The sequence below is a fragment of the Pezoporus wallicus genome, unplaced genomic scaffold (assembly GCF_028554395.1).
Source record: "Pezoporus wallicus isolate ANWC-B61680 ecotype Strahan unplaced genomic scaffold, APGP_CSIRO_Pwel_v1 contig_13850, whole genome shotgun sequence".
NCBI lineage: Eukaryota > Metazoa > Chordata > Aves > Psittaciformes > Psittacidae > Pezoporus > Pezoporus wallicus.
The window spans coordinates 326,464-448,359 of NW_026635243.1; the positions used below are offsets into that span (position 1 = coordinate 326,464).

Here is a 121,896-nt window from a genome sequence, read left to right on the forward strand (position 1 = left end):
CCCCATCTGCTGCATCCCAAAGCACAACTGCAGATTGCAGAGGGGGAAATCCATGAGGATCCCTCATCCTGGGAACCTTCCTGAGCTTCCAATCCCCCCCCATGCCTGCTCCATGCCTCATACCCCTGAGGGAAGGGGCGGGCCAGGCAGAGGGGCCCCTTCCCTTCACCCTGCGTGATCCAATTTGGATCCACATCAAAATACACGACCGGATTCTTTCCAGAGGCTGTACAGTGTAATTAGCTGATGGGTTAATTGTCAGGTTAATTCGCCATTGGAACAGCTTGCCCGGGAAGATGGAGCTTTTCCATCGCTTGAGGGTTTTATCGGGCTGGGAGGGATGCTGAGAGCTGCGGTTTGGCATCAAGAAGGTGGCAAAGAAAGACCCCCATTTCACTGGCTTTATGGAGGACCCTGAGCATGGAACTAGGTGTCCCTTGGGACCATCAGCACCCACCCTGCCCTCCTCCCAGTGTGGGAAGTGAACACTCAATGCGGACAGGTCCTTTGCGTCGGGGTTGCATTTAGTGCCGGGTGTGATGTTAAACACATCATCCAGAGGGCAAAAAGTGATTAAAGGTGGGTAATGAAGACAGGGGCACGGGGCTGCCGTCCCCGTCCTGCCCTGCAGACAGCCCCTTGCTCCCTGGAACCCCAATCTCCAAACCACTTCCTTCTCCCAGGAGCTAATTTGGGATGAATTTAGGGAAAAATCCTCATCCTCACCCACAGATGCTAGTGCTGGGGCAGGGAAGGGGGGGTAGATTTTCCTCCCCCCCCCCCCCCCCCCCCCCCCCCCATTCCCAGCCCCATGTGGAGCCCACGGGCACCGTGAAGCCCTGTTTGGTTCCATGACATTAACTTTACGCTGTCCCTGGAGCGGTTCCAAAGCAAAGTTTTATGTGCTGTGATTACACAAGGTGGATTGTCCTGTGTGTGTTTAATGAAACAGATACTGTGTTTAATGATTCTGCGGGGAATTAGGTACAGCCAGGCTATTAATCAGGCATCACTTGTGTGGGGAGGACAAGAGGAAGAGGCAGATACCCAGAGCTTTTACGAACCACAAGATGGATGCGAGCGGCGCTTCCGTGGAGAGTTGTGGTTTATTAGTGATGTTTCGGTATCCCCTTTTACCACCTGATTGCTATGGGGGGATCAATCAGGGAGGAGGATAGAATCATAGAATAGTTAGGGTTGGAAAGGACCTTAAGATCATCCAGTTCCAACCCCCCTGCCATGGGCAGGGAGACCTTACGCTAAACCATCTCACCCAAGGCTTTGTTCAATCTGGCCTTGAACACTGACAGGGATGGAGCATTCACAACCTCCCTGGGCAACCCATTCCAGTGCCTCACCACCCTCACAGGAAAGAATTTCCTCCTTAGATCCAATCTAAACTTCCCCTGTTTAAGTTTGAACCCATTACCCCTTGTCCTGTCACTACAGCCCCTAATGAAGAGTCCCTCTCCAGCATCCCTATAGGCCCCCTTCAGATACTGAAAGGCTGCTCTGAGCTCTCCCCGCAGCTTCTCTTCTCCAGGCTGAACAGCCCCAACTTCCTCAGCCTGTCTTCATACAGGAGCTGCTCCAGCCCCTGATCATCCTCGTGGCCTCCTCTGGACTTGTTCCAACAGTTCCATGTCCTTTTTATGTTGAGGACACCAGAACTGCACACAATGCTCCAGGTGAGGTCTCACAAGAGCAGAGCAGAGGGGCAGGATCACCTCCTTCGACCTCCTGGTCACGCTCCTTCTGATGCAGCCCAGGATACGGTTGCTTTCTGGGCTGCGAGCGCACACTGAAGCCGGCTCATGTTCATTTTCTCATCCACCAACACCCCCAAGTCCTTCTCAGCAGGGCTGCTCTGAATCCCTTCTCTTAACCTTGCACTTGTCATGGTTAAACATGGAGAGCAGCAAGGGCTCAGCCCTGGGGTGCGGGAGGCCACGGGGGACACCCCACTGCCATTAACCCTGTCCTTCCAGAGTGGCCGGAGTTCGTGGCGAATTACGCACCGTGGTGGGCAACCCACACCCTGGACTGGCTGCGCTACGGCAAGAAGGTGCTGGTGGTGCATTTTGAGGACCTGAAACGGGACCTGTTCGTGCAGCTGCAGCGGATGGTGGGGCTCCTGGGCATCGCTGCCTGCGAGGACCGGCTGCTCTGCGTCGAGGGCCAGAAGGATGGCAACTTCAAGCGCTCCGGCTTGAGGAAGCTGGAGTACGACCCTTACACCCCCGAGATGAGGAAGGTGATCAGTGGCTACATCCGGACGGTGGACACGGCTCTGAAGCTCCGCAATCTCTCGGGGGTCCCCGAGGATTACTATCCGAGATGATGCTGACCGCGGCGGGGGGACCCGACCCTGCGCGGCAAGGAAAGGCTCGGTCTTCCCGGCCTCTGCCTGTTCCACCCAGTGGGTGGCTTCTCTTTTAATGCTCCATTTGCTGCTGTTAGCTGTCGATCAACTCCCTGCATGAGCGACGAATGGTCCCAAACCATCGCTGAGCTTGCTTGGGCGACGCCGATGTGGACCCAAGGGGATGCGGGTGCTTTCCATGCTGCGGCATTCCCGCTCCTGCTGCAGCCCTCCTTGGCAATGCAAAGGGTGCTTTGTCCCCTCGGGCTGGCTGGTGGGGATGCTGCATTGCTCGGGCAGTGCCTGATGCATCCTATGGCAGTGGGCATCCCCAAACTCCCCTCGCTCATTGGCCAGCCCTGGAAGGATGCAGCTCATCCCTGCATGGATCCCATTGGAAGGAGAGACCAGGGGGTTGGTACCATGTGGGTGATGCTCCGTGGATCTGGTCAGAGGTTATGGGAATGGGGAAGGCTGTGCTGGGGAGGTGGCTGTGTCCTACCTGCACAGTCCCTTGGCTCCATGGGCACCCTGGGGATGGGGAATCCCTGGGATGAGGCTGGTGTTCCAGACAGTGCTGCTGCTCCAGCCCCAGTGTCCAGAGGGGGGCCGTGACCCCCCACTTGTGGGGTGGCAGCCACCCCTATGCATGTGGGTGTTGCTCAAGAGGGAGATGTTGGCCCTGGACAGAAGAGCTTATGGGACCCACAAGTCCTCACTTCAGAAGCTCACAAGCCAGGAGCAGTTTTGGGGGCTCCGAGTGGGGTCCGTGCTGCAGCTCAGCTGCTTCAAACCCTGCACATCCTGGGGCTGGGCTTTTAGGTGTCCCTCTGGCTAAACCCCATCCCAAAACGGGTCCCTGCTGCCGAGCAGGAGAAACCAAAGGATCCCCGTGGGCATCGGGAAGATGCCCCGTGCCAGGCTGGCTTTGTGCAGTGCTGCATGTGGTCCCCAGCCATGTCCCCTCCCTGTGCCACCCTCCCAGCCCATCCCTGCCCTGGCTTCGCCCCCGCCTCCTTCCAGCCTGCAAGTCCCCTTTGGATGTAGGTGCAAAAGCCATATATTGTACGCAGCCTTTTCTAGAGTTAGGTATTGAACGACTGGCTTTTAACTCTTGATCTCGATAGAAACCCATGCGCAGGCCGAAAGCCCAGAGCCACCCCCAGTCCATATTCCCAGAGAGAAGAAAACTCCAGGAGGAAAAAAGGAGGATTTAAATCAGCTCTATTTTTCTACTGCACGAGTGGGGCAGCGAGGGCAGGGCCGGGGCGCTCCCGTCCCCATCCCTTGGTGTGGAGGTGGGAGAATGGGTTTGTAGGGAGCATCTGCCCTGTTTTGAACTCTTCCCTTGACGAACGGCTGGAGGTTTTCCAGGAGAGGCAGGGAGCCCCATCCCGGCAGTGGGAACCGAGCCTCCCTCGCTCAGAACAAATCCTCAGGTCAATCCAGCTATTAAAGGAGAGTTCTTGTTGCTATTCTGCCTTCCCGTGTGTTTGTGGGGCCGGCCCGACGCCCGCCGTCCATCCCAGCCCCCTGGGCTGCAGGAGCAGCTCCTCTCCCCCTGCCTTGCATCGCATTGATGCTCTCTCTGCATGCGAGCCACTGCCAACGCAACCAGCTCCTGCTTGGGAGTTTTATTCCCTTTATAGCGGCCTTAAAGACAGGTTTATTGGGTTGCGTGGTGGGAGCGGGGAGATTTACTGCTGGCTTTGCTCCCATTGCCTCCCATCCCTCCTGAGCTCCGGAGCAAGAGCAGGCTGGGTGCTGTTAATCCCTTTCCTCTTGGCTGGTCTTTTCCTATGTGGAGTTGGAGAAATCCCTGGGGTTTTCATAGCCCTGGGTTTGCAGCAATCAAGGTGCTTGCTGGGCGTGATTTGTTCTGATGGGCATCAGCTGAGGAAGGGGCAGTGTTGCCTTCTGCCCCTGCAGGAATTAAACCCCAAAAGCCAATTAATGTCTAACATCGCTAATCTCTGCCAGTTCATCTCTCTGGCATCTCTATAGACCCCCTTCACATGCTCAGGCTTTGGAGCCATAGCTTTGGAAGGGGAGATGTGTTGGGGGGTGCACCCAGCACCCCCACATCTGCACAGCCCAAGGACATCACCTCCACAAACCCCTTCAGAGCAGGGAGCAAAGGGCTGAGGCAGCTCCCTGAGCACCAGCACCATCACCTTACCTCTCCTGTTTGTCCCCTCACTGTGGCTTTAAGGCTCCCTGCACCTCAATGCCTTTATTTCACCGCAACTCTTTAATCTGGTTTTAATTTGCAATGACACGGAGGGGTTGGACATCGTTCCCTCCCTTGAAGTGTGTGCTGCACATCTGGCTGCACACGCAGACACATGCACCCCACATGGGGAGGGTACCATGTCTTAGCCTCCATCCCTGCTCGTGCACTGGCTGCTGCAAGCAGGAGCTGAAGGGTGATGGTTTATCTTCTCTTTACTTATTAAATTCCAGGCTATATTTTTACCACATGGGACTGGCACGCAGTAATAAACCTGATCTCCCCACCTCCCCACCCCAGGAAGCCAACCATCCTTTCTGCATCATTTTCGCATGCAAAGCTCTTGACATTTAATAGCCTGCCTCTAATGCCATTAGCCTGGTTCATCGGAAGCACTGCCATGTGCAGGCAAGGCAGGCAGCGCCCAGGGATTCCATCATGGGTTCTAAAAGCAGCGGATCTTAATGCTTGCCTCAGCGCCAGAGAGCCCTGAGCATCCCTGGGTGGGAGCAGGAACCTCACACGGCCTCAGCATGGGGCTGGGGGTGACCCTGATCCCCCTTCCCATCTTCCTGCACTCAAACTCAGCTATTTTCCACACTGTCTCATCCCCGGGAATGATTTCCTGCCTCCCTGGTCCTGCATCGGCAGAGGCTGCAGCATCCAGCATCCTCCCTCCTGGGCTGGATGGGTTTCCCTGTGTTGCCGTAGCAACAGCGTCTGCACCAAAATTCCCTGCTTTTCCCCCAATTCTGTGTGGGTTTTATGCTCAACAGGCCCTGGAGGAGATGATGCTGCAGGAGATGATGCTAAAGGGCAGCTCAGGCTGGCAAAAGGGAGTGAATGCCCCTTTGGGCTGGATTCAGGGGGTTCGGGTCAATGACCCCAATGATGCAAATGATGCTGGGGCTGAGGTCCTCCCAAATTAAACCCCACACAACGTTCATGCTGCTGTTTAAACGAGAGGGAGCTAACCCACCTCAGCGGCACAAAGGGAGAAGCTGTGCCAGCACTTCCCCAAAGGCTCTATAATGGAGGGGAGATGGGGGTTATAAATCTGAGCAGCAGCAGCAATATTCATGCCTGACCAAAGAGGCATGTTTATTTATCAGCTTTACTATTCCCCATCAAATTTACAGTTGACAATCTGCCTGAATGGAATGGAGATAATTTAACCACGGCCCCAACCCGCCTGGCACCCAAGGAAGGGGAAGAGCAGCGTGTTTATTCCTTTTCTTCCCAATTCCAATCCCCAATAAAGGCAGTGATTTATCGGGGAAGGGAAGCACAGCTTTATTTCGGAGCTGTGGCAGCTCATTGAAAAAGAGCAGTCGTTAAGGACAGTGATGTGTTCCACAGAGGTGGGTTTGGTGTGTTCGGGAGTCATTTCCCAACTGCTTGTGTGAAATGAGACCCAGCCCCAAGGTTTGGGGCCCTGGAAGTGGTGGGGAATTACAGGGAGGCAGAAGTGGCGATGGGGTTCTAGGGATGGGGATGGGGGTCCTGGGATGGAATTTGGGGTCCTGGGATAAGATTTGGAGCTCGGGATGGGGGTCCTGGGATGGAATTTGGGGTCCTGGGATAAGATTTGGAGCTCTAGATGGGGGTGTTTGGCACTGGGGTCAGTGTCCCAGCTCCGAAACCTGCTCTCCTTTCCCCTCCATCCCTGCCCTGCCCTCAGATCATGACCCCTTAACCGCAGGTCTCACGCAGGTGGCTCCTCATCCCGCTCACCTCTTAAGCCTTGGATGCTAAACCCAGTTACCAATTTCTCCATCTCCTGGCCAAAAGGAGCTGCAGGTCCCCCCCGGTTGCTGCTGTGCTGGCACAGAGCAGGGCTGGTTTGTGCCACCCGGCTCTGGAGCCACAGCCCCAACTGAGCCCCTTCCCTGGATGCTAATTACAGCTTTTGCCCATCGCCCTCGAGCCATTGACCTCCCACCAACACTCATCAAGGGGACGGCATTGATTCATAGCTAAGGACATCACCGAGCCGAGTGCATCCGTGCCTGCGAGACCAGGGGGATGGCGAAGCAGAGGGACACTTCCAGGGACTCATCCTTTAATACCCCGGACCTTCCCATCGCCATAGGGGACTGCAGCCGGCATTCTCTCCCCTAAAGGAACAAAACAGCTGGCACGGATGAATCCTCACCATCCCCACGAGATGCCGGGGCTGTGGTTAGGGCATATCAAAGGCATTGGGGCAATACTGAGCTGCATTTCTTTGCCTCTCTGCCAAAGGGAAACACAAACCCATGTGCACGGCGAGGCTCTGCTGGAGCTGGGGGATGCGTGTTTCTGTCCTGTTTCTGCTTTGTATCCCTGCATTTTTAATGCTCCCTGTTTGATCTGTTCTGCCTGCCTTGATGGGTGACACGGGAACAGGAATCACTGACATCCCCCGGGGTGGGGGGGGGGCTCGTTCAGTGCTTGGCAGGTTACAAGGTTCAGCACCTAAACTTGGGGGGTTCTCCCTTCTCTTCCGCATCCTCATCCCTCATGGCCAGATGGGGCGAAGCAGTGGGAGGGATGGAGCAGCAACGTGCTGCTTGTACCAGGGTGTTTGGGTGCATATTGGGGTGGGGGTGAAGGGTTTGACCCCCTCCTGCTGCCCCACTGAGCAAGGGGAATGTATAAGTACAAGAGTACAAAGTGGGTCTGTGGGGGGGTTATGGATTGCAGGAGGTGATGGGGAGATGCAGGCAGGTCCCAAGCACATTTCCCCACCCTGAAGAGCCATTTGACCTCTTTAAGGACAACTTAAATGGGGAAACCCACATTTTCAGATCCCCCATAGGAGAAGCTTAGAGCATCACACTCCTATCTCAGCCATAAAGCCTCGGTCCCTCATCCCTGTGCCCCTCTCCTCCTGCCTGCTTTCCTGCAATCCCGAATTCAGCACCAGGGATCAGGAATATACACTAGGAAGCGACTGCTTACTGAAAAGCAGTGGGATCTTTCCTGCTCCATGCAATGAGCTTGGGAGCATAAGGGTGCATTTGTATGTAAAACAGGGGTTTTATTAAATAGGCAAACAGCTACAAAGGCAAACTCAAATATTAGGTCTCCCAAGCTGTCAGTGTAATGATGATTTAACCCAAGGTTATACAGCGAGCTGTCACTCTCTTGTTTGAAAGCTGTTTGCAGCAATAATGGATGGGCTTGCCAATTCCAGCCATGGAAATTAGTGAGGAGCATCCCCAACCTGGCACAGGCTGGGAGCATCCCAAACCAGGACCGAAGGGCAATAGGATGACACTGCGTCCTCGAGGGACACGGGCTGCCCGGTGAGAAGAACCTCTCCCCACCATCAAAGCCTTTCTCCCCTGCGGCCTCACAGCATCTTCCAAGGGTATGGATCAGGCCCAGGTTTTGTGGGAAAACTGTATGGATGGTCCCTGCAGGCAGCTCAGCGCTGGGCATTGCTCCCTGGGAAGCAGCAACGCTGCTCATCCTGATAGTTCCCAGCCCTAGGAGACATGGAAATGCCTGCAGGTGGGTGCTGCAACAGGCAGCATCACCAATCTGTCATTCATTTCCCTTATAATCCCCATCCCCTGCTGTATTCCCTTGCTGGGCTCAGGCTGGACACCCTTTGTTTTCAGGATAAACCCCTCCTGCGCCCCACTTCTCAGCATCCTCCATCACTGAGGACAAACACATCGGAGCACACACCATCAGCAGCACCACAGTGCAGCCAAACACAGTGGATCCATCACATCCCTGTCCCAGTGCAATGGGAGAGGAGCAACAGCTTCATGTTGTGCAGGTGCTCCCCTCTCCCCATCACATTGATGCTAATGAGGTGATGCAGATCAAGGCAGATGCATGAGGCGGTGCAGGGGGTGGATGGGAGGCCTGATAATCTGCCTCAAATCCAGCTCCTGCTGCAGCATCCACTATTATCCATGGCATTCCGGGCTGCAGCTCAGTTACTGGGGCTTTGTGATTGGGTTTGTATCAGTGTCTGGCATGAGCTGGAAATAGCTCCGTGCCTTTTGCTTCTTCATTCTGTATTTCCAAATAGCTTTCAAAAAGCTGTTTTCTACACCTTTTAAATAAGCCACCAATAAATAGCTCAGCATTGGTGACCAGCTCCCAGCTGCCCCCATGCCAGCCTTCACACAAAGCATCGCTTGGGCTGGGACCCTCAGGAACCCCCTGAAATACCCCTGGTGCCAAACCTGGCTCCAGGGATGGGCTCTGCTCCTGCACCCAACGCAGGAGAAGGACTCGGTCATTCCTTGTTTCCTGGGAACGAGGGGCTGTGGGTGACACAGCGAAACCAGCACATCAATAAGCGTGACACCGGTGTCACGGTCAAGAGGGCCAAATGGTGCAGGAGCTCCCAAGTTAACTGTGCATGAAATTGGATGGAGACAGTGGCTCGGTCCATCCCTCACCGCAGAGCTTCGTGTGCAGCAGCAGAGATGGGCTTGCTGCCTGGCCAGGAAGGACAAACTCATCCCATAGGAGTGACGGATCACACCAGGGAGCAGCCATCAGGGGAGCCAGGCCCGGGCTCTGGGTCACTTAGAAGACATGCAGGATTTCCTGGTTGGGATATTCAAATTCCCCCCTATGAAGGCACTTCCCAGGCTGTCTCTGGGTACAAAGTGCTCACAACACAGCTAAAACCACTGTGATAGTACCAATATACTTTAGGGCTTTAACATAAGTAGCTATATGCATACGTAGGACACAGGGAGAGTGTCACATTTTGCCATAACAAGCGTTATCCATGGTGGATTCCCACCCAGCCACCACAGCCTCTGCCCAATCTCCCATTAGGAATGTCTCTGGAAGTGGCAGGAATGCCTTTGCCAGGCCAGGCAATCCATGGATTAGACAGGAATGCCCTCAAATGTTCTCTTAAGTAGTTTGGTGCAATGATCTTTGCAATTGCCATGGAAGATGAAGGGCAGCTGTATCTTCCCCATGTACATAAAGGGGCAGTTCCAACCCTTACCAGCCCCTGGGCAGCAAGACCAGAGTAAAGAATACACTACAGGACAGCGCTGGACCATGCTTGTCCCAAACAAGGGGCCGTTGCAAGGGTGGCCACCATCACAGCGATGAGGATGGGCAACAGCAGAGGTTGAGTTTAGAGGACCGTTGTTTCCTTCTCAGTCATTGAGGACATCTTGGAGAAGCTCCTGTGCACGATGCTGGAGTGTCCCGTCTCCTCGCTGAGAGCATTCACCAGCCTGGAAAGGATGGTGACCTTAAACTTCTTGAAGTCCTGGCCCATGAAGACATAGAGGACGGGATTCATGCAGCTATTGGAGGCAGCGAGCGCCGTGGTTATGGGGATGCTGATCTCGAACACGGAGCGCGGGACCACGTCGGGCTCCGTTTCCAGGAGGTTCAGGAGGTGGTAGGGGCTCCAGCAAAGGAAGAAGGTGACTATAATAGTGACGATGATCTTGAAGGGCTTTTTGGACTTGGCGAGGCGGTTCCGGCGCAGGTTGAAGGCGATGGCGACGTAGCAGAACGTGATGATGGTGATGGGGAGGATGTACCCGGCGAGGAACCTAGTGATGTTCACGGTTCGGTGCCTCACCAGGGCCAGGGCTTGGTAAGACTTATTCCTGGAGAGGGAAAAGTTGCTGAAACAGATCACGGAGTTACGGGCTTGTGCAGTGTCCCGGAAGACAAGAGATGGGCAGCTCATGATGATGCCGATGGTCCAGATGATCAAGCAAACTAAATAGGCTAAGTTGGTCGACCGATGGTTTTGAGACCAGACAGGAAACACCACTGACACGTAGCGATCGAAGCTGATGGTGGTGAGCAGAAGGACACTGGTGTACATGTTGAGGATGAGGAGGAAGGAGTTCAGCTTGCACATGACTGTCCCGAAGATCCAGTTGTACCTCATGGCGGTGTAAGCAATGTTTATGGGCAGGAAGATGTTGAAGAGGAAGTCGGCAACGGCCAGGTTGAGGAACCAGATGGCATTGACCGACTTCTTCATCTTCAGAGTTATGATGGCAATGACAAGGCCGTTCCCCAGGATGCCCAACACGCAGGACACGCTGTAGATGATGACAGAGAGGATCCTTGCAATGTCCTTTGGGTCGTGGGATGGGTCTGTCCACACACTGCTGGTGGTCTCCTCATAGGTGTAATCTGGGTAATCACTGTAGTTATCGACATCATCCAAGTAGTTGGACAGATTGGAAAGCGCCATTGTCGGAACACAAATCACAGCCTGCTCAGTCCTGGCGATGCTGCTCTGTGCTTCTGCTGAGCAAACACATGGTGTTAATCACAGCAAGCGCAGCCACAGGACGGGCACTGGAGACAGGGAATGCAGTACGCACGGATACGGAACCCCATGGGTCGCTGGCCACGGAAGAAGATGCTCCTGTGGCTCTTCACTGGGTTTCTACCTCCCAACCAAGAGCCATCAGCGCCCTGAGCTGCAGGACGTGATTCAGCCCCTTGTGTCCTCCAGGATGTGGCTGTAGCCTCATCCTGCAGAAAACGCCTCTTACCCGCCTACTTCCAGGGTTAAAACGAGGATGCTACCGATTAACAGCCCATTAACAGCTCTGAGCCCTTCCAGTCTGCAAAGCCCTTATGGCTCTGCTCCTCCTTCCTCCTGAGCACCCCAGACTGGACTGAAAAGCCAGCAGGCAGCTCACCACTGGCCCCACTGATGCCACTGTGGGACTGGGGGCCCATCTGCTCACCTCTCCCCTCTCCAGCGCAGCAGATTCCTGGTGGGATGTGGGGATAGGGATAGGCAGTGTCCCAGGGCACGCAGGCAGCTCCCTCCACGCAGGTTTAGGGACAGAGCTGTAACATTAAAGCTGAGGTTAAATATAAGGCCATTCGCCCTCGGATGTGGGGTTAAGGGAGGAAACGGACTTTGCCACGCTGTGATTTAACCCTGTGCAGCCTCCTTGGGATAACCCAGCACAGCAACCCTGTACCGTGCACTCAGCACCAACATCCGATGCAAACCAGCATGCAAAGAACCCTGCAATCAAGCCCATGGCAATGTTATAACAAATAATGAAAGCCATAAATAAGAGCCAGGTGCCTGGGCTCTCCCACTGTTATTTCCCTGATTAAATCAGTGCCCAGCCTGCTTTCAAATGTTAATTGCAACAACCAGCAGTGTCGTTTGCCATGGTCTGGATCCGGCCTCCGCCAGGCACTTAGAGCCCTGCGATAAATGGGTTCAACCGCTCCCCTGTGAACAGCGACAGTGGGTCAGTGCCAAGAGCCACCAAAGCCAAACAGCAAAGCCCCAGCGCAGGGCATCGCACCCAACCTAGTCCTTGCCGTGGGGAACATGGCTCTGCCCATCCAGGCTGGACCCTCCTGCTTTCAGGACTCAGAGGTCCCCCCAAGCGTCACCCTCCCCACAGCCCTGCTCCGAGCTCCCCATGGTGATTGTTGTAACCTATTGTTTTCTCCCTGGGCTTTTCCTCCTGTTCCTTCCTGCCATTGCTGCTGCTCCCACCGCTCCCACCAGCCAGGGGCTTAAATCACAACCCCATGGCCTCCCCCTTTCCCGTGCTCCCAGAGAGGAGAAGGGGCCGGGATAAATAAGGTTTTAGTGCAAAGCCCGAGCTGGGAGAAGGCCCTGACCCAGCAAGACCTTGCTTGTCAAAGGGATGAATTAAAGTTGATGATCCGGTGAAGTATCAGCACAACTGGCTCCTACAGCACTGACTGTTCCTGTTCCTGGGTAAGGAGCCATTCCCACCACGGCCCTTATGGACCAGCAGGTTTCTTGTCATCACCTTCCCAAAGGCAAAGTTACAGGTGGGGAGCCCAGAGCCCCATGTGCATCCCACCCTGTAGCATCCCATCCCACCACCCTTATCCAGAGGCAGTGATGCTCCTCTGTGTGGGAAGAAGCTCCCAAGGAATGCCACCACCCTGTCATTGCCCCCATGGGTGAGCAAGGGACCTGGGGGGATGGACCCCTGCCCCTCGCCACCACAGAGCCAGCCAGACCCCATGTTTGCTGCACTTCTTAAGGCAGACAGACAGGGTAAGTGGGGTAAAAGGACCCCCCCAACCCTACCAAGGTTGGCCCTGGTCCCAGCTCAGGATGGGGATGCCTGACTGGACAGCAGCACCAGGGCTCTGTTTCCCCATGGGGTTTGGCAGATGAGGGGCTGGTTTCCAGGGCTCATGTGGAGCCATCACAATCCCCACGGCAGCAGGCGGGGAGCTGCCAAACCCACCAAGAACCTCCTAGGATGTCTCTGGGCACCAGGATCTGAAGCCCAGACCCATTGGAAAATCACCCAGCAAATTCCCACCTGCATCCCTAACCCCTCCCGAAGCCAGAGGGGGATGACTGCATGAAACCTCCCATTTCTCACCGCAGAAAAATCCCAGAGTCTGGCATCGAAGACCAAGCCACGCTCGTCAGAGTGTTCCAATGCTCCGCTCCGGGTTGCAAATACCCGGCTCGAGCCAAAACCACTTGCTCTCCGTTGGGCCCATTCATCTCTGTCCTCCTACCTCAACAAACACGAGCACAGGATCTACCCAAAATAGCCTCTGGTGCAGCCGGCCCCGGCATTCCCGCAGCTGTATTTGCCTTGGTACCCAGGGAAGGCTGAGCCTGGGATGTGGGCGCCGGGCTGGGATTCCCGACGGGCGGCTCGCGCATCGCCAGCATCCCGGCGCGCACCGGGGGAGGATGAGGTCAGGAATTGTTGTTCTTGGGAAGGCAACAGGAAACGGAGAGAACAGCAGAAAAATGTCCAAATCCAGCTTTTCTGGGTGAAAGCTCTTCCCGTGGCCAGCACAGACGGGCGGGGGGACGGATGTGACCGGGGCTGCAGGGAGACGGCCGGATCCGCACGGCGGGATGCGGCTGCCTCCGAGGAGGACAGGGGATGCTCAGCACCCCTGCAGTGGGTGCTGGCTGCACCGAGCATTTATGGACAAGCAGGCTTCCTGCCTTCTGCCTCCCCTGTGCCTGCGGGCAATGCTTTTATTGAAGCACTGATACAGGTTGCAGGGGGGGAAGTAATGCAATGAAATCAAATCAGATGAGCAGACCTGCTTTTGGGCGCTCAAGATCCTGCCTGAGCTGTCCAAGCGCATCATGCTTTTACCCATACGATGCTCTGCACTCGGGCTGGGACCAGCCTATGCTTGTGCCCAGGGCCCCCCGCAAGCACTCCTCCTGTACTGAGGGGTTACCCTTGGGTTAGTGCTTATCCCACCTCGGAGCATCCACAGGGTGCCAAGGATGCGCAGAGCCAGGACAAACCCCTGGGAAGCAGGCGGATGGCCAGGGTGGGCTCTGCAACCCCCGCCAGCCCCTGCAGCTGCTCTGCCTTTGTCCCACTGGAGCGTTCCCCCTCCTTCCCAGCAGCAGCTCGAGGTCCCAAACCCCAAACCCGCTTCCTCCGGCACACGTGGGAGCAGCCGGGCTGCCCACGCAGCCCCGATCCCGGAGATGGGAATTGCAGGCAGATGTTTGGGGGGAACATGTGGTCGCTCATCTGGGGAGCTTTGGGGAGGGCACGGGGAGAAGCGGCATCTCGAGGTCCCCCTGGACCTGCAGCACCGGTCCCCTCTGAGCTCTGCATCCCTGGATTCCCCCCACAGCAGACACCGGTCCCGGTCCCATGGGAGCTTGGTGCTGTGGTCAAGCTCGAGTCCAACCCTGTGGGGTGGATCCTGAGCACAGCAAACTCTCATTGCTCTCAGCAGGAGCATGCCCTAGGGAAGATGGATGCATGCCCTATCCATCCCTTTGGCACCCCATTTTTCCAGCACAGGGTTACACTGGAGGGACATCCCCACCAGGATCCAGCATCCAGCCCCGCAGTGGCAGCTTCCAGTCCTGTGTGAGGGATTGATTGCCAGCACTCAGGGGAGCAAGAAAACAAGAGAACGGGAAAGCATCTCTGGGTACCCAGTTCCAATTCACCCTTATTTTAACCAGCAGTTGCCATGGCAACAGCTCCCGCAGGGAGAGATGCTGTGCAGCATCCCTACAAGGATGCCCAGGGGATGGAGCCCCAGCCCTTGGTGTGAACCAGCCACATGCCCATCACAAGGGAGCTCAGGCCACACCACTGCAAAACCCAGACCCTGGCCTACCCAAAACCTGCTTCCCAGCCACATTCCCAGCCCTGCCACGCATCCCTGGACCCCCTGTCCAGTTCCAGCTGGATACAAGGGGACAGGGATGCGGGATGCAAAGGGAGAGGCAGCAGCAGCACGCTGAGCATCCACATCAACCTAACACCGAGCACATGGGCTCCTGCCAGCAAGGATTCGGGCTGGCATCTCCCAAGTCACCAGCAGCAGGGGACCCCCAAGGCAAAGGACAGGAGCAAAGCCAGTTCCCATAGGGGAAACTGAGGCACCGAGCTCTGCCCCAGGGCAGAGTGCTGGGGAAGTCCAAGCCCTACCTGTTTCCATGGCATTCAGATGCCTCCCAGTTTCACTTCCATGGAGCAGCACTCAGCTCCTTGCTCTTCCAAGACCCCCATTCCCACCTGCCTTCAGCACCCCTGGCTGCTCCCTGCATAACAGCTAAGGCTCCGTTCCCAGCCTGCGTGAACAGGGGGAAAAAAACCTGGGAACAGCTGGAAAAGGCAGCCTTAAAAACTCCGGCTGTGCCCAGGGCGGGACAGAATAACAGCATGAGTCAGTGTTTGTCTGGGCAGAGCCTGCCAGGCTGCGCAGGGCGGGATGGGATGGGATGGGGATGGGATGGGGATGGGATGGGGATGGGATGGGGATGGGGATGGGTCTCCACACCCTGCTCCCCAGTGTGGGGTCACCCTGATGGAGACAACACCCAAATCCAGCCAGAACGTGGCGTTCAGCCCCAAAGCACAGGGCATGCAAGGCTTTTCCCAGGGGGGAAGGAGCCTGCCCTACCCTGGCACTTTGTGTCTTAGCCTGGGGTGCTAAGAGCAACCCCATCGGTAAAAGCCCGGCCCTTTGCTCCTGGGAAGGGTTGAGGAGTAAAGAGGAAAGGCACAGAACCATGGAATGGGTTGGAAGGGACCTTAAAACTCATCCAGGGACCCCTTCCACTGGAGCAGCTTGCTCCAAGCCCCTGTGTCCTTGAGCACTGCCAGGGATGGGGCAGCCACAGCTTCTCTGGGCACCCTGTGCCAGCGCCTCAGCACCCTCACAGGGAAGAACTTCTGCCTAAGAGCTCATCTCAATCTCCCCTCTGGCAGGTTCAAGCCATTCCCCTTGGTCTGTCCCTGCAGGCCCTTGTCCAAAGCCCCTCTCCAGGTTTCCTGTAGCCCCTTTAGGCACTGGGGCTGCTCTAAGGTCTCCCTGGAACCTTCTCTTTCCCAGGCAGTATTGGACATTTTGGGCAATATTGGGACATTTTCACCTACACAAGCAAAGATTCCCTTTAAAAAGGGCAGTTTCTGTTTCGCTGCTGCTTAAACCGACTCGAGCTGCATCTGAAATAATGAAAGTTCTTTCATATCCTCTTCTTGTCTTCTTTTTATATATATTTTTATAGCTGGGTTGTTATTAATCCCAGGCTCTGCTGGCACTTTGCAGGCAATAAAAAGCCCCATAAAACTCCCCATTCCAGAGCATTCTCCCCATTCCATCGCACCAGCCCGCTGAGGACATCCCTAAATACGACCTGGGATTTAACCACGGCTGCTTAGGGCCAAAGCCAGCACAAGAGAGAGATGCAAAAGGTGCCACCTGCGGGGCTGCTCTCAACCAGCTCCGGATTCTGAGCATACAAAAGAGGAAGGAAACCATGGGGGTAAAAAAAGGAAATAGTTCTTCGCCTTCTGCTGCCAAGGATGGGGGACAAGCAAATCTCAGCCCCCCAATGATGTGAGAAAGCCACCCTGCATCCTTAGGAGCATCCTTCGCTCGCAGCTGCGTGCCGCTCGCCCAGCTGCATGCTGATCAGCACAGCAAAGAAAAGCCCCCCTGTTCTCCTTGTCCCTAACTAAGGGGATGCTATGAGGACATTTCCCACCCCCCCCCTTCCCTTCAAGTTCATACCCGGTTCCTTTCCCACATGGAAAAACACTGGGGGAGATCCCATTAGGGAGGGCTGCAAAGCTCATCCCTGGAAGAGATGGGGGGTTGGATGGGAAATAGGTGAAAACTGGGATTTGGGGTGAGGATGAGGGGTGGTGGGGGCCTCCAGGGTCCCAATGCGCGCCACGGCGCGCATTGGGACCCTGGAGGCCCCCACCACCCCTTGTGCCAAACCCAAACCCCCTTTATAAGAACAGGGCAGCAAAACCCCTCAAGTGGTTGCAAATCCTTTGGGAAAAGCAGTGATTTCCATCCTGGAGCCAAATCCTCCCCCTCCCAAACACGTAAAACCCCATAAATCCATGTATAGCTCGAAAAATCTACTTACCTGAGCTTGGGAATTGGAGCACATCCCTGCTTCTTCTATCACCTCCTTAGGGCTAGAATGCAAACAACCCCAAGGTTACAGGGCTTCAGCATCCCAGTGGGAGCTCCTTGGGATGTTGCTGAGCTTTCCCATCCCAAGAAGGACACAACAGACGTGTTGCTGACGGGAGGATGGGGCATAAACCAACACAAGCAGCTGGTTTATGGGCTCAGCGCAGAGATGGGCAGCGCTCGGGAAGGGGAAGCGATGCTCTGTGGCAGGATGTGGGGACACGGGGAAAGGAGGCTTTTTGCATGGTTCAGCTGGACACAGAAAGGGGATGAGGCAACCAGCTGCCTCCGTGCTGCGTCCCAGCACCGGCTCAGGAGTCCCATGGGATCTCACAAGCAGGGTTGGGGCATCCCTTGCCTGTGGTCTCATTGACAAAGGGTGCGCTGTGATATGGGATGGGGAATCTCTGCCCCGCATCCCTGCCCCATCACTTGGGATGCTCCTAGATCAAGCGCACAGGAAGAGGGGTAACCCAAAGCCATCCCTGGGGTGCATGGCAGAAGGGGAGCGAACCCCCCCCCCCCCATCCCCATGCTCTCCCCTCCGTCACACTGGCCAGATCCTGCCTCTTCCCAGCTCTTCATCCATCCAGGCCCTATGAAGTAAGGTGGATCTGGATCCAGAAGCAGGTTTCCACAGTGATGATTCAGCCCATCCTGGTTTGCACAGGGACAGCACCAAGCACCAGCCCGGCCTCGGTGCTGTGCCTGCAAGTAGTGACTGCCTGCAGTGTGCAGGGTGCCTGTGGTGACCCAGCAAGGACTGAGCCTGGGGGGCCACAAACTCCTGTTCTGAACCAAAGAAACCCATCCAGAGGGAGATAGACAATAAAAATACACATACATGCAGTACCGGCCCCAAATCCATCACCATGCACCTGCACCCAGAGCATCACATTCAGTCAGAGCCCCATCACCATCAGTGTGTTCTCTGCCTCCCAGCTTCATCCACAAGGGAGAAATCCCTATTCCCTCAGAGCTGGTGGCTGCAACGAGGAGGCTGCCACCCAGGTAGGGACCATGGCAGCACCCATTGAGGAGTGATGCCCATTGAGGAGCGATGCCCACTGAGGAGCGATGCCATCTGCAGCCACCACCGTGCCCGGGGTGCAGGTGGGGACACCAAGCCCGGTTGCATGCGGCCAAGCTCCCACAGGAGCTGAAAGAGGAATTGCTGCTCTTTGCACAACTCCTGGTTGCGACATCCCCCATGGCTGAATCAGGAGGAAATGTGCTGATGCTCGACGGGTCCAGTGCGGGGAAAGGAGAACAGACACCAAAAGCACAGACGTCTGCACCGCTCCGGGATGTGCCAATGCGGGAGGCTCGTGACCGGCACGGTGACATCCCGCTCCCAGGCCCCCGGGATGGAGCAGGAGAACCAGTGATGCAGTGTGCCATGCTTGATGGAGCAGGAGCCAGTGATGCAGTGTGCCATGCTTGATGGAGCAGGAGCCAGTGATGCAGTGTGCCATGCTTGATGGAGCAGGAGCCAGTGATGCAGTGTGCCATGCTTGTGGCACGCAACAGGTCCCCAGTGGGATGCAAACCCTTTGCACCCCAATGTGCTGGGCAAAGCGTGCCCCCCCCCCCATTGGTAATAAATGCAGTTCACTCCCAAAACCCATGAGAAACACGGTCCTGGTGGGCTGGGACCCATCCCATCCTCTCCCGCACCAACACACCCCAATCCCCCCGGTACCTTGAGCATCCCAGTGACCTTTCCCAATACCTCGTGCAGTGCCATGCAGGATGGTGCCAGGGTCACCCCGCGGCTGCCGAGGAAGAGGAGCTGAAGGCTGAAGGCTCCGTCTGGCCCCTGCTGCAGGCGCAGCGCCGCTCGCTCCCCGCCGGCTTTAAGGGCTCGGGGAGGGGAAGGAGTCACGGAGCATCCATCGCCGTCTTGGCAGCACGATGCTCCGGCAGCAACAGCTGGGAGAGGGTGTGACACCGGGAGCTGGGAACGCTGGCCACGGCCCAGCGAGAGGAAGCTGCTTCCCAAGGGGCCTCCTTTCCTGTCCCATTTCCCCCCCCCAAGCCGGGAGCTCAGCCCCCGAGCGAGGGATAAGGGAGCACCGAGGGCTCCGGAGCGATGCCGGTCCCAGCCAGGGAGCCCCACCGGGGGGCAGGTGGGTGCCACCACCCCGCTGGGCTGTCCCCACCCCGGGTCAAGCCTTGTCCTCCGCTGCTCCCCCCCCCTCCCCACCGCCCCCAACTCCTTCCAAGCCGTTGAGTCACTTCCCTTCGTCAGATCTGGCTCCCAAACGCCGCCGCCGCTGCTCGGGGCCGCTTTTCCCGGTGGCTTTCATTAGCACCAGGATGCAGCAGCTGCTTCCAGCGGCACCCCCGGCCCGCACAGCAGCCCCAGCACCCCCCGACCCCATCCGCACATGGTAACAAAGCCTCTTGGAGGGGGGGAGATCGGGGGGATGAGAGAGGAACCAGGCTCCCCCATGTAGGATGATGGGGGTCAGGGGGAGCCTGGCCCCAAACACGGAGGAGACCCGGACCAGGAGCCCACGTGGAGCAGGAGGTTTGGATAACCCCACGCTTGATGTGGCATTGAGAAAACCCCCTCCCCTCCCTGCACAACCTCCACGCTCCTCGGCCACAACAACCCCAGCCCATGTTTAACCCAGCTGGGATAAAAGCCAGCACAGGGATGGGGGTGAAGCACAAAGGAAGTTTTGGGGTGATGCTGCCTGGGGAAGGAGCAGGATTTGTCCCGTCGGGACACCCCAGCACTGGTTCAAGCAGCACCGGTGCTGCCTTGGGTTTGCCACCAGCCAGTTGACCCCATCTCCCCTGCAGAAAGATGTGCTGACATCAAGGGTAATTAATTAGGATTAATTGATTATCCTCCAGGAGTTGTAAATGCAGCCACAAAGCATCCTGCAGGCCCAGCCAGCAACGGGAGGGGAATAACCACAAACTAATGCTACCTCCCTTAATGTGCTGGGACACAAACAGTGCGACTGCAGCCCAGCTCCTGAACGAGGCCTCAAGAGATGCACAGCCCAGGCAGCACCACTGCCCGCATCCCATGGACCGTACGGGCAGCGAGCTGGGAGCCAGGGCCCCCCAAAACCACCACAGGGTGTGTGGGAAGCGGGGATGCTCAGTCATGGATGCTCCTTGCCAAGGGCTGGCCTTGGGGCGCGATCACAGCGATGCTCTGCTGCAGTGACAGACAGCACCAAGGGGCAGGATCAGTCCATAACCCATTGCCCCACACCAAGTCCTTTCCCAGGCATCTGCCACCACTCCCCCAGGCCAGGCAGGATGCAGGACCCTGCTCACGGGCGTTATCCCATTAAAACCACGCTGACTCGGGGTATAGCAACGCATCCCTGCCGATGCAGGGGTTTCCCTCCGAGGTGCTCAGCATCACCCGCACACAGCAGCGGTTCCGGGAGGACAAACACCCCCTTCCCGTGTGCAAACACTGCAGCAGCAGCCGTGGGGATCAGCTCCATGCGTGGGGCTGGCAGCTCCTGGCATCAGAACCAGCAGAGCTTCAGCATCCATCGCATCCCTGACAGGCGCGGAGCCACCCACACCGAGCGCAGCAATTAGAGCTCTAAACTCAGCTGTAACAGAAACTGGATGATTGAGGTTTATTATAACCCCCAAACCATCTCCCTGCAGAGCCAGGGTGGAAGGACCAAGCCCAGCAGGCCCGGGTGCTCGCCCTGCTCTCCTGCACGGGTGGTGGGAACCCGCCTGAGTCATCCCGAAGCAGATGTCACACTTAATGTGGAAGGAATTGCACGAAGCTTTTCCCTCTCCAGGGGAGTTCTCTCCGTCATCCAGCAGCGCTTTCCCTCGCCCTGGGCAGGGCTGCGGGGGAAAAAACCACATGGAACGGCTGGAAAAGGAGCTGGGTTCGGCTGTGAGGACACAGCGCATCCCAGCCCCAAACCCTGCCCTGCTTCGGGGCTGGCTTTGTCTCCCCCATAACTATGGGGTTATGTTTCCCACGGGCGGGCTGTGGGGAGCTCATCCCTCCTGCTCTTGGCTTCACTGCGGTAACCAGCTCCATACCCCATCTCTGCCTCATGATCCGAGTGGAAACGAGAAGCTGTGGCCCAAATGGGAAGCCCACATACAGGATGTTGGATAGACTGCTCGCTGGCTTGATACAATCGCAATGAAAACAGTCCCAGCCTTCTGCAACGCAGGGCTTATAAATAGCAGTGGGGCACGGGAACCCAGCAGGGCTCCACACAGCCCTGCCTGAGCTGCGAGGATGCTGCTGGCACCCACCGTGGTCCCGGGGCTCAAGTGATGCTGATGGAGGCACCGAATCCCACTGCATCCCACCGCTGGGACGGGCAGGACAGGGCCAGGGCATCCCTGTATCAGTGGCAGGCAGCAAGGCTCGCACGCAGAGCATCCCTCCTGGTACCCCTGCCCGCAGCGTTCCCAGCTCATTCCCCACCTCCATTTGACTCCAGTGCAGCAGCATTTTTAAGCCAGGCTGGGCTCCCTCTGCAGAGCACTGTCAGGTCCTCAGAAACACAAGCAGGACATGGAGGAGAGCATCACCCACCCACGGGCTGGGATACGGCTCCAGCATCGCCCCTTCTCCCCCCGCAGCACCTGGAAAACACCCTTTGCACAGCAGGGATGAGGCAACCGGTTGCCAACGCTCCATCCACAGGGCAGGGTGATAGCTCCAGCCTGGGAAGTGATGGACGTGCCCAAGCCGGGTGATTTACTCATGGTTTCGATCAGTGCAGGAGCTGTCACAGGCCCCTGACAGCTCCAGGAGCGGGGATGAGGGATTGCTGGGCACCAACACTTTGTTTTATGTGAAACCCCAGCCCAGGACATCCTCATCAAGTCACTTGCTCCTTGTCTTGGAGCCCTTCTGCAGGTGACAGAGAGGATGTCACCCACGGGGGATTTATGACAGGGGTGGCTCTTGGCATCAAATCCCAGCTGAGGCCTTGGGGGGTCCCTTTGGGGTGCAGGGACCACTGGTGCTTGGATCCAGCAGCACTCCGGGGCCTGCCTCCCCTCAGCAGGAACCACTTTTGGTCCCCAAGGCAGCGAGGAAAGCTTGGGATGAGCAGATGCTGCTTACGCAGCAGGAACCATCCATCCGCTTCACACCCTTCCCATGGGAGGCCCTGCCTCTGCCCAGAGCCACATGGGAGGGGGTGAGAGCAAGAGTTTCCTACAGCTTTCCACCAGAAAAGATGGCATCTGGAGCAGTAAATCCCAAGGGGAATAACAATTCCCATTGCAAAGGGAGAGGCGAGGAGCAGCACCAGGCTCCTCCATGCAGAGCTTCATCACTGGGGGCTCGGGGCACTCAATAAGCTTCAGTGGGAGCTAAAGGACACTGCAGCTGAGAAGAGAAGCAGGAGATGGCATCCCCCATAACCTGCTTTTGCCCCATCCCTGCAGCACTGCTATTCCAGCACTCCAAAACCAGCCTCCATCACAAGCAGCACCAAGGCCCTTTGGAGAAGAGCTGGAAAACAAACTCACATCCTGAGGATGATACCTGGGGACCATCCCGTTATTCCCAGCTCAAATATGCAACAGTTTCCCTGGGATCTTTGCAGTCCCCTCCTAGTACAGGGATCCCACATATCTGGATGGCAGGTCCACGACAAGGAACCACCAGCAGCATCTGCCCCAGCAAGGCTCCTGTGGTCACAGCCTCGAGGATGCTGATGGTCTCCATCCATTAGCTCAAGGGCTTTATGCAGAGCCAAAACCTTCAACCCAGCTCCATTACCCCTTTGCTCCATGAAAGACATTCAGGAAGGGTCTCTCCTACCTGGAGTCCAATTGAGCATCTCCAAACAGCATCCAGCCCCCAAACCTGCGAGGAACAACAGCGGCCACGGCCCCAGCACAGCCAGCGTGAGCCCAAGCCAAGCATCCCTGGTGGTGTCCCAGCTGAGCACCAGCCTCCAGCCAAACTCCATCACAGGGACCAAACAGCACTGAAGAGAACCCCTCCCCTTCTTATAGGTGCTGCAGGGTTAATCAGCACAGGCTGGGCTTTTCCAAGGGTACCAGGGGCTCAATTGCTCCTCAGGCTGCAGCTGAGCTGGGGCAGGGGTGGGGTGGGGATTTGCCTCCATGCAGCCCAGCCTGGGGAGGACAAACCCATCTGGTTCATGTGAAATGTGCACTGCCAGGGATGGGGGAGTCACAGCGGTTCCTTTAATTCCCTCTCCGGATTCCTTTAATTCTATGGCATGAGGGAAATTAAGCAGCTCCGTGATTTAAATCCCTCCCAGCAAAAGAGCCAGGGACGGGCCCGGTTCTGGATGGATTTTACTAATAAAGGGGAAAATGAGGTTATTTCCCTTCCCACCAAGGAAAGAGCAGTGCCAGCAGGTCCTGCGAGCCCGTCATCCCATCCTCCAGCTGTATGGATGTGGTGAGGACCACGGAACGAGGCAGAGGAAGGGATTAAAGCAACATCTGAGCGAGTTACGTCTCCGTTCCTACCGCCTCCACCGATTCATCTGAATCCCCGCAGGATCCTCTCCATGTGTTCTGCTGCACAAGATTAATGGTGAATTTAAAATTACGTTTTTCACCTTGGGACGTGCCCATAAATCTGGGAAGAAGCACCGAGGAGCTCTTTGCCAGAAACATTCAGCGACGGAGCCGAATCCTTTGGGATTCGCACTCACGAATGGGTTTCCCCAGGGCTCTTTGCATGCCGGTGCAGCGCAGCAAATTCCCCCTCGCTTTTCCCCTCCTGGAAGTTGGTTTGGGAATGTGAGAGCAAGAAGGCTGGATTCCCAAGCAGGCTGCTCCTTCATTTCATGCTGTTTATCTGATTTGAAGGGGGTTTATCCCCCAGCTGTCAGCAGAGGCGGGAGGCAAAGGCTCCATGGTTTGCTACGGGCAGAGCAAGCTGGTACACGCAGGATGCTCTGCATCCTTAAACTGGGGTTGTGGCCCTGCTGCTTTTGCTGTCAGCACAGTTCCTCCCCACCCTACGCCCCATGTACCCCCAAATTGTTCCCAAATCCATCATTTTGCCAGAACTGAGGGTTTTCCATAGGGATCACATCCTCCTGTGGGAAATGTGCCCTCTGTTTCCTTGTCTCCCACTTCAAGCGGGGTTTGTTACCGGGACATCTCCTGTGGGAAACTGCTGCAGGTCAGGACTGCTTGTGTCTGCATCTCAAACAGGAAAACACCCAACCACAGAGCTCTGGGTCTGGAAAACAGGAAGACTCCGGCACTTGTGGTGGTGCAGAGCTCAGCTGCCTCCTCTGTTCAGTGTCAGCATCACTGCCTGCTCCAGAGGTCCTCAATCGCAGTATTTAGGGGCTCAGTGGCCACCAGCCCCTGGTCCTAAAGGAATTTAAGGGGTTAAGTGCAGCCTACCAGGGCGCTGGGTGGGGATGCTGAGCATCCCACCATGGAGATGGATGATGCTGACAGGTGTTTAATGGCTTGTGCTCGCTACGAAGCAGCAGAAGCTTAATTAGGGCTCACCCTAGAAACACCTCAGGTTGTACCTACATAATGTCCCACATGCAGGGATGCAGCGGCCAGGATATAGCATACAGGCAGAGGTGAGTATTCCTGTGGTCTCACACCAAATAGTGTGGCTGATGAACCCCTTGGGAAAGACCCAATTCCCTAAGTAACCACCTGGATTTGTCTTCAGAACAGCAACGGGCTTCAACTTCCCAAACACCACGAGGAAATCCTGCTTTTCTCTTGATGATCTTAATAACTAAAACCAGCTTTCCTTGCAATTCCCTGTTGGAGAATGCAATAAGGGATTCATGGGGCAAGGCTTTGCAGGGGCAAGTGTTTTGGCTAGTGCTCACAGACCTCCCCAGTGCCCACCAGCAGCAGTTGGTGACAGGTACCATGCTGGGAAGCAGCAGGGCCGCTGCTTCCATGCAGGAAGGCTCAGCATCCCTGCCAGGTCCCTCCAGCTCCAAGCAACCAATGCCATTTTCGGTCTCATTTTAGCCAGGGGGTGGTGGCCTCAGTGCAGGTCCCCAGGGCTCTGCTCTCCCCCTGTTATAAATAACATCAAAATATGCTGTATTCCTGAGCCCGTGCCAGCCATGGGGCTATTTCTGGAGCAAGGAGAGAGTCACTCAATGAGGCTGTGGGGTACCTGTGCCCTCGACGGGGTCCACTACATCTTACTCCCGCAGGCAGATGTGGCTCGAGCATCCTAACAACCAAATCTCAGCCCTGGGCTGGATGCAATCCTGCACCGGAACCAGTGCAATGCACAGATCCCTGATCCCAAAAGGCACCCGTTATGATGGGAATTATAGATGAGGATTATTTAAAAGAATAAATAAACGTTAGGAGCTATCAAAAGGAATTCATTAGCGGTGTTGGTGGAAGCCAGAGCTGGAATTTGCCTTGGAAAGAAAACAAATGAGAGCCCAGGAGGGAGCCCAGGGAGGGAAAGCCGCGGCACGGAGCTGCACGCAAATGTTCTGTGTCACATTATGCAGAATTAATGCTCCGGCTTGTCTGCGCAGATGAGCAGGATTTAACCTAAAGAATCAATTATGTTTCCTCGCAGACGGCCTAATCTAACCCGGGTGGGAGTCAGGGGGAGGAGAGCCCCTCGCCTGTAAATCCCTGCCTCGCACAGCTCCGAGCTTCAAAGCACCGGGAGCCGTTTGCCGGTGCGGAGTCAACTCCATCCAGATGAAACCACGGCCTAGAAATAAATCCATCATCTATCACTAAGGAGAGTTAAGGTGAGGAAGAGGCAACGTGGCCGCTGTTACCTTTGCTGGCTCTGGCTGTCAGTGTCTTCTGACTGGAACACTTCAGCATCACCCATCCATGTGTCCCTCTGTTGAGACATCTCCAACATCATCCATCCCTCTGGACCACTCTGAACCCCCTTAAAATCACCCTTCTGGCCATGCACCCAGCATTGCCTATCCATCCATCTATCTATCTATCTATCTATCTATCTATCTATCTATCTATCTATCTATCTAATCTATTTATCTATCATCTAGCTAGCATCTATCTATCCATCTATCTTCTATCCATCTATCTATCATCTATCTATCCATCTATCATCTGTCATCTATCTATCCGTCTATCTATCATCTATCTATCATCTATCTATCTATCTATCTATCTATCTATCTATCTATCTATCTATCTATCTATCTATCTATCTATCTATCATCTATCCATCATCTACCCACCCACTCTGACAGCTTCAAGCCTGACCCAACACCACCCATCCAACCCATGTGTCTGCAGCAGGCAGCACAGGGCAGCACAAGCAGTTCCAGAACCACCTTCGCTGCCTCCCACATACCCATTTACACCCCTCTGGCTCAGGGTGATGGTTTGAAACACCTCCCCGGCCATGCTCTGCCATGTCAGCACATCCATGTGCTGTGCTGACAAGGGGGTGTCACACAAAGCACTCAATAAATTAACAGCTTGCTCAGATACTGGCCAGTTTATCAATGAGCTAACGGATGGACCAGTTCCCAGCCACACTGGTGACACTCTGGGCTCACAGTCCCTGGCTGGAAAGAGCTCAGCATCATTCCTTCCAGCCCCACGAGCGATTTCTCTCCATGTAAGAGACTGATGTGAAGGCAAACGCATGCAGTTTTGACTTTAATAGAAGCAAAAAAAAAAAAATAAAATCCCTCTGCTAATTTTCTGTCTGTGGCAGGCTATTATTAACGTGTCATTATTCTTCAGAAAAATTTGATCCTGCCTGGCCCAAGACACATAAAGTCTCTATAAACTGCAGCGAGTGATTTATGACTTGGCATCTGGGGACCTGGGGGAAGTAATTCAGCCCTGTCACTTTTTGTTCCTATTTAAGAGTGTGCTGCAATTAATGTTTGCCCGCCGGGAGTCCTGCAGTCAAAAGTGGCATCAAAGTCACCGCTTTCGTTTGACAGAGATGAATTCATCATAAAGCATCCCCCCCGAGCGGGAGTACCCCCCGGCACAGGCAGTCCAGCAGCGATGCCAAAGGGATGAGCAGCTCCAGCAGCACCTCCTGCACCCCTGCCACGGGGAAGTGCCATTTCCTAGGCTTTTCACCCCGATTTCTCCCTGCATCTGGTGCCAGCAGCACCAAAGTGGAGGTGCAGGGGGGTGATGTCGGGATTGCTGCTGCCTTCTCGCTATCGCCTGCAAGTTAAAGCAGCCACGGGGATAAATTGCTGGGGCTTGGGGTGCCTCCATCCTCCCCTGTCTCTTTTTGAGCTCTGAGGCAGAAGCTCTTCCCTGTGAGGGTGCTGAGGCGCTGGCACAGGGTGCCCAGAGAAGCTGTGGCTGCCCCATCCCTGGCAGTGCTCAAGGCCAGGTTGGACACAGGGGCTTGGAGCAAGCTGCTCCAGTGGAAGGGGTCCCTGGATGAGCTGGATGAGCTTTAAGGTCCCTTCAACCCAAACCAGGCTGGGATTCTGTGTTTCTATCACATACATATAAATGAAAAAGCCATTGCATGCAATGCAGAGCACAGCACAGCTCCTCCCACAGAGAAAAGACAATTCAGAAACCAAACACCCACCTGGGATCCAGCACTGGGTACCCTCAGGACTGACTCTGGCCACGCAGCATCACCACACCAGTGCCAGCCCCACCACTGCCCTTGAGCACCTCACTAAGACACCACTGCCCACAGAGCACAGGGCTTATCAGCCGCTCACCCCACGCAGTAACACCCTCAGCACAGGCTGGGGCTATCTCACAGTGGTTCTCCTTGCAAAGCTGCTCTTTATTTCTTATGGGTGATGGGGAGAAATGTTATTCCCCAGCCCAAAAGCACCCACTCTGCAGCACCAAGTGAAGGAGGGCCTCAAACTTCACCTGGAGCGGGTGAATTTGGGGTGGCTTCATCCTCATCTCCTGGCACCATGGGCAAGGGTGAGGGTACCAGCCCCACAGCATCACTACCAGCCACGTGGTGTAAGTGCCTGGAGCAATTATGGAGAAACAAGGGATGTGGGGATGAGCAAGTGGGTGTGCTAATGAGCTCCAGGCCTGGGGATGGTGGCCCAGGGATGTCTGTTCTGGCTCTCCAATGGCTGCTGGGGTTTTAGAAAGAGGCCACATCAAAGCACCACAAAGGTATTTGGAAATAACCAGCCCTGGGATGGGGGAAGCAGAGTCAGCAGCAGCGATGCTGCAGAGCAGGAGCTGGGCTGGGGACCGTCCCCTTGCCACATCCACAGTGATGGAGGAAACCAGCTCTGCTGAGCAGGCAGGAACTTTGGTGTTTGCAGGCTGGGGCTTTCTCAGGTTCTCCTTTAATAGCCCCAAAACCATCCTGTCCTGCCCTGTCCTCATGGAGATGATGGTTTCCCTCTCCCATGGATGGACCCCAATAAATAAACCCACCATGAGCATCACTTCCCTCCCTCCCAACTTCCCTGCAGCCAGGGCAGGGGCTGAGCCAGGCTCCTTCCCTATAGATCCAAGCAGCTTTGGTGGGGGAAGAGCTGAGCTAAGTAATTCGGATGCCTTGCAAAGCTGGAGGGATCAATCACCTTCCCCAGGCTCTGCTGGAGGGAGCAGCATCATAATCCTCACTGTTTTAATTAGGTTTGCCTCTGCTTTATGTCCCGTGACATAGAGACATAATGAAACTTCTTAAATGCAGTAATTTTACACTAAAAGGTTATTAATGCTCCAGTGCTTGCTAGGAAGAGGAAGTGAAACAATCAGGTGTGGATGCTCTGGTTTTGGGGGGATTTCAGAGCTTTTTGGGGCTGGGAGCCCCCATCCAAGAGGCAGCAGGGACAGCCTGAGCCCAGCAGTGAGGGAAGGTCACTTCTTGGCCATGTATTGTTTTAATCTCCAGCTCCCTCGGAGTCACCCATCCATGCCCACGCAGTAAAAGAACAAAATGTAATAAGATTTCAGATTGCTTCTCCCAAATTCCAATTGTTTCATCTATTCCTTCCAGAACCCCTGCACTTCCCATTTTCCTCCAGTCTTTTCCTCACCAAAGACAAGTTTTTGTGCTAATGGATTCCTGAATCATATTTACTAACTGCTGCAAAGGAAATGCCCATTATTGGTGCTGCAGTGGGGCTGGGGAGGCTGCAGAAGGTCCCCGGCCCGATGGAGCATGAAGCTCACGTAGAGCTGCTCCACAGAGTGCTGCTGAGAAGGGTTCAGTAATTGAAAAGACCTTATAAATCAATAGAGTTCAATTGAAGACTCAGGCAGGGCTCCACAAAGCAACCCCATCTCCTTTTAATTTGGTGGGGTGTGGAAATAAAGGTTGGTAAATGGGAAGCTGGGGTAGCCCAGCTTGATGCTGCTGGGAAGATGCAGCTGGAGGAATGAACCCCATGTGGTTGTGATCATGTCGATGTCAGACATTCAGGTTTATCTCACCTCTGATTTATCCCCTGGTCCTTCACAGAGAGGAGGAAATCTGGCCAGGGAGCTGAGGGACCGCAGTGAGCAGCTTTTAGTGCTACCACGGAGCACAAACCAGCGTTGGGTACATTGAAGCTGCCTTCAAGGAGGAATGACGGGGCTGTAATTCCCAAGGGAGAAGTAAAGCATTTCCTTGAGCATCCCATCCCTGAGTGCTTTATCCATACGCAGGGCACCTGCCACCCCCTACCCCAGCAAACCCCCACATCCTGCTCACTAATTTTCCAGCCATGGAAAACAGTGAGTCGATGGGATTTATGGGAACGAGTGGGAAGAGTCATCAGCCCCAGAGAGCAGATGGGTCAGACAAGCCCTGGTGGTCCTCCAGCCGTGGTGGTGCAGGAGGGCAGAGCACAGGCACCAACCAGCAGCCCCTGCCCTGGTGCTGCTCACCCATCCCCATCACTTGTGGAAACTTTCATCACGCAGTGTAAAGGAGTCGTGTATCAGTGCAATGGGCAATCCTGCCAGGGAAATTAAAAGCTGTCCTCGTGGTTAATTATAGGGCAGCTTTATATGTGACAAATGAGGGAGACTCCTGATGAGGTAATTTGTTAATTATGGAAGCCTGGAGGCTCTTGCTTCATTAGGCGTTGGCAAATCCTTTAATCTGAAGTACTGCTCCTCCTTCAGCACCCCGCACATCCCCCTGACCCCAGCAGTGACACTCACCATGGGATAGCTCCTGGGATTTGAAGCTCAGCAGCAGTGTAGTTCTGCTTCCCCTTCCCTCAGGAATGCTCACTGTCGAGGAAGAGCAGGAGATCCCCACAGCCCGGCTGCTGCTGCTGAACAAAGTCCAAACCTGCCTGCAGGAAGGGAAGAGGGGATAGAAAAGAGGGAAAGGAAGCTTCTCAGGTCAGAGTTAATGAATTAATTGACTTTAATAATTGGGTTATGGTGCAGGGGGGCTGTGCTGCAGACAGTGGGATGTAAATCAGTGATGAGGATGAAGATGCTGTGCTGCAGACAGGGGGATGTAAATCAGTGATGTGGATGAAGATGCTGTGCTGCAGACAGGGGGATGTAAATCAGTGATGAGGATGAAGATGCTGTGCTGCAGACAGGGGGATGTAAATCAGTGATGAGGATGAAGATGCTGTGCTGCAGACAGTGAGATGTAAATCAGTGATGAGGATGAAGATGCTGTGCTGCAGACAGGGGGATGTAAATCAGTGATGAGGATGAAGATGCTGTGCTGCAGACAGGGGGATGTAAATCAGTGATGAGGATGAAGATGCTGTGCTGCAGACAGTGAGATGTAAATCAATGATGAGGATGAAGATGCTGTGCTGCGAGATGTAAATCAGAGATGTGGATGAAGATGCTGTGTTCATCCTGGCAGACCCAGCACTGGGGGGACTTGGCTTGTGCCAGCCGGGAGCAGAGCTCAGCCATCGGCACCCAAATCACTCCCACAGGAGCCTTTAGGGCAAAGAAACCCTCCAGGAACACCTAAGCAACTCAATCAGTCCTTTCCCTGCTCCAGGGCAGTGATAGGCACAGCCACCCCCAGCAACCCCATCCCACTGCTTCCAGTACAAACCAATAGGACGGTGCTGAGGCTGGGTGGGTGCTGCTGACCTGCTCCAAGCGATGCCACACAAGAGGGATCGCACTGAACCTGGGGCAGGGAACCCCAAACAAGAACCTCATCAAGAACAGGACCAGTAACACCAGTAAGAGCAGGACAGTGAGACGCACCACGTGCCAAATCGCTCCCCATTTACACACCACGGTCCTGCAAATCCTGCTTTACATTAACAGCAGCATCATTTCCCGAGCCTGCACCATGGACCATTTCCCCCCCAAACTGGATTAAACCAGAGCCCCAAGGAACAGCTCCCTCACTTATTTTTAGCCATCTGTGCCTGCTGCGCCAGCCATCACGTTATCAAGTAACTATGGGAAGCCAGATTACTGCCAGGAGAGGCACCCAGAGCCTCTGTTATCTCGAGGTTTAATGGACTGGCAGTTCCAGGGATGTATTTGCTTTCAGCCTTTAAAAAGGAACAGCAGCTTTGCTTTGTGCCACACAAGTCTGCCAAGTTTCCAGCTTTCCCTGATGCTTATTTCGCTGCCCAGCAGGCAGAGAGCACCTCAAGAGAGGGCACAGCCTGCTCAGCCCGAGAAAGCAGAGAGGAAAGAGAACATCACACGGACTAGCAAATGCCTGTTATGGTTTCCACAAGGACTTGGCAAGAAGAAAACGTTGCTGCTCAAACTGACCTCGTTCAGGTGATGGGTTCTGATGGGTTGCACTCTGGTTCACCACCACGTGCGCCTGTTTGCTGCTGTGGTCAGTGAGGATGGGCTCAAGCTGGGTAAAAGCGTGCTTGTGTTGGAGTTCCTTCTGTTACTCATAGATTGAGGTCGGAAGGGACCTTGGAAATCGTCTGGCCTAAGCACCAGCTCAAAGCTGAGCTCAGCCTCCCTGAGCCAGGCTCAGGGCTTTCTCCAGGTGAGCTCTGAGCACCTCCAAGGATGGAGATCCCACCACGGCTCCTGTCCCCATCCCAGGGGTGATCCCTCCACACCACAAAGGGATATTTCCTTACACCCAGTGGAGCATCCCCTCCTGCCATCTGCTTTTTGCCTTTCACTTCACACCTCCAAGAAGAAGGTGGCTCCACCTTCTCCACCACTCCTGGTGCACAGCAGCATCTTCAGGAGGGAGATTTATCACTGTGTGATGGAGCATCCCACAACATCCCCCTCGTCCCCTGGCTGCCAAAGCCAAGGAAGCCCCTTGTGCTTTCCCACCTGCCCCATAGGTCCACAGTTCCACCCCTCCACGCAGCTCAATGAGCTCCTCAAACCAGAAGGCCACTGGAAAACTTGTTTCTTCACTAGAAGAGCAGCCTGTCTTTGGGGATCAAGTGCCATCAGCCATTTTTCCTCCTCTCTTTTCCAACACTCCAGCCTCTGATCAATAAGTTAATTCAAAATCATTTAATGAACACTCAGCTTCTAATTCGTTTTCCATTAAGTGTAAATCCGATTCCTTCCGAACACTGAGCTTTTGGGAAAATGAGGAACTGTTCAAGACACTTCCCTGACACTACTTAGGCAGAAAACAGCGTTAGACAGCAAACACTGATAATGCCAAGCTCTTTGTAATGGTGGTTTTCAGAGCCCCAAAACATGTTCCATCTGAGTTCATCCTCTGCTTTCTCTCTTCCCTGATGCGCCCCGGGGCCCATCCCCGAGCGCTTCACTTCAGCCTTTAATAAGTACTGGAAAATGAGTTCTTGCCAAAAGCCTGCAGCTGATGTGGCTTTTATTGGGATCCAAACTAATGCTTATCAGGGGAACAGCTCCTGCGTTACCTGTCATGGGCCTGTAAAACACGCCTGGACTTCAACCCAGGCCTTGTAACAGCTTCTAATGCCTGCTCGCCTCACGGTGACTCTCGCTTTGGTCTGGAACACGAAGCAGACTCCAGGAAACACGAGGAGCCTATTCCAGGCTATTTTAAGTTTAAAAACAAGAAATACCACAGCTTCCCCAGCGGCTCCAGGAGCCAAGAGCTGCCCAAATGCACGGCTTTGTTGGGAAGATCAAAATCCCTCCCTGCCCTGTGAAGTCATTTTAACCAGAACCCGCAGTCCTGAATTGCTTTTCTCCAGCCCCAAAGCCGCATCCATCCCTGGTCCTGCCCTGCGTAGCCAGCGAGCATCCCCTGTGCTAACAGGGAGGGGGCATCTCCCCCCCTCTGCCATGCTCCCCAACACATCTCACGCCCCAGCTGCGTGGTCCTTCAGGGAAACTGCAATCCCAACACCCTGAAGTGTGTCCCTCTGTCCCCAAACAAGAGGGACCTTTCAGAGCTGTGTCTTTGTTCCATTTAAGCAGCAGCTTGTGCTGGGAGCAGGAGAGAGGGAAACAGATGCTTGTACCTCGTGGCTTGCATAATGCATTTCTCCTTCCATTTACTGTCTAACGTGGTGTGCTTGGCCTAAAAAGAGCAAACAACCTTGCAGTAATATTTACAAGCTAATTAGGCAGAGGATTGACTCGAACATCACTGGAATACCAGAAAAGAGCCAGTTGGGCTGGGAGGGCTTTAGCTGATTTTCCTTGGAAATTAGAACTGGAACAGACTGCTGGAAGTACTCGGATCCTCTCCAATGTACAGAATGGCTGCTGAGAGAGGCAGGGAAACAGCATCTTCCTTCTCCACAAAAGCACAGGATTTACATTGCTGTGCCATGGGATTAGAGGACAAATTAAAGCTATGCTTGAAAGCAATAACAATTGCCTTTCATTTCTATTTAGCAGCGCTCCTGTGTACAAGCCCCAGCCAAAACATCGTCTCCAGTAACAACACATTTTACAGTACATAAAACTCTGTGCACCAAGAGGGGGAAAACACAACATGGAATGGCTTGCTCCTGCCATGCATCACTTCCTAGCACTGCTGTTCCCTGCCTTGCCATTCCCTACCTTGCCAGCACTCAGCTCTGCAACCCTGAGCCTCAGCACACCATGATATGTCCCAGGAATGAGGGATGGAGGCACCTCTGCGTCCCTGAGGAGGTCTCTCCTCTTTCCATAGCATCATCCCTGTTGCCATCAAGGATATCCATCACCCAGCAGCTTGTTTTTGGAGCACTGGTCCCCTGTCACTCAGGAGTTATGGATCATGGGGAAATTGTTTGCTGCTCTGAAATTCAAGGAGAAAACAGGATTTCACTCACTTGCTTTAGATCATGGGGCTTGCGTCCCTGCTGTGCTTATTCCAGATCCCCTCTCCTCCCATTCAGCTGCCAAACAAGTGCAGGGAGCTACCAGCAGCATCACAACCATCACCCATGGCCTGCTTAGCGCCGGGAAGTGCTTTGAGGAGCCCAAGGAGAGAATTTCAGCCCCACTTCAGCCCAGCACTCAGCTGGTGCCCACAGAGAAGTGGCTTTGCAAAGCCTCACGACTCCAACCACGGATTTAAACAGTGCCTGGCCCAGAAGCGCGCTCCAGACAAACAGAGATGTTCCAGGGGATGCTTTCAATCCCACGAACCCAGGAGCTGCTCGTGTGGTTGTGTTCAGTCCTCACGGAGCAGGGAACGCCGCTGCAGCAGCAGCTCTGCGCAGAAGGCAGCAGGGAAGCTGCATTCAAACACAGCTGCCACCAACCTCTCTGCTTCTGCTGCAACTGAATTACCTTCAGCAAATCAGTGCTTCTTTGGGGTGAGGCAAGGAGAGCGTGGAAGGGCAGGCTCCTCAGGCCAGCGGGTCACAGCAGTACCTGTGGTGGGGGCACGCATGGCTCCGTGCAAAACACAGCAGCAATTTATGGCTCTCCTGCTTGGAATTCCTGCCCTGCCAAGCTGCTCTCCCCTCCCCAGGATGAGCAGGAGCAAGGGCAGAGCTGGGAAAAGGTTTGGATTTCGAAGAAAGAGGGAATACAGAAAGCATGGGGTTTACAGCCCGCTGCCACAACACCCGTATTGCACCTCACCCAGCCCAGTGTCATGGTGTTGATTTCTTCCAACAGGCAGCTGCCCGAGCCAAGAGCCTGATTCCCACCAGGATCTTCCCAGCAGCAGCACTAACACACACCAGCAAAGAGAAGGTGTGCACGAGCCCACTGCAGCCGGCATGAGATGAAGGCACAGCTCATCCCTGCTAGAGCTTGCTCTTCCTCTAAAGCCAAGATTTACCAGCCTGGGATTTTGCTGGTGCTAACGTGCAGCTCCCCCACCACATCCCTTTGGTCCTACTCAGGAGCTATGCAGATGCCAGGGCTCAGACTCCACGCTGTTTGGGAGCACTGAGTGATGGAGCCACCAAGCTGGGTCCTTGGTGGCATCTTGCAAGGCTTAAGCGCACCAGGGACAGGACAGAGCTCCCCATGGACCCTGCCGACACTGAAGAGCAGCAGGAGCCTCTCCTGCCCGTGCTGCAGAGGCTGAAGCAGGGGCTGTTCAGCAGCATCACAGCCTTTACAAATGGCTTCTGTGCGCAAGCTGCAGGCCTGCTGCTTTTCCTGCCCCTGCCTCATTCCTCATCCAGGCTCTAGATGTCTTGTCTGCGAAATAAAAGACACATTAAAGCATGAAAAAATCCAACCCCGCATTCCATTCCAGATGGTCTGGAGGAAAACTCACAGAATTTGCCAAAAAAAAAGCCAGGATTTTGCGTTCTCAGTCCTGAATTTCAAGCTCAGAAAGGTCAGACCTCCCATCGAGACAACTGCAGCGCGCTCGTTCCCCGTCGCTGGATTCACAGGGTTTGTAATTCCAGCTCATTACAGAAACCCAAGACTGCCGTGCTCTTGTCAAATCCAGCCCTGCTCCTGCTTTCTGCCACTTTTCAAGCAGAGACCACATAGCAGGGCAGGCGAGGAGGCTGGGGCTGCACAGGGCACTCCACAAGAGCTGGGTGCTGCCCCAGCTTCATGGCTGTACCATCAGAGCCTGTCTTTTCACTGCCCCAGGCTTCCCCTGCCCCACCTGAAGACGCAGACACATCCCAAGGGGCTGCATAGCTGATGTCTGAGTGATGCCAAGATCTTTGGTGCAGAACAAGTCATGTGCTCTCTTGAACTTCAGTTATTGAATCATGCTTGTGGTGGACGGAGCCCCTTGGGACATATCTTGGCCAGCCCAGCCCAGTCCCACCCGTCTGCTTCCATCATCTCTGCCCCAGCATCCCCCTTGTCTGGATCTGAAGTCCCTTTTGGCACATGAACAAACCTGAGCCATCCTGGTCTGTAAGAGTAACTGCTCCGGGACACGGATGGATGGATGGATGGATGGATGGATGGATGGATGGATGGATGGATGGATGGATGGATGGATGCCTTTTCACACTCCCTTTGTGAGATTCAGAGTATCCTTCACATCTCTCCCAACTGGAAATACTCAATTTCAGGTGCTCCATCTGCATCTCTGGATCCTCCAAGCACTTCCAGCGTGGAGACCTGAATCAGAAATGACATCTCACAAGCACCAAACACTCCTTTTGTCATGAGCTCCCAAAGCTGGATCCCACGAGCACAGTGTACTGGAAGGCCAGGCCACAGCTCGTGTACATTGCAGGGAACAGCTCCTACAAGGTGTTTACAACATCCCTGTTAGATATGAGACAAGTCACTGGTCCAGCTTCAGCAGCCGCTGTTATTTTGACCTCCTGTACGTCACTTACCTGCTGCCTCCTCCCTGAGCCCCAAAACAGCCCTAACAGGGCAGAGCCTGATCTCAGCGACTGGGAGATGGGAATTCTATGAGCTGCAGGACCTGCTACGTGAGGAATTGTGTCTGTATTCCCTGAGCACACCGCACACTGGGCGCTGTTCTTTTCCCTCTCAACTCTTCTTCACACAAGAGGTGAACAAGACAAGACCAAAGAGAAGCTGAAATGAACAGCACAGCCCAGTTCTGAAGCCAGCTTCATGCTTTGAGGACAAGCAAAGGCTTAGAAGTGACTTCTGCACGCTGGAGGGAAGCAGATCAAAGGGGTGCTGGCTGGAAGGAGCCCCTTTAGAGCTGGTGCGGTGTAATCCCAGGGCACATTGCCCAACATGCTGCGGCAGCAAGGGCTGGGCAGCTCCTGCAGGAAGACAGGCTGGAAACAAGGGATGCTCCTCACTGGCCCTGCAGAACGCATCCTGCACACCCCAGAGGGTCCTGAGCTCTGGTGTTAAAGCGCTCATAAAGATCTCAAAGCTCTGCTTTAATTGTTTATCCTGGTGACACGCAGGGAAAATAAACTTCTAGGAATCAAAGGCTAATGCGTGAAGCAGATGTGCAGCAGTGATAAGGCAAAGCAAGGCTTTTAGAAACCAAATTTCAGCTTTGCACAGATTAGACATTAAAATTAACTCAATTTCATGCCCTACGCAAATCTTTACCAGCTGTCAGCTCTGTAGTCACTAAAGACTAAATGCAATAACTAAGCAAGAGCAAAATCACGGGGAAGATTGGGTTCTGCAGGAGCCTGCTTGTTACCAGGGTTGTGCTCTGGGATGCCGGGGAGCCTGCTCAGGCACAAACCCCAAGTGTCACCAGGAGCATCGATTGAACGTCTGCAAATAAAGTACCTATAAAAGAGGCTACTTTACTGTGAGGCTGCTGCTTACTCCTGACCTCCAGGGAGCTGCTGGTGCCTGCACTGTCTCTAGTTTGGTAGCTGGACTGAGGAGCGATGCAGCCATCCCGCAGCAGAGGCCAAGCGATCATGCAGCAAAGGGCCACCTCCATCCTTAAGCTCTTCTCTGCCATGCTCACCCTGGATGTAGGACACAGATCATCAGCCAGAATGCAGACCAAGGAGAAACATTCCTGCTTCCCTCTAGAGTAAAAAGCCCTTGAATGCTGATCCCCACCGAAGGAGAGAGCATCATCCTGGCTTGTGCTGCATCCACTGAGCAGCACCAGGGCCTGAGCTATGGCTCCATCCCCAGAGGAGCTGCACTGAATGATGCCCCAGCACTGGCCATTTACCGAGACATTCAGCTCCACTGCAGGAACTCCACCGGGCTCTTAGCTCTTGCCTGAAGCAATTTGCCATGTCTGGGAGAAATGGCAGTCTTGTAATTGCTTCCAGAATGGACAGAGCTCTGAGACAAGGGAGGCACAGGGGCATGCCCTACTTGCATTGGATTCCTGGAGACAGGGCCAAGGGGAATGGCTTTAAACTGACAGAGGGGAGGCTGAGATGAGCTCTTAGGCAGCAGCTCTTCCCTGGGAGGGTGCTGAGGTGCTGGCACAGGGTGCCCAGAGAAGCTGTGGCTGCCCCATCCCTGGCAGTGCTCAAGGCCACAGGGGCTTGGAGCAAGCTGCTCCAGTGGAAGGGGTCCTTTAGCTTTTCCAGGCCCAGCACCACCCCTTTTGGGAGCAGGCAGCCAGCAGACAGGGCTCAGGACAAGGCCAGAGTGGTGCCCGGTGTCTGCAGGGAAGAGCTGTGCGAGCATGGCACAGCAAGGAGCTCCCATGCGATGCGGAGCGCTTGCGAAAGCTGCTGCCCTACATACAGCACAGAGAGATTTACACAGAGCTCCTCTCCAGCCCTGCCTCTTCCTGTTGAAATCCATAAAGCCCAGTGAAGGAGATTTAACATTCCATCTCCCAAGTAATTAAATCCAGGCATATAAAGTGAAATGTTTAACAACACTGAGCCTTGCAGAGCGCTGGAGGAACCTGAGAGAGATGGAGTTACGCTGCTGGTAGTAAATAGGGGCTGTGCTCTGCACTGTTAATGGCAGGGGGGGAAAGGGGAGCCTGGGTTTTGATTTGGAGGAACTGCAGAGGACACATTTTATTTAGCAACACGCTGGAAAATGAATAGAGATCCATGGGAAGGTGGGAACTACACATGCTCTTTCTCCCTGTTTCCAAAGGGAACCTCAAGCTGGCGTTTGAACTCTGCTGAGGACAGCACAGGGTGCTTACCACATCCATTTCTCCCAACCACTGCCTTTGTTCTCAGTGTAGGTGCTGAGACTGCACAGGGCTCCCGAGGTCAGGTCCCCACACCCCTGTTACCAACCACAGAGCTGCCCTATCACTTATAAAGGATCATCCACCTGCTTTGGTTTGTGCTTTGAACACTCAGCACAAACAGAGCCATTTGAATACCCTGACTCTGGAGCCTCATGTTCCTGTGGGATGCACCACCTTTAGCCCAGCCTGTGCCACCACTGCATTGGCAAGAAGGGCCAAGGTGCTGCTTCACCCTCCCAGATCAATGTGGAACAACTGATAGCTGTCACTATGTTAGCAGGGGCGAGCCGAGCCTCCTCCAGGGTAAAATAACTCCTTTTGTAATCTGCTCCTACAACACACCCACCCCTCTTGCCTGTTTTAGCCCTCCTCATCCTACATTACAAGCCCTGGAGACAGCAGGCGTGCAGAGCTTGAGCTATTAAATGCTGCATCTCTCAAACGTGCCCCCAGGACCGGGCCAGGGGGAGGAGAGGGCTCTGCCGCAGCACAGGCAGTTCCCCATCCCGCACTCATCCCATGGCTCCCCTGGTACCTGGAAAGCACCAGCAGGTTGTTTGCATCCCTGGGCCACGTCCTAAGCAGGTTTCTGTGCTCCCCAGGGTTTGGTCAGCGAGCAGTGAAGCTGGGTGCAGTGTGCCATGAGGATGGGCAGCAGGAGCATGCGCCTACAGAGGCTTTGACGCTAAATCTCTCTTACCGAGCATCACTTTTGTTGCATTTTTAGCTGACGTCCCCCTTCACTCAGCCAGAGGCGCAGGGAGATAACAGCAAGAGATTAAGTGAGCATCTTGCCCCAGAAGCCCTCATTATCCCAGGAGGTCTCCAGTGCCTCCTGGAATCAATTAAATGGACTGCGGTTGGGGATACCTGGCACTCCACGGGATCACAACCCGGAGAGGAGACTGTGGCAGGCAATTTCCCTTCTCTTATTGACATGCAAATCATCGCAGCGGCAGCTCCCGGGTTTAATATATCTCCAGATTGCCTGGCGTGGAGTCACATTAGTCAAGTGTATGTGGCAGTTAGTCCAGAGTGACTGGGTAATAAAAGAGTCAGCATTTGTACCTCTGCTTCAAGGACGGGCTGGAGAGCAGCCTGCAGCCACTCCTCAGCTCTCTCTCAGGTCCCCTCTGAGGCACGGAGCTTGGGGACTACAAGCAGGTGTCCCTAAGTGAGGTTTGATGTTAGAAACAGACCGAGGTCCCCAAGAAATGTCCTTTGGGAACATATACGTCTACACCCCTCAGCTTCCACAGAGCTCCGACACCCAGCGAGAACAGGAACTGCCATAAGAAACAATGCCCTCTCCCATAAAACATGTTCCCAAGATTTCTCAGGTTTGCCCCCCATTCCCCTTAGCTACCATCACCATGGCTCAAAACTCATCATGAATACCAGAAGGAGGTGTTCCAAGCGCTGCTGTTTCCACCTCTGTCCCTGCCTAGGGACAGAACCAGCCCTGCAGCATTCCCTGCTCCCTTTGCATGGGTGTTTCTGTGCCCCCCTGCCTCCCAGACCTTCACACAGCTGATTGGAAAACCACGCTGACCACAAGTGCAACCGTGAAAGAGCTTTTCTTCCACACAGATGGAACTCCTTATTCCCTTCTTCCCTCTAAACTGCCTTCCTCATAATACCCAGACACAGCAGAGTGGCTTTGCTTGGGACCTGCTGGTTGAAACAAGCTCACTGGTCTGATGTTACAAGCTCTGTCCCGCTCAGCTGCAGCGTTGCTTTGAAAGTCCTCCTTTTGTCCATTTATTCCCAGCGCCACAAACCAATCTGTCCCAGAGGCTCATCCCTCATTATTTGTTAAGAGGGCCAGCAAAGCCCTCTGTTCGGCACCATCTTGGTGCTTTGTTTTCAGCTTTCTATTCAGTCTGCTGTTTGTGCTTCTCAATGTCTGTACTAAGAGCTTTAAAGCGTTCCCTTAGCCTTGAACCCCCTCGCTCAGAGCCTCTGCAGCTAGCAGGAGTAATCACCACGGTGCAATCCAGCTCTTGCTTTTTGCTTACCCTTCCGTTTTCTCTTTAATTAAAAATCCCTTTGGTCTTGCACTTGGATCCGGGACGTGGTTTCCATTCGCCTTGCAAAGAGCCCAGCCAAGAATGTCAAAACCATTTGTCACAACCACCTTGCTTTGACCTGGGTGGCAGCTTTACCAGCAGGCGTTTGAGCTCTTCCTTGCCCATCTGTTCATCCATTAAAATCCCCACACTTCAACGGGCAATTCTGCCTCTGCATCCAGTGGCTTCTCCTGACAACCAGACCCTCGTAGAGACAGGGAGCCTTTCCCATGTCCTCGAGCAGATCAGTGCCACCTCATTGCCTCAGTTTAACACAACTACTCGAGGGCAACCAGTTGCCAGCAAGCCCTGATGGCACTGCCCAAGAGCATGGGAAATAGATGATACCCAGGTAGGGGGAGGACAAAAAAGACCCCCAGCACAGCAAGGTTCATGGGGACAAAGTGCTCTATCTCTGCAGCACAACCGGACCAGAGGCTGGAAGTGGAAGGCAAACAAGTCCTCCCTTTTGCTTCTTCCTTGTAACACATGGCCCAGGAAAGAGAAAGGAAAGAGAGAAAGGACCATAATATTCCTGCCTTATCCCATCTCCTCAGGTAAGATCATCACAGCATCAGCCCAACAGACACAGGCTCCAGGGAGACGCGAGGGCTGTGCCGCAGCCCCAGCTACACCTCATCAGTGTCACATCCCCCGAGCCTCCGCAGCGCGCTGACAGGCGATTTGTATCCCGGTACAAACAGTTCCAAAAGGAAGCCAGAGCCTTACTCAACCTCCAAATATGTTCTTCGTGACGGCTGCCTCTAAAGGCAGTGGTGTAAAAGGTCCGGGGTGGCGGGGGGAGGCTGCAGCGCGCTGGAGGCTTCCATGGAGCAGGGAAATGAGTCAGTGCCATCTACCGGCTGCAGGGACCTGCTCGCTTCCCGTTCCCTGGATTCGGTCTCGGAACTGAAGGGATAAAAACCAGCCTCTTACACGTTGTCTCCTATGGCACAGCTGTAATGCTTCCAGCATCCTTCTGCCATTCCATAGCCAACAGCACCATTCAAATTCCCCCTAGAGGTTAAAGGTCCAGATAGGAGCCCACGGGCGCAACCATGGACCAAGCCACATCCAACCATGCCGAGGGAGCCCCAACCTGGGGCAACAGCTTCAGCCTTTCCAGCCTTACTCTTTCCTGCCATCTGTATCAGGATCTCCCTTTGCTATCCCTGACAAAATCATAACTGTGATGTATGATGTACTGGCAATGGCAACCCTTGAGCTGGCCCAGATCTGTGCTGAGGAAGAGCTGTGGCAGTGCCAAATAGCAGCAGCACTGCCAGCATTCCCAAGGGATGGCGTGGCATCCTCAGCTTCCAGCACAGCAGTCACAAAGAACTGCTCCAAGGCTACCACAAGGCGTCAAAGCCAGGAGGAGATGCCAGGTATTCCTTGCTATCCCTGTTGTTCCCCTCTGCTGGATCCTAGTTAATTGGGAAACAGACTGTCAATGTGCTTGTCACCATTAATAAAAGACAACTACATCATTGCTCTATAATTGGGCTGAGATGCCAGATCACTGAGGAAAAGAGGCACTTTTGGACACTTCCTCCTGGAGGGCAGATATATCTGCTCATCCTCCAATGCTGATTATCCCCCGGACTCACCTCTCGGCATTCCCAGGCTCTGGCAGGCTCCACACGGCTGGAGGACGTGGCAATGTTGCGCTGCCGGGATTGCCCTGGGCTCCGCTTGCTGAGGTGCTGTCAGTCTCTTTCTGGGGACTCTGGTTGAGCTGAGCTCACCAAGCTGCTTGTGTCAACCCCAGTCAAATCAATGAACGCCTGCGAGAGCTGCCTTTGCCATTGGAAACAAGCAAGTCCGACTCTGGAAACCTGGAAGCAGTTCAGTGTAGGAGCAGCACAAAGCTGACCTGGGTCAGGATGCTGTGCACAGACAGCGGCATGCCCCATGCTATGCTCTTACCGGTAGCGTGTTCCTTGATTGATGGGCACAAAAGCAGCTCGTCCCACCACTGCCCCATAGCCCCTTCTCCACTATCGGCAGCTACAAAGGATGGTTTGAGTTGCCAGGATCTATTCCGAACAAACCAGGCTGTTTTACCTGCAGTGATGGTTTGCTGTGCAAGCAGCCGGCAGAAAACGGTTGTATCCTCTCGCTAGATACTGAAATCTGAGGGACCTGCCTTCAATTCCCTATATCTTCTCTTTTCCTTCAGCTTTTTTCTCTCCCCATTCCATTCCTGGTCTCCAGGGGAGCTCCAGGCCGCAGAGCGCCAGCATCCACTGCTCACCGACACACTCTACTCCCTTCCACCAAGAAAAGAGAGGATTTTACCAGAAAGGCCAGGGATACACGCAATAAGAACACTATTCCCACACGGAAAAGGTGGGTTTACCACACAAACAAACTGCGAGCACCGAGAAGGGTTTCCTGGGCCCCCCCAACCTCTCCATAGGGGAGGCTGCAACAACCCAGGAGCTGCGACCTCTCTCAAGCGGCCCAGCCGGCCTGGGCCCCCCCGGACCCGGCCCAAGCCCCGGGGCAGCGGCGGAGCCCGAGGGGAGCCCGAAGGGAGCCCGAGGGGAGCCGAGGGGAGCCCGGAGGAGCGCCCCGTTGCACCGCAACCGTCACCTAGCAACCTGCAGGCGGACGCCCAGCCCTAATACAGCGCGTGTGCCCGCCCTCTCGCCATCTCGCCTTATGATTGGTTGTTCTCATATGATTGACGTGTCCACTGGCCAATTGTCAGCCTCCACGAGCCTCTCCCATGCTGGAGGCGTGGCGTTACGCGGAAGACGCTGCGGGAAGCGGAGGGCAGGAAGAAGGGAGGAACGCAGAAGAGTGTCAGCTGCGAGGGCCAATAGAAGAGGAGCAGTGAGGCGATGCAGCCAATGGTAGGGCGCGGAGGGCGGGGCTTGGGCGGGTGGGGTTACTTTAACCGGCGGTGGAGGTGATGGTGGACCCGGCCTGAGGTGAGGCGAGGACTGGGGCCGAAGGGTGAGGGGGAACGGGAAGATGGGGGCATGGGGAGAGACCCCAGCACCGGGAGGGGGTTCGGGCCCCCTAGAGAAGGGGCAAAAGGGCCGCTGTGCAGGATAGAGTCCCTTCCTTCTTCAGAGCCCGGCGCCCACCCTGCTTGTGGGTGTCAGCATCTCCTCATGCTGCTACGGTAAAGCGTAGGTCCCATAAGGACCCGCGTTGTGGTGGATACTGCCCTGCCTTGTTTGGAGGTGCAGGGAGAGGGGGATAACCCCAACAGCTGCGACACCGCCCCAGGGGATAGATGGTCAAGCCCGGCATGTCCTGCCCCATGATAGCTCAGGCTAAAGCTGTTTCTGTCCCCAGGTGGGAGCGGAGGGGAAGGAGATGCTCCTCAGGTCTGTGCTGGAAGCAGGATGAACCTGATGTCTATGGCAACGGATCCCAAGCTGCAATGGGTGACGCTGTGGGCCCGCATCAGGTGGGCAGCAGTGCTGGCGCTGCTCCTGGGCTTGCTCCTGGTGCTGCTGCTGCCAGCTGTGGAGGACCAGTGCCACGCAGTGCTCCAAGGGCTCTCCTTCCTGAAGGGTAAACTGGGCGCTGGCTCTTCAGGGCTCACCCGGTACACGGGGCACACCACAGAGCTCAGCGTGGCCTCCAACGGGCTGGAGCTGCTGGTGCTGAAAGGCAAAGCCTCCCCAGGTAAGAGCATCCTGGGGGATAGAGCTGCTGTATAGTGACAACCACTATAGATCAACCCCCCCACCCCATAATAGTACTGAATGCTCAGTGCCCAGCTGCAGATTAACATTGGCTGTGAACAGCCCAGAGGCCAGCACCAGCCTTCTCTTGGTGCTGCTTTGCCTCTCAGGTTTTCCTCATGCTTTTAATACTATTAAGTTCTGTGAAGGTAATTGGGAAACCTAGTGATTGGTTTAATACACAGTTACTTGGGATATACAGCCTTAATCCTGACATCCTGGGAATCACAGAACAGCTTTTCTAGCAATGACAGGCTGTGGTCGTTGCCTTTAGTGGCTGGGATATTAATTTGGGGAACATTCAGAGGAACGGTAACGATTCCAGCACTGTATCTCCGTTCACATGAAAGCTGGGAAGATGTTCGATAGTCAGTGAAGAAGCAGAAGCGCTGTCAGCAGCTGTGGGCTGTGCTTCTAGCAGGAGAACAGGTGCTAATTATCCACGAGTGTACTTGAGGCTCTGTGTCGTCCCATACACAGCAGCCTGGTGGCCAAAGCGAGTTCTGCTGGGACGCAACAGGCCTGTGGCCAGCGTGAGCCATGGTGCTGACAGATCCCGCCACGCTTCCTGCTGGGAACAGCTCGGCTGCCACACTGTGGCATAAATAAGCCTCTGTGCTTGTAACCTAGCAGAGGCTGCAATGCAAGTTCTCCTTTAGACTAGTTATTTAGCAGTGACGGTCCTGAAGTTTCCAGTAACCTCAGTGCCCTGTTATCTGACTGCTCTTGTGTTGCAGAGGTGAAGTTGGAAGCTAGAGCAGCTCTGAACCAAGCCCTGGAAATGAAGCGCCAAGGCAAGCGGGAGAAAGCCCACAAACTCTTTGTGTATGCCCTCAAAATGGACCCTGATTATGTGGATGCCCTGACTGAGTTTGGGATCTTTTCTGAAGAGGAAAAAGACATTCTTCAAGCCGATTACTTGTACTCCAAAGCACTCACCATTTCCCCCTTCAACGAGAAGGCTTTGATCCATCGGGACCGGACGCTCCCTTTGGTGGAAGAGATTGACCAGAGGTATTTCAGCATTATCGACAGCAAGGTGAAGAAGGTGATGGCAATTCCCAAAGGCAATTCCGCCCTGCGCAGGGTGATGGAGGAGTCCTACTACCACCACATCTACCACACGGTTGCTATTGAAGGCAACACTCTGACGCTGGCCGAAATCCGGCACATCATTGAGACCAGATACGCCGTTCCTGGGAAGAGCTTAGTGGAGCAGAACGAGGTGATCGGGATGCACGCAGCTCTCAAGTATGTCAACACCACCCTGGTGTCCCGGATCGGCTCAGTCACCACCAGTGACATCCTGGAGATCCACCGGAGGGTGCTGGGCTATGCTGACCCGCTGGAGGCAGGGCGCTTCAGGACTACGCATGTGTTTGTAGGGCATCACATCCCACCCCATCCCCGGGATGTCGAGAAGCAGATGGAGGAGTTCGTGCAGTGGCTGAACTCGGAAGATGCCATGAGCTTGCACCCTGTGGAATTCGCTGCTTTAGCCCACTACAAGTTGGTTTATATCCATCCATTTACAGATGGCAACGGGAGGACCTCACGCCTGCTGATGAACCTCATCCTGATGCAGGCGGGTTACCCCCCCATCACCATCCGCAAGGAGCAACGGGCCGAGTATTATCACGTCCTGGAAGTGGCCAACGAGGGCGATGTGAGGCCTTTCATACGCTTCATTGCAAAGTGTACTGAGACAACCCTGGACATGCTGCTCATTGCCACCACAGAGTACTCCGTGGGCTTACCTGAGGCAGATGGCAGCGCTGCTGGATGCAAACAAACCATCCCCGTCAAGACTTGAGGGTTGTGGACATTGCAGAGCCACTGAACACCGAGGCACTCGGTATTCCTGCTGGGAAATAACTGGACAGGAGGTGCCACTCTTTAGCATTTTGTTTATTTAAAGTGTCTTACATTGGGTTAAATTAATATAATTTATTTATATACATTATGCCAAGCTGAAATATGAACTGTTGATGGTGACCTGTGTACTAGAACTTGCTTGTGCTACTGGAAGGAGGTGGGGAGAGGGATGTGAGGGGCTCCACAAGCTGAAGTGGAATTTACTTTCTCCTTAAGTTTAAGCTTTGAGCAGCTGCTCCAATCACAGCCCTTCACCTGGGTTACTTGCAGTTGCCTTTGTACAAGTGGGAAGCATTTGGTTTAGGATTACAGATGACGTGGCTGGCACAAGAGAAGAAATGCTGACTTACATCAGGGAGCTGCGAGGTGCTCCAAGGCCTTGCCTCAGCCCCACGTCACCCAGCAGGATCCCTGGGGACTGCAAGGGTCTGTATCCTTACACATTTCACTTCAGGGCTTGGAGCGAGCTTCTACAAAGCTGCAGGCAGAAGAGGTTGTTCTACACAACCTCTGTCAGTGGTGCTGATCTGGTGAGAATGGGCATAGAAAAGTTGCCGAAAACCTGAAGTCCCTTCAATCTGCACCATTAGTTACTAGTAATAACATGACCTATGACAAATGCATCAGGAACACACGAGGCCTCCCTGTGCTGCAGTGGCAGTTCATGCAGGTCCTGGAAGCTGCTGTGCAGTACCAAAAAGTGCACTTTATCTTTGTTTTTAAGGTAAAAGCACCCAGAGCCTGACCCAGAACAGCTCCCTCCACCCCTGCCTGCCAGCTCTGCAGCAGCACACCTGATCCCAACACCCTTAAGTTCAGAAACCCTGGGATTCAATCCAGTTTAGAAAGCCTTTAAGCTAAACCCCTTTGACAAACAGCATAAGACTGTCCCTGGCCAGTGTTAGGCTTCATCCCTTCCCACTTCCTTCCCTGCAAGGTAGCCAGGTTACAGCTTTTACATTCAATAGACTGGGAGTTACCTGTCTACTACAGCACCGCTCCATGCTTATGTACCAGCCACTGCTGCCAGGGAAAGCAAACAATAAATGAATGAGGAAGGCTGCTCTGTCCTTACAAAGTATGCTTATTTTTGTAGTGTAAGTATCCTTATTTTTGAGTACAAAGAGAATCTGCACTTTAGAGCTCGGGGGGTGTTGGGGGGGAGGAAATGCAATGTTATTTTAGTAACAGATTATTAAACTATTTTAATATTAAAGTCTTTTGTTTGGAACAGGCTCAAGGTGCTTTTCTGCTGCTCTGAACTAAGAAGAGGTCACAGCTCAGCTTGTGGAGTAGCAAGTAACAGGGTGCATACATCCTGGCTCCACAGCCACATACAGCTGTGGCCTGGGGTGTAACAGAGGGCTCTGAAGCAGCAAGTCCAGCCCCAGCAGCTAAAGGAAACCAAATTCCTCACTAAGACTGTGTACATACCTGCCCTGAGGGCAAGCCCAGCCTTAGCATCCCCACCCAAAGCTTCATACCAAAGCGTTATTAAGCCTTTCTAAGCTGTATCAGCAGTCCAGAGCTGGCTGGCATGCCCAAGCTGCTCCATCACCACCACTGCCACCCTTCCATGGCTCAAAGCTACAAAGCAGACTCATCGATCCAAAGTAAAGCATCACAGAACATAAGCACTGAAAATAAGTGTTTATTTGCAGCAGTGCTTGTGTTGTACAAGTGAACTTGGCACTGAGGCCCCCCTCACACTCAAGCCCTGCCTGTGCTGACTTCCAGAGCCAGCAGCGGGTTCAGTTGCCAAGCAGCAATATTTCTACCCAAGCTCATGTACCAGACTAAAGTGGTTTCAGGCTATTCATAGGAGATGGAGTGAGCTATTTAGGGCAAGGTAAGTGACACTGTGGCTCTCAGTGCACCTGAGGCGAGGTACATCAGCATTACCCAGCTGCCAGAGGATAAGTGCAATTCCAACACCCACATTTAAACAAAAGCAACAGTATTTATAGAAAACCTTTGAGAACTTGAGTTTAATAAACCAGGAAAGGTCAGCTTGCACTTCACATTTGTACAAAACCATACAGAAACCACCTGCAAAAGACTTGATGAACTAGCTAGCAAAAACAACCCCCAAAAAAGAAAATGGTCCTTAGCAAGAGCACATACAGCTTATGGGAAACAAAAGTTACCAGCTCTAAGGATTACTTCAAACCATGAATCTGAATGTCTTTTACAAATACACAATATAAAAAACAGGGCAACTGGAACAGAACATTAAGTGAAGACAGAGAGATGTGTATTGGTGTATATACATATACACACATGTATAGAAACTCTCCCAATACTAAAATAGGCCATTGTGGTGAAGTTAACGAGCGTCTGCATCTCACGCTTAATGGAAGGAGATGAATGTCCCTGCGAGTGTGTGTTTGGGTGGCAAATGGGTTTCTTGGCAGAGAGAATGACTGCAATCACAATCGGAGCTGACCAGTGGAGCCTGACAAGGTTAGCACTAAGCTTTCACATTGCATCTCGTTCCTTAACGAAAGAGACAGCCGTAAAGCATTCCTGAAACTCGACGTGGCATCCGACCTGTACAGGAAACACTTCCCCCCTCGTTACCCTCAATATGAGGAATCATATAATGCCATTTTACCAGAACATAGAATAAACTCTTTGCTCTTACAAACAGAGGAAAAAAAACCTGGATTTGTACCATCCTACACTGGTCTTCATGAATGCAGGAGTCCAGAACAGTATTTACAAGTGATTGTGACTGGTGTTCTCTCCTCGCTAGCGTAAGGACACAACATGGCTTCCATAAAGGCATTTCACATTTTACCAGACCCGCTGATTGCAGACTTTTTGCTCACTTTTTCAGTAGCATCTTGGCAAAGTCAGCATTGGACATCTTCTTCGGCTCCTCGGGGAGGGCGGAGGAAGCTGCTGGTGAGTTCTGGACCATCCCGTTCTCAGCCTTAGCCACAGGATTACTCTGGCGCTGCAACGCACGAGGCACCATGGAAAGCTGTGTCCTTCCCTTCCCTCGCCTGCAGAGCAAAAGGGGACACTTAAAGGAATCCCAGTGCTCTTGGAAGGTACTGGTTTAACTTGGGGAAACAAAAAAGGACTTTGTTCGCTACGAGGAACGCTCTTAAATACTACTCCCGTCTATGGTTTCAGTAATAAGCAGTGCAAAGCTTTCAATGCGTGCACTTTGAAACAGGATACCCAAGTTCTGGCGTAAAACAATAGCCCAGCAGCCCCCAGAAACTGAATCCAACACAACACTAAGCAGTGGGAGTGCCCTGAAAGGTGGAAGAGCAACCAGAATGCTCACTGTGAGCAATGGCTGGTTCTCCAGGACAAGAAGACATGGAGGTTATTAGTACTAAGGCACAAACATGTCCAACGCCTGATACTCTCAGTCACAACAGACCTGTTTCTACTGATAAGGAAGAAAAATCCACCTTTCTCCATCAATCCAGCAGCCCAGTTTTTGATGGTTCAGCACTTTTTAAATGTTCTTCCCTGTTCCACATTAAATGCCTATATTCTAGCACGTAAAGACACCCAGTCTTCCCAGTACTTACGCTCCATAGACCTGGCGCGGCACCGCGAACTGGGAGGCTCTGCCTGCCTCAGCCTTGTCCGGCAGCTTTCGGAGGGGGGGGTTACTGATCATCACCTTGATGACGTGCTCCTTGACTGTCAGGCCATCCATTTTCAGCACAGCCTGCGAGGCCTGAGCTTCGTTTTCATATTCCACATAGGCCAGGCCCTAAATAAAAGGGATTCCCTACGTTAGGTTTAGTGCTGCTTTCTCTGCATTTGGTCAAGCGGACCTAAACGTGGCTGAACCCTAAGAGTTCTTACCTACAACCTACACTTACTGACTCTCATTCATGAGTTTCACAGGAAATGAATCAGATTATAACATCCAAAGCACATTTATTTGTGGTTTAGACAGAATCCCAACTCAAACTAAGCTCAGAATGTGGCCTGCAAGGCTCAGGGTACACACAGGAGCACTTGTGACAAGGTGTGCACACAACAGGAACTGTACTTGAGATACTGCCAGGAGCCAGAAAATACATGAAAGAACACATGCACAGTCTCACCAGCACAGCACCCACTAGAAGTGCCCAACAGACACGGCCGAGGTGGAGTTTTGGCAGAGCAGCCACTGGTTTAGAGTCTCTTATTTCACAAGGACTCATTTATCCCTGTCAGAGAGACACAGCTCATTTCTCACTGGCAAATCTATTGCTGTAGCAGATGGTATGAACAATAGCCTCAAGGCACTGAAGGAGGGAGGAGGGGAATCAGTTACTCCAGGTGAATGCAGCCAGTTACTTAGAAACAAGTTCTCTGCAGGCTTACCAATAACTTACTACTGACTAAAGACTTCACAACAAGATTCTTTCTGAAGGATTTCTTACATTAGGAGAGCATTGAGGAAGCCTACCTTGGGTTTGCCTGCTCGGTTGGTGACCAGCCGAATGTCTTTCACATTCCCATGGGCTTTACACACATCTTCCAGCTCTTCCTTAGTGCAGGAAAATGGCAAACCAGATATAAACAGTTTGTGTTTCTCCAGGGTAGTGCTGTACCTGAACACCTAGGAAAGGAGGAGGCTGTTAGTTTGCAAACCAAAGACTCCAATGATTTCAATCACACCCCCAAAAAGTAATGCCAATCCTGGTTTATGGCAAAGGAACCTAAGAACCAAGAATTCCCAGGAAACAGTTTTACTGCCAAATTCTCACATTACCATTCCAAACCAGCACAACACGAGTTCACCACACGCAACAGGCCCAAAGTTCAACCTATTACTTGAAAGACTAGAAGTCTACCTTGAAGTCTGGATGCTTGTTCTTGTCAACACACGGAGACACAAACATGGGTCTCCCCTCCACAGCTTGACGATCCAAGGCAAGGGCCTGGAGAGCAGATTTCTCCTCCTTGAATTCCACGTAGCAATAGCCTCGGAACATCCCCTTGTTGCTGAACACCGGACGGATTTCTGCCACCTCCCCACAGCTCTCAAAGAGCTCTTTCAGTTTCACCTCCGGCTCTGCCATGTTGTAGGAGAGGTTGCTGACAAAGACGGTTACGTTATCCTTACTGCTGTCATGTAAGACCTTGGGGATGTCCTTGCGACTGGTGGTTGCCTTTTCCTTCTGGTTTGCTGGGCGATCTGGCTTCTCAGGTCCACTTCTCCCAAACAGTCCCATTTCCACCTCCATGTCTTCTTCAAGTAAACCATCACCCTTGTGTCTCTTGCTGGGCTGCTCTGCTGATGAATGACATTGAAAGCCTTACTAGTAAGAATTACACCATTTCATTGCAATTAAGCTGTCCTCTGTTACCACTGTGGAGTCTGAAAATGGCACAAAATACAGTCACAGGTCTCACAGACACAAACAGAAACCTCCCTCGGGTTTTTAGTGATGAGTAACAAGAGGTTATTTGACCATTAAATGAAAGCAAAAAGAATACTTTCCTTTTCTCTGTCAGTTGCAACTACTGATTCACATCATTCCACTTCATCTAATGGGGTTACTGTTATTTAAGTAAGAAGAAAACCTAAAATCAAGAACTCCCGGGGCAGGAACCTCTTAAAATCTTCTGTTACCACCTTCCAAGAGGCTGCTCCAATACTGAATAATCCAATTTAGACACACGCCTCGGCAGCATATGAGTCAGGAAAATGACTTTAAGGTACAGTATTTCTCTGAAGTAATAAAAACCTAAACCTCTGCAAGTCCTTATAAACATGTACTTCTGCTGCTCAGAAGCCGTTTAGCCTTGCTGTCATTTCATTCCCACAACAAAGACCTCCCAGGGGAAAGAGACCCTGAACAGACAGCAGCTCTGTGAAGATACCAGCGATGCCACTAACAGAAGGGAGACAACCAATAACGCCATTGCCAAAGGTCTGAAGTTTGACTTTATCTTTGTTACCTTCTTCCTCTTGTCCCCATTCACCCTCGTCATCATCATCTGCTTTGCGTTTGTCCCCAGTCCTGGCTTTTTTAGCCTTTTTGGAAGCTTTCTTTTCTGCCCGAGCCTGCTTTCGCTGCTCAGCTTTCTCCTCCTCCAGCTTTGCCAGAGCAGCTTCTTTCTCAGCAGCCTACAAGCACACAAGACATTGTTTTTCCAGTGACAGCAAAGCATCTTCCAGAGTACTCAACCTGGAGGGTTTCTCCTCAGCTCCATTAACCACAGCACTAACAGCACCAACATTTAAAGCACATCAACTGTTTGCTCTAAGAGCTTCCCCGGAGCGCACGTTACTCTTGTGGCTATCCAAGGGTCGAAAGGTGAAAGATAAAAAGCATCAGAAGAGGTGAACCATGGTTTTTAAACTAAACCCAATAGCTCCAAGGCTTTAAGACAGTTCAGGTCTATCCATGGGAACCAGCATTAGAGATCTGACATTCAGACAAGCATGATCTTAATATAGCTATTGCCTATAAATTGCTCAGGTAGCTCAGAAAGTTCTGACCTTTGCTCTTTGTTCATTGACTCGAGCTAGTCTGTTCTCTGTTTTCTGAACAGCTGCATCCCAGTCTTCCAGAGTTCCTAATGGACAGGGAAAAAAAAAGGCCTTGTATTTAGCTTTCCCTTAATTTGAAAATACAGTTCTGGAAAAATAACAGTCAATGAGTTCATGGAATTTGTTAATATTAACCACTGCACATGAAAATTCTAACTCTAATGAGCAGCCTTCAAGGAGAAGAAAACCCAAGCAGAGCAGAGATCTCTCATGTACAATCTGACACTCCCAAAAGGCATGGAAAAACCCAGCAGGCTGTAAGCCAGGCCAGAAAGGAAGAAAAAGAAAGAGGAGAGCCGCTTGTGTATACTACAGTAGTGAAAAGAAAGGAAGCCTTCACCAGAACACAAAGCTCTGGATCAGAATTCACTCTCTCTCATTGTACAGGAACCAGATGATGCACAGTTACAGTTACCTTCTATTCGCTCCAGCGTGAGCAGCACCTCACAGACGTGCTCTGGATAGTCACTGGTGCATTGCACAGCTCGATGCAAGGCCTTCCTGCAATGCTGAGTATCGCCATGAGCTCTGCAGGAGGAAAACACCACAGCAATAAGGAGCCAATGGTCCACATGCAGATCACAAGGCAGGACAGTTAACTACACTCTGCACAAGTGTTTTCCTCCCTTCTATGCATTATTGCTGTAATAGGTATAAAATATACTGCAGAGCTGCTGCAAGAACCATAAAAGCATATATAAACCCATGTGAAGTATCCAAGTCTTGTCTTACACAGATGAGCAAACTAAAATGCTAACAAACTCTCCCAGCCAGCCAAACTCTTACCTTTCTAGGTTATAATACTCCAGCCACATGTTAGCATATTTGGCATTTCCTTTAGTCATAATGTTGTCCCAGAGTTCTCTGGCTTTCTGCATGTTGTTACACAAGCGAGCCTGAAACACAACATCCGAAGCATTCGGTATGATTTCCCATTATTTATTCGGCACCATTTCCCCCCTGCCTTCCCTCCACCTCCAGAACAAGAAAACACTACAGATAGAAAGGGAAAGTCATTCATTCAGATCCAGGCACACACTGTCCAGGAGGATTGCAATGCCCGAGACTTTGCAATCCACCCCATGCGTTATGTCCCAAGACGTTGCAGCACGAAGGTAACAGGACTTATCCTGATCTGTTTGGGTCTGTGGCAAAGGAAGGAAATAAAACATCCACTCACAGGCAGTGACTGCACCAGCACATTGATATCTGTACTAGTCTGAATCTAGCTGATGTAGACAGCAATAAATCAGGCAGGATTCCAGGCAGCTTACAGCCCCAGTGCTCAGTTCCAAGCCGGTGTGGCCAGCCCGCTAACCAAGGTACTCACACACTTCTGTACCACACTGCAGTCACAGCAGCATCAGCACACTAACAGTCCTGACAACCTTCTCAAAGAGAATGCCCTTTCCTTCCTGGGATGTTGTTCTTCAAGCGTGAAGCTACACTATGGGCTTGATCAGTCCAGGCACAGGAGTGGAAGAAGAGAGATTCACTCACTGAAGTCACCCAGACAAAACGCCGAAGTACAAGAGGTTTGCATTCTGTGGTTGGAGCCTTAAAAGGACCCATTTCCTCTAGCCTAGCAATTTAAATAGAGCAGATGGAAACCTCACCTCAATTCTTGCCCAGTTCTGCATGATGGTGCAGGATGGATCACCGCTTTCACTGAATCCTGGGAATAAAACCAAGAACTGCTTGTGAAGGGCTCTTGGAAATAGGGTGTTCATTAAACAACTTCTACGTTGTACACAAGATGTGTATCTGTAGACTTCTTAAAGTGTTTGAGACACTTGAGGACAAGTTAAACATCATGGGAAGAACTGGTCTCATTAAAATCATTCTTGAACAAGAAGAGAAAACAATGTACTGGATGATTTTACTTACTCTCTTCTACTTCTTGTTTCAAATACTCCACAGCACGGGCAAATGCAGACCGCAGCTCTTCCAGTTCCTTACTCGAGTCTTTAGAAAGAAAGAAAATCCAATTATTTTAAGGCAATTCTTTCATCTCCCATCACTAAAACCTCTTCCTTATCACCCACAATGACTTTAAAGGGGAACCTAAACGTTACCACTTCAGTAAAACTCACTACATGCATAATAAAAAGACATCAAGCACCTAAAACATAAGGGAGAGCATTTTTGCAGCAGCACAATCTATTCTGTCAGCGAGAGCTGCTTTAAACCCACTGAGTTCATATATTTTAGAGACACTAACTGGCCAGAAAAGGGGTTTTGGGAAAGATGTGAACTACCAAAACGCTGTTCCATTCTTTAACAATACCAGGGAGATACCTAGGAAAGAGATTAAACATTTATTCACACCTATATCATAGGTACCTTGTGTGAAATCCACCCTTCTTCTCAGGTAATCAAGATACGCCTGCCAGATTTCTACATAGTCCGTTGCCTGAATAAAACCTGCATTCAGAGCTTTTTCAAACATTTCTGAAAGAAAATGGGGAAAAAAATACAAACACATTTATTTTCCAGATACTGACAAAATTAGCAAGCTACAATGTATAGCAATTGTGTATCTGGAGACAGGAAAATACAGTAACTCCTGCATGTGGTAAACGGGTTTAGGAAGGGGATTTACAAGCCAGTTTGCATGAATGTTACTGAAGTTGTTCATTGCTTGCTCAGAAGCGAGGCTGCTCAACAGCAGCAGCTCTGCCCTAGGAACACGATGCTGCACATTTCATCAGCTTTAGGACTGCTGCAGCAGGATGAAAACAAATCCTACAGTGTTCTGCAAGCCACCATCTGTCAGACGTTATTCAGGGTGCAGAAAGCAGGTCTGTACTGGAGAGAAGGTTTGCTGAGATGGCCTTTCTTTACCAGAAATAATGCTGTGATCAACTCTGTGCCTCTCCATCGCCAGAAGATACCTAATCCACAGCCCCACCGTCCAGGGACAGTTCCTAACAGCGCGGTCATGAGCGGACAAGACCAACTCCTTCACCTTCAGCTGCCGGTCCTGGAATAACCATACAACAAAGTTTTATGTTCCTGTTAGCCAGAGAGACCATCCAAGGCAAAATACCAGATTATGAAGAGGAACACCTTAAAAAAGTACTTTTACATTCGAAAAGCTATGACAGGATGGGTATTTTAAAGTCTATACTCCTACAGTCTCAGTGAAGACCTTCAAATCAGAAAGGATATGGTCAGGAACAACGCAACCAACAACTCCATGCCACGTCAGTCTGCAATACCTAACCATCTGCTTTAGCCAAGCCAGTTTAGGTATTTTCTGCCAATGAGATAAATATAACAAAGGCACCGAGTAAATTTCCAACTGCTCTTCATACATTAGGAGGAGAGGAAAGGATACAAAACAAGGAGGGTGCACACATAGCCTGCTTCAGCCACCCACAACCTGCTGTCTCAAGCTGGTAAGATAGAGACAACAGAGCAACTTAGCCTAGATAAGCCTCCTGTAGCAAGTTACACTGATCTAACAGCTCAACCTTCTGTCCATATGTAAAGCCCTGCCTCTCGAGTTCAGCATGATTCTCAAACTGCATTAGCCAACCCACATGTAAATACACTGAACATCTGGGCTTGCTTCAGCTTCTTGGTAAATGAGGTTTTGTTCTCCACCATAAACCATTCATGAGCACTGGCATCCCTCAAACAAGCACTGTCATTAATTTAACTGTGCCTCCCCAGTGATCCAGACAGCACTGAACTGCTTTGCCTACACGAGCTGGAAGAAAAGGAGGGACATCCTCAGAAGCAATGCCTCTGGATGAGGAGCTACCAAAGACAATGCCAGGGCTCACAGCAAAGCTGGCTGCACTCAGTCAACTCTGCCACATAGCACAAACCTCGATGCAAACAACCAGTTTAATTCTGCACAGCTAAAGGAGAAAGAGCAAATGCTCATTCGAGCAATAAACACACCACTGGAAACAGGAAGAAACCAAAGGCAAAGTGAAAATCAGTCTTTAAATTCTTCAGGAACTAAGGGACAGGACTGAGGTGAAACTTGGCCTTTTGTTTATCAGCCACTAAGATTAAAATAAAACCAAACACCCCCCCCACACACACAGGGAAATGAAACTGGAAACATCTGGGGTTTTGTTCCTTACCAAATACTGATTGTAACGTGCCCAGAGATCTGGCACAAGGCAGTTCTCAGCCAAAGCCCTCTCATAGATCAACTGAATGCGAGCTGGATCACCTGCTTTCATTTCAAAATCAATGTAAGCTTGATATTCTGCCAGCTTCGGTGTTTCAGCACCCAGCTGGAAAATAAAGAGGGATACAAAAAATTAAACTCTAAACCAAAGCACAATTCAAGCAACTCAATTATTACTCAGAGTAGGGTGCTCCTGGGCACCTTAGGGTGGCCTGACACAAGCAACAGATTCAACAGTTTCCAGTCTACCCAGTTGTGAGGCTTCTTGTCTCACACTGCTCACAGCTGAAAGCCCTGGCAATATTCAGCTGCTCTGTGGCTAGAAAAATACAATTTAGGGAATAAAGGCAATCATCTCCATGCAATTAAGCCTTTGCTTTTAAAGATAAGTGCAAGTAAAACATTACCAGTGCCTCTTCATAGGGTTTGCACTTCTCCAGTTGCTGGAGAGCTTTCTTGTAGTTCTTTATTGTTGTTTCTGGGATTGGATCTTCTGACCACTCCTCATATTCAGCATAAGAAGTCTCCATATCTATAGAACAGACATGAAAACCCATCAGCAATGCACTTATTGGATCAAATAATCTATGTTTGACACATATTTGTATTTTTATTTATGCTTTCAATCTTGACTGTCACACTACTGAACACTTACAGGGTTCAGGTAGCTCACCTTACACAGTGCACCACAGCAGAACCTCAGGGCAAGATATTTTAAAGCTACAGATTTGGATTTAGAAAACCAAAGTGGCAAGATTCTCCCAAGGCTGTAAAGAAAGGAAGCTAAGTACTTCTTCATTTGCACACTGAAAGAATTTAACTTTCTCCTATAAGCAAATCAGCAAGAGATTTAAGGAGTTTAAAGAATGAATTAGAAAGGGCACGATACCAACAATCCATATGTCAGCGTGTACTACTCCCAACTGAGGTGCTTGTGTAGTGATCACCACAGCTGAATTCCTCGTTCCTATGTTTTATACTCATTGCTCATACTTCAAACAGCCCCAAATTACATACTGAAGAAACAGAGAAGCTGTTTCAATGAGTAAGGATATTTCTGAACAAAAGGGATCCGTGCATCATTCAAGAGGCCCTAAAGACAGGCCAATGCCATTGATTAAAGAATATACAAGTCTTACAGCTGGAGTTTGTGTGGCTCTACCAAAAGAATAACCAGGACTAAAGCCTGGATGAGTGTAGCAGCTTCTCCACCCCAGCTCAGCAGCTCTTACCCAACAGTGGGATCCCCAGCTGGCGCCTGAACAGCGTGTGGATCTTCTCAAGCTGGCTGCAGAGCATCTGCTGCTGCTCAGGAGATGGAACACTGCCAGGAGCTGGCTACAAACAAAAGGACTGAAGTTTAATCAGTTCTCTCAAGGCAGAGCTGGTGAATATTATGGGGTATCGGTTATGAGTTGGGGGATCAGGGCTCCAAATTACTTGACTCTTGAAGAACACACACAGCCAGCCTATTGTGGGCAAGGACATCTTTTAGCTTCCCTCTCTTACATGGGAAAGTACAAACCCGTATTTCACAGTCTGGTCATCTTGTAAAGGTATCTTTTGCAGAGAGAGCAGAACCAAATGTCCCAGGGATAACACACTATCAGCCAAAAGCCCCCAAGAGCGTGAAATAAGGAACGAGTTAAAAGCTGAAGGAGAAAACAGTCTGGAAGCATAAACACGGCCATGTGCAGAAATACTGGCTGGCAGCAACACTGTTTTAAGAATGAAGCTGCTCAGTTCAGAGCTCTTCTTGTCAGTTCAAGCCAAAGCAGCAGAGTGGCACTTTGCTTCTGGATATGAGGTTTTATGATCTTATTTAAACACAAAGCCATTACTCAACCAAACACACACAACACTCTTCTCAGACCAAAGGGCCAGTTTGTGCAGCTGAAGGGAAACCAACTGTGTGACATTACAGCCTCTTTCCTCAGTGGGGACTGAGGATGGGGGCTCCAGCCCACTTCAGACACCACAGCACAGCGTGTTTCTTGCACGAGCCTGGCCTTACCTGTGCTGTTTCCAGGATGGCATTCTCAAACTCCCGGTAGGCTTCCCACAGCGCGGTGCCCTTCGTCACATGCAGCCCCACCGCAGTCAGTGCCCTCTCAAAGATGGAGCGAACTCTCTCAATCCCTCCTTCCTGGCCAATGCCACCAATTGAATACTGGGCGTATTCCAACCAAATTTCAGGACCTCAACAAAGTCAGGAGAAACAAAATAAGAGGGTTTTTTTTCCTGAAGAAAGTCATTCTTGCAGTTGCTACCAACCCCTACTGACTCCCGTATGCCACGTCTGGTACACAAGCTGCATCAGAGAGAGATGAATCAAGACACACACACCCCCAACAGCAACTTCACTCTTCTTGAGCACATTGTGCAGAGCTGGGACTAACAACTCAGACTGAAGTAGGCCCTTATTCTCTTTCTAGACTTCAGCACTCACCTGCTCAGCAACTGCTTTAGCAGCATAACCATGAAGGTGAGAGGGAGGTGCTACAACAGCACCAGCTGCCTGGCACCTCTCCTGCCTCTGGCAGTCCTTGGGTAAACCAGGTTCAGGGACCCCCAAGTAGAGACCATCCAACCAAGAGACGTTAGGATTGCACACCTCAGGCTCCAGAAGACCTTCCAACCCCCAAGGACAATCCATAGAGCAGAGCCAGAGGATATCACCTCTCAGCTCTTCATTCCTTCTCCCTGAAGGATCACCAACACTCTGAGGCCAGCTCTGTCAGTGCTCTGATGTGACGTTTTGTCTGCAATGGATTTACCTGGATGGTACCAAGCCCTCTCTGTTTCTTCAGGCTTCACCACAATCCCCAAAGAGCACACAGTTACTCAGTGCTTTAAGGTGCAAGTTTTAAGCTCCTGACAAAGAGATGAGACACCACGAACTCCCCTGGCTTTTGCCAGGGATGATCAGAGCTGGTCCCACAGCATGGCTTCGAGAACACTGGCTCCCAGACAGTAATTACAAGCTGCTCTGAAAGAGCTGTCACGTAGTGGAAGTGGCAGTAAAGACACTGCCAACCAACCCAGAGACAGGAGTAGAAATGAACCTTTTGAAAGCATTCACTTTCCTCAAAGAAAGAGCTAAAGAATTCCTAATGGGTAGCAGAGAAAGCATTGCTTGAGACAGAGTAACACCTGCAGCTTTGAGAGATGAGAGGAGGGCAGAATATGCATTTAAAGCCTTTCATAACAATGGCTCAGAAGACTTTAAGGACTGCAGTGGCACTTAAAGCATTGCCCTTGACTGGCCTTAACTCCGACGCTTCATAAAAGCCGAGCATCACGTCACACTGGTTTTGATCCAATTTCTGCATTATAACAGAAGGAAAAAGCTTTCCTAGGAAAAGGAAGCCCGAACCTGAAGGCAACACGATACATTTGATAGCGTCTCATCAACTTACAGATGTAGTCTTTCACAGCTCTCTCAAAGAGCTCGTAAACCTTCTCTCGCTCCGAGCTTTCAGAAGCCATTTTTATCTCATCCTTCAACCAGTCCAGCCAGATCTCTGAAAGGAAGAAGTTCAGGATCCATCACCAGCGGTCGGAAAGAACAACTTCAATCCATTTGTTGAGGTTTTTCTTAAGAGAGCTTAGAGTAAGAGTTAAAAATGAAGAGACAGCCAAGGCAGAGCACAGCTTCAGCCTTCACAACTCCTCACAATTCATCTAAAAGAGGAGTTTGGTAGAGACCTTTTCAAACTGGCACTAAACAAGCACACTCCCATTTAAAGAGAGCAGAAGTTGCAAGCAGCAACTTATCAGCATTTTGGGCTGCATAGCAGCAATGCAAGAGGCAGCCAGAGTCACAGCTTTGACAACAAACAGTCAATGGCTTCAGAGGCTGCAAGCTTCCACCTGCACAGAACGAAACCTTCCCTCGCCAAGGCTAAAAGCACTGGGGCAGAGCAGCCTCTGCCATATTTACCCTGTCTCATACAGGAGTAAACACACGCCCACTTCAAGGCCCACAACCACAGCATCCACCCCCACTGTGTTTTCTCTGCTGCTTGACTGCAGTCTCACTTGTGGCAGGAGTTTGTCTGGGTTCGAGGCACGCTCACCGAGTGAGGGGAGCGGGTTCAGTGCTGCCATCCCACGGGTGTGTTACCCCTTCAGCAGAGGCAGCACAGGCAGATGTCCGCCCGTCCTGGGGCTACAGCAGGTCACATCCTGGCAGGAGCACCCAGCAAACAGGCAGAGCAGAGGCTGGACTAGATGGGCACAAACACCCTCCCTCCAGTCCCGCACCACTGCGGCAGCCCCTGGCAGGACACAGGGCAGGTGCAGGTGGCAAAAACTCAAATCCCTGCAACAGATCCATTACCCTTCATCTGCCAGAGACCAAGCTCAATGCTGGCCATTAACACCATTCAAAGAGTCCTAAATGTGCTCTTTAAGGTTTCTCCGGGCTGGAACAATGTTGTTGATGCCTGACACTAATATACATGATCTCAGTCCTGAACCAGCATTGTGCACAGGCGATGTTAAAGCTGCACTGGGTGCAACACGAGCAGAAAGAGCTCTGTACCTTCGGTAAGTGGGAAGAGTTCACTCATCTTCTGCCGAGCTCTTCGGAGCTTCACCAGCTCTCCCTCCTGGCGGAGCAGCTTTATCAGGTCCAAGTGACAGTTATAGTCAAAGGCATTGATGGAGAGCTTTGGAACAAGAGAAAATACTACATTAAAAGCACTGCTGAGTGATGGCCGTGGCAAATAAACCTGGAAACACTCGGAACAGAACCTCACACTCTCTTTTGGGAAGCACAGATCTCATCACGGCTGTGCAACACCTCCCTACAGAGAGCTGCACCAAACTCCACCGTTGTTCGCAGGATGCTTTCAGGTCACAAGCAAGCATTTATAACAAACCCCTCCCACTTTAACACAGCTTTAAAGTTAACCTTGAGCTCAGCTTATGGCGCTAAGCTCTAAAGGTTAGCGCTCAGCAGCGCAAATGCCAGCACCTGGAGCAGCTGCCAGCTGCAGAAACAAAACCATAAGTGGAGAACTTAAAAAAGCATCTTCCAACAGTGTTAAATGTGTGTTCATTGCTTTAAAGGTGATACAGCAAACAAAGGGCAGCTAGCTACGGGGTGCTCAATGAGCACAAGCTACCCACGCGGGCTCTCCTCCCCGGCTTCCCTTTAAAAACAGCCCCAAAGGGCTCAGTTTCCACTTCAAACTCCTCGCCAACCCCCAGCGCCAATCCCCAGCAGCAGCCGCGGGTTCTCCCCCGTTACGGCCGCACTGCCCCAGCGGGCAGCCACAAAGCGAAGCCCCCGCCGGGTCCCCAGGAGGGGAGGCCGAGAACCGAGCCCTCCCCACAGCGCCCGGACGGACGCGTCTCTCGTAGCAACGCGGGCGGGTGAGGAGCGCCGGGCCAGGCCCGGCGCCGCTTCCCCCGGGCTGAGGGCTGGGCCCGGGCGGAGGCCGCGCTGCTGCCGCCACCGCCCCCTCCCCACGCCGCCGCCGGCCCCACCTGCTCCTCCAGCCGCTGGATCTCGGCCTCGTTCTCCTTCTCCTCGTCTTCGCCATCAGCGGACGAGTCCGAGTCTCCCTCATCCTCCGAGTCCCCGCCCGACTCGGGGTCACCCTCCGGCACCCGCTTCTCCTCCTCCTCCTCCGCCGCCACCACCGCCTCAGCTCCCGCCGCCGCCGCCGCCATCTTATGCAGCTCGCTCCGCAGCCAGCCGCTCTCCGCCGTGCGACGGGGCTGTCCGCGCCGCGCCTGCCCCGCCGCCGCGCCCCGCCACCGGGCGAGCGCTGCGAGAAGAGGACCGAACCTCCTCCCGCACCATCCCGCGGTGGGCTCCGCACCGGGGCCGCGCTGCAGCGAGCACCGAGGGGGCCGGACCCCTCATCTTCCCGGCTGAGGCGCAGGCAGCGCCGCGGCCATCTCAGGGCCTGGCAGTGAAGGGGCTTCCGTGAAGGTCTGCAGCGTGCGCGGCGCCGCTCTTCCGCCATATTGAGCGTGGCCGCCGCGGCTCCGCACATGCACCGGATGTCGCGATAGGAACAGTGTCGCGATAATAACCGGCGTCGCGACTGGAAACTGCGTTTATCGCTCGCTTTAGCGGCAGCGTAACACTCTGTCCGTTGTTAGGAGGTTTTTAGCGTTCGCCTCCTTTCCACCGCGCTAGGGGCGAAGTCGCGGCAGCGCCAGGCCTGAGCCTGCAGCGGGGAGTGAGAGGCGTGGCCACGGCGCGGGGGGGGCGTGGCCTCCGCGTGCGAGGCTATATAAGGGCGCGGCGGGGCCCCGCCCCTTCCAGGTGCAAGATGGCGGCGCTGAGGGCGGTGGGGTCGGCGCTGCTGCGGCCGGGCCGCGGGGCGGAGGCGGCCAGGCTGGGCTACCACAAGAAGGTGAGGGCCGAGGGGCCACAGAGCCCCGGGGCGGGGGGGGATGTACGGGGAGCCAGGGACGGGCCGTTGGCTGACGCGGTGTCCCCGCAGGTGGTGGATCACTACGAGAACCCGCGCAATGTCGGCTCCCTCGACCGCAACGCCAAGAACGTGGGCACCGGCCTGGTGGGCGCCCCGGCGTGTGGAGATGTCATGAAGCTGCAGGTTGGCACCGGGGACGGGGGTACCGAGGGCTGGTGTGGGGTCCAGCTCCGTGCCCTATCCCCTTAGGGGTGCGGCGAGGCTTTGCCCTCCCCTCCCCGCCCTCAAACGTCCCCTGGGGCCCTGCAGGCCCCGTCCGGCTCCCGAGGGCGCTGGGTCAGAGGGGCGTTCTCTGGGGTGCCCGGTGGTGCTGAGCTAGATGCTGAGGTACCATCAACTCTGTCACAGGTGGAAGTGGATGAGAACGGGAGGATCGTGGACGCCCGTTTCAAAACCTTCGGTTGTGGCTCAGCGATTGCATCGAGTTCACTGGCAACCGAGTGGGTCAAAGGGAAAACGGTGAGGAAGTGCCTGCTGGAGGCAGGGGTGACAGCAGGGAAAGCCTTCGGAGCTGCCTGTGTTGGGGCTGTACGAAACAGCGGCTGGGGATCCCAGTACTGACTGCGTGCAGTAGCTTAGGAAGCAGGGACTGGTGACCCTGTCAGTGGCCTGACTTCTAGGGCAGTAGTTGCCTTTTCCAAGAATACCCATTAATCTGCACAGAAGTCATTTATGTCTTACGCAACAAGAGAAACACCCTGATTGCAGGTGCTGGGAGAAAGTGTAATTACAGATCATCTTTAGAGCTCTCTTTCTGTCAGACAAGAAATTCACTTCCCTGTTACGATAGAAGACAAAGAGACTTAAAGCTGCCCATCTGGCACCAGTCTCACACTGGTGTTCTTTGTTTCATTCCCACCACTGGGATGTTCCTTGATTCCAGCATATCTACTGTTACTTGGGATCTTTTCAAGGCCAGGTTGGATGAAGCCTTGGGTGAGATGGTTTAGTGTGAGGCGTCCCTGCCAGTGGCAGGGGGGTTGGAGCTGGATGATCTTAAGGTCCTTTCCAACCCTAACTATTCTGTGATTCTGTGATCTTCTTCCTTGTGGATTCTGTTGGCTTTGAGGTGTTAAAGCATTAAAGCACTCTGAGCAAATGCCTTTGTAGCTGGTGGTCTAGCTTACCTGGCCACTGACCACTCACTGATTGCATTTCAGGTTGATGAAGCATTGAAAATCAAGAACACGGATATTGCTAAAGAGCTCTGCCTTCCTCCTGTCAAACTGCACTGCTCCAGTAAGTAAAGGACCAACTGGTGAGGGTTCAAACACTGGCTTGTGTCTGAGAGGGAAACTGGGGGAATAGAACAAAGGCTTCTGAATGTGGCCATGAGGGAACTTGTGGTTTTGGGGTCATTCTGTGAGCTTTCAGTTCTCTCCCGTCTTGTGGAGCCTGCAGCTCAGCAGACTCATAGCGAACGTTCATGTTCGGGCTGGTGCTGCCTGCAGTGCTGTTCTTACAGCACATTTTGTTTGAAATGCCTTTCTCCTGTTCTTGAAACACTTGTTTTGGTTTTAGTGCTGGCTGAAGATGCCATCAAGGCTGCCTTGGCCGACTACAAGTTGAAGCAGGATTCAAAGAAAGAAGTGTCAGAGAAGAAAGCAAACAACGCCTGAACTGACTGTGAAGCTTGTTCTCGTTCCATTTCCTTTTGCAGTGCAATTACTTTAGATTAGTAGGATCTTGCTCACTACTAAAGCAAGCTGTAAGATACGCACAACTTACGCACAACGTGTCGCTGGAGGTGTGTGGACGGCCACTCTTGTGCTCGCACGATGGAGGTGGGGGGTTCAGCAGCCTCTCTGCTGTCACAGCTCCCTTTGGGGGAGTGAAGAAGGCTGCTCACCCCGGAGGGAAATTCCTCCTGTTCTGGTACTCGAAGGGCTGCACTTTTTCCTTTGGAAGATGTAGAGTTTTCTTAATATTTCACTGGAATTAATGGGAAACGTTGCCTTGGTCTTATTCTTTCTGTAAGAACTGGAGGTCTGTGTGTACAAACACGGGGTGGTTCATCTGCCACAGACTACAGCGGTGTCTGAGTTTCATTTCGCAATCTCAGTGCAAGTTCCTCTTCTCTGGGCTGGCAGGGTCGGTCTGTGCCCTCTGGGAATGCCTTTACATCCCTGCTGAGCTTTCCCAGCCTATTCCCAGTGTCTGAGCTGTCCCCCTGCGAGCACACAGCCTTTGAAAGCTGAAGGATTTGTGGGTTAAACCCTGCTCTGCGTGCTCAGCTCTGCCTTCTGGTGGTGGCTGCTCGTGGTCCAGAGGAGCATTCCCAGAGCTTCCCAAAACAAACAGAAAACACATTTAAAGGCTTTACCTGCTCTGGAGATATTAAAACACCCCAAAACCACCGGCTTAAGGCCACGTTGGACGCAGGGGCTTGGAGCAAGCTGCTCTAGTGGAAGGTGTCCCTGCCCATAGCAGGGGATGGAAGTGGATGAGCTTCAAGGTCCCTTCGACCCTAAACGAGGCTGGAATTTGATAAAATCTTAGCTAAAAACATGGAAAACCACATGTAATAACGAGTAGCTCATTTTGCTGTCTCTGTCCACAGCTTTGTTTCAGTGCAGCACAGGCCAGGGGCTGCTGCTGCTGTGCTTTGGCTCTCACAAGCCTGTCCTTACCTCAGTTCAGCACCACCCCATGGTGGCCTTGTCTCCTGCAGCAGGAATGTGCCTCATTCCCTGGGAACGGTCCTGTGGTTTTCCAGTCCAAAACCAAAAGAAAATGAGGGAAACTTCAGCCACCCACATCCACTTCGGGGCAGAATCAGCTCATTGTGCCTGTGAGAGCCCTGTGACAAAACACACACCCTTCCACAGGGGTTATCCTGATGCTGGGACATCGGGGACATCCCCAGCTGCCCTGTGGGATACAGGGACACAGGAATGTGCTGCTTTGGAGGCAGAAACCCCTCCTTCACCCCACGTTGCCCTCCCTGCTGCAGCCCTGTCCCAGTGCCAAGCGCCGCAGCTCCCCCACCCTTGGCTGTGGGGCAGGAGATAAGAGTTTCCTAGAATCAGCACGTCAGGGGGCAGATACCATGGGTGATAAGAGCTCGTCCCTGGCTCCCAGGGCTTCACCCCACAGCACTGGTGGTGCCTTCCAGGCTCTGGGGGGCACACGTGGGCCACAACCGGCTGCACCCCAGCACCAGTACGATCCAAGGAGAGCCCTGATGGAGCAGAGGCAGGGACTGCGCCTTGGCCGAGCTGCACAAACACACAGGAGAGGAGAATCTGCGTAGGAAAGGTCTTTATTATTAGCTGAAGGGGTTAAGGAGGCAAAGATCCAGCTGGGCTCTGGGCTGTCACAGCGCTGGGGCACTGAGATCAAAGGATGGGTCCTTACCGCTAAATCCTCTCCCTTTAGGTGGGCAAGGATGGCCAAGGTCGCCACAGCCATCAGCAAAGCCAGCCCATGGTGCCCAAGGTCGTGGTGAGTCCCTGCCCTGATCCTTGGGGGTACAGAGGGAGCTGCACAGATCCCCCCCCCACCCCAGCCGTGGTCCCACACCTCCATCCGGAGGGATCAGCTCCTGGATCACATCAGGATGCTTCTAAGTAGTAAAAGAACATTTAGGAGCGAGCTCAAGGTGGGAACGAGCTGGAGCTAGGGGGACGGAAGCCCCTTGGGCAGCTGGAGCAATGGGGCTGATGGAGAAGCACCAGAGACCCCCAGGGCTTTGGAGAGGGGTCAGGAAGGGAGCGGGGACTTCATCGGGGCTTCCTCGAGCCACCACGTACACACGGAGCAGCAAAGCACCACCATGTCCATCGCGTGTCCATGGGGATCCCGGGATCACCCAGGACCGGGTCCCTGCCCTAGTTGCCAGCAGGGGCTGTGGGACCATCCCGGGGTGCATCGGGGGCTCCATCCTCAGCACATGGGGTTTGGGGAGGGGGCTGCTCATCCCTCATCTTCTTGCCTCCTTCCTCTTCCTCCTTATGGGCTGGGCTCTTCTCCCCCTGGCCCCCGTTGGCCAGCGGTGCCTTGGGGGGGGATTTGAGGCTCTGGGCTGCAGCGAGGATGTCTGCCTGCAGCTGCTGCCCACAGTCGAGCTGCTCCTCAGCACCGGGGTCTTTATCAGGCACCTCATTGAAGGCACGGGGTCCCCCCACCTTGTCCCGCTCATCCACGTACTTCTTCTTAGGGAAGGACGAGGGGTAGTACGCGGACGCCTTGTGCTTCTGCCGGACGATGACGGCGGCGCAGATGATGAAGAGGAGGACGAAGGCCAGCGAGCCCACCACCACCACCAGCAGCAGGTACTCCTTGAAGAAGGCCACCAGCCTGTCCAGCACGCCGCGCGGCGCCGAGCTGTTGGTCACCGTGGTCCCCACCACGTCCCCCGCGGTCGGGCCGGTCCCCAGTGTCACGTAGAGGATGGGTGGCGCAGCAGAGACCTCCTCACCATCCCCGCTGCCCCCGGCGTCGGGCAGCACCGCAACGTGCCGGGGTGCTGCCGAGCGGGCCGGGGCCGCCACCACCACCACCAGCAGCAGCAGCATCAGCCACGCACCCATCGCCATGGCCCTGGTGCTCATGCAGCGTCCTGCGGGATGCAGAGGGGAGGGCGACACGTTAACACCCCGATGGAGCAGGACCCACGGAGCACCCATCGCGAGGGACAGGCGCAAGCATCCGAGCCCCGGCTCCGTTGTTCACCCATCGGGATTCCTTTAAGGAACGCAGCCCTCCATCCCAGCCTCCTCTCCCCGCCGCCGAGCAAGGGGCTGCGTTTGTTTTGCAACAGAGCACTACAAAAATAGATGGAAAGCAGCTGAGTTGCATTGCTCAAGCCTGGGGGCCGCTGCCAACAGCCGGCTTCAGACGGCGGCCGGTTAGAGAATTCCTGACGCATGGAGGTTTGCAGTGGAAACTCTGAGGCAGGCGGCGCTGCAGAGGGGCAGCCGCGGTGCAAGAGGCATTTCCCAACGGCTCATCCCAACACAGACCGTTACAAACGATTCCCAGCTGGAGCGTGGCTAAAAATAGGCTGGTGGCAGTTTGATCCCAGTGATGGGATGGGGCTTGGGATCCTCCAGAGCCATTGCAAAGGGGCAGATCTGGAGCTGGGGTGCAGCGAGCAGAGGGGGTCCCTGGCCCGAGCGTCAGGGTGCAGGACAGCTCCATCCCCTCACCGTGCTGGATGGGGCTGGTTCTGCTCTGTGCACATTGTAGGACATGGGATAAGCGTTTCCCGTCCCCACACACAGCCCAAAACGAAGAGCTGGGATGAGCCTGCACCCCATTGGGGTTTGGAAGTGGGGTACAACCATCCCATGGCCACCATGGCACACTCCCAAGGGACGGCAGCGCATTCCGGCTGTGCCACGTCCCGTAATGCCATCGAGCCATTCCTAACCACCCCCCCCAGCTTGGCCCCACAACCTGGTTCCCCAGGACAATGCCCCCTGCCTCAGGCCCCCTAAATCCCAACCACCTCCCGTTTCCCCCAATCCAAGCCCACCAGGAAGGATCCCAGCACTGGGGATCGGCTCCTGGGCTCCTTCCCGGCTGCAGGGTCTGGTTTGTGTTAAACCAGAGCAAACAAGCGGCAGCAGTGGCAGGAGGAGCCCCCGGAACCCCCCCCCCCGGGCTCACTGCAGGCTCTGGGCTCACTGCGGTTACAGCACCAGCACCAAGGGGTTTGGGGGGCCAGGATGAGCCCCTTCATCCTCCCCCATTGCAGAGAGGGGCCCCTCAGCTGCGCTGGGGTCCCGGGAAGGTGAAGGCAGTAACTTGCCGTTAGCAAGATGTTAACAGCCACAGAGGGGCTGCCCAAAGCCCAAATCAGTGCCAAGCACAGGGCCTGTTGCCGCCCCTCCATCCCCATCCCGTCCTCATGCACTCCCAGACCCACAGCACGTCCCTGCCTTCAGCTTGGCCGGGCACAGGCAATTCCCACTTCCCTCTGCTCCCCGAACACTCAGGAAATCCACAGTTCTCACATCGCCCAGACACAGACCCCCCCGAGCCGAGCATCCCAGCGCAGGGACCATGCCCAGCGCTCACCCCAGCTCCCAAAGCACGGAGCATCCCGCACCCTGCTTCCGAGCCACCCCAAGGCTTGTGCTGCCGGTGGGATCTCACCTCGTCCGCAGGCACGGCGCGGGCAGGAGGGAGGGAGCCGAGAGGACGGGGTCTGTCCCGCTCACCTCGCACCCCTCCGGCTGCCTCCGGGATGGAGCCGCCTCCTTCTCCTCCTCCTCCTCCCCTTCCTGTGCTGCCCGGGCCCAGCTTGTTCTCATTAGGGCTGGTTTGGGGAGGGAATGTGGGAGGCCGGGGAGGGGCAGCGGCCCCCGGCCCCCTCCCAGATGAAACCCAGCTGGGGCTGGGGGGGGGGGGCTTCGTGGGCTTTTGCCTTGCAAGTAAAGGGGGGAGCCCCAGTGCCCCCCATCATCCCCACAGCACCGCTGGAAGGGGCCACTTTTAGGGTGCGAGTGGGGATGGGGGTCACAGCCTTGGGGTGGGGGTGTTGCAAAGGTGGTGGTTGCAAAGCCCCATTCCCTGGCCCCCCCAAAATGCCGTTGCTCCCAGTGATGCCATGCTGGGAGCAAGCATGGCCCCCACCTCACTGCCTTTTGCTGTGCTCCTCTACCCCTCATCACCCCAGCACAGAGCTGGATCCATCCCTGCACCCCCAAACCCTGCCTGGGCACGCAGCACCCGAGGTCTGGCAGGGGGGGTTCTGGCTTGGTGTCTTGCTGTCAGTGTGATGTGGGGGCAAACAGGGCTTGGAACCCCCTCCTTGATTCCAGACCCTTTCCTAAACATCCCAGCCTGGAAATGCTCCGGAACAGCCCCCTCGGGGTGCAGGGGGTGCAGAAAACCACCCCATGGGATGGTTCCACGCCGGGGTCCGGCGCTGTCCCCTCTCTGCGCCCCCCACCGTGTCCTCAGGGCTGAAGTTGCTCAAGAGGCTGCAGCCGCGGGGTGACCTCATCCTCCTGCTATTCGCCTCTGTTTGTCCTTGGGGACCGGGGCCGGATCCCCCCGCCATAGCCCCAGCGCCCCGGGACCGCGGGCACGGCGGGGCCGGTCCCCACGGCCGCTGGCACCGGGAGCCGGCGCCAAAGGGAATCGCGGCTCCCAGAAATAACGGCTTCCAACCGCCAGGGCTGGGATCTCGCAGGGAAGGGGGAAAGGAGAGCGGCGGCGGGAGCGGCGCCAGCGGCAGCCGGATGCGCTCCTGCAGCCCGGGTGGCAATGGGGCCGTGATTCCCCCTCTGTGTGTCCAGCGATGCCGGTGCTGGGCTGAGCCTCCTTGCCCAGGGTCCCCATTCCTCCATGTCCACAGAACCCATCCCATCCTGGCCAGTCCCCACCCCTGCTCATCCAGGGTCACTATTATTCCGTGCCCAGGGTCCCCATCACTCCTTGCTCAAGGTCCCTATTCCTCTGTGTCCATGGTCCTCAGTCCTCCTCATCCAGGGTCCCCATCCCACCTCATCCACAGTCCCTATCCCTCCATGTCCAGGGTCCCCATCCCACCTCATCCACAGTCCCTATCCCTCCTTATCCAGGGTCCCCATCCCATCTCATCCATAGTCCCTATCCCTCCATGTCCAGGGTCCCCATCCCATCTCATCCACAGTCCCTATCCCTCCTTATCCAGGGTCCCCATCCCATCTCATCCACAGTCCCTATCCCTCCATGTCCAGGGTCCCCATCCCACCTCATCCACAGTCCCTATCCCTCCATGTCCAGGGTCCCCATCCCACCTCATCCACAGTCCCTATCCCTCCATGTCCAGGGTCCCCATCCCATCTCATCCACAGTCCCTATCCCTCCATATCCAGGGTCCCCATCCCATCTCATCCACAGTCCCTATCCCTCCATGTCCAGGGTCCCCATCCCATCTCATCCACAGTCCCTATCCCTCCATGTCCAGGGTCCTCATCCCACTTTATCCAGGTTTCCCGTCTTTCCTCTTCCAGGATTACTATTCCTTTATGCCCAGGGTTGCCATCCCTCCTTACTCAAGGTCCCTATTCCTCTGTGCCCAGGGTCCTTACTCCTCCGTGCCCAAGGTCCCCGTCCCACCTCATCCAGTGTTCCCATCTTCCCATCTCGAGGGTCCCCGTCCCTCTTTATCCCCGGTTTCCATCTCGCCCTGCCCAGGCTCCCCATCCCTCCTCCTCCATGGTCCCCACCGTCCCCATCCCGGCTCCCGGTCCCTGCCGCGCTGCCCCGGGGCTGTGCCGGTGCCGGAGCCGCGGGGTCACCGGTGCCAGCGCACCCCGACCATTACCGCTGCCGTTTTAGCCTGCGGCGGGCGGGGGCTCTGCCCGTGGCGCTGGGCAGGGCTCGGCCCCGCTCTGTAATTTGGGGCCGCTGGAACGTGGGTCCCGCAGGGCCCGGCCCCGAAACCGGCAATTTGGGACGTCCCAGCCCTGCTCTGCTTCTAATTTGCTTCGCCGGGATGCGCCGTGCCAGGGGGACACCTACAGGGACTGATCCTGCTCCATGCCCAGCCCCGGGTGCCCAGGGACCCGCTGTGACACGGCCCTGGCAGCGAGGTGGCAGCAGATGGCACCTGAGCGGCCTCATCCCCACCTTGGACCGGGGCTGGATGAGCGCGGAGCAATCCCTCTGACACGCACCCATCCGCATCATCGGGATCCAGCAGCCTCATCCCCACCTTGGACCGGGGCTGGATGAGCCCCTGTGGGGGTGAAGCTGGATGATGGGAGCATCCCTTCACCTCTGCGTGACAGCGGTCCCTGTGGGCTCCCATTCCCCAGCCTGCACCATGTGCATGGAGGTTTAAGCACAGAAACCTTTGTGTCCGTTAGAGGCGATCCATGAACTCCTACGGCAGCTTTTGGCACGGCACTGGCACCCACATGGGGAGGGGGGGGTCAGAGCAGGGCGCCCATGGTCAGGATGTCCCATCCGGAACCAGCCACCGGCTGCGGATCCCCCCACCCGCAATGATTCACCATAAACATTTGCATCTGCAGCAGGGTGCGGGGCCGCTCAGCCCCAGATGGATCAAATCCCGGGACAACAGGAATGTAAACAGGGAATGGGGCCGGGGGGTGTGGGATGGCCACCACTGAACGCGGCTTTAGGGGGGCTGCGCACCCAGGGCTCAGCTTGGGGGCACAGCGGGACCTGGAGAGCGTGTGGAGGAGCCTCACTGCTCTGTGTGAGCTGTGAGCATCGAGGGTGGAGGGGAGTGCTCGGGTGGGGATGGGGATGTGGGGATGGGGATGCAGGAATGGGGATGTGGGGATGGGGATGCAGGAATGGGGATGCTGAATCTGGGAAGGCAGAGTGAGGATGCTGAGCCTGGCCACAGCAGGGATGGGATGCGGGGATGGCGACGCTGAGCCAGGATGGGGATGCAGGGATGGGGATACTGAGGCAGCATGGGGATGCAGGAATGGGGGATGCATCCCTTACCAGGACGGGTAGGTATGGGGACACGGGGACACTGAGCCTGGCAGCACAGGGACAGTCCTGGCTGATTTCTCCTCCCTTGGGTGGCTCCCCCAGCACCAGGCACAAGGAAAGGATCAGGTTGGTGGCTCAAGGGGTGACCAACACAGGAGAGGGAGGTGGGACCTGGGAGCAAATCCAAGCCCCACAGCCACCAGGCACCAGCAAGGCAGAGGGACCCTCGGTGGCCACTTTGGCTTCACTCTCCCCATCCCTCCCAGCCACAGGCAGGGCCAGCCCTGGCCAGCACCTCCCTAGGAGGCTGAGAGCCTGTGAGCACCGCTTGCTCATGGGGACGAGCAGCGCACGGAGCCACCGATGAGCAGTGACAGCACCGGAGGCGTCCCCCCCGCCCCGCTGCAGGCGACCGCAGCGCAGGAACACGTTACACCACGACCCCCCCGTCCCCATCCCGTCCTCCCCCCCTGCATTTCCGCCCTGCACCTCCACCCTTTCCGCTCCCACACCGCGGCACGAGGCCGAGCCCCACGCTGGGTCCCCAGGGCCGTGGTCCCCAAGCCCTGGGTCTGCTCCCTGCATGGGGTGGGATGTGGGTTTCACTTCCGCTCCCTGGGGCTGCTGCCGGGGGGAGGAGGATGGAGTAGTGGGATTCCAGCAGGGATGTGGGCAGGATGGGGTCTGTTCCCACAAGGAATAGACCATCAGGTCCAGGCAACGCTTTAATGGGGTCGGCCTCAAGGTCTGGGCTCATCCTGGGGACAGCAGCTCCCCGCCATGCTGGTCCATGTTAAAATAGGATGTTCTGGGATGCAGGGCCCACTCACGGAGCTAAGGATGCTCTGGGATGCAGGACCCGGTCCCACGGCTGAGGATGCTCTGGGATGCAGGACCCGGTCCCACGGCTGAGGATGCTCTGGGATGCAGGACCCAGTCCTGCAGCTGAGGATGCTCTGGGATGCAGGACCCGGTCCCGAGGCTCAGAATGCTCTGGGATGCAGGACCCAGTCCTGCAGCTGAGGATGCTCTGGGATGCAGGACCCGGTCCCGAGGCTCAGGATGCTCTGGGATGCAGGACCCGGTCCCGGGGCTCAGGATGCTCTGGGATGCAGGACCCGGTCCTGCAGCTGAGGATGCTCTGGGATGCAGGACCCGGTCCCGGGGCTCAGGATGCTCTGCGATGCAGGACCCGGTCCCGGGGCTCAGGATGCTCTGCGATGCAGGACCCGGTCCCGAGCCTCAGGATGCTCTGGGACGCAGGACCCGGTCCCGGGGCTCAGGATGCTCTGGGACGCAGGACCCGGTCCCGGGGCTCAGGATGCTCTGGGATGCAGGACCCGGTCCCGGGGCTCAGGATGCTCTGGGATGCAGGACCCGGTCCCGAGGCTCAGGATGCTCTGGGATGCAGGACCCGGTCCCGGGGCTCAGGATGCTCTGGGATGCAGGACCCGGTCCTGCGGCTGAGGATGCTCTGGGATGCAGGACCCGGTCCCGGGGCTCAGGATGCTCTAGGATGCAGGACCCAGTCCTGCAGCTGAGGATGCTCTGGGATGCAGGACCCGGTCCCGGGGCTCAGGATGCTCTGCGATGCAGGACCCGGTCCCGAGGCTCAGGATGCTCTGGGATGCAGGACCCGGTCCCGGGGCTCAGGATGCTCTGCGATGCAGGACCCGGTCCCGAGGCTCAGGCGTGCTCGGGCAGGAAGCTGCTCAGAGTCAGATTGTCGCCATCAGCCTCGGGGCCCCCATCCAGCAGCATCCTCGGGGGCCGGACCAGGGAGGGCCGGGGGCCGTTGGCGGCGCCGTCACCGTCGGGCGTCAGCGAGGGGATGCAGAGCATCTCGGTGTGGCTGAGCCGGCGCCGCGCCGTGCGCGTCCGGCGCCACAGCAGGGCCCCCAGCACCGCCGTGCACACCATGAAGGTGGCGGCCACCAGCGCCAGCAGCAGGACGCTCAGCAGGCACTTGCCCATCACCCCGCTGGGGTCCCAGGGCACCGGCTCCGCCGTGCCCCATGGCTGCGAGTCCCAATGGGTGGGCACAGGGCGGGCTCCGGCTCCCTTGTACCCGGTGGTGGTGGCCCCGAGGGCTGGGGGTGTCGCTGAGCGTGGCCCCGGGGAGGAGCTGCTGTTTGTGCCAATGGGCACCGTCGCCCCCTCGCTGGGTGACACGAGGTGGATGGGGATGGTGGTGATGCCCCTCTCGGGTGCTGCCTGTATGCCCGGCTCTGCTGGCAGCAGCGTGTCAGGCTCAGCGGATTCGGTTTCATCCAAGGGATCGGCTGCGGTTGGCACCACCAGTGCCCAGTGCTGGCTGGCGTTGGTGCTGGGTGCTGCTGGTGATGGTGCGGAGCTCTGCAATGGGTCGTGCTCGGGGGAATCGGTCTCATCCAAGGGATCGGCTGTGGTTGGCATCACCAGTGCCCGGTGCAGGCTGGCGCTGGTGCTGGGTGCTGATGGTGCTGGTGTAGAGCCCATAAGCGGGTTGGGCTCAAGGGAATCGGTCTCGTTGCTGCTGGGCATCGCGGTGGCACCGCGGCCAGGTCCCGGTGCGGAGGCACCGAGCTGCTTCCCGACACCGTCCCTCTTCCCACGGGCGAGCAGCGGGGCCTCATCCTGCACCCCCCAGACCCATCGCACACCCTGGTGCTGAGGTGCGGCCCCGCACGCTCGCAGGGTGCTCAGCACCAGCAGCACCAGCACTGCCGAACACGGCGCCATGGGACCTGCGGGGAAGAGATGGGGAGGTGAAACCGGGTCCTGCTCCGGCGGGAGGATGCTGAGCAGGATTCAGGCTGGAAATGGCCTCAAGGAGGGATTGCCCTTGAGCAAAGCCTCCTCCTCCCCTCCTAGAGAGGGGACTGTGGGTCTGGGGGGGGTGGATGAACCCCAGCCTCTTCCTGCTCCTCCTGCAGGGCTCAGCCCCGGCCCCGTGCTTGCTAAGAAAGCCTTGAGAAGGAAGTGGAGTGTCTGGAAATGGGAAACGAGCCGCGATGGAGGCGCCTGCTGCAGGATGGGGCAGTTGCAGGATGACGCCCGTGCAGAAATGAAACCACGGGGGGGGGGGGGTTCACACAGGGTTTTTGGGGTGCTCCATTGTCCCCTTCCACCGGCCGGGCTGGTGCCGCGTTCCGAGGATGAGGCCACCATGAACCTGTGCATCTGCACCGCGGTTGGAGGGGCAGCAAACCCCCCCCCAACCCCAAATCCCCCCTTACATCCATCAGTCACCAATACCCCCTCTGACAGCAGCATCCCTGCGGTCCTGCACCAACCGCATCCAAACACGGATCAACGCTCCCCTGGCACCGAGCATCCCTGTTAGGCTCCCACATCCCAGAACACCCCCCCTCCCCTCCTGCAAACCCCACTGACCAGCGCTGCACGGAGCACGGCACCCCTGGGACCCACACATACCCCCGAGCCTCTCTGCACCCGCAGCATCCCCAACCCAGCACCTCCCCATTGGCGCTCACCTCTGCCGGGGGCCGCGGTGGGACCCGGAGCTGCGGCTCCAGCGGGAATCACGAGCACCGGAGCAGATCCAGCCCCAGGCTGGGTGATGCCGGGAGCCGAGGGGCGCCGAGGGCACCTCCGCCTGTGCAGGGAGGAGAAGGGGAGGCAGCACGGAAGAGCTGCTGTGGTTTCAGAGCCCTGCGTGGGGAGGACGTCACTCAGGAGCGGGGCCACAAGGACCGGGCCATGTGCAGGGTCCAAGGTGCCCTCTCAGCCCCCAAGGGCTGGGCAGGGCGGTGGGGATGGGGGTGCCCCCCAAAAGGGGTGTTTCACCCCTGCCTCGTGTCCTGGTGCCCACTGGCAGCTCCCCGGATGGCTCAGCCCCACTGGTGGCTTTGGTTGAGCTGGGTGCCGAAAGCAGAAGTGATGCAAACCTGGTGCCAAGGGCTGGCGGCCACCCCGGGCATGGTGTGGGCATGGCCATGGGGGGGGGGAACAGGTCGTGGTGCACCAAGAGGTGACAGAGAGGGACCCCAACACTGGGAAATGGGCTCCACAGTAAGAGGAGGAGGAGGTTGAGGACCTGGCTCAATGCCTTTGTGCCGGGGTCCTCCTCCAAGCACCAGTGATGCTGGGGAGCTCTCGGGGGGCTGCAGGGAGCCTGCAGGTTGCGGCTGTGTCAGGGGCACGTTGTGCTGCACCGGCTGGAGCACCCGCCCTGACTGCAGGCACCGGGGCTGCGGCTGCAGGAAGGATGCTGCAAGAGCACATCCGCTGCTGCGGGGGCCATAAACAACACATGGCCCCCGGCAGGACCACGGGCTGGGCTCACCCCATCCCTGCCGGAAAGGCCCTGGCCAAGGGGGTGGAACACACATGGAAAATAGGGATCAGGTCTGGGGGAGCAGCTGTGAGAGGGCAGAGGGGGGAGCAGCAGCCCTGGGATGGGTGCAGGGTGTGCACGGGTGGCCAGGGAGCATCTCATCTACAGCATCCCTGTCCCATCCCTGGGCAGCAGGGTGGAAGAAACACTGCCGCCCCAAGGGAAGGCTCCAACCTGGATGGGGACCGAGTGATTCCATCCCCAGCTGGAGCTGGCATTGCTGCTGCAGCACTTCCTGTGCCCTTGAAGGGGGTTTCAGCTGGGGAAGACCCATGCTGGTCCTTCCAGAGATTACATCACCCCAGTCTTGGCCAAGACACCCCCAACATCCCTGCCATTAAGTCCATATGGAGCCAACCTCTCGGGTTCACTCACAGGGAAAGCAGCAGCAGCAACTCCTGGTGTGTCCACAGGGATGGGCCCTGGATCCCCTGGGACACAGCGGGTGAGCAGTGGGGCTCCAGAGGACAGTCCCTGCTCAGCCACAAGCCCACGCAGCCGGGTTTCTATGGCTGCAGTTAAGGGGAGCCCCATCACGGGTACGGTTAAACCTACGGCGCGGCGGGGGCAGGACGCAGGGAGGCAAAGAAGCAGCAAAGCAGAGGCAGTTTATAATCAATGACCTTTATCTTTTGAAAATGGAAGCAAAGATTTGGACAGATACTATGGCCGCTCTATAAGAGCGCATCTTTCAGGACTCGGCTGGTTCTCTTCTGGGATATCACGGCTACAAAAAGCTTCAGGCACTGACTCCGGTTGAGCCTGGGTAGGCATCAGGTCCATGAAATAAACCACAAGCTTAGCAACTAAATCCTCTGCCCTCCTCGGACCATCTCCCGCACACCGGCCTCTTGGGGCGCTTCCATCCATGGCTCCAAACACTCATTTCGCTCCAATTCAAACCCCCAAAGCATCCCCAGGCCTGGAGGGACCGGTCCACACGGACACAGAGCTCAGCGGCGGGGGGGAGCATCACGGATGGGGTTGGTTTCCAAAGAAAGGCTTGGAATCAAACTGAAAAACACACATTTACTGCAATACAAAACCAGCACCAAACAGTCAAGTAACCCGGAGCAACTGGATCGGGAATCCAGCATCAGTGGTCATGGATACTCCTCCTCCTCCTCCTGTGCTCACCACTTACAACACAAAACCCCACGTGGATGAAGCTTCCATGCAAGCAGAACACATCCTCACCTCCTCACGTCCCCCTGCAGCTACGTCACTTGGCCATCCCCACGGTGTGGTTTCACCTCACACACACACACACAGAAACACAGACATCCCTCCAGAACACAGAATCCTCAACCTGCAAGCTCTGAACATGCAAACCTTGGGGAGAACAGGGAATGTGAAGAGTTCTAGCTACCCTAATGCAAAATGAGAATCGAAGCCATCACTTCAGCCCGGAGGAAGGGACACGTTCCTCCTGCCGAGTGGCAGCCACCAGAGATGCTGCTCTGCTGTGGTGGTTCCAAGCACACTCCGTGCGTGCAGCTCAGGGATGCAGGGAGCTGTTTCAGGGAGCAGGACAGGCACTGAGGTTCCTCAGCCAACAGCTCTCGGGCACCCCATAGTCTTTGTTCACTTTGGGGTGCCAACACTGCCCCAGCACCACCATCCAGCCCAGTGTGGCTTCCAGAGTGCATGGATCCCACTCACACCACAGGGACCTGCCCCTGACCCAGGCAGCCCCTTGCAGCCAAAATCCTTCTTAAGCAGAGCTTGAGACCTCCAAGAAAGCCCATGAGGAGCTCACGAGCCCGGTGTGCTCATGGGGTGCCTCCCGCAAGGATCCCAAAGGACCATGTGGGAAAGCAGCTCTGCAACCGGGATCAAAACCACCCTCCCCACTCCCTGCTGCTCCACTGACCTGGGAGAGAAGCGCCTGGAGCTGGAGGATGCTCATCTGATCTGGGAGCAAATGGCTTCACAGAATCACTGATGGGTTGGAAGGGACCTTAAAGCTCCTCCAGTCCCAACCCCCTGTCATAGGCAGGGACCCCTTCCACTAGAGCAGGATGCTCCAAGCCCCTGTGTCCAACCTGGCCTTGAACACTGCCAAGGATGGATCTCCAGCACGGTGCTGGGCTGAGGCAGGAATGATGGAGAGGAAGAACAAGATAATAGCTGCATTTTGTTTCTGGAGACCCATTGTGACAGAGTCACTTGGCTGCTGCTAACGCTGCTTTGGCAGCAGAGCCTCGGTTTCTAACATCAGCACTGAGTGAAGGGCCAGGGGATTGCAAGCTCGTGGCATTCAAAAGCTTCTCAAAGCCAATGAGCATTGGTGGTGCAGGAGCAAGTATTTACAGCAACATGTGGCTGGAACAGAGAGAACCTGGAGGCCCCCATAGCTCACCTGAAGCTATGCTCCATGGATAAAGGTAGAAACATCACCTGCATGAAAGGAACTTCTGCCTCAAAGTAAAAACCTGCCCCTTCTGCACATGGCTGGAGGAGTCCCAAACACGGGGATGTTTTAGAAGGGCACCGTGATGCTAGTTTATAAGTGGAGTAAAAGAAGAGGTGTTCTGGGGGGGAATCACCTCATTCAGACTGACTTTTGATGTAAGCAGCCAGGCAGCGGTGATGGGGACAGGGCAGGGAGGCAGCAGAGGCAGCTCCTGTGGGGTCTCAGCAGCAGCCTTGGCCACACTGCGAAGGAAACCCATCTGACTGCTCAGAACCTAAGGTTTATACAAAATAGCTTCAGTTTTGTTCTCTGAACAGTAGAAACACCCAGCACACACACACACACACACACAGAGGCCGTGCTGTCCCTGGGAATTGAAAACACAAATACTGCAAAAGTGGCAAATCAGGAAAATAAAAAGCAACTTTTTTTTTTCTTTTTTTTTTTTTTTTCCTCTTTTCTTTTTTTTGTTTTTTTTTGGCAACTTTAAAAAATGGTTAAGAACAATGTGGCCTTGGTCCCTACATCTAGAAAAAAGATCTCTGGGCACAACATCGAGAGTCAGGATGGATGTGTCGTCAAGAACATCTGGGAGGGGAAATAAAACCCTGTCAAAGTAGCACTTATTTCTTGTGGCCTTGGTTGACACAGTCACAAAATTCATCAAAACATCAGGAAAAAAAGAAAAAAGATCTTTCACTAAAAAGCTTGGCTTGAAATCATCGCTCTCGTTGACGTGAACTGAGGAGAACAGGAAAGCTCGGACTGGAATGCTGCAGGCTGCTGCTTGCTCAACTGGGAACTGGGATGTGCCTGGGCTGGCGCCCCGCTCAGTCCGCGATCTTTGCCATCTGCTGCTCCAGCTTGGAAATGCGCTCGTCCTGGTTGGTGATGGTGTCTTTGATGGATTTCAGCTCTTTCAAAATCTCATCCAATTTGGCTTCGTTTTGCTGGAAGACAAGACAAGACAAGAGGTGTGGTTGTGAGGAGAGCGGCTGGGATGTGCTCTTGCAGAGGGGAGTCCCAAAGCAAGGGGCTTCTCTGAAGTGGGTCCTCACACTGCCACAGCTGGGATGCTCAGGGCATGGACCAGCCTTTCCAGCGCCAGCAGAGCAACCTTGGAGGACATACTGGGCCCACATCTGCTCTTTAACAACCTTTAAGGACCTGCTTGACTGACAGAGGTCACTTCCACATCTCTGTGTATTACTGTACCTGTGTTACTTACAGAGCCCACCTACGGACTTGTACAACTCCTTTTGGGCCTGCCTGGGCTCAGGTTCACTGGTCCCACTGCCTGGGCTGGGTTTTACACACCAGGAGCTCTCCCAGGCAGGTGGGTAGCTGGAACAAGAAGCTAAGCCTTCCCTTGTGCCACAGGCCCCAGTCACCTTCCACAGCTACACCCTGCCTGGAGCTCCACAACTCAAGCATCACCTCAACTCCAGGTTACCCTCTTGGCACCCAAATCCCAGGGTACTTAATGCTTGAGCTTTGTTATAACTGGTTGTGAGGATGCAGCACCCTGGTATTCATGTCTCATGTCCCAAAACGCTCGTGGACTTTACTCACAGTGTTTGAGGCATCAGCTGCTTTCTTTGGAGCATTTATGAGATCACTTTTCTTGTTTGCTGCAGGCTTGTTGTCCAGTATGTTCTTCTTGACCACCTTTAGATCCCTGTTCTTGCCTGGAATGTACCCATGCTTCAAGGAGATGAGGAGGGGATCGGCATTCTTCCCCTCAAACCACTCCTCTGCTTCCAGAGCTGCCTCTGGACCGGCTGTATCAGGGTACAGGTCATCCTGGAAGAGGTCCGACTGCAAGCCAGAAGAGATGAATTGGTCAAGTGCTTTGGGGCTGGAAGGCACGAGCTGGCTTCAAAGACATAAGCGGGAGGCAGTGCTCACCTTTCGAGGAACCGTCATGATGATGGGCTCACATTTCCTCTCGTGAAGCTTGAAGAACCTTTCACATCAGAAGAGAAGGCGTGACTTAGACGTGAGGACAGCCAGTGCTGTGCAAAGGTGGCCTCGGTTGGGCCGCTCACGTGCAACAGCGTAAAGGGAGACAGAGGAGATCAGAAACGAGCAACCCTAAGGAGTCACAGCGCTAGGACCTGCAGGGTCCTGCAAGGGTTGGAGAAAACCACCCATGACTGGTACCAGTGACTTCAGAGAGTCACGCTCTGGCCAGGAGGGATGTCACACCAGTGATTCACAGGTATGCACTAGTCAGCCTTCTGCTCACTGCTTTGGGCCTGCTTTGGGCCAGTGCCACAAACTCTAACATCCTCAGCCTGGCCACCAGGCACTGCTGCTGCAACATTCACCTATTTCAGACAAGCCCAGACTCTGCTCCCTTCTCAAGGCTTCCTGCTCACATTAATAACCAAAGGAGCACCCAAAGGCTCCAGGGGCAACATCCAGTATGCTCCCTGGCTTGCACTATCTAGATGCAGAAGCAGGAATTCTGGTTTCTGAATCGCCGAACTTGTGATGGAGTGGCTTGCTAAGACATCACCCCTCATCCCGACAGGCTCCCTCCTTACCTGGCAATCTCACACTTGTTCACATCAAGGCCCCTCTTTGGCATGAACCCCATGCCCCTCTGCGGCTCTTTGCTGCTGAAGGTGTTGAGGTAGTGAACATAGGGGGATTCATCCGTGATCTCAAAGTAGCGAATGCTGCTGTCACCCTGCAAGGAACACAAGAGGGATCACTGCAGAGGGGCCAGGGCTCCCCAGGCCCACAGCCCACTCCCTGCCAGGCCAGGCAGCCATCACTGTCATCCAACAGCCTTTCCTTCCAGGAACACTAACACAGACCAAGGCACAGTTTACAGCTCTATTTATCCAGGCTACAACTTCCACTGCTTACCAGTAGACCATCACAGAATCCCAGGCTATGGGATTCTGCCACGGGCAGGGACCCCTTCCACTGGAGCAGCTTGCTCCAAGCCCCTGTATCCTTGAGCACTGCCAGGGATGGGGCAGCCACAGCTTCTCTGGGCACCCTGTGCCAGTGCCTCAGCACCCTCACAGGGAAGAGCTTCTGCCTGAGAGCTCAGCTCAGTCTCCCCTCTGGCAGGTTAAAGCCATTCCCCTTGGCCTGTCTCTACAGGCCTTTATCCAAAGCCCCTCCAGGTTTCTTGTAGCCCCTTTTATGCAGTGCAAAACCACTGTAAGGTCTCCTCTGAGCCTTTTATTCCCCAGGCTGAACAAGCCCAAACTATGTCTCCTCTCAGGCTACTCAGAGCAATTCCTATCAGACCATACACTGCTGTGTTCTGCCATCCATGGGCATCAGAACTACCATAAAGGTGAGTCCACACCAATAAGAGGTGTTTTGCTGACAGTATCCAACTTGTTGCATTAAGAGCAGCTTTACCTGAGTAAATCCATGTCAAAGAAACATCCAGTTACCAACCAGCCCTTCACAGGCTCTCTGATGGCTCTGCACAGTGAGGATCCCACTGATTTCAGAGCAGCCCCATACATCTGCAGCCTTGACCATTGCTGCAGTACCCATTTTTTGGTTCTAGCTTGGGGAACATCTCACAGGCATCAACCATTAACAGGAGTTTCCCTCTGACCATTGCTGCAGTACCCATTTTTTGGTTCTAGCTTGGGGAACATCTCACCATTAACAGGAGTTTCCCTCTGACCATTGCTGCAGTACCCATTTTTTGGCTCTAGCTTGGGGAACATCTCACCATTAACAGGAGTTTCCCTCTGACCATTGCTGCAGTACCCATTTTTTGGTTCTAGCTTGGGGAACATCTCACCATTAACAGGAGTTACCCTCTAAAGACACCAAGTGATGCCAAAAGCTTCTTTTTACCTTGCCACACAAGTAAATGATGTTGGTATCTGGATCGTAGAACGGCAGCAGGACCCCATTGCTGGTGTCCATCTCATGAAGAGCTATTGGCTCCTCCATGTTTTTCTGCAAACAAAAAATGCCAGATGTAATGAAGAACGGAAAAGCTGATGTTAACACAGGACCATGGCATCATAGCACCACAGAATGGCAACAGTGCTCTGTAGCTTGTGAACACGCAGCGGTGTCTCCTCCATGCCGAAGGATGTGCGTGTTCCACGTGCTGTAAGAGCCCCCAAAATCCCAAAGGACGTTTTAATCACAAAATGCAATAAAAACAGGCCCCGAGGAAATTCACAAAGCGAAGGACAAGGCGTGACACAGGCATCGTGCCAGACAGGATTGCTGCTGCCTTGCTCTGCACATGTAACACACAGAACGAAGCAACCTTCACGCAGCTGCTCTGCTCTCATACCTCCTCGGGCACCTCAAACACGCAGCTTCAGCGCTGCTCTTGGTGAGACAGCAACTGGTACATGAGAACTCATTTCCTTTACAGAGTGCACATCCAGCCTAATACCTTCTGGCACAGGAAGAAGGAGCAGGCAATGGAAGGAAGAGGGAATATGCTCAAGTATATGAGCTGTGAATTTAGTGAGTGACTGCAGGCCTGGGCTAGTAACTCAACAGACATTACAACAGCAAAGGGTAACGGGACAGGAACCTACTGGATTCCAAAGGGCAAGCTGCCGTTCGCTCATGCGGCTGAAGCCAGTTGTGAAGATGTTTCCATCAGCAAGGAAAATGGCTCGCATGGGCCGGGCTCCCTCATGGGTTTTCTCCTTCTCCTGGAAGAGATTGACAGGTTATGAACATTAAGTTCATTTACAGCAACGAACAGAAAAGCCCATCCAGTGGTGGCTTCCCTCCCAGGTGCATGGATTCACTGGCAGGACACACTGCTCCTCCACGCAGGATGCCAGCTACATGGAGCAACATCCACCTATCTTTGCCTGATGCTGGAGAGAAGAAACCAATTACTAAGCTACTCAAGAAGTGGTCATTCCTGGCTCGTTTCAGCTTTGCCTATCAGACTCCTGCAAGGTGGAAGGCAGACTTCTTTGCAAGCTACAACACATACGCAGGCTGCTAAAGCACTGCTTTGCGTATGTAACTTTGGAACTGGAATTATACAAAAGGATTAGAAGTGGAATTACACTCCTGCAGGTTTTAAAACTGAGCCCTAAAATCCTTGTTCAAGCACTAATCCCAGTAAACCCAGACAAATCCTTTGACCATTGCTAGCCCTTCCGTAGTTTCGTCCTCACTTTGACTACACACGGTGTATAGATACCAAGCAAGAAGGTTCTTTCTCTATATGCTCCTACTAACTCTCTGCTGGAGTGAAACCCAGCTGCACCCTACCAATTCCCATGCAAACTTACAGCAACAATTTCTTGTTTCCTGGGGTCAATAACTCGAACTTTTTTGTCTTTGGAAGCTGTACAGATGAGGCTGCCGTTGCGATTCCAGCTCACGTTGTAAATCATATCCACATGCATGTCATCCAAGTTTATGAGGGCTTCACCTGTTCCCACATTCCAGATGATGATTGCATTATCACAACCTAAAATAGAAAGCAACAGCTAAAGTCACAATACTGGTGTACACAGATAAAAAAGCCAGCAGCAGGGAGCAAGGAATAAACCTGCTGCAGCTCCAAGCCTCAGATGCTCTCTTAAACACACTCCATCCACTTTCACGTGCATCGAACTCCAGGCAGCACATCCTCACTCAAATACAGGCTCAGGGCAGGGACCAAGAAGCCAGAGCAGGCACCAAACTCCTCCCCTGAAAGTGTCAATCACCTTCTCAGACAAAGGCAGGAGTGTTTGGGCACTGCTCCCACAGATGGCCACCACCTCAACCAGTGTGCTGCCTGCATGCACGGGGCAGGCAGGAGAGGTCCCTGGCAGAGAAGAAGCTGAAGGGGATAGCAGGAGATGCTGGCGGGGCTGAGGGAGGTCTGCTAAAGCCTGCCCTGGCCACTGCTACTGCAGAAGCTGTGTGCAAGAGCTCTTAGGTCTTGGCTCAACTGCAGGACGACAGAGCAAGAGACCCCCAGAGCAAAGAGGCAATGTTCTTCCAACTCTATAGGTGAGCATACTGGCTGGCAGCCAGTCACTGCCTTCTCAGGACAGAGAGATTTGTGGTAGAAAGAGTCACAGTGGCACAGATGTAAAACAGGCAAGCGACAGCAGGAGAAAGAGCAGAACAAAGTGGAAAACCAATATCAGGCAGCAAAGCCAAGGTCAGCAGCTTCACAAGGACTGCAACCATCAGGAAGGTGGTTTTGCTCAAGAAGATGAAGAATAAAGCCTAAGACTGAGATGACAGCAAAATAAAGAGCAGGTCTGGAGGACCAGGTAAGGGAAGGGAAGCTCAATGTGTGGACTGAGCTATTCCTCCTAATGCTCCAGAGGGGTGAAAACATGTAACAGGGCAAAAGGTAACAATCCCCCTGAACTCCCAAAGGGCATGAAAGACATCCAGAACCTGTCTGTTGTCACCAAGAGAACCCTGGAGACCGCAAAGACCAGACAGCCTCCCTTCTCTGTTCCCTGGGAGCAAACCTGCACACACATACCTTGCTGCCTGTGAGTCTGAGCAAGCTACTTAAGAAAAATCACCTCCTTTTGTGTGTTCTCACACTGAATTTCACTGCATTAACTGCTACAAGGTCTGCAACTCCAAGCATTTCTGGGGAAAGCAGATCAAAACCAAACTGGTGCCTCAAAAAGCATTTCTATCAACAGGAGTCACACAGCTCATCTGACAGCCCAGCTGAAAGGACTGGCTTCCTTTATGGGGTGCCAACCTAAAGGTCACACTGTGAAAGCCTCGGATCATGCTAATGGTTAATGACTTCTCCATTTCATTTCCATAATGATGTGACTGTGTCTCTGTGGTCCTTGCACAGAACATATCCCTCAAGGAGACAATTTGGGAAATGCTGCAAATGAAAGCTTGTGGAAGGAATTCTGGGAAACCTTGCAGGGATCAGTGGGAAAGGAGGAAGAGTTGGGCCTTTTAGAGAAGCACGTGAGAACAGGGGTGAGGAGGGTGCAGATGTGAACACTTATCAGTGGATGAAACTTGCAGATCAAGTGAAGTCTGGAACAATTTTAATACTGTAATTCATGCCTCCAGACAATTTTCTGGCTCTTATCCCTGTGAACTGAAGATAATATAACTGAAGCCAAGATAAGGAGGGGGCTGCGAGCCACGTGTCCCAGTGTCTTGTGATTCACCATCCCCAAGCAACTTGGAGAGAAGGAAAAGGAGTCATGAAGCTCTTCCTCAAAATACCCAGTCTGCAAGAAAACCGTGAGGGAAGGGAAGGGAGGAGAAGGGAGGAGAAGGGAGGAGTAGGGAGGAGAAGGGAGGAGAAGGGAGGAGAAGGGAGGAGAAGGGAGGAGAAGGGAGGAGAAGGGAGGAGAAGGGAGGAGAAGGGAGGAGAAGGGAGGAGAAGGGAGCACAAGGGAGGAGAAGGGAGGAGAAGGGAGGAGAAGGGAGGAGAAGGGAGGAGAAGGGAGGAGAAGGGAGGAGAAGGGAGGAGAAGGGAGGAGAAGGGAGGAGAAGGGAGGAGAAGGGAGGAGAAGGGAGGAGAAGGGAGGAGAAGGGAGGAGAAGGGAGGAGAAGGGAGGAGAGAGAAGATGCTTGTGGACCCCATCAGACACGGTACCTGCGCTGAGCAGCACGTTGCGCGCCGTCGGGTGCCAAGCCACAATGCCAACTCGCTTGGAATGACCTTCTAACACCACCACTGGCTCTGTCAGGGACAGGGTGAGCCCGTTCTCGGGAATCTGCCACACCTGGAAAGGAAAGGAAAACTGGTTAGTCGAGGGCCAACCCCTCTGAAGAGTGCTGTACTCATTTGCTTCCTGTGCCCTGCACCAGGAGTCCGAGCTGTCACTTCTCCCTATTAACAGGAAGGGACAATTGGGGAAGGAATTGTTCCCAGCCACCAATGAAGCTTCAGCTCATCTGTGTACAACATCCTTCTTATTGCCAGCACATAAACACTGGCTACTTACCTGCAAACACCCCTTATCCCTGTGTCCAGAGACGCATCCATCTCAGATGCCACCCGACAGGGATTCAAACTAATCTGCCTTGCAGCAGCTCAAACTCCATCTGAACAAGCTGCTGTCTTATCAAATCATGCTTGTCCCTCGGGGGATAATAGTGCAGCTACACTGGTGCCTTCTTATTTATTAGTTTCCTCCTGCCTAGAGCCTCCTTTCAGATGCCACTTAACTGGGGAAGAGCACTTTGGTTCTGGCAAAGGTTAAAGCAGCCCACGTTAGCATTGGAAAAACTACCTTTGACTGTAGCGAAGTGCCTGTTGGCTTCCTGCCTCCTTGCTTACACAACCCTTGTGTTGCAAACCTCTCCAGGAAAGTGCCATCAGGAGGAGGAACAGACCCCCAAGGATTGCAGGCCACTGGCATTCCAGCTGTGGAGTCAGAGCAGGTTCATGCACTGAGGGAGGCGGCTTCTGCAACTGGCCAGCACCAGGGATGGGAGAGACAAAATCCATCACCCCTTGCCCCAGGGCAGGATCAGCCCGACCAGAACTATTCCTGCAATTCAGCCCTGGACAATCATCTTTGAACTGAATTTGACCTGCATGTAGTGCATTAAAGAACTGAACAGCAAACCCAGCAGTGAGCAGTTATAGCTACCTATAGGTAGGTGGCAGCATCAGAGCACATTTGCTTCGCCTTCCATTGTTTGCTTTATCTGCAGATAGGGAACAGGGCTGCCAGACCCTGCCCACGATGCCCAGCCAAGCTGTCAGAGCCGGCAGATGTGAGCAGAGTGGATTTCGGAAGCGAGGCAGACAGCCATGCACGGGGGTGACATGGATTGCTGTGCTAATCCCCGTTCCTCCCTCCTCACAGGAGCGGCTGCTGCTTAAATAAAACCCACCGGGATGCAGTAACTCCCAGCACATACCAGCTCCCCTCTAAATAACCCTAAAACGATTCCATTTCTCAGCAGTGCAGCTCTCAGCACCCTCAGGAGGAATGACAGCGACAGACACACAATTCCTCTGCAAGGGTACAATTCCCTCTTTCTCTTCCTCCCTGATGAACAGTGCTAGCAAAAAGATGACACAAACCGAGGCTTTTACCCAGCAATCAGGCTTTAACAACTGGGTTGCAGACTGGAGAGGCAGGATGTCATCCTGCTCGCTTGGAATTCAACACCAGCCTTCCCAGTGACTGCAGGCACAGCAGGCTGAGGACTAGGCTGAAACACAACCTGCCTTGGGAGCTGCAACAAATCGTTTCACCTGCCTGTTCCACGACAAAACTGGGCTGCAAAGCTGTCAGTTCTTACAGAGGCAGCTTTCTTCTTGCCAGTCAGGAAATAACAACCTGACAGCAGCAACAGTTTAAACCGTGTCTGCTGACAGAACTTTAATGTCAGTCTGCTAAAACTGGTACCCACACTTGATGCTGTAACTGTATGCAGATCTCTCGGATAAACCACCTCCAAACCTCCATACTGTCAGCACTGATGCAATGCTGCAGAACACAGAGGCTGGTTTGGGTTGAAGGGACCTTAGAGCTCATCCAACTCCAACCCCTGCCACGGGCAGGGACCCCTTCCACTGGAGCAGCTTGCTCCAAGCCCCTGTGTCCAACCTGGCCTTGAGCACTGCCAGGGATGGGGCAGCCACAGCTTCTCTGGGCACCCTCACAGGGAAGAGCTTCTGCCTAAGAGCTCATCTCAGTCTCCCCTCTGGCAGGTTAAAGCCGTTCCCCTTGGCCTGTCTCTACAGGCCTTTTTCCAAAGCCCATCTCCAGGAATTACCTAAACCAAGCTGGAAAGAGAACTTGAGAGCTGGGAGATGCCAGCAGAGAAGGCAAAGCAGGAGAGGCCGGGCTCCGATCTGAGGTACTGGAGATGCCCAGCAGAGCATTAGGTGACAAGAGAGCAGGGCTAGAAGATGTTCCATATGAGCAGCTCTGGTGTGATCCCTCTACCAGGCAGGCAGATGTTGGGGCAGAGCTGACATGGGGATAGGATACAGAAAAACCACCAAACCCACTTCTTCATTAGGTGAAAAGGCCACAACAGCCGAGACTGACCCACGCAGGCTGATGTTACACTGAGGATTAAGCAGGGAGCCAGACATCTGGTTACTCCAGGGTCTTGAGGAGCTCTTAAAAACAGCAAGCCTTGATGAACACAGCTTTCTCTTCCCCTTTGTTGGGGGGAGAAGCTCTGAAAACTGAATTTACTCACAAAAAGACCCAGGAGCAGCACTCTTGGGCCACACATGACCTGCACCCAAGTCACACAGGGTCAGAGCAGCTTCTACACCTGCAGCTGCAGCCAACCTTCCTCCCAGCCAAGGGGCAGCCCGAGCAAAGGGACCAGAGATCCCCATTTCTGTTCTGCGCTGCCACAGCTGGGAATGATGCTGGGATCCTTCTGTGCAAGTGCAGCTTCACAGCAAAGCAACTTGTGTGCCAGAAAACTCCAGGGCCAAGTTTAACGGTGAGCCAGCGAGTGCAGGGGTTGGATAGGAGGCAAATTACCAAAGGAAAGGATGTTTTAAGAGCCCCTGGAGGACACAGATATTTTTCTTTAAGGGAAAGCTCCTGTAGTTCCCAGCAGCTGCAGAGCCGTGTAATCCTCTGCAGATTACACCGACTATTGACCTAATAATCCTGCCTGGTATTGCAAAAAAAACCCCAAAAGCCAGGAGTGTGAAAGGTCAGGGAAGGCTCCCAAACGGCCTGGCCCACTCATTCCTGCATAAGGTGGGGGCCTGGCTTCAGCGTGGGATGAAACTGGGTTCAGAGGGCAAACTGAGGAGCGTTCCCTCTGGATGCAGAACCTGGCCTGTGAAGGTGAGAACACAGGATGAATACACAAAGCCCTCAAGATGAACGGGACATCAGCAGCAGTTGGCTTTTGGGGGTTTGTTGTTTTGTTAACGTGGTTGGGTCTGTTTGTGATGGAGGAAGTGAAGTCACACCACAGTGCTGTGCAGAGGCTGGGGCTCAGAGGAAGAGCAGCACGGAAAGGTCTTGCACAAACAGCATGTGAGGGAGAAAACACAGCCAACTTTCGCTGCACTATTTTGCAGCCTTTAAAGAGACCCCAAACCTGTCCCTTCTGGCTCTGCACCGGCCTGCAGAGCAGACTAAGTCAGTCTCCAGAAACAACATCAATCCTACATTCACGTTATCTAAGGAAACAAAGGAGGGTTTATCTATATCCCTGGCTCTTGTATCACTGCAGGATTTGTGCAGCCACTTTCTGTTGCTGTAAGACCTTCGAGCTGGTCCTGGTACCACATCAGAACTGTCTGCTGCCAGGTCAGCGTCCCAGGGTAAGGACAAGAGCAAGGGCTCTGGGTTAAGCTTTAAAACAACTTGCTCAACCAGATGAGCTCTCCTCTGGCCAATACATGCAAACTCTGAGCATCCACCTTGTGATGAAGCCAATTTTCCATATCTGGGAACGGCCCTTCTGATACTATCTAGAAGCATTTGTGGAATCAGACATTTTCCAGCTGAATTAAGAAACCTGCAGTACATTACAGGCATTCAGCAGAATATCAAGCATGACTATTTAAGTAATTCCTTATTTGCTGGCACAAGAAAACAAGTCTTCAAAGAGAACACCAGAAGAGGCCGCAGAAGGTATCTGCATGCCACAGAGTCTTAAAGGAAGTCTGTCTGAGAGCAATTCGGACAGGGGAGATGGGGACTCTCCATCCTGCTCTTATGCAGATGAGAGAAATTCAGCAAGAAGCCAGTGAAGGGGACAGAGGCGGCTGCTGTTCCCAACATCACATCACTTGTCTGATGAGGGCTCTTGTGTTACAGTGGACATGAAATGGGCCATGTTCTGGTCTGAGAACAAGGCATGAAGAGGAAATACCCGAACGCTTGGAGACTACGAGGATTTCATTATCTCTCAAACCACTTCAGGTGAGTTGTATTTGCCAACTCAAAAGCAATCTGCTGGCTTCATATTCCAATTGGCAAGGGCAGGAGAGGAGAGGCCAAAGTGTGTCCCGAGGAACACCCAGGATAAAGGAAGAGAATTTGCCCCTCCATGAGCCTACACTCCAGCAGAGAAAGCAGGTGGTGTTCTGAAGAGCTCCATTCTACTTGCTCCTCTGCTGGGATCTGACAGTGATGTTCTTACACCCACCAGCACCGTGACTTCCACACAGGTGGTCCTGCAAGGGTGGGCTGTCCTAAGCACTGACCCCACCATCCTTTTCTTCTCTGCCTCCAAATGATTTATGAATGCATCAGATGGGACAGCGGAAGTACCACCTGAAACCATCAGATCACACTGATCAAGAGCCTTTCATTAGATTCATTTTGATGCACCTGCAAACAGTTAAACCTCTGAAACTGTCCAAGCTACAAAGCTAAGCAGCATCAAAAAAAGATGTCTTGATGTCTTCTTTCCTAGGCCTTTACTCCAACCCCCAGTCTCATGATCTCACATACCTGTTCAAGGTTTATCTGCAGCTCAGAGGGTATTTCCACCTTCCACAAATCTGAGGTTTTATCAAGATGAAAATGCTTCCAGCTGTTGAAAGGGCCAGGTTAAGCTTCCTTGTGCAACACATAGTTCAAACTTATGGCTGCAAGGCAATCAGCCCTCTTGACCTCAGAGACACTGGTCAGATAGCATCTCAAGGCCAACCTCTCCCTCAGTACATGTCTAGCTGATGCTGCTGAGATCTGTTGTGGCAGAGGGTAAGATCCTAAATCCTCAAGTAACCAAGGCACAGATGGTCTTTAAAAACATAAGGCTTTTTCTGTCTTTAGAGCAGCTGCCACCTCTGCAGAAAGCCCCATGATCTCCTCTACCACACTGTGTTTTCTCATTTCACATTGGCTGATGAAGAGTTCAGAGCTGATGAACAACCACATATCCTTTAGAGTAAGATCAGTTTATTCACAGTGACAGGCTGTCCGGGAAGCAGGACTCCAAAACCTTTATTGAAGACTAGCAAAGAAAACAGGATGCTGAATTACCCATGCCAGGACAGAGAAGCAATTAAGAATGGGAAGGCTCATTAGCTCATCCAGTTTTGCTTCCAAATAGTCCGGGCCAGGCTTGGTCTTTGCACACTCTAGCTGTGTACAGCCCAGTTAACAACTGTCCCAAATGATTTGGGATACATCATTTCCCATCAGAAGTTGTGCAATACTTAAGAGGAGATTCAGCTTCAGTCTTCGGACCTCTCTGCTTCCATCACCACTGCTGGCACTCAGCTTCACTGCATTTTAAACCTCCAGCTAACACGCACCTAAGATCTTCCAAATGAGTGAGGATTCACTCGTTTCACCTTCCCAGCAGCTGCTTGTTCCCTTCCACTCATGACAGTTGCACCACCAGGTACCACACGCTAATGCCAGTGTGCAGACTTGCAGTCAGCTACACCATGCGGTCTGCCCACATGCCTGTTGCCTCCAGTGATGGAGGGAAGCTCACCCCCTGCCTCAGTGTGTGCAGATAGAGCAGACAACCCGCCGTGACCCCACGGAGCTTGTCTGAGCAGTTTGGGCTCTGATTCTTGCAGACACTTTGCGTCTACGTTAGGAGCGTTTTGTAACTCAACACTGTTGGCTTTTCTACACAATTCAATCCCCCTGGAGCCTCACAACATACTTCTCATTGCACTTGGATTAGAGACTTATTTTGCCTCCGAGGCAGCAGCTATGGACCCCAGCCTTGCCTGAGCTCCTGTTTCAAAAACCGTTCCTTCTGGATCCCGGTTTCTGGAGGAACATTCCTGCCTCCTGCATCCAGCCCAGTAGTGACCATGACAATCACAGAAGCTTGTTGCTTTGTTTAATATTAAATATAGTACGTTTTGTTAACATGCTTCAGCTTCCAAGACTAAGAGATCACAGGCAAGAGCTGTCCCAGGATAAGCCTCTTGGGATGAATCCCCTCCCAGACATTCTAACGACGAACAGAAGCAAAGGAATTTATCTGACATGATCTATAATAAGATTCCAATATAACGTTCAGCCTACAGCATTTCTAAATATGGCCAAAGATCACTGAAGTTATTTGGCATTATTTCATCTCACAAGGATTTTCTTTCACTTGTTCTGCTGTGTTTGCATGCACAGGATTCCACATCCATCCTGGAGCGAGGCCGTCTATTTTCCAGTGGGCTCTGAGGTACAAACAGGTCTCAGGCCCAAGGTTGGCAGGTGCAGGAGTTTCATTTCTTATTTATTAGAAAAGCTCTTTTCATATCTACTTACAACCTACAGATACAGGAAAAACTACAGCATCACCCTTAAATCAAGGGCTTGATGCGGTTCTGAAACCCAATGGCCTCTTCCCAACACACAGCACAGCACCCATTAGGATATTTGAGGTAAGGAACCACCTCTGTATTCTGCAAAGCACTACAGAGCAAGACACCTCACCAATGATGGGCATTCCTTCTTCTCCTTCTTATTCCCAAACATCAGACAAATCCCCAAGGGAAGGAAAATGGAAGAGCAATTGAAGATAAAGCCAGAAAGATATAGGGCAATTCTGCTACACAAATAGCTATCTCAGTGCTAAAGAGATTCACCTCCCAAGTCTGAGGCTGCACCTTCTCGAGCAGTAAGTGAGAAGAAAATGTCACTTGTGAGTCCAAACTCTGCTGTTACACAGGTAATAAAGCTCACTCTGCTTTTTTACTCCACCTTTAGCTACGTCCTGCAGCCAAGACAGCATCATTTCTTAAGCCCAGATAACACAAGCACAATGCCCATGACCACTCTCACATCAGCAAGGACTCTGCCTTCAGCAGCAGAACAGGAGATGTCTTCAGAAACACAAGTGTCCTTTGCAGCAGCAGTTTGAGCACAAAGCAAACCCCACAAGACCAATTCAATACTCTTACCATGACAGTGCAGTCCTCGGAGCCGCTGGCGATGACCTGGTCATTATGAGGACACCAGTCGATGTCCAGCACCGGTCCTGTGTGGCCACACACTGTGGGGTAGGACTTGTCAATTCTGCCTGTCTGGAGGGGGGGAAACAAGGAAAAGAGCTGTAAGACACAGACAGCACAAACCACATCCCAGAGTGGAGGGAGATGCATCCTAATTGTCCATTAATTCTTTCAGTGTTCAGAACTTAATGAAGCTTTAATCCTCTCATGGATCGATAGAGGAAACAAACCATCAATGCTCTTCTGCAGCACCAACCAGCTGGAGACTCCTGAGGGTGCAAGAAAAGGGTTCAGGGGTTCAGCACAGGAGGGCTTTGCTGCCCGCATCTCAGCATTTGCACTGACACCACCCCTTTGTCCAACTCCAGTGTTTTGGGAAGTTTTGAGGACACAGGTTTGCAGAGTAAAACCACTGCTCACAGACTGCCACAGCCCCTCAGCCCTCAGCCCTGCCTGCCCCGCTATGGCCAGAGGACCAAGGCGACCAGCGTGCTGCCTCCACCGAGCTCATTACACACATGAGCTTTGCAAGAGCACAAGCCAGTGAGGTGTTCCCATCTGAGCTGAGACAGGTCTAGTGATGCCAACGCTGCTACTGCAAAGACACCAACTCTACCAACTGGGTCTATGTTTTACTGTTGGAACCCCTCGATATCCTGAAGCATGTGTCGTCCTCGCCCCCACTGCTGATGCACCTAATACCCCAGCTTCCTCTGGGAATAACAATCACTCCAGCTAATCACTGCCATTTCTCTTGGTCAAGCTGTGCGCACATGAGAAGCAGCTCCAGAACCTGGGTCCTGTTCCAGGGGGTTTTGTTTCCAGGGAACGCTGTGATGGCCTTTTCATGAGAAGAGAGACAGGAGGGAGAGGTCTGGGCTGGGGTCGTCTTCTTTCATGTGTAAACATGCAGAAGAAATGGCTGGCATTTCACTTGTGCCATTCCTTGTCAACATTCCCCAACCTTGGAGGTGACATCTCTTAATGTATGCCTCCTCCCCATCTCCACGAGGAAGGCTGCTCCTATTCAACACTGTCTCACGTACAAAGGACCAGAATAATGCTGGCTACTGGCTGTTGAAGACCACTGACCTGAAGACCTCTACCAGCAACAAAACAAAATACAGAGCCAAAGTTACAGCAACCAACCAACCACCATTTCCTAAATGGCCCAATTTCGGTTTCAAGGCAAGACTGCCTCAGTGATTTAATGCTTTTGGAATCATTCGAAGTGAGAGTGGGGCAGATGAAAAGCCATGAACCAGACAGGCCAAAATGAAAGCCTGTGTAATCCCTCCTGGATGCCGTAACGTGAAATAGGATTTGAAAAATTAATACACCCAACTGCCATGTACAGCCCTTCCATCTTCAGTGATGGAATGAAGAGAGAACCATGCAGAGCATATGCTAATGGCTGCATTTCAGCAATCACATTACAGGCCAAACACAAATACAGACCTAAACCAAGAGTAAAAACACAACTAAGACTAGAAGATGCCAGTGACTACCTACTCCTGGTCTCCGGCAGGGCTCAGTAATCCTCTATGAGGAGCCTATGGTAATTATTTACAGGCAGCACGAGTGCTTGTCAGTTTAGTTTAGAGTTTTTACAGGAACTTATTACTGCAGGGAGGAAAGGAAAGAAAGCCTATCAATTTGAACAAATTAAAGCCCAAACTTCACCTTTCAGTTTTGATCAGGATGAACCTGAGCAGCAGCAGCAGCCAACTGGCTGTGACAGGCAGCTGACCGCAGGGACCAGGCAACCCACCGCCTGCTTTTGATCACCCACCCACAGCTCAGTTTTCCAGCAGCTATCTTGTACTTCCATTAGCTCACTGAACTGCAGTGCTCCCAGGGCAGCAAGGATGCAGGCTCTGTGTGAGCCCACGGCAAGAGGGAGCTCCTGATGCTTGAAAGCAGAAGGTCACGCTGCCTGCAAACACAACACCTCTTCAGGGTCTGGCTGAGGAAGACAACACAAGGGGATGCGTGCAGCACAGCAGCATAGAATCCCAGCCTGGTTTGGCTTGAAGGGACCTTAAAGCTCATCCAGCTCCAACCCCTGCCACGGGTAGGGACCCCCTCCACTGGAGCAGCTTGCTCCAAGCCCCTGTGTCCAACCTGGCCTTGAGCACTGCCAGGGATGGGGCAGCCACAGCTTCTCTGGGCACCCTGTGCCAGCGCCTCAGCACCCTCACAGAGAAGAGCTTCTGCCTAAGAGCTCATCTCAGTCTCCCCTCTGGCAGGTTCAAGCCATTCCCCTTGGCCTGTCCCTGCAGGCCCTTTCCCAAAGCCCCCCTCCAGGTTTCTTGTAGCCCCTTTAGGTACTGGATCAACCCCTACACTTGGGCATGGCACTACGGCACCAAAGGACCAACTCGGCTGCTCGCCAGGGTGCACAAGTAACAGTGCTGGACCAGTACAATGCGAATAAATGAAGGATGTGGATGACAGAAGGGCCCAAATGCTGCTGTGCTGCTGGAAGCTGCAGCTTGGCAGGAGTCTAACCGCTTTCAGAGAACTACTGACTTGTGGTCAGAGACAAAACTGTTTTCACAGGGGAGAGGAAACCACCATGCTTTCCTGAAGACATAACAAAGAGCAAGAGCTCTCCTCAGCAACGCTTGTAAACGTGCTTCAGCTGCTCCACTTGGAACAAACCAAACCCAAAATCACTTCCATTAGAAAGCATGACCCTTGCACGGGGCCCATGGCTGGCAAAGCACAACAACCCACAGCATCAACCCCCGGGGCCTGGCCCCGCACACACCTTCCCCCCAGCCACCCAGCGGGTGAGAAAGGAGCAGGTTTTAACTCACAAGTGTTCAATCACCACCTCCCTAAGTGAGCTCTGCACATACCATCAATGCAGGCTTCCTGCTCCCCTCTCCGGAGCAGGGATCCCTATTCCTGGCACTGTGTGGGATGAAGCTGTTCACAGAGGAGCTTTAAAAACGGTATCTGGGGGGCTTTGCCAAAAGGGAAAGACCAGGAAGCCTTTAATTGGGTATTATAAAAACATGGCAGCCCATAAAGTTACCAAATGCCACGTTTTGAAACGCAATTCCATTCAAAAGAGACACCTTTGCCACAAAACCACCACCAGATTCGCATCGTGGCTGCCAAAGAGGCGTTGTTTTCACCCTACCTTAACAGTCCCAGGTTTGGGGCTTTATTTATTTATTTTTACAGTGTAATCTTTTAATGAGTTCAGGATTTACAATAAATCTCAAGTGCTGATACACAGCTTAAAATTAACTCGGTCCGACCCGAAGAAATTAAATCCTGCTCGTAATCCATTGCGACGGCGGTTGGGCAACACATCACACAAGAGCTCCTGAAACTCAGAGGTGGATGCTGTAAGAACTTAGCCAAAAAGGTGACTGTGAGGATTAGCAGGAGTATGTTGTGTCTAGAAGCACACAACACTGAGGTCCTTCAGCAGATAATAAGCCGAGTGAATCCATTTAGCACCTTCCTGCATCCCAGATCAGAAGAAAATTACAGATGAGAAGGAAATAATCTGTTATTAAATACAAAAGGGCACTGGAAAACTGCTCCTAAAAGAGGTGGTTTTAATCTATCTTAAGGAAGGCTTCTCTGCCACAAAAGGGCAACTGGTTGCAGGAAACAGCTCATGGATTATAGTAAAAATATCCCAGAGCACAGCTGCTTCCCCAACCCCTGGCTGTGCTCATGAAGATCTCCATTTAAAATAGGGAAGTGGCATCGAGTTGCACAAGCAAAAGCAATTCCCTCACCCCCCCCTTCCCCCGACAGTGCAGGAGTTTGAGGAAGGAAATCAGGGCACAACTGCATGTCTGAAATACAAAGTGGCCGCTGCCTTGTCTCTGTTGGAGAAAATACCCCTTTAACTTAGCTAAATTGTGTCTCTACAACAAACTCCTATTTCACCAAGTCCAGCTGAGTGGAGTTTAACGTGCTCTGGCCACTGAGCCTGCCTCCACCTCTGGCTGTAGCAGCTGCTCATGCAGGAGGCAGTTGGGATGTAATGATTCTCTCCTGACCATGGCAAAGAGACGTCAGTCACCAGCAAACCAATCAAAGCATCCAAAACTAATTGGGAAGATTAGGAAAAGTGCTGCTCCCAAAAGGTCTACTGTAATGTCATGCAACGAGAGACTCTGAGGCATTTCGAACTACACGCCTCTTCCAAATCAGACTGTGTCCTCCAAGAATTCCTCGGCAGTGCTCGTGTTCTGGTTTTAGCACCTTGACAGCTGCAGGGCTGTGACATTACAGGCTACAGATGGAAACAAAGGTCCTTGTTCTGGAGTGCTCAGACCTAACTGGATGCACAAAGCTGGGGGCGAAGCACAACGTGGTGCCAGGAATCCTACACAAAGCCAACCCTGCCCGAGCAGGGAGCTATAAAAACCATGGCACTGTGTGGCTCCAGCAGATCGAGCATCGCAAAGAACAGGGTGGAGGGCTCCAGGCATGGGGGCAGCCCTGTGGAGCAGGCAGAGATGGTGAAGTTCATCTTGCCCTGGTGGGAGAGGAGCTGCAGCAGCTGAATGGAGAATAGAGGAGGCAGGAGCTGTTTTCAACTGCAGGAGGCTTCATACTGGAGAAGGGTATGTTTGCTGCAGAATCCTTCACGGGGTTTGTCGTGGCAATCAGCTACTCACATGCTGGCTTTAAAACAGGAAAAAGAACACAACCACCCCTCCAAAGCCACCCAAGCTGCTAACTCCCATCACTCAGAGCTGGGGACGCAGCATGGCTCCAGCAGTTCAGCTCCCGCCTGTCCTAGTGTCTAGAGGGAAGCTCTAAACGTGCTTCAGAATTACATTTCAGCCTCAGGTACCTTCGAGCTGAGGAAGCCCTCTGGGCAGAAGATGCAGATTCAAACCAGAGACCTGTAGCCCAGAAATTACATTACAACTGATACAGAGTTCCTCTTTTGTTCCACCCCTAAAATACGACTCCAAAAGCAGTTAATTCCCATTAGTAAACCAGGAGCATCACCTTTCCAATTGAAGGACATCCAAGCAGGGACCTCAGGTTTAGGGCTCTGGGATAAAGTGGTAAAACCCAGCTGCAGCTCAGGGAGTGGTGGAAGACAAGGACCCGTCCAGAGAAAGCAGAGCTGCTGAGCAGCAGTGCCCAGAAAGGATCCACAGGGAAAACAAGCCTCATGTCACCTCAACACACCCATCCTCAAGATGGAACAGATGATCCAGGACTCCAGCATCAGCCATGGTGAAACAAACTGGGACCAGTACAAATGCATATATATGGAGAAGGAGGAGAGAGAAGAAAGCCTGGACAGATCCCAGGAAAGAAGCCACTTCTGTTGAACTCATTTTGTCTCTGGGCTTCCAAGAGTTCAGTTTTAACCTCTGCACACAGACAGGAAGGCAGATGTGGCTCATGCAGTCCTCTCCCCATGCAGCACTCTCTCAAACCTGCCTGCAGACAGTACTATCAAGCACAAGAACCATTTTCATTGTAGGACAAGGCCTTAAAACTGTACAAACCCTTGGCTGACCATAAACCAGGGGAGTTTGTGCTGCTTGCTTTCCTGGAGAAATGAGATTTATCAGCCACACTGCCTGCCCTCTTCCCAAGCACACCAGATCCACTGGAGGGGGAAAGAGAGGACGTGGAAGGGAATTGGGCACATTCACTCAGTGCTGAGTGGATGTAGGAAAAACCTGCAAGAAACTGATGGGCTCCATGGCAGCCGAAGCCAAGATGCCCGTAAGCCGTTTTACTTCATCTCCTTCCATCCACACTCCACCTGAAACTGCTGGAAGGACTCAATGAGCCCATCACAGCAGTTCCTCCTCAGTTTGTTTTATGCACCATCTGGAAAAGGATGGTATTTTCCCACTCCTTCCTGGCGGGATGAGAACGTGGAACAGCTGATGAACAAGTTACATATGCCATGGTTGAACATTAAAGCGTGTCCCTTGCAGAACAACATATTCCTTCGAGAAGGTCATTCCTGAGGTGTGCTCTCACCCACACACATGCTAATTGCCTCTCAGGGCACCCATCTGATCACAGCCTCGGCAGGAAGAAGGCAGGCACACAAATGGAAGAGCTAATAAAAGGTATATCCAAAGGGACTGAATGAGCTCCTCTGAAGGCTTTACATAACATCCCTGCAGCTGAAGGCATCTTTCTACAGGAACTGAAACAAAACCCTTCTGCAGTAGTTTTTCTTTGCAGATACAAACTGCAGAGGTTTTCCGAGGAGACAAAACCCTGCGTCCAGTTCTGCTGTAATACAGACCCAGAATCATGGGCTAAACCCAAGTATTTCAAGTCACTTTTCCCAGCACATCAAGAAAGGTCCACAAAGGACCCATTTGGGCTGCGGAACAGGGATCACACATCGAGTTGGGCGAGTATATGCCCCACAACACCTCTGCTTTGTGGCTGCCCCATCCCTGGCAGTGTTCAAGGCCAGGCTGGAAGGGGCTTGGAGCAACCTTAAAGCTCATCCAAGCTCCAGCCCCTTCCACTGGAGCAGCTTGCTCCAAACCCCTGTGTCCTTGAGCACTGCCAGGGATGGGGCAGCCACAGCTTCTCTGGGCACCCTGTGCCAGCGCCTCAGCACCCTCACAGGGAAGAGCTTCTGCCTAAGAGCTCATCTCAGCCTCCCCTCTGGCAGGTTAAAGCCATTCCCCTTGGCCTGTCTCTACAGGCCTTTATCCAAAGCCTCTCTCCATGTTTCTTGTAGCCCCTTTTACGCAGTGCAAAACCACTGTAAGGTCTCCCCTGAGCCTTTTATTCCCCAGGCTGAACAAGCCCAAACTATGTCTCCTCTCAGGCTACTCAGAGCAATTCCTATCAGACCATACACTGCTGTGTTCTGCCATCCATGGGCATCAGAACTACCATAAAGGTGAGTCCACACCAACAAGAGGTGTTTTGCTGACAGTATCCAACTTGTTGCATTCCCCTCGGCCTGTCCCTACCGGCCCTTGTCCAAAGCCCCTCCCCAGCTTCCCTGTACTCCAGAATAAGCAAAGGCTTCCCCGTTTGCCCCCGGCGTGCACAGCTCCCGCACACACATGAACCGATACACATCACAGCACGCTTCCCTCCGGCAGCGCCACCAACCTGCGGGCACCGCCATTCCCCGCCGCCCGACACCAGCAAGGTGGCACAAAGCCTTCCTTCCCACCGCCACCGAACCCGGCCCGGCCGCACCGGCCCCGGCGCTGCGCGGGGCCTCCCCTCACGGCGGCGGCGGCGGGGGGGGGCGCGGGCACGCAGGGGTTAACGGGCACGCACTTGCCGCGCCGCGCCTCCGCCCCCGCCAATCAGCGCGCCGGCGGACGGCGGCCCCGAGCGCTGCCATGACCATATAAGGTAAAAAAGCCGCGGCCGCCGCAGTGCCGCTGCGGAGGGAGAGCGCGCGCGCGCGCGAATGCGCGTGACGGGGTTGGAGGGGGGCGGGCAAAAAAGAGGCGGAGGCGGGAATGGAGGCGGCGGCCGGTTCACCACAGAGACCCGGAATCCACACAGACAGCCCCAAAATCAACCGGATAGACCCCAAAACAGCCAGACACCCCCAAAATCACCCCCTGAGCCCGCGACCCGCGGGCGCAGGGAGCGACCTGCCAGGCAGCAAAAAGCCACGGCCGCAAATAAAACCCCCCGAAAACCACCGCAGTGGTGGGGCTTGGAAAGGAAAAACCCGTTTGAAGTGGGTAAGAAGTCCCTCGGCTGTGATTGCAGGGCCCTCGGCCGTGATTGCAGGGCCCTCGGCCACATCTGAAGGGTCTCGGGGTGGCTGGATTTGAGTGGGCATAGCGCAGTTGGGTTCTAGAAAGGCTCACTGGCAGCCCAAAGGGCGGGCAATGCAGCAAGTGCAGTTTTATGGCCCTGCTTTAAAATCATCCCCCAAAACGGAGGTTTAAAACGGGCCCTTTTGCTCCCGGCTGAGTCCAACAGCAGGTGGGGATTCAATGAATACCTCTGCTGAACCGGGAGTCACTGTTAGGGTGTTGAAGGAACTAAAGGATTTCATCAGCTGAGGCTATAAATGTCAATGAGGAACACAGGAACTGGTGAGAGCAAAGCACAACGTGTCCGGATGGGGGTTAGGGAGGGAGCTCCTCCAGCTTGGCATGAAACCTGCTCCTATGCAAGCATTAAATAGGTGTACAGGGACGGGAACACTGAGGGCACAATGGCAAATACAGGGGGGGAATAACGAAATCAACATAAAACCACAGCAAACGCAGGTGGTATTTCGAAATGGGAGGAGAAAAAAAATGTCCAAATGAGCAGGAATTTCTGCTAGGGACTAATAAAACATCAGGAAGGGAAAAAAAAGAGGGGTGCACATCCTCGGCCACCACCATCTGATTGCACCGCGGTGAGTAAAGCATCAATGGAGATCTATCCCATCTTGGCCCAGAGCAGGACACATGGCCCAAAGGTGAGCCCAGAGCAGAAGACTTGCAAGGAAGGGGATGTTCATGAGCAAAACTGCGCTATTTAAGGAGGCTGAAGGGGTTTGGATGGGTTTGCTTAGCACAAGTGAGAACGCACTGCCTCTGTTCCTGCAGCGTGCTCACCATGTGGGATGCTACATTCAATTCTGGTCACTATTTCTATATATAAACAGGGCAGATCTGCAGATGGAGCTCTGAAAAAAGGACAGGGCTGATGACAGACTGAGGACAACTTAAGTGTATAGTTAAGTCACAAAGAAAATGAGACAGAAAAAGACTTTCATCACAAGAATTTCCTGGTTAAGCATCAGGAAGGGAGATGAGAACATCACTCGTAAGATGCTCTGTATGCAGTATCAGGGGCAACAGGAATTTATCTCAGACACTGCTCCTGCTCATTGTGTAACGCTTTTATACCACACAACTGTAAGAGGCTGCCTTGTGCCTATCTTTTCAGCCTCCCCAGTTCTCAACAGCTGATGGGACAGCAGCCTGGCTTCCCTGTGTGTTTTATAAAACACACCCCTGGGGCTCTACAAATAAATTCAAAGCAGAAGGGAAAGAAGCAGAGTGCACATACAGGCTCGCTGGAAGGTTATTTATTGGAGACTTAGCAGCATTCTGCACAGTAGAAAGCATAAGGGGTGTTTCCCTGCTCAAGATCAGATGAAGCTCCTCTCCTTGCCGTATCAGGTACTTGATCTAACTGAAGTATAATAAAGCCTGGACACAGCCTTGTGATCTGGGAGAACTGCAGTACAGCTCCCATGGTATTTGGCTGTTTTCTTACTGAGATTATTTTTATACCAAGATTATTCTTATACTGTATGGACAAAGAATAACTGAAGGGGCTGGCAGCAGTCTAGAGCAGCTCCGAGGCCAGGGCCATGAGGAAATGCCCATCTTGGATGGATGCAAAGGAACAAGCTGGTTCCAATACAGGGCTGCAGGGCGTATTTAGGCTCAGGTACATTCCTGAACTAAGTGACAGAGCTCAAAATGCTGAACAGTGGAAATACCTGGCCACAGCTATCGTAAATAAAGAGGCTTCCTTTAGGAGCGTGATTCTACACAGAAACTTCTGCCACGAAGAACTGGCTCAGATTAGTTAAGCAAACTGCTTATTTACTGTGTTTAATGTACAGGAAGCATCAGACTGATTACAGACATTAAACGGATCCTTACCCAGCACTATGGAGCGACATTTGTCACCGCCCAGCAGAGACTTCACAGCCTTGGTGTTATTCATAAACAGGCACCAAAACAACAACAAAGCTGAGCAAGTGCTAGCGAGAAACTTGCAAACAGCACTTACCTTGTGCAAAGGCAGCACGAGGAAGGCTCCGCCGCCGCTAGCATCTACTATTATTGCAACGAATCGGGGGTTTACTGCACAAAAGGAGCTATCCCAAGTGACACGGGACACGCGGATGTCGTCGTAACACTGGTCGTTTTTCACCGCCTGGCCGAACACGTGCCGGAATTTGCTCTGTCGTACCACTCGCCTCATCGTGTCTGCGGAGAAGAGGAACGGCAAAAGGAGATCAGTTACATGTGCGGGGGGGGGTCCTCCTGCTTGCCCAGAGGTGACAAGGGGACCCTCTGGTCTGCACCATCACCCCGCGTCAGCGACACAGAAACACTGCTTCATAGAATCATAGAATGGGTTGGGTTGGAAAGGAGCTTAAGGTCGTCCGGGTCCAACCTGATGCCATGGGCAGGGACAGCGCACACCAAACCATGTCGCCCAAGGCTCTGTCCAGCCTGGCCTTGAACACTGCCAGGGATGGAGCATTTACCATGTCTTTGGGCAACCTATTCCAGCATCTCACCACCCTCACAGTAAAGAGCTTCTTATATCCATCCCATTACCCCTTGTCCTATTACTACAATCCCTATTTCACTTGCTATCACAGCACCTTGCTTTAGATCTGCAAAGTTCTCAGCCAGTTTTGCCTTTTTTTTTTAGTTATTCTTAAATATTCAGGTGGTTTTGTACCAAAGCCCAACTGAACTGCACTTCCAAGTCGTTTTACAGAAAGAATTTGCTGGGGAAGCATCACTTTTCCCATTGTAAATGGGTTCCCTTATTGCAGCAAAGGAAGCTCCTAATCCTAAAAGGAGTTTTTACACAAGTCTCCACATATTTCCAGGGCTAAATCTGGTCTCGGATTGGAACTTGTTTACTTTCAAGTCAGACAGGGTCCAGAACATGTAAATAAAAATGCAAGCTCTCCAAATCCAGTGTTCCTGTGAAGTGGTTCCACATGCTCACCAGCTCCCAGTTCTTTCTTCTGACTCCAAAATTTCACTAAGAAAATCATAAAATTAGGTTTCCTAGGCAGAAAGGAGTAATGGAAAGAAGCTAATGACTCAAATTAACCTCGTGTGGCTGCAGCACTCCTGCTCCTGAGAAAAACCATCTTCATGAAGGATTAAGCTAGAATAGAGGGAAGGGGACCGGTGGAAAAATCATGGAATCAACCAGGTTGGAAAAGACCTTTAACATCATCAAGGCCACCATTAAACCATGTCATCAAGGGCCTTGTCTACATGGGTTTTTTGAGCACTTGCAGGGACGGTGACTCCAGCTCTGCCCTGGGCAGCCTGTTCCAATGCCTGAGCACCCTTTGGGGCAGGAATTGTTCCTCAGCTCTGTCTAAACCTCCCCTGGAGCAGTTTGAGGCTGTTTCCTTTTGTCTCATCCCTTGTTCCTTGGGAGAAGAGACCCAACCCCACCTCACTACAACCTTCTTGCAGGTAAAACTCCAGCACCTGAACTCTGGAAGAAGACACGGACACAACACCACATGGGAACACCAACCCTGGAAGAAAGTGAGTGTCCTGCCCTCCGTGTATGTGACCTACGGACCCCTCACATCTGGGGCAGGCTTTTCCCATCGTACAAGGTTTCCTCCCTCCATCAGCGCTCGCAGGAGAAAGCAGAGCCTCCATCCATATAGAGTCTTGCTTTTACATATGAGAAAAGTATTTCTGCCCTATTCTCTAGGGAAGGCAAAAGAGAACTTAAAACATAAAAATAAGCAGAGCCACCTCCTATCTCTCCTCCCAGCCGGTCCCCAAGCACACGCAGAGGCTGGGAAAAACTTGGATTCATGGAGCTTCTCGCTCCAGACCCACCAGCCTGAAGCTCTCAAGTGAGAGACTGGGAACACGACAGCTCCAGCACAGCTCCCTGTGCACACACAGCCCGTCTGCAGCACGAGTGATAAAAGGTTGGGGGGCTGTCGCTGACTGCAAAGGCTTTGCATGAAAAGCCTTGAGAAAGAGACTTCAGAATGATCCCTGTTCAACAAAATAAACTAACAGCAACAAGGAGCTGCGTAAGAGAGGAAAAACACTCATCAGAGCGGGGAAACAAGCAGTCACATAATATGTTTGAAGGGAGAAAAACGTTACAATTAACATAACAGACAGCTATCGAGCCAAACACTCCGGTGTCTGCATAGATAGGGAGAAATAATCCCAGTATTTGTTTCCCACCAGCTCACCCTGACCACAGCCAGCTGAAGCATTTGGGAATGGGCACTGGCCACCTCCACAGAGGCTCCATCTCCACTGTGAGGACCTCCTGCCCAGATGCCAGAGCCATCACAGCCACCAGTGCACAGAGGGTCACAGCCCAGGCAGTGAGTGACCTGCTGGGGGAAACACCAGCTTCTTAAATACATACAACCACTATGGGGTCGGTTTTGAGATGGGGACAGCTGTCCCCAGGCATGGGGTGAAAGCCACACCACTAGTGATGGCCTTCAGCCACCCATGACCTGGTGATACAGTGTGAAGGGCTCTGCCTTTATTTCCAGCCACTGGGAATAGATGGGGCCTCCCTGCAGTGTTTCTCGTGGTACCATTTCTACGCTGGTGTCCTCTTAAATCTCCCAATTCACTCATTTCAAAGCTACAGAAGTGCCATGAACACCCCTGTATTACAAACTCACACAGTTTTAAGAAAAAAAAACCCACAAGCATCATCTTTAAATGCAAAATTTTGTGAATGATCGGGGGGTTCAAGACATCCACATTCAAAAGAAGCTATGTATAAATTATTAATGACTGCTATCACATTATAGATGATCTGAGGCTTCCTCTGCACTTACAGAATTGCATAACGTGCTTTCTGCCAACTATTTCACAAATAAAAGGCCTGCTCCATGCAGGGCACACCCAGTGACACCAAAGTGCAATGGGAAGTCATAAACCGGGAGCTGCTCCCCAGCCCCAGCTCCAGGCAGGAACATGGAATCCAGACACCAATCTCTTTCTATGCTGGTAATGCACAGCTCCCCAGGAGTGTTCCTGTTCAGCCCTCCAGCTGGATGGAGCGTTGGGACAGGCAGTACCAGTGGGATGGTGAACTACCAGGAGCAAACCATTCCGCACATGGGACATAGTCAAGCACCTGGCAGTGAAGCACACACGTTTTGGGGGTTATAAATACAAGTGCTGATGAGTGACGTGGGGTTTTGTTTTGTTTCCAGGCAAAGGAAGAGATCAGGATAGCCAAAATGGATGGGAGAAGCCGCCGAAGCAGATGGTGCATCGTGCCTGGAGGTGGAGCGCTGCCAGAACAGGGGCTGGTGGGCTCCTCGGGGATGCACGCGTGGCCATCCCAGCGGGGAGGGATGCAGGGATGGAAGATGAGGTAGGGACGTATTCCCGGAGGGAAAGGAACGCATGATCCCAAGCCAAGCCCTGCTGATTCCTCACTGAGTCACTCACAAAGAAAAGGTGAAATTCAACTCAAAACCCCCTGCGAGACGAGAAACGCGCTTTACTATCAAGCTGCCCGGGGCCCAGTTAAGAGACACCATAAAAACATGCAGTTCCACACCCAGTTATTAATGGATTGTGCAGACTCATTCAGAGACCTGACAGGCATTTTCGTCCCGAGAGGGCTCCTCCCTGCTCTGAGCTGTTTGGGTGCTGTGTGCAGGAAGGGTGCTGCTGCGGAGCCTCTGCATCCACCGCTTCGAGCGAGAGCAGCATCACCCCTTCCACTCACAGTGACACCAGGGCGCTCTGAGCACACAGGGATGTTCTCACAGAGCCTCAACGTGCCGCAGCACTGCAGGAAGCTTGCGGCCAGCTCAGCCCTTTCCTCCTCTAGAACACACCTTGCAGCAAAACCCTGCTCGCTCGGGGTGTGCAGCTCAAACAGGGGAAGAGAAAAAGCCCTGCTTTGTGCACAGTTGGTTTTCATGGCAATGCTCCCGTCCCACTGTGCATCAAGATTAGAATCTGATGGTTTAGGAAGGTAAAGTGAAGGCTTAAACTTGCCATGCTGAGCTAAAACACAGTAAATTGCCCAGTGTCAATGCACCGTGCACCCAGGGGTTTTGCGATTTGGCTGCTTTAATGCAGGGAATGTGGATATGGTAGTTAAGAAGGATTATTTGGATAGTTTGGATAATGATATCTTTCCTTCATTTGATCAATACCAGAACATCACCCCAAAAAAATATGCTTATCTCAAATATCAGATACCAAGAGATCTGCCACCCCTTCCACTAATAGGAGAGAAACACTCTTTATCCTATGGTGAAATTCTACTCCTTTATTCCCCTCAGTTTTACCATTTGATGGAAATGGATTTTTTTGTTTGTTTTCTATAAATGACTTTAAAAAATGCAAAGAGTCAGATGTACCCAAAAATACCCTTACTTGTTCCGAACGGATTTGTTCAAGCACACCTTCTCTGCCCTCTTCCCACCTACGGCTCATCATCCTCAGCAGGAACTCTCTGATGAACACATGGTGAGCAGCCTCCAAGTCCTCATTTCCATAGCAAAGGGAGTGATTCTTGGCGTTGGATCACAGCCATTTTGATCTGGCCGCTCTCCAGAGGGAAGGAAGGGGGGAGATGTGCAGGCTGCAGTTAGAAAAGAGCAGGGGCTGCAGATCTCCAAGCACAGACAGTGAGCAGGTGAAAAACAAAGCTGGGTTAGCTCAGTGCCCAGCACCAAAAGTCATCTTCTCCCTACCCCAGCCTCTTGTGAATACATGAAGAGCATTTAATATCTCATTTGTTTCTCAATACCGCAGAGCATCCCCTCCTCCATCATCTGCAAGCAAACCACAGCTCAGTTTGGTTGCCACAGGTTCCCATAGCAGGGCCCTGTGCAGGCTCAACGTGGGCAGGAGCTCCCGGGTTGGCCCCTGGTAGGATGATCAGATGAGACCCCAACATCTGAGATGATTCACCATAAGGAAAGACTGATTCAGCCTCTATGACACACACAGAGTATAACCTGGCTGGCTGAGCGACCCTTGGGAAGTGACTGTGGAAACACCCGAGTGGGCAAGAAAGTGCATCCCTGGCTAATGGGGCTGTGCCAGGCATTCACTCTTAGGAAATGGACTTGGAGCTGGAGCTTTAACAAGGAAGTTAATTAGATCATTGTCTGTGCTGCTGAATCTTTGCTAAGGAGCTGGAACAGTCTCCATACACTTGCTAGACAGGAAATATTTTCTCTTTTTTGGGTAAAGTACAAATTTGGAGGATTTAAACCCTCCCAACTGGGAGCTGAAAGGAGTTTCGATACTGCCAGAGTTACAGCCCTCAGCAAAATCCAAACAGAAGCGCTAGACACCCTGCAAAGACCACTACAATAGAAGTGCTGACAGATCTACGACCACACTGATCTCCTGGATCCCACTCCGGGACACACGGCATCTTACACATCGTGCTGGGGACGCAGCAAAGAGCCCTCAGAACTCTTCTTTCCCTCCCCGCCCCAAATGTCAAGTGCCTTCCAGCTGAATCTTACCAACCTTTTCACTTGGTCTCCCACTGCACAGCTCAGCCACTGGCCTTTGTGTCCGTGTTTAAAAGGACCTTAGAAAGGCAGGATGCCATCAGCCACGCTTGCACAGTGATACTTTTCATTCCGTTCCTTTCTGATCTCCCATCATGATGTGTCACAAGAGTTACCATGAGTTTGCCCATTTTCCTGTTTATAAAGGATTTATCTGTCTCAAGAAGCCAACAGATGTATTTCTGTGGCTTCGGAGGGTTTTCAGCCTGCTTATGCAAGAGGAAATGCATCCTGCTAGGGAACACTTACAGGAAAACCCCCCACTAATGGCAAAATCCTGCTCAGCCCATGTGATTGTGATCGCTTCTGGAAAGGGAGGCATGGGGAATAAAAGGCTGGTTTAAGTCACAGGCAGCCGGAGGCTACTGCTGAGGGGAGGGTGAAGAGATAGAGATCCACTGGATAGGGAGAACATCCCATATAAGCAGTGGGTACTTGGGACTGGAAAGGCTCTTTTTCCAAATGGAACATGTCAAGATAAGCTGTTGATGGTGAACCCCCAAACTCAGAGCCTTATCAAAGAGGCTGCGTCCACTTCAGTGGCAGCTTTGCAATAAAGGTAGTCTCAGATAACTGAACAAATGAGAAGCAGATAAGGAGGAAAAGAAAATAAACCAAGGTACAAAACAGGCAGTGCCACCAGCACCAGGTAGCAATGATGATTAATACCAGGGGGGCAACTGCCTCATTTGCTATGGGTTGGACAGGGTGCTGGGGACACAGCAACGTGGACAGCCCGAGGTCTTTCTGAACACCTGGGCTGAGATGCTTGAGCCTCATCTGTAAGAGCAGTGAGTGCTCCGAGATGAAACCTTGAAGAATGTTCTAATCCTGAGCCAATAATGAGGCCAGGAATGTTTCAACCTGAGGCCTAAAGGCCCCCATCATGGCAAAATCACCCTCCCTCCCAGCAGGGCTGAGCCACATCTGCAGAGCAGTAGGCCATCATGGAGATAAGCACCACAAAGAATCTAGTAATTCACTCTTCAGAGCACTTTGAACATCATCTGGCAGATAAGGTGCAGCCACATATGGAACAGGGGATATAAGCATTCAGGTTTTAAACCATAAAGAGACCACCACCCCATTGCACTTCCTGCTCCATCCCACCACTGCAAGCATCACTGCCTGCCCAGCAGAGCAAGGCCTGAGCTGACAGCCCTACCCCACCGCATGTGGAAAAGGGAACAAGTATCACCCAGGTTATTTCCTAATCGCTCACTTGTGGCATTTCTTAACTTCACAGCACTTGGTTGTGCAACCTCTGTGGGTTCTGTAACCCCTGTGTGTGCACGGCATGTTGTACACCAGCACACACACACACACGTGTGCCTGCGGACACGGGCTGCCTCCTGCTTAGTCCAGCTGCACGCATACTGCACATGAACACTTTACAGCCTCACCATGCTGCAGTGTGTTAGGAACACCTCACAAGACTCACTCATCCAGAAGAGAAGCCTGCCAGATCATTTCAAGGACAACATTTCTGAGCACACCTCTGGCAGAGGAAGGGAAGTGAGACACATCCGTGGGGGGAGCAAGAGGCAAGTGTTTGCTGCCAGCTCCATCACTGGAGACACACAGATAGCGAGGACAGTGGAGACCATCCTTCATTGAATCCAATGAGCATGGACTGCAAGGAGCACACTGATCACCACAGGAGCACACACCCTATGGCGAGTTCAGAGCCATGGCTGGCATCAAACCACAAGAGCAGTCAATTGCCACCACTGTTAGAGTGGAGAGGCATCGTACCACCAGCAAGGCTTCATCTCCCTCTCCAAGCATCGAGGGAACCAGTGAACTCAGTCTCATGATATTAAGTCTTGCAGTATTTGGGCAAGGATGGAACGGGGAGGAAAATAAATCACATGGCCACAAGAATTTCTGCTTGTCCCTAGAACTTCACATGAAACCTCTGGCAGCTAAAAGGAACAGCCACAAGGACCTTGATGCAGTCCTCTGCTTTCAAACCTAATGCTATCCCCTCTCTGGTATACCCTTTCAAAGCAATTCATATTAAGTCTATTGCCGACAGCACTTTTGTTATCAGATGTTCAGAGTTATTTAAACCAAAGGTGAACACTACTTACAGATGGTCACAATTCCCAAGCACATCAGACTGTGCACAGATGATTTTCAGTCTTTGGTTACTTTAGGCTAGGTTGAGCAAGAGCCTGCCATCTGATTTCACTTCATTTGAAAGACAAAAAGCTGGAATATGAACGTAATACAGAAATTTCCAGCTGTTCTACCACTGGCGAGATTCTATTCTGGGATGGGAACCTAAACCACAAACTACCAGGGAATTTGATTATATCTCAACTGGGAAGCCCACCACATTCAAAAATGTAATGCAACCCAAACTTAAACTAAGCTGAAACTGCTGTTCTGGACAAAGTGCAAGGTGTTGGTTCTAACCTGTGAAATACTTGATACGATTGGGTTTTCAGAGCTCTACCCTGAAACAATCTCAATAAGACTGTTATAACAAAACACTCTAAGTCAGAAGTGCCTATAATAGTTAAATCTTGCAGGCATCAAGAGGCACGTGCTATTTCCTAAGTGTTTACCCTGTGCGTGTCTCTCATGCTGTGGCTGACACTCCTTCCACGTGCACACAGGGACTCAATGGGTATTTTAACTTAAAGGTTTTCAGGCATGCAATTCACCTTCTTGGGGATCTTACTATTCATACCCTCCTGGAGCTTGTATCTTTACAGTCTAATGTTACATCGTTTACCATCATTTACAGTGGCAAAAGGACACTGCAGTCGAAAGTCATTACCCTGAACAGAGAGTACTGCCTGGCTTCATTTAATTTGTGTCAGCCACCGTAAAGAGAGAGAAATGAATGCACACAAGAATCATCACACCAAAGAATTCATCACAGTGATGGGTGATGTATTGGGGGATATCTGGATGATGGCTCCAAGAGCCTTCATTCTCCACTTTCTCCACTGGAATAAACACCAGAGATGCTTCTTCACACACTGAATCCTCATCCACTGCCAAGACACAGAACAACATGCTTCCAGAGCCGAACAGCCCTATGAACTTCAGCCAGAGACATTACACCAGCAGGGTGGAAGATGCTACTTACACCCCTGGGGACTGACTGCATCACCCCCCAGTAAGAGCAGCACATGCCACAGAGACAAAAGCAACAGGGCTTCAGACCACACTCTGACCCTGTGAAAGACATGAGAGGGAGAGCACAACCCCCTTAGCAGAGCTGCAAGTCAGCAGGGCTGTTACCACAGCCAAGCACCAGGATTCCAGGGAGAAGTATGCAGATAAAATGCTTTCTCCACAGAGCTGACCTAGTTCTCTTATCAGTGCAACAGAGCTAACAAGGAAGCATCAATCTGTTCAGAGCTGCTACCCCAATTTGCTGCATTCTTCTGCTCTCTTGAAGGTTATATGCAAGCTTCTTCCAGACCATATTCCTGAGGCATCACAAGGTTTTCTTCTAACCTGGCTTTGGGTGAGAGCTGAGTCCCAGCTAAGGATGATGGCTACAAATGGAGAAAGAGCTCTTCCCCACCAGAGCTTCGTAAATTCCTCACCAAATCACCACCAGGTCCCATCTTTCCCAACTAACAAGCTAAGGCACAAACACCTTCTTCCTAACATGACAGTGCCAACAGCAGAAACCAACTGTATTATCTCCTGAAACATGAATCAATCAAACATGTCCAAAGGAAATAAACAGCAAACACCAAGTCCTTCTATATGTGTGACAGAGGTGCTCACCGGTAGCCACTAAACCTGAAACTCAATGCCATATAGAGGATGTAGTCATAGAATCATAGAATAGTTAGGGTTGGAAAGGACCTTAAGATCATCAAGTTCCAACCCCCCTGCTGCCCTCTTTGATGATGAACTTAGGCTAGATGTCAAGCAGACAGCAGAGCTCAGGAGCTGGGAGCCTGAAGCATGGGAATACCAACAACTCATACAGTATTTCACATTCTGCTCAAGTCCAGAAGGGGTGCAGGAGTGAAGGTAACCTGATTACGTGGTATTTTCTAAGGTGAGCACATTTCCTCTTAAAACTCCAGTGGTTTCAAGCTATTACTGGAAATATTTCACAGATTCTCCTTGCTTACAGCTCATGGGATCCTTCCTTACAAAAAGAAATGACAGGAAGATTTACTGAAAGGAGGAATCTTCAAAGGACTTAAACTGGTTTTTATTCCTCCCTTACAACATGGAACAACAGGAACAAACTACAAACATTAAAGGTGTTTTAAGGAGATAAATAGTCTCGGGTCCCAGTTCTTCAGGAGTACCAAGAGCCACCATGAGGAGACCAAGGCCTGCAGAAAGCCCTCTGATCTCAACACAAAGTGAGCTGGGACACAAAATCCTCCCAACTTAGAAATAAAGCAGAAACAACACATCAGCACAACCGAGGCTCACAAACAGGGCAGCCAAGTGTGAGTCAGACTGACCAAGCGAGGATGCAGCATTCTCCAGATGGCCCTGCCTGACCACAAATGCTCCACTGGCCTGCTGGATGGAACACAGCACCCAGACCTGCTGGGAGCCCATTGAGAGGACAGTGCTGCCTTGGGGGATGCCATCAGAGTGGAGGAGGATGGGCAAGTGTAATGGCAGCATCTCTTGCACCACACCTCTGTTGTGGTGTCTCATGTTTGATTCCAGCCCTGTGATGGACCAGAGACCTGGACAACATCATGGAGGTAGAGCTCAGAGCAGCATGGTCCATCACACTGCAATTCTGAATGGAGATGCTCTACTCCAGAAAGTAGGAATGGGCTTGGTCAGCACACCCTGAGAAACACCTTCATCCGAATCGGAGCCCAGGTTAGACCTTCACGTCTCAAGCTACTCAATAACACGCACTCAAAAGGTGAGACACTCACATTGAACTGCTTTTGATGTCTCAAACCCAATACTGATTAATTCTCAGAGAGAAGACAATACCCTCAATGCAGAAGGTTCAGAGTGGACAACACACACATCTGAGATTTTCATGCTGCACAAATAAGCTGCAAAACACATCTCGGTTCTCCCAGTTGGAAGTGGTGCGTGTTTCTCCAGATTTCCATTTGCTGTCCTGCCAGCTCTTCTGGCCAAGTAGCCTATAATTCAAAGAGCACCATTGTCATTCTGTCCTGTTTCTGTAACATGCAATTTGAAATCGGGGCTGGGGGAGGGAGGAAGAGACTGGAGGAGGCTAAAACTCAAACCCAGATAGCTCGATCTGCTAACTTGATTTTAAAAGCTATCTTGTGGTACCAATTACAGCCCCTCAAACATCTGTTTGAGCAAAGGGTTCCCAGTTCAAACACATTTCTTCTGTCCTACAGATGTTCTTTGTCGCTGATCCGTTTCAGGCTGCTGTCCCACACTGCAGCAGAGGCCATCACATGCTGTGATAAGAGGGCAGCAACCCAAGTGAGCTGGTGTTACACCATGAAAGCAACACGGAGCACCTTTATCACCTCTCTAAACAGGCAAGAACAGACACATTGACTTAGGAAACGTGTCTTGAGTTCAGTAGCAGCTCTAATAAACACCCCTGCTACACTGCAGAGGAAGATTTCAGGTGCAAGAAGGAAAAATATCTTCCTACACCCACAGGCTCCATGTGCCAAGGACAAGGGATGTACCCATTGTCCCCAGCACTCCCACAGCAGCTCTCTGCCTACCTGACAGGGAGAATCACCCCTGATAGCACTGCATGAAGGCTGATTCCCTGGGGAAGGCACCTGCAGTTGGCTGCTCTTCAGCTGGGGAACTTGTTTCCACCAAGGGGCATGAAGAATTACAGCCTGTGCTTGGTGACCTTTAAGCTTTACTTACCTGTTGGCTCGACAATCATGTTACTGCACGTGCAACCCACACTTCCAGCCCTTTGAGAGTCCCTGTGGCATTTACAGCAGTTCTGGAGGAGAGCAGCCAAAACAACAGGCAGTATTACACCGAGATAAGCCCCAGCTGGTTTTTATGTGATCTTTCATAGTGCTTAAGAATTCCCTTAGCAGACCAGAAGATCAATGTGGCAACCACCACATATAAAGAACAAAAAGATAACCTTTACCCCCGAAGAAACCCCAGGGAGCAAAGTGAAGAGGATAGATAACCCAGTGCATCCAAAGCATGGCAGAACGGGAGGCCAAGCCAGGGTAGCCCACATCTAAACACCACCACCATGAAAAGCTTTAAATTGCTCCAGAAAGCAGGAAAAAAGGTGCTGGAAGGCACGATGACAATCAGTTTGAAGTGTTTTGTGCTACACCTGACACTGCGCTAAAGCACAGGCACACACACTGCTGAAGTATGTCTGGCTACCCATGTTTGCCTAAGCAGGCTGTCGATTTTCTTCCTGCCTTATAAACTGATCTTTGCAGGGCCAAAAATGGAAATAAACCTTAAAATCACTTTAATCTACCTCCTGTTCTGAACGAGACAGTTTTGTGCCTATTTACTCCAACCTCCAAGATACAGTGTAATTAACATAAGTACTAAGATAAGAGCAGTTGAAAAACTACGTGTAAGAAGGGCCATTTATCCACACACACACATCCCACCACGTATGCTGGTACAAACAGATGAACCACCTGTAAAACAACAAGTACACCTAGTATGATATACTACAAGTATTCCCAGCCTGTTACCTGCAAGACCCTGAGGAATACACTGAACCTCACATTTCCAACATGGAAACAAGGGTAGTGATCCACATCACACAGGAAACTGCAAGAAACAACTCTGCCACTGACTGGCCACTGTATGATGAAAAACAGCAAGTAAATGCCAAGCTTTTACCCCAAGTCATTCGGGTGTTCAAGATTCCAGCATGAGCTAACAAACCATAAGGTTTTTATGGATTTAAAGCAAAAAGGGATTAAGAAAAGGCAACTTGAAGAGGTAACACCAGCACCAAGCCCAGTCCCTCGCTGTTGAGCCTCTGCTGATGACTATCTTCCTTATCAAGTGATCATCTGCCCAGCACTGCCAGTCTGCCCGGCTCCCAAGGGATGCAGTGCTTACTCCAGCTTGAATTTGCTGCCGCCTGCTAATCCCTGGTGGTGCTAATTACACCCATTATCAGCTTGTCCGACTGTGCCTGACACATGTCCAGTACCCAAACCTGCAGCACCATAGGATGTCAAGCCCCCGTCAGATCTGCATGGGAACAGGACGCTTCAAAGCGTGATGCTTTAATACAGCAGGTTTATACATTTATGTGAGATAAACAATGGATTTGCAAGGACTCCAGGACACAGTCTCTATGGCAACTATATGCAGAACTAAGGGGATGGAGGAGGAAGGGAGGGGAAGCTCCTACATTTCTAAATACCCCAACCGGAGAGATGTGAAGTCCATTTTCCAGGGACTGCCTACAGCAGGAACTGCAGGTGAAATGTTCTGCCTAGGTTCACACATGGATGCAAACAAGGTGTAGTTTTAAGCACACCATCCCCATCCAGTTGTATGAAATCCTGCTCCAGGTATATTTGATAAGGCTGCAGAAATGGTTGCCTTACTATTGAGCTAAGAAGAACTGTACATAGATTACATGTATGCTTGCACATACAGAGATTACACACAAAGATGTTCTGGCCAGTCAAGATTTGGATGGAGAGCCCCGGGGACACCACAACCCCTCCTGAAGGGCACACTTGGCCTTAGGCTTAGCTCAGCCATGCTCCAGCCCAGAGCTGCCAGCTCATCTCAGCACACTGACCACATCAGCCTGAACCTTAATGGCTTTAAATCAGGCCCCACCACTGCTTTAATTTCATTTCCAGCCATTTTTCAAATTCAATTATTAAAAGAGAAAACAAGAAAAATCTAGTTAAGGATGGCTTGAGAGGCCCAGCTCAATGTCAGAGTCACTATAGCTGATCCAGCCTCAACCAGCTTCTCCCGCTGAGAGCCAGACCTCAAGAGTCATTATATGCTCGTAGCAAAAAGCATATGATACAAAAATCTGTTGTTTTCATCCACAAAATTTGGATCAAGACAAACCAAATAATGCTGATGCAGCACAGTGGTAATGCTGGAGAAATACTATTGACCTTTGTACAGTGCAGGTGGTTCTACCTTGGTATCTGACTCATTAACAAAGACAGATGAAGAGGAGACATGGCCAAAGAGCCTGTGTTCTACTCTAACCCAAGGAATCCTATTGATGGGCACCATGAGGACATCAGCAGGCTGGCAGCCTTTGAAAAAACAATGTTTTGTCCCCCATAGGAGGCAGCAGCAGATACCAGTGTCATCATTTCTGACAAGTTCGTGACCTAGAGAGCAGGATTTTAAGGCTTTTATGGTATTCCACCACAAAAGCCTCTTCCATTCCAGAGGCACTGTGACTTGTTACCAAGATATCTGCTGTAAAGAGATGACCTCTGTCTTACTATCATGAAGAATCACATGGGAGAGGTGTGAAGTAAAATCAGTTGTGCAACAGTCACCTACTTTATAGCTCCATCATTACGTCCACATCCAGCCATTAATTCTGATCAGACTTGTGTTCACTAAACAAACCCATACAAGCACATACACAACTAATGGTTGTAATGCAACTAATGGTGTAGTCCATTAGGAACCTCTCCAGACAGTTTGCTCCTCTGAGGAGCATCAGTGCCAGACTCTGCATTGGAGAGGCCTACAGTGCAAATCCAGACCTGCTGGTGGGCTCCCTAAGACCTGTCACTACTACATGGAGAAGCTGAGTAATTCTGGTGTCACCCTGGTATTTTACATGCCTGACGCTATAATCTAAAATATCATCATCTAAAAGTCATGTGCTGAGCAATTATAACCTCAAAATGAAACAAATAATCCATTTTTAGTGGAGTTATTCACTTGAGGAAGAACAGAACAGAGCAATCTTATTAGCAAACGGAATGAAAGGGCCCAGTAACCGATCCCCAACTATAGCAATATGCTCAACACATCCGGAATAACCGAGTTTCCAGTCAGATTAATTGCAGAGTGAACCACCAGAACATAAGCAGACCAAAAAATATTAGGTACAGGAGACAGCAGGGAAAGAGCTAGAAGCGCAGACAGGCATTTCATTCTTGTTCATATGCCCTGTCAATGCTGAAACTGGGGCGCTTCAAATCCTCAGTGAGTTTGTGTCCCAACACATCCTTAGGGAAAGACTGAGATGATCACAAAAGCCTCACGTCAGACAAAAAACCAATCAAAACAAACAAACCCATCCTTTAAAAGTCAAGTGAAAATGTGCCTGTGTTTGCCTGAAAGGACATTCCTGGCCCTGGGAGTGGTGCACTGATGACCTCACCCAGCTGCAGACTCAGGCCAGGAAGTGTTTTGCTCATGTCTTCAAAATAGGAAGTTGGCATCCGAGCCATAGTCCTCAGCATCAGTAACCAAATTCAGACTAATAACACCAATTCTCTTATAATCAAAACGCAACGTGGGGCTTTAACGAGCCATTTTATGAAGCCACCATTAAAGCCCAATGTTGAACATGATGCAGGGAGTGGTTACTGAGGGCAGAGCTCTCAGCAGCCTTCGCTGCATCGCTCCGGAAAGCTGCTATTTTACCCTTCTGTGCATTCCTCCTCATTGCCATTACACTGAATCTCTGCCTTGCGCTTGGAGTGCATCCCAGAAGTGACAGATGCAATAAGCACGAAGATTTCACTTGAAAAAAGCCAATGATGTTTGAAAAGGCAGCTCACTAGAAGGCAGAGTCATGCCAACAGAGAGACACAAACGCTGATTAAAGCAATCTGTATGCAAGTGACCATTGAAAAATTACTGTTATGAAGTGCTCTATTAAAACAAACACGAAGTAAATGCTCCCTGACAGGCACCCCGGTGTGTCGGGTCTTCCTCCGGCTACTGAAAATACTCCAAACATATACACAAACCAAACACACATCGACTTTATCACAACAGTATTTGATCTTCTACCTTTGTGTACACCGTTTTAGCAAACGGGAGTATTAGGTGCAATAACACGTCTCGGGGAGTTCACAGCCATCTGGTTTCTCCCCCTCCTTGAGCAGAAAGGAGGATTCAATGCTTGGTATTCAAATGAGAATCAAATCTATCCTCTCCTGCCTCGCACACGAGGTACCCGCTGCTTTCTGTAACCATCACACATAGGAACACGCTTCTCACCGTGCCAGTTCACACCATTTTCCCACACTCACAGCAGGCACTGAGCTTCCCTCCTGCACATGCTTACAGAGGCGAGAGTCAGGGAATCAGGATACAGCCTGGCCTAAAATTAGACCCGAATCTGTACCAGCAAACTGAAAAACCAGCCACAACCTGGAATGTTCAACACATCCCGCTTCCATTTTGCCAGCATCCTTTGGTCTTGCCTGGACCACTCCACACCTGCATAAACAGATATGCTCAAACACACACGTACGTGGCTCGAACTACAGCTAGCAAAACCCCCACAGCACTAACGCTATCACTTGGACAATAAAACTGCACCCATCAGTTTTACTTTTGTCTCAGCCACTTTCTAGCCCTTTGGGGGCTTTTTTAGACCCGTCTCCTGTGCAGTCACTGCATCACATTGTACTACAGCTGAACGCTGCACATCAGATGCTTCTCCACGTACCGTGAGCGAGGAAGCGGCTCCTTTCACAGAGCTCAGACAAGCACAGACCTTTACATTCCGGCCTTTGACACATCGCTATTCAAACAACGTGGCTTTCTGCGGAGAAAAACAAAGCCTGGGAACACGTCAGAGAGCCCAGGACTCCGCACACATCCCCCGAGCAGACTCGGAGGAGCCACCGGTAACGGTGTGACACGCACCCGGTCAATGGGAGCCTAAAGACAAACCCCAAAGCTAAACCCTCCGGTCATCTTTTGTCCTCTGCAGCGCTACCCACGGTGCCAGCGGGCTCGCGGCGCTCCGGGGCCGCACGCACACGCCGGTGCCATCGAGCCGGGGCTGCGGCGCCACGGAAGGAACAAGAGAGGGGAAAAAGCCCAGCGAGACCCAAGCGGAACAAAGGCGGGCGCGGGGCTGCGGCGGGCATCAGGTGCCGGCGCGCAGGGGCGGCCCCGCCGCCGGGGAGCCGCGCCCCGGCCATGCCCCGCCGCCGACCCGCGCCCCCCGCCCGGATGCCGGCCCCGGGGCTCTCCGCTACCGCGCACGGAGGAGAGCGGGGGGGAAGGAGCCCCGGGCGGAGCGCGGAGCCCAACCGCGGCGAGGAGCGCGCTCCCTCCCGCAGGCCCGGGCGCTGACAGCGGCCGCCGCCTCAGAAAGGGCTCGGCGGGTGCAGCCGCGCAGGAAGCGCCCGCACTAACGCCCGCCCCAGCTCGGCTCGGTTCGGTTCAGTTCGGCCCGGCCCGGAGCCCTCCCACGGGCACCGCCGCCTCCCCGCTGCCCTCCCACCACCGCCGCCCGGGGCCCCCGCCGCGCCGCGCACCGCGATCCCGAGCCGCGTCCCCGTGTCCGCTCCTCAGCCCGGCGGAGCCGCCTCCGCCGCCTGCCGCCGCCGCCCGTCTCCCACCGTGGGGCTCGCAGCCGGTCTCCGTCCCCTCTCCGCGCCCGGTTCCCGTTATCCGGTTCCCATTATCCGGTTCCCGTTATCCGGTTCCCGTTATCCGGTTCCCCTGGCTCAGAGCCTCTTCCCTCCCAGCAGGGATGGTGCAGTCCCGCTGTGCGCACCCGGGTGATGGGGGCACTATGGCCGCGGAGGTGACACCTGCGAGCGGTGATGGAGGCGCAGCCCCACCGTGAGCTGAGCGCCACAGAGCGCACGGGTCTGGCCCAGAAACCCTCGTCCTGGGCCGGTCGGTGCGGCTTGGCAGCGAGAGGGTGACAGGAGGGGAGAGGGCGAGCCCCTGCTAAACCCACGCCGCAATGGATGTCGTGGTTTAAGGTTTAACCCCCAGGACAGGAGCTTGAAACCAAAGATTCTCCCCCCATTGCAGCAGTCGCTGTTGGGGGATGCCGGGTAATGTGGTTGTAAGGAGGGG

The 121,896-nt window shown here is 53.0% G+C and overlaps 8 protein-coding genes across 11 annotated transcripts in view; 3 read left to right on the forward strand and 5 right to left on the reverse strand.

Moving 5' to 3' along the window:
- WSCD2 (WSC domain containing 2) overlaps window positions 1–2,577 on the forward strand; it is a 13,540-nt gene extending 10,963 nt beyond the window's left edge. The window contains exon 8 of the mRNA XM_057412781.1: window positions 1,989–2,577. Within this exon, the coding sequence (XP_057268764.1) occupies window positions 1,989–2,341 (353 nt within the window). The 3' untranslated portion in view covers window positions 2,342–2,577. The remainder of the gene's footprint in view (window positions 1–1,988) is intronic.
- A 7,094-nt stretch (window positions 2,578–9,671) lies between these two features.
- CMKLR1 (chemerin chemokine-like receptor 1) lies at window positions 9,672–10,828 on the reverse strand. The gene has a single exon (XM_057412806.1). It carries the CDS (start codon window positions 10,786–10,788, stop codon window positions 9,700–9,702), a length of 1,089 nt encoding a protein of 362 aa, XP_057268789.1. The 5' UTR covers window positions 10,789–10,828; the 3' UTR covers window positions 9,672–9,699.
- Window positions 10,829–43,816: 32,988 nt separating this feature from the next.
- Window positions 43,817–46,604, forward strand: FICD (FIC domain protein adenylyltransferase). Its single transcript, XM_057412794.1, has 3 exons — window positions 43,817–43,867; window positions 44,241–44,576; window positions 45,373–46,604. The coding sequence occupies exons 2-3, from the start codon at window positions 44,291–44,293 to the stop codon at window positions 46,446–46,448; spliced, it is 1,362 nt and encodes a 453-aa protein (XP_057268777.1). The 5' UTR covers window positions 43,817–43,867; window positions 44,241–44,290; the 3' UTR covers window positions 46,449–46,604.
- SART3 (spliceosome associated factor 3, U4/U6 recycling protein) lies at window positions 46,408–63,040 on the reverse strand. 4 transcript variants are annotated; one of them, XM_057412715.1, is made up of 20 exons: window positions 62,677–63,040; window positions 61,727–61,853; window positions 60,600–60,704; window positions 59,195–59,379; window positions 58,413–58,518; window positions 57,588–57,712; window positions 57,131–57,286; window positions 55,875–56,013; window positions 55,374–55,481; window positions 54,918–54,995; window positions 54,647–54,705; window positions 53,817–53,926; window positions 53,446–53,558; window positions 52,980–53,056; window positions 52,436–52,604; window positions 51,325–51,767; window positions 50,937–51,089; window positions 50,062–50,249; window positions 49,342–49,518; window positions 46,408–46,510 (listed from the first exon to the last, which is right to left on the reverse strand). In XM_057412715.1, the coding sequence occupies exons 1-20, from the start codon at window positions 62,860–62,862 to the stop codon at window positions 46,438–46,440; spliced, it is 2,877 nt and encodes a 958-aa protein (XP_057268698.1). In that variant the 5' UTR covers window positions 62,863–63,040; the 3' UTR covers window positions 46,408–46,437. The 4 variants fall into 4 exon arrangements, with proteins under 4 accessions (XP_057268698.1, XP_057268708.1, XP_057268726.1 ...); XM_057412725.1 differs by lacking the exon at window positions 46,408–46,510 and adding an exon at window positions 46,526–46,831; XM_057412743.1 differs by lacking the exon at window positions 46,408–46,510 and having other exon boundaries at window positions 48,678–49,518; window positions 51,325–51,764; window positions 62,677–63,039.
- A 362-nt stretch (window positions 63,041–63,402) lies between these two features.
- ISCU (iron-sulfur cluster assembly enzyme) lies at window positions 63,403–65,354 on the forward strand. Its single transcript, XM_057412817.1, has 5 exons — window positions 63,403–63,557; window positions 63,648–63,761; window positions 63,987–64,097; window positions 64,799–64,877; window positions 65,160–65,354. The coding sequence occupies exons 1-5, from the start codon at window positions 63,474–63,476 to the stop codon at window positions 65,255–65,257; spliced, it is 486 nt and encodes a 161-aa protein (XP_057268800.1). The 5' UTR covers window positions 63,403–63,473; the 3' UTR covers window positions 65,258–65,354.
- Window positions 65,355–67,468: 2,114 nt separating this feature from the next.
- TMEM119 (transmembrane protein 119) lies at window positions 67,469–69,883 on the reverse strand. Its single transcript, XM_057412382.1, has 2 exons — window positions 69,741–69,883; window positions 67,469–68,199 (listed from the first exon to the last, which is right to left on the reverse strand). The coding sequence occupies exon 2, from the start codon at window positions 68,189–68,191 to the stop codon at window positions 67,469–67,471; it is 723 nt and encodes a 240-aa protein (XP_057268365.1). The 5' UTR covers window positions 68,192–68,199; window positions 69,741–69,883.
- A 4,449-nt stretch (window positions 69,884–74,332) lies between these two features.
- SELPLG (selectin P ligand) lies at window positions 74,333–76,619 on the reverse strand. Its single transcript, XM_057412389.1, has 2 exons — window positions 76,526–76,619; window positions 74,333–75,775 (listed from the first exon to the last, which is right to left on the reverse strand). The coding sequence occupies exon 2, from the start codon at window positions 75,768–75,770 to the stop codon at window positions 74,736–74,738; it is 1,035 nt and encodes a 344-aa protein (XP_057268372.1). The 5' UTR covers window positions 75,771–75,775; window positions 76,526–76,619; the 3' UTR covers window positions 74,333–74,735.
- Window positions 76,620–80,388: 3,769 nt separating this feature from the next.
- CORO1C (coronin 1C) lies at window positions 80,389–121,419 on the reverse strand. Its single transcript, XM_057412828.1, has 11 exons — window positions 121,344–121,419; window positions 104,403–104,602; window positions 94,593–94,715; window positions 87,369–87,498; window positions 85,069–85,250; window positions 84,352–84,471; window positions 83,645–83,749; window positions 82,354–82,499; window positions 81,713–81,770; window positions 81,377–81,622; window positions 80,389–80,754 (listed from the first exon to the last, which is right to left on the reverse strand). The coding sequence occupies exons 2-11, from the start codon at window positions 104,595–104,597 to the stop codon at window positions 80,635–80,637; spliced, it is 1,425 nt and encodes a 474-aa protein (XP_057268811.1). The 5' UTR covers window positions 104,598–104,602; window positions 121,344–121,419; the 3' UTR covers window positions 80,389–80,634.
- Between the last annotated feature and the right edge of the window lie 477 nt (window positions 121,420–121,896).

Bases quoted from the DNA above. Each gene is read 5' to 3' on its own strand.
- CMKLR1 (XM_057412806.1), bottom strand. From the start codon at position 10,788: ATGGCGCTTTCCAATCTGTCCAACTACTTGGATGATGTCGATAACTAC.
- FICD (XM_057412794.1), top strand. From the start codon at position 44,291: ATGAACCTGATGTCTATGGCAACGGATCCCAAGCTGCAATGGGTGACG. The intron at 44,577-45,372 runs GTAAGAGCATCC...CTTGTGTTGCAG, and splicing joins GAAAGGCAAAGCCTCCCCAG to AGGTGAAGTTGGAAGCTAGA.
- SART3 (XM_057412715.1), bottom strand. From the start codon at position 62,862: ATGGCGGCGGCGGCGGCGGGAGCTGAGGCGGTGGTGGCGGCGGAGGAG. The intron at 53,559-53,816 runs GTAAGAGTTTGG...TTCCTCCTGCAG, and splicing joins GAGTATTATAACCTAGAAAG to AGCTCATGGCGATACTCAGC. The intron at 51,090-51,324 runs GTAGACTTCTAG...CTCCTTTCCTAG, and splicing joins ACAAGCATCCAGACTTCAAG to GTGTTCAGGTACAGCACTAC.
- ISCU (XM_057412817.1), top strand. From the start codon at position 63,474: ATGGCGGCGCTGAGGGCGGTGGGGTCGGCGCTGCTGCGGCCGGGCCGC. The intron at 63,558-63,647 runs GTGAGGGCCGAG...GTGTCCCCGCAG, and splicing joins GGCTGGGCTACCACAAGAAG to GTGGTGGATCACTACGAGAA. The intron at 63,762-63,986 runs GTTGGCACCGGG...ACTCTGTCACAG, and splicing joins GAGATGTCATGAAGCTGCAG to GTGGAAGTGGATGAGAACGG.
- TMEM119 (XM_057412382.1), bottom strand. From the start codon at position 68,191: ATGAGCACCAGGGCCATGGCGATGGGTGCGTGGCTGATGCTGCTGCTG.
- SELPLG (XM_057412389.1), bottom strand. From the start codon at position 75,770: ATGGCGCCGTGTTCGGCAGTGCTGGTGCTGCTGGTGCTGAGCACCCTG.
- CORO1C (XM_057412828.1), bottom strand. From the start codon at position 104,597: ATGAGGCGAGTGGTACGACAGAGCAAATTCCGGCACGTGTTCGGCCAG. The intron at 82,500-83,644 runs GTAAAAAGAAGC...TGTTCCTTGCAG, and splicing joins TCATTTACTTGTGTGGCAAG to GGTGACAGCAGCATTCGCTA. The intron at 80,755-81,376 runs GTGAGTAAAGTC...CTTGTCTTCCAG, and splicing joins CAGCTGATGCCTCAAACACT to CAAAACGAAGCCAAATTGGA.